At 40.2% G+C, this 144,179-nt stretch overlaps 1 protein-coding gene across 1 annotated transcript; it reads right to left on the minus strand.

Annotated features, from left to right (window-relative positions):
* Positions 1-11,178: 11,178 nt before the first annotated feature.
* LOC149171146 (uncharacterized) lies at positions 11,179-116,953 on the minus strand. The gene is made up of 7 exons (XM_089424034.1): positions 116,482-116,953; positions 112,181-116,365; positions 12,955-13,535; positions 12,652-12,861; positions 12,261-12,466; positions 12,086-12,177; positions 11,179-11,808 (listed from the first exon to the last, which is right to left on the minus strand). The coding sequence occupies exons 1-7, from the start codon at positions 116,762-116,764 to the stop codon at positions 11,672-11,674; spliced, it is 5,694 nt and encodes a 1,897-aa protein (XP_089280160.1). The 5' UTR covers positions 116,765-116,953; the 3' UTR covers positions 11,179-11,671.
* Positions 116,954-144,179: the final 27,226 nt, after the last annotated feature.

Consider the following 144,179-nt stretch of genomic DNA (forward strand, 5'->3'; position numbering starts at 1 on the left):
CATTGAACTTTCTAAAACATTATTATATATTTATATATTTTATATTTATATTTATACATATTTATTTCTCATTATCATATTATCATTTATAAAAAAATATAAAAATATTTTTCATAGTTTAATAATTAAATATTTATCATAATCTTAAATTTCATGAAATTTAGAAATTATAATAACTAATACATTATTTTATAATATTTATTCATATCATCGTAGTTTATAGCTTAATTTACAATACACCATAAAGGGTTCTATCTTTTATATTCTAGACTTCAACTTCTTGCTAGGGTTTTGTCATAAACCCTAGACTTCATCTTTGAGACACAAAGCCTTAGATATCATCAAATCAAATAGAAATCCAATCATAGTACTATACATCTAAGGTTTCAACAATATGTTTTTTTTGAATTACATGTTAAACTTCTACTAGGATTTGTTGCAAACCCTAGATTTTATCATCAAGGCTAAATCATATTAATAACCAAAACACTATCATCATGTTCTAGAATATCAATCTCTACCAGGGTTTTGCTACCAACCCTAGATTTCACAGACTAAAACATTAAGTTAGCATACTCACATATAAATATCTAGGATGCACTAACATTTCACATCAATATCAATTAGGTAAACCCAAGACACAAACATCAATACATCAAAGTTATATATACAACAATTTTCCCCAAGCTACGGTTTCGATTAATTATATGAACATACACCTAGGGCTTCATTCCTAGGATCTTACTATATCTATTACAGGGTTTTTGTTCATAAGCCCTAATTCACCAAAGCCTAAAGATCTAGGGTTTCAATATATAACTCAAACATTAACAACAAACCTTAAAGAACTAGGGTTTTATTATGACATTATCAAAACCCTAAACTTCAAAAGAATAGGATTTCTAGACTTTATCAACAACCCCTAAGTAGATTTAGGGTTTCATTATTCAATATTTACATACCTTTAGCATTAAGAGGCTAGGGTTTTACGGTGAACCCTAAAGTTTAAGTTTTCACAAGAACGATCAAATGATAGTATAATGAGGGTAGATTCAATCTAATGATTAATCACCCAAACAATAATATTTAAGATTCAAAACCCTAGACAATGATGTGAGTAACATATAACGAATTTTAAAATAGAAGAACCTTGTACCAAAACTTGTAGTCTAAGACATACCTTGAGTTGTTCATTTAACAAACCTTGTAGGACATCAATTCTTGAAGGGATTTTTTTACAACAAAACTTCTTCCATGCTTCAAGTCTCCTCCCTAACCTTTTTGCATTATGCAATATTTCCTATCAAGGAAAATATAAAGAAAATGTTATTAGCATGCAATACAAACAAATCTTGATGTGAGGAGGAACCAAACATAAAAGAGAAAAGCAAGGAATAAGATACTGATCTTTTGGTAAAATGGTGAAGGCTCAATCTTTTTGAGGGACACCTAAAAGTTATCAAAATAATTCAAAAATGTTTTAACGCAATATGTTAGACCTACAAACTCTATAGATCAAAACATAAAGGAAAACAATGCAAAACTTAGAATATAAGACTAAAAAGAATATGTAAGAGAGGACTTAGTAGTATAAGTCTTTGACTTCCGATCGTTTAGGCTTGTTCTTCTTAGGTGGGGCTTCATCGGTAATATTTTATTTTTCCCTATATCTCTTCTTATTCCTTGGATTCTCAAGACATTGATTTTTATAACAACCCATCTTATGACAGATGTAACATTCAATTTTGGATAGGTCAACTTTCTTCTTTGGTTCTTTGAACTTCTTGAAGGTTCCCTTCCTCTTGTGATGCGCAGAATAGGCAGTAGATGTGTTGTCTTCTTCATCCTCCTTTTTGTTGTTTACTAATGATATTCGGGCTTCTTCTTGACTACATGCATTCCAAATTTGTTCAAAGGTTGGAGTATCCTTCCAACTACTAATTCTTAATGCAAAAGCACTCCAATATTTTGGTAGACCTAGAAGAACGACAATTACGAGTTCTTTTTTTGGTACTACTTCATCTATTGCTTGGAGTTCATCTCTTATTCTAGATATCCTTACAAAATATGATGACACAATATTGTCTCTTGTCATCCTTATTGTCCTTAGTTCATTCTTGAGGCTAGCTATCTGACCAATGTTCTTGATGGTGAATAACTTGGAAAGAGCTTCATACATTTCTTGAGCAGAGTCTATGTTGGATATGTATGGAATTAGGTTATCCTTTACTCCATCTATTATCAAATTCATGGCTAAGATTTTGGTTTCTCTGAACTTCTCCTTTCCTTCATTATTTGTAGGTTTCTTGACTTTTCCTTGAACAAGATTCAAAACTTTGTGCTCAGCAAGGATAAGATCTATCCTCTTTTTTCACGCCCTGTAGTTAGAGGCTCCTTCTAGCTTATTTTATCCCTTCATTGTAGTTGACATAGTTCCTACAGATAGTAGTCTCCTTGTACATTCGTTTTTCCTTAATGACCTTTGTTTGATCCCCTTTTATTCAATAGATATTTAGATCTTCAATATACCTTTTTCTTCCTTCTTCGCCTTAGCTCTGGAACCATGTTAGAAAATCAGAAAGGAATAATATTTTCTTATGTTGATAATTACTTGTGATATCTTTGTGTTCTTATTAAATTTCTTATGTTCTTATTTTATCTTTGTTTCATCAAGCAATTATCAAATTAAAACATGAAGATCAGGGACATTAGATATAGGCACTTAGTCAGGGCTAAAACCCCTCTATAGGGGAAAATCCAGTCAAACTCTTCCTCTAATAAATCAAATTTAGATAGACTAAGACCTTAGACCTAAAAGGCCTTCCTCCTCCACCAAGTCAACCTTCCAAGATGATTCAAAAAAAATCGGTAGTATATTATTGTTCAACAGATATAGCTCAACAACAATCCAAAACTTCAACCCCCAACAACTTTAGAATTTTGGCCCCTAGGGACAATCCATAATTTCAACCCCAGTTACTTCAGAACTTTGGTCACACAACAATCTAGCAACTCACACGTGTGAGATAGGGAGAGAGAAAATTTTGACTTCTATTGCTTGAAAAAATCCTCCTTTTTCGCTAGCCCTTTCATCCTTGTTCCTTGAATTTCACACCCTTTTCTTGTCCCAAAAATTGCAGATCGAACTTGATTAGTGAGTGCTACAAATAAGGTCGAGTTACTACCTTTATATCGAAGATTATGCCCCTCAATTAGGACGACTTGGTGGAGGAGGCCAAGAAGACCTAATTGACATCAAAATAAATTTGTTTCTTGATTGACAATGCCCAAGAAGGGTCTATTACATTACGACATGGATAAGGACACTTGACATAAATCCTAGAAGCCTACAATGGAGGCTTTGACCTATAAACCATTGACCCAAGCATGAAACTCATGCTTTAATAAGTGAATTTCTTTAATAATAAAATTTATTTTTCTTTCTTTTAATAAATACATTACATCATGTCTCAAATACAATTATGAAGACTGACACTAATTACATTCTTCAACATCAACAACATCGATAATCCTTTTGAACCTCATAAACCCATAAAATTGAATATATTCAATGATCTTTAGATGGTATTCATGCAGATAATATTTCAATCTTGTTGAAAATTGTAACTAGGTTCGGTCTTCATAATGACCTAATTGTAATCATGACATTGTATATGCTTTATAAAGAAAGAAAAAGAAACAAAATTAGATCTTATTTTGGAGTATGGGTTTCACATTAAAGTTTAAATCAAAAGCATGTTCTTCATGCTTTTAGGTTTTCTAGGTCTTTTTAGGATAAATAATAATATTGGTCATATGTCATAGTCCCATTTGGACTCATTGTAATAAATAAATATATTTATTTTATCAAGAAAAATCTATTTTGTATCTCAAGACCAAGTCGTCCCAAGAGCATATCAAGTCGGCCTAAGGGAGGGCTATTTGACCCCTCAAGGAGGCTATAAATACAAGGAGCTTGACCTCATTTGAGACACTCATCCAAGACAAGTTTGATCTACAATAGCGAAGGAGAAGAAGAGCTACAAGGACAAGAAAAGTAAGGAATAATTGAAGTTTCTTGGGCTAAATATATCTCTCTCTTTGTCCACACATGTGAAGTTATGGTTTCTATGGAGCTACGGTTTCAGGAAGCTAAAATTGTAGGGCTGAAATTCTGAGGAGCAGTTGCAGGGTCAAATTTTTGGGACAAAGTTTCAATAGGTTGATGTTTGGAAATTGCCTTAGAGAAGATCTTGCTTAGGGCTGACTTAGTGCTTGGTAGGGTTGTTGGCTTTGGTCTTTGGAAGTTTCTATGTAAGCAAATTCTTTATAAAAAAAGAAGCATTTTTCTAGATTTTCCCCTTGGAGTTGGTTTTCCCTGACTTGGAGCCTATATTGTGTGTACTTTGTCTTTTTGTGATCTTCATTGTTTTGGTAATTGCTTGATGAACACAAACTAATAAAGTAATAAAAGGACAAAATATATCACAATTAATTGTCAAGTTAAGGAAAATCATCTATACTACATAAGTCTCCTGATTTTCCAACATGGTATCAGAGCTAAGGTGCAAGAATGAGACTGAAGGTCACATTCTAGTTGGCACTATGGCAAGAGTTGTAAGGAAGGGTTAAAGTTTCTTCGGAATCTCACTACATCTATCAAGGATTGAACATTGAATATCATCTCCAAGATTGTGAAGGAAGTAATAGATGGAAGTTTGTTCTCTGCTTTATCCGACACATTCAAGGATAAGAATGTATGGGTTATTGACAATGGTGCCTCTAGACATATGACGGGAGAATGTAGTCAACTTCAAACCCTATCTAAAGGAAACTCCTCTCACTCAATCGAACTTGGAGATAAGAAGAGATATCCAGTGAAAGGCATTAGATCTACTTTGTTGGAGCTCAAGTTTAGTGGAAGCATTCACCTCAACAATATTTTATATGTTCCAGGGTTGAATAAATACTTACTTTCTATTTCTTGTCTAGAGGATAAGGGTGATAGAGTTGCTTTTGCTGATGGGAAGGTTTTGGTTTGGGGTAAGGGCTCTAATGTTGACGATGCTAGGGTGATTGGGATCCATGAGGGGACATTATATAGACTATTTACACCTTTATCTCATGCCCTAGTCCACTTGGATGTGAATCCTTCCGAACTATGGCATAGAAGGTATGGACACCTTCATTATAATATTTTTCCATCTCTAAGTCAAATGGTCAATGACATCCCCAAATTGAAGGAAGAACATGAAGGGACCTATAAGGGATGTGCTCTAGGCAAGAACGTGAAGAAGCCATTTGTAAGAAGTGATACCAGATCTAAGGAAGTTTTAGATCTCATACACTCAGATGTATGTGGACCTATGGTAGTTAAGTCTCTTGGTGGGCATCAATATTATGTAACCTTCATTGATGATTTCTCAAGGAAGACTTGGTTATACCTTCTCAAGAACAAGGACAAGGTATTCAAAAAGTTTCAGGAGTTCAAGAATGAAGTGGAGAACCTAACCAAGAGAAATATCAAGACTCTGAGGTCAGACAATGGTGGAGAATACACCTCCAAAGAACTAATAGCTTTCTGCAAGAAAGCGAGGATCAAGAAGGGAGCTTATCATTCCTTATAATCCTGAACAAAATGGCATGATTGAAAGGAAGAATAGAATTATTGAAGAATATGTCAAGGCCATACTACATGATCAAGATCTCTCTTAATTCCTATGGTGAGAGGCATGTATAACAACACTTTACTTGTAGAACCAAAGTCCTCACAAGATTCTCAATAACATGACTCCAGAAGAAGCATTTACATGAAATAAGCGAAGTGTGGGTCATCTTCGAATATTTGGGTGTTCTATGTATATTCATATACGCAAGGACAAGAGAAAGAAGTTGGATCCTACCAATATAAATGGTATCTTTGTTGGGTATAGTGCTTCATCAAAGGCGTAAATAATCTATAGTAAGGAGGATTGTTGAATTGAAGTGAGCAGGGATGTCATCTTTGATGAAAGTATATTTTACAAGAAATAAAAAAGATGTTCCTATTGAATTTGATGAAGAAGAAATACCTATCTTTGACGATATCTCAAGGGACAATAATGGTCAAGATCAAACATCTACTCAAGAAGATGTTCAAGGTCCTTGTGATCCTATACAACAAATGATTGTTCCAGAAAATCAAAAGAGGTCCGCTTGGTTGAGAACTGCTCTACAAGAAGCAGAAGGACATATAACATCGGGGACCTTTAGGGAAAGTAAAAGATCAAAGAGGTATTCTGGGCATGTTGCATATATGACAAAGCTTATTGAAGTAGAACCTTCCTCCTATGAAGATGCAACTAAACATCAAGAGTGGAGGAATGATATGAAAGAAGAATACCAGTCCATAATGAAGAATGATGTCTAGGAGATTGTCCCTAGGATAAGTGACAAATCTATAGTCACTTCAAAATGGATTTACAAGATAAAGCACACTGCAGATGGGAGCATTGATAAATACAAAGCAAGGTTTGTAGCAAGAGGCTTCTCACAGAAAGAAGGGATTGATTACGAGGAAACCTTTGCTCCCACAACTAGATATACAACAATAAGATCACTTATTTCGTTGGCTGCTACTATGGGATGGAACATCCATCAAATGGATGTCAAGAAAACTTTCCTGAATGGGACCATTGATGAGGAGGTTTACATTGAGCAACCTTAAGGATTTGAAATAAATCAGAGGGAGACTCATGTCTGTAGGTTGAAGAAATCTCTATATGGCTTAAAGCAAGCACCTAGAGCTTGGTATGCAAGAATGGATGCATACCTATTGAGACTTGGTTTTACCAAGAGTACTGCAAACCCTAACCTATACATTAGGGTGGTCCAGGGTGAACCAATTATTATACACTTGTATGTGGATGATCTACTAGTCACAGGTGTAAAGCATCAGATCCAGGAATCCAAGAAGCAATTAACAGTTTAGTTTGATATGAAGGATCTTGGGATTATGTATTATTACTTGGGACTAGAAGTATGGCAGAAGCCAGGTGAGATATATCTTGGTCAAGGTAAATATGTGATCAAGATACTTTAGAAGTTTGGCATGATGGATAACAAGCCTATGATGACTCCTATGATTACCAATTTAAAGAAGTTGAGGAGTTCAGAGTCTAGTCCAATGGATCCTACTTGCTACAGACAATTGATTGGGTCCTTGATGTATCTGGTAAATACAAGACCGAACATTTGTTTTGCAGTGAATGTCCTCAGTCAATTTCAGATGGAGCCAAAACATGATCATTGGATTGCAGCTAAGCATATCCTAAGATATTTGCATGGAACCATACATCACTGCCTTTGGTATACTGGTAATGAAATCCAACTCATGGGATATACAAATTCAAATTGGGGTGGTAGTGAAACAGATGGAAGAAGCACAACAGGTGGATGCTTCAACCTAGGGTCTTCCATGGTCTCATGGATGAGAAGAAAGCATGATATAGTTGCTTTGAGTAGTGTTGAAGTAGAGTATTTTGCTACAAGTGAAGTCTGTCGAGAAGTTGTTTGGCTCATGAATTTATTATAAAATTTGTTTGTAGAATTGATTAGCGCTATACATATCTACTGTGACAATGAATGTTGTATAAGATTGACAAAAGACCCAATGTTTCATGTTAGGACGAAACATATAAACAACAACTACCACTACATCAGAAGCCTGGTACAAGATCGGGTCGTAGAGCTGCATTGCATACCTACTAATGAACATGTAGCAGATATATTGACTAAAACATTACCAAACAAGAAGCTTGAGTATTTAAGAGACAAGCTTGGTTTGGTAGATATCTCTTCCCTAATTGAGAGAGAGTGATATTGGATAGTTCTTGTCTTTATGTGTCATGAACTAGTCTATGACTAATAACTGTAAGTCTTAGTGAAGGCCATAAAGAAAGAATGGAGTCTGGAGGATTGGATAAGCATATAATATCAGAACTTCTTATGGATTAGAGAATCCGGGAAAAAGAAGTTGTTAACCGATGCTCTCTCAGGATGAGGTAGGGCATCCAAGATAAGAGTAGTCAAAGAGGACTGATATTCTTTGAGGATTCAGGATTGGAAATCCAAGATAATGATAGTCCTAAAAGGACATACCCGGTGAACATCCGGATGGGGTATTTGACTTAGAGGTAGTGTGACAACTCACATAAAGCGTCCTAGCATAATGCTCTCGAATAAAGATGAGCTTGTTTAGTTAAGGCCTTCCAGGATAGTGTTGGTTATGATAAAGATGCTTGACAAAGATGGCGTATCAATCTGACTCTTCTTATGAAAATGCTTCAAGATGGAGACTCCTTGTACCATGTAATGGGATTATGAATACCTCCCTAGTTAAGAGGGAGTGTAGAAAATTGTAATCATGACATTGTATATTCTTTATAAAGAAAGAAAAAGAAAATTATATTTTATTTTGGAATATGGGTTTCATACTCAAGTTTGAGTCAAAAGTAACTTCTTTGTGCTTTTAGGTTTTCTAGTCCTTTCTAGGATAAAGAACAATATTGGTCATGTGTCGTAGTCCCATTTGAACTCATTGTAATAAAGAAAGATATTTATGTTATCAAGAAAAAACCATTTTGTATCCTAAGACCAAGTCAGCCTAAGGGAGGGCTATTCGACCACTCAATTTTTCAAGGGGCACAAGATATGCAAAGGGAAATATACCCTTTTGGGGGGGCTCATGGTTGCCTCCAAGCAAGAAATTACCCATTGGATTTTGAAAAGGGTCGCTTTTGGTGGAAACTCGTGGACATTCACCTCAAAAAATGGTATCATATGCACTCCCCACCTAGAAATCACATGCTGACTTTTGAAAAAGGTTAGTAAAAATAAAAAATATAAAATAAAAACCTTAATATAAAATCTTCTAGTACTCTACACCTTATAATAATACAAAAAGTCAACTCATAACCATTTCTTATTTGCATATGATTGGACTTGTTTGGGAAAGCCCAATTGGAGATCAATATTGAGACTTAGTTATTGAACCATGAGGATTGGTACTAAGGTATTATTGATAATATTTTTTTAATATTAATATTATAAATTCAATGAGAAATACATTAGTGATTGATGAATTGTGTTTGTTACTTAAAATTGCATGCCAATGTAAATATCTATTTCATGTTTCATTATTTTAGGTATTATTGATAATATTATTTTAATGTTAATATTAAAAATTCAATGAAAAATACATTAGTGATTGATGATTTGCATTTGCACTTAAATTTACATGTCAATATAAATATTTATTTCATGGTTTCATTATTTTCATGTTTAAAATTAATATTATAAATTCAATGAGAAATACATTATTGATTGATGAATTGTGTTTGTCACTTAAAATTGCATGCCAATGTAAATATTTATTTCATGTTTCATTATTTTAGGTATTATTGATAATATTCTTTTAATGTTAATATTAAAAATTCAATGAGAAATACATTAGTGATTGATGATTTGCATTTGCACTTAAATTTGCATGTCGATATAAATATTTATTTCATGGTTTCATTATTTTCATGATTGAATCAAAATCATAATTATCGTTGTTTTCATATGTTTAACATTTAACATTTAAATGTATTGTTTGTGCTTCTCATATCTTTTGTTCTTTAGCATTTCAAATACGTTGCCCTATGCTATTGACCCTACCAGCTGTGACCCTGGGAGGAGTCTTCACATATCCCTTCAAAGTGTTCCCCAATCCCATATCCTCTTGTCTCAGAGTATTTGTGGAACACTGCTTGTTCAATATGAACAAGATCCCCATGTTTTTAGGATCCAGTCTCCCCTTTCGAAAAACTTTTGTTATTCTATATTGAGAGTGCCGTCCCCCACAATTCTCTTAATACCTGATTGGATGAATTTTGACCAGAATGGTCACATGAGAGGGGAATTTGGTAGAGCACAACGGGATTCAACAAGTAGATATGGAGCATAAAAACAATGGGATAAAAATAATCGTGAGACATACCAATGCCAAATTCCCAATCTGAATTTTGTAGGACATACTCTTTCTTGTGTGAAACTGAAGAGAAATCCATGATATCTATCACTCAAATGATGGAGCCTTCCATTAATGGGCCTTTCAGAGGAATCCGATAGCGAATTGACAACCATTCTTTCGGAGGAAAATAAACTATTGACAATAGTCAAGTCAATGAAAGATTACTATTTCAAGTAATTTTCCACCCATTATGAATAAAAACCGATGAATGTGAAGCATAAATAAAGAAAACTACACTGATCCACATTCACATAAGAGTTTCCTTTGTTCGTTCACAAAAGAGATTTAATAAACCAACCAAAAAGACTGAGCCTTGGACGACCATGATCCACATTCACATAAGAGTTTCCTTTGTTCGTTCACAAAAGAGATTTAATAAACCAACCAAAAAGACTGAGCCTTGGACGACCATGAACCGCTTCACCCCCTTGACTACGCTTTTTTGCTCTCTGTGTCAAATGAAAAAAAGGGGGGGAAAGCCCCACTTCATGTGAGTTGCAGCTCTATTTAATAGCTGCCTCAGGATTCCTCATGATATTTCAGTTACATTTCTTCTCTTTTTCTAAAAAGAACCCTTAAACCATCTAAATAGTAATTATAGACCATTATAAAGCAGGACCTTGACAGTTCCAATACATTCTAAATGATTCACCATTGTATCCATTCAACATAAAAGATACTGTCATGAAGATTTAAAAAATAACCGGGCAACCAAAAATGTGTTAATAAGCAACCAAAGGGATTTGTGGAACACATAAAGAGCACTTGGTATGCTGTACAAGTAAGTGTTATGGTGATGCTGGATGAGTGTTATGGTTTGAAACACCAAGAACTTGATCCTCTCACACTGATGAACAATTCCGGAAATAAAAACAGATTCGTGAAGTCCCATTGATCCAAATCATCAAGCTTACATTATTTTAGTGAGCTATTACCTGTCATTCTGTATGTTGATAATTTTGCAGATACTTAAATAGCATAGTTATGTTTAATCCCTGGGCTATGCCAGATCAAAATTACAATTAGTAATCAATGAGGCTAGTCGTACGCACGGAAACATAACATATGGCAAAAAAAGAGGGAAACATTGCCATGACAATATGCAAATAAAGAAATATTCCGGGTAAATGTAAAAATACTTCATTTACACACAGGCTTTATTGAATGTAATTCAGTTTTAAATATGCACGCAAGTGCATGTGCTTTGGGACATGCTAATGAGACTTTGTATTAATTACAGTATGGCCGTTCCTGGCACATCGCCTGGACAGTTTTCCACAACAAAAGGATAAAAGTAGGTAAAATGAGACCAAAATGTTATATAAAAAATGATGGCAACAAATAACTGCCATATGCTTTTAGCAATTACAAATTGGAGGTTACAAATCAGTAAACAGATAAACATCAGCACAGCGATGTTTGTACATGGTAGGGCCAGGCAAAGGCAAAGGCAAAGGCAAAGAAAAAGTTAGTACAGGAAAAGGGTGCCAAGTGGATTAACCCCATACATATTTGTCTCAGAATCCTTCGCTTACAAAGTAGCTTGCAGGAGTGAAGGAAGAACTGAAGAAGATTAATAAGCAGACGAGATGTCTCGAATTGATTTAATAATATTAATTAGCCCTTATTTATGTATCCCATCTGCAACTTATAATGATATTCTTCTTTCCATGTAAACTTATCAGCAAGCCATTCACCACTTTTACTACGCCTATGGAAGTCTTTTCTCCTCAACGACCCATTAGTACCAAAAACTGCCAAATCAAGTGAAGAGACAATGGTAAGTCCTATCTGCATGACTGCCACAAACAAGGCCTTACCAAGGAAAAAAATGCTCTCTCACAAATAAGGCTAGTTATAAAAGAAATTGATCTCTTGCATCTAATGCTTCATGCTTTATAAAGAAGAAAGTAAAAATCCAAGGCTTCTCAATGCAATTTAATGTCAAAATACATCCTGACATGACAAAAGAGGTGTTAGTGAAACCCTTCAAATCAATGAATCATTATTTCAAAATCTCTTGGTACTTGCCTTCATTCAAACTGCAAGTTTTTGCACCAGTAAATATCTCATCAGGGTCAATATATTGTTGGCTGGTGAGATGTTGAATTAAATTCTCCTTCCTGGAACGGGAAAAATGAGTCAGAGGATCCCAAGAAAGCTAAAAGCTGTACAAAGAAGAAACATTTACAAGAAAATCTACTACCTTGCCCAAAGTGGTATAACTTTTCGTGGAACGGCATCTTTGTTATCATCTTCCTCATCTGAACCTTTATAAGGTGAGATCTCATATGATAGGATATTGGTATCAGGTTCAGTTGATCCTAGTAACTTTAGATTCATGTCTGGCATTGACTGCCCTTCCGTTTCAGGTTGCCTACTTTTTGCAAAATTATTGCACATGCTCGATCCCTGTAATGTAAGTATCAGAAAAGTACTAAACGTCACATTGTAATACATGATCTGAATACGAATTCAGCCAACATAAGCAATATACAAAAATCATTCCTCTAGATATCACAACTAATAAAAACTTAGCTCGCAATCTGGATGCCATATTGCAGGATCTCTCAGCCAATTAATTTTATTCTTGATACCTTTGCAGCATTTGCCTTATGGGTTTGGAGTGTTGTTTCATGCCGTTGATAGGTTTCTTCCAAATATTTTACATCCTTCAAATCAAATTTACTAGCCTTTGTATCCTCCACTAATCGCCGTCTGCGCTCAGCAGCTTCCTTTTCTTTTTCTATACGCCGCTGCTTTTTTGCCTCTTCCTCCATTGCCTTCCTCTTACGCTCATGTTCATCCTGTTTTAGCATGTGCAAGGATTCAGTTCACATTTTTGTTTAACATAAAAATACTCATGTAACAAATTTTTTTATGGGCTGTATTGTAAGTACCAGAGCTCTGCGCCTTAGTTCTTTCACTTCCTTCTCAGCACGTAGTTGGTCTTCAATCTCTTTCTGCTGCCTATGTACCTCTTCCAATCGCTTCTGCTTTTCCTCGCGATCTTTCCTTTCTGTTTCTTCCCTCTTCCTCTTTTTTGCTGCAAGCTCTGCTTCCTTTTTCTTCCGATCTTCCTCTTTCCGTCTTTGCTCCTCTTCCAATTTTCTCACTTTTTCTTGCTCCAATTTAGCCTTTACCTCCAAGGCTCTTCTTAACTTCAGATCAACTCCATGTACAAAGCTGTCCAACTGAGAAGAATTCTGTGTGTGCAATTTTGGCAAAGAACATCCAACTGTTTTTTTTCTCAGTGCACTATTTGATATTGATTTAATACTGCTGTCACTGGTGGCCATGATGGTTTCCTCTCCTCTCTCGCTTCTAGATCGTTCTTCATTGGGTTTCTCCTGAAAGTTTTTTTCCTGCTCACCACGCCTTACTAACTCTTTCCGCTTTTCGCGTTCTTGTTCTTTTGTCTCTTCCAATCGTTTTGCACCTTCAGCAACCTCCAGTGCTTTCACTTTGATATCTCTCTTTCCTGCAGAAAATAGTGTGAATTTAAAAACACTATTCTGGGAACATAAACTCACAAAAATGTATCAAAAGCCACATATTGAAAAGTCCCCTACTTAATTTCCTGTAGATATGAAAGAATATATAGTGGAAATGTAGTCCCTGGCTTCCTGTTTTTTAAATGGTAATACTTAATTACATAATATTCTATCCTACTATATTAAAAAATTAACAGGACTGTATATCCACCTCTTATCCTATCAAATAAATCTATTATTTCAACAGCTACAAACTTCAATAAAACTATTGAAAGCTGTTAAATTACAGATAACAGGATGTGACCTCAATAAATTTGACTCCAGCATCTGCAAATAGGCAAAGAGAATATTTAGAAAGACGTCCATGTAAAGGCCCCCTTGCATTTCCGAATGTCATCTGTAATATTATACATAGATGCTATACTCCCTAGTATTGGCATTGCCTGTTGAGTGTGAGTATGCCAAGTCATCTGTCTTGATAAGTACGAGTACAGTAACTATGATTTTATCTGTGGAAGGTGATTCTTGCATTTTACAACATGGGCATTAATGAAATATTCAAGTTTTAAGCATCTGCATACTCATTGTTTGCATGATCAAATTAGACATACGAGGAAATCCATCACTTCCCCTCTTCGAAATAATCAACTATAACATTCTTTAAAAATACTGATCTGGATTGGATCATTATATTGTTTGTCATCCATCTTGAGCTTTCAGAGTGGAAAAAGTAGAGGAATCAGCTCTCAGGACCATTTTCATTGGCGGAACCAATTGGGCAAATTGGGGTCTAAAACCTTTTAGGAGCGTTTTGAGGTATCAAATGGTGTTTTTTTGGGAGTAAAATTTTTTAGCACCACACCTTTTTTTTTTCCTATTCTACACACAGAGACCTTTCCAACAGCGCAAGAATCACGTCAATCAGATTCCTTATGTTAAAGTTATGCCACTTAGAAGTTGACCTTTCTATTTTCACTACCATAATTCAAGAGGATGTCATGTCAACGCCCATTATTCATGAAAAAGGGGCTAGCCACATGATTATGATGTAAAAAACTCAAGAAGAGTCTATATTGTAACTCTAGTTAAGAGTTGAGGCAGTCAAACCTAACCACTAGTAGGCTATTGGACTGTGTTATAATCGAGCCACTAGGAGGAAAAGGGGTTCCATTCTTTTGAGTGCATTTGTTCCATAACTGAACAAAAATAGCCAAGAGGGATAGGTAGAGCGCACAGAGAGAATTTGTGCATTGTAGCAGCGCACGGGCCACATGCGAGATACTTCTTTGTACTCGCAGCCATATTTCCATTCAGAGAAAGAGAGTGGAGTGGCCTCACATTCCAACTAGATTTTTCTCCCGAAAGGTTTTCCCAGGTCATATCGTGTGTCAAATGTGTGTGTGAGTTTTTCTTTTTGTTGTTATCTATTTTATGCATAATTTTAATTTGCATGCATTTTCTATTAACAACAATCTACAAATCTAAAGAGATATAAAATTTTAATAGTGTATATTTTCGAATTTTTAAGTATAATTTATCATATCTGTTGTGATGAACTTGTTGAGAAATCGAGTTGCTTGCATATTAAGGTGGATTTTGTTGAAGAATGTAACTAGGTTCGGTCTTCATAAATTATATTTGAGTCATAATGAAATGTATTTATCAAAAGAAAGAAAAATAAATTATTATTATTATTATTATTATTATGACTTATTAAATCGTGGGTTTTATGCTTGGGTCATCATGTTTTAGGTCAAAGTCCCAGTGAGGACTTCTAGGTTTTATATTAAGTCATTAGAGTCATTGTTCATTTAAAGAGACCCTTTTTGGGCTTTTGAATCATGTAAAAAGAACTATTATTGAGTAAAATAAGTCATTTGTCACCTCCACACCAAGTCGGCCCTTACATGATCAAGTCGACCTACATGAGGGTAATTCAAACTCCAGAAAAGGCTATATATACAGTGCAGTTCGATTCATGTGGAGGACACACACACACAAGTTCGATATCTAAGAAGAGGTAGCAGAAAAAGTGTGAAGTTGCAGAAAGAGAAAAATTTATGGAGAAGGAAAATCGAAGTTTCTGGGTTGTCTCTCTCTCACACGTGGATTTACTAAGCTATTTACTGGGTGGCAATTCAGCTACTGGGAAAGTCGAAGTTCCGCTGCTGGGAAAGTCGAAGTTCCGTTGCTGGGAAGGTCGAAATTATGTTGTTGCTTCTAGGTCGAAGTGCTGCTTCAAGATCAAAGTGCTGCATCTAAGTCGAAGTTCAGTTGTTGCTGCTAGTTGTCGCTGTAAGGTCGAAGTTGTTACTAGAAGGTTATGATCTGCAGAAGAAGGGAAGGGATGACTTGGTGATTGGAGGAAGTCTGAGTCTAGGTCAAGGATTATGGATCATCTTGTGAAACTATTAAAGGAAGAGTTGTTCACTGGGTTTTCCCCTAGATAAGGATTTTTCCCTAACTGTCCGCCTACATCTGGTGTCTTTGATCTTCGTGTTATGGTTATTGGTAATTGCTTGATGAACTAAGTTAAAAGAAGAACACAAGAAAGTTAATAAGAACATAAGAATATCACAAGTAATTATCAACATAAAGAAAATATTTCTGCCTTTCTGATTTTCCAACATGGTATCAGAGCTAGGGTGAAGAAGAAGGAAAAAACGCAGCTTGAAGATCTATTAAAAGGAGAATAAGGAGTTGTAACAAGGGTCATCAAGAAAAATGATCATATAAGAAGTCAAGCCTACTATCTTCAAGAACAATGTCTAACTCAATGAAGGGAGAAAACAAATTAGAAGGAGCATCTAATTACAGGGCATGGAAAAAGAGGATAGATTTCATCCTCGAGAAGAATAAAGTCTTGGATTTAGTTAAAGGATAGAGTAAAGAAGCCTACAAATGAATCAATTGATGCAGAAAAATCAAAGTTCAGAGAAATCGAAATATTGGCCATGACCGTAATGGTAGATGGAATAAAGGACAACATCATCCCATATATATCCAACATAGATTCCACTCGAGATGTATGAATCCTTATCCAAATTATTCACAATCAAGAATCTTGGTCAAATTGCAAGTCTTAAGAATGAACTAAAGAACTATAAAGATAACAAAGGAAGACATTGTGGCATCCTTCTTTGTAAGAATAACTAGAATCAGAGATGAACTCGAGGCAATCGATGAGATAGTACCTGAAGGCTGAAAAGGAGTTTGTAATCACTACACTTGGAGTGCCTTTTCATCAAGTCTCAACAGTTGGAAGGAAACTCCTACATTCGAACTATTATGGAATGCATGTAGTCAAGAAGAAGTCAAAATTTCATTAGTAAGCAACAAAGAGAATGAAGAGGAGAAAGTTTCAAATGCCTATTCTGCTCATCACAAGAACAAAGGAACCTTCAAGAAGTCTAAAGGGCCTAGAAGGAAGATAGACCTATCCAAGATTGAATGTTACAATTGTCACAAGATGGGTCACTATAGAAGCGATTGTCCTGAGAATTCGAAATGGAGAGAGAAATAGGGATCAAGCAAATGTTGCCGAAAAATGATCTCCAAAGAAGAACAAAACCGAAGAATCAGTAATAAACGATTTATACTACTAAGTCCCTCTACTCTAAGTTTTTTGAACTGTTTTGTATTTTGATTATTAGTACTTGTAGGTTTAACATCTATGTTTCATGAGTTTTTGATATGCAAGTATGGGGGAATAAGTATCCGGCATGGTGAAAAGCTTTGCCCAAATTTATAGGAAACGTCAAGTTGGGAGCGACAATAATATGATATATTAGAATTTACTATATATTCAAAATAAAAATAAAAATAAAATATTATTTCCATCCAAAACTTGCGAATCAAATTCCATCCTACAGATTCCATCTTGCAATGAAATATGTAAAAGATTGAACTTTGAAACACTGCCAAAAAAAATAAAAAATCAATACATCAACAATTTGCCAATGAAATTCCTTGTCATCAAAGCAACAAGTGGAACTCCCAAACCAAAAAAAGGCTATTATTACTTGATTATTATGCGATTTCATGCAACACTATATTATATGCAACTTCAAAATTCAAGTTTGGAAATTTATGAAATGAAACTGGCTAACACACTACTCTTTCTCTTTCTAGCCATCACTGTAATTTGTTGAATCTTATCATTAAAGCTTCAAGATAGTCTTCAAAAAAGTAGACTTATTTGCAATTGCTGAACTTCACGATTTGCAACAGAAGCTGCCAAGGAATGATTGGAAGCTATCTATATTTTGTTGAAACCTTTGCTACATCTCCACGTCTTTGTCGCTTTACAGAGCCCCCTAACCTGTCATGTATCACTTAGAAATAAACAAATGGTACCTTCTTTCCAAAGTACCTGAAACGTCAAAATTTGTTGTAGTGAAGCTCCTTAAAAGCTCCAAAGTACCCTTTGAAGCTGCCAGCGATTTTGGAAAATTTCCTATCAGCTCCCAAGAGCGCGAGGTACGTGCTCTCCAATGCTTGGGAGAGGTACCCGTGTTACTATGTTTAACATGCTTTGGAAAAACATTGTTGAATTGTTTTGTTAAAGTTATAGGTATCCCTCAAGATTGGATTAAGAGGGAGCCCTCACCATTTTTCCAAAGATAAGTATCTTATTCCTTGTATTATCCTTTGATATTTGGTTTCCTTCTTTTATCTAGATGAGTTTGTATTAGATGCTAATAACATTATCTTTTCATATTTTCCTTGCTTAGGAAAGGCTTAAATGCTCAAGGGCTATGGAGAAGACCTCACAAGACAAAGCATGATAGAAGTTCTATTGGAATTGATGTCCTATAAGGTTTGTCTAGAAAACAACTCAAAGATATGTTTTAGACCATAACCTTTGTTTTCTTCGTGATAAATGTATATTCATTCATTCAAATAAAACTACTTTACATTAGTGTTGATAATATTGGTATCAACAAAATATCGGCGAGGGTCCAGAAAACATCTTATCAGCAAACATAGAAAATCAATTTTTTTTTAAACATAGACGATATACGATATTTTCAAAATATGGTGATATTTTTCTGATATTTTCAGAATATGGCGATATTTTGCCGATATTTTGAAAATATCGCGATACTTACTCGACAATATATCGTTTTGCTGAAAATATCGCAATATTTTTGAATATCGCCAATATTATCAACACTGTTTTACATTACTAACAAGTGTTATGTCTAGGACTTTTGAATCTTAAAGATTCTTATTTGGGAGACTAATCATTAGATTGAATCTACCCTCATTAAAATCATCATGTTTGTGGAACCCTAAAAGGTTCTCTGTAAAACCCTAACCTAAGGGTATGCTAATATGAAAAACCCTAGTCTACTTAGGGTTACTGATGAAATCTAGAAAATACTATTCTTTTGATGTTTGGGGTTTTGATGGTAATGTCATGTTTGGAGTCTTAGTATTGTTATGGAAACCCTAGTCCTTTAGGGTTGGATGGTAATGTATTCTTAGACCTTGAGGTTTTGGTAAATTGAGGTTTGTGAGCAAAACCCTTATAATATCTAGTATAAGCTCCTAGGAATGAAACCCTAGGTGTATGTTTGTTCGTCTAATCAAAACCCTAGCCTAATCAAGATTGTTATATGTCTGACTTTAAATGTATTGATATTTGTGTCTTGGGCTTACCTAATGGATATTGATATGTTTGTGCATGATTATGAAATCCTAGATATGGATATGTGCTAACCTAATTGTTGATAGTATGTAAATTCTAGGGTTTGTAACTAAGCCCTAGTAGAAGTTTGATATTCTAGGATATGGTGATATTGTTTCCATTATGATGATAAAATATAGGGTTTACAACAAACCCTAGTAGAATTTGATCATATTAGATTGTGTTGTGATTGGTTTTATTTGTTGACATCTAAGGCTGAGTGTCTCAAAGATGGAATCTAGGGTTTGCATTAAATCCTAGTAGAAGTCTAACATATGAATTCTAAAGTTGTTAGATACATTGTAGAACTATACTTGTTTGAATTGCTTCTAGGGTTTGCAATGTATTATAATAGAGTATGTCATATCTCTGAAAGAAACATTGAGGTCCTATATATAATGAGACTGATATCTTGATTAAGTTAGTGATGTGATATAGGGTTTTTAACCAAACCCAAGCAAGAAGTTGAAGTATAGAAGTATGTGTCTCTTGCTGATTATGAACCTAACTAAGTTTAGGTATTTGGTGTCTAAAGTCTAATGCTTCCATGATTCTGATATAGTTAAGTTCATGCTTCTATATATGTATTTGGTTGTACTTGTTGTCTAAGTTGTGTAGGTACATAATCTTCAAGATGCTAAAGATATTCATAAGTAAAGTTAATTTGATTGATAAACATGATGAAGGAAGTTATATGATTGATGATGATCAAGATGACTTTGGTAAGAAGGATCGAAGCCATGAAAGATTCTCCGATGTTATGGAAAAGAAGTTGATCTCCTTAAGTTAAGAGGAAGCCTAGATAGAAGAAAGAGTATATATCCCAAGTTGAGAGGGAGGGCATATTATAGTCATGATGGATACACGTTGAAGAAATTGGAGAATGCATATTGAGGTGCTGCTGAAGGAAAGCAGGATCACGTTGTAGAATATGTTGTTGCATGTGAAGTAGAAAAGGAAGTTGTATGATTGTGGAATCTTCTGTTAAGATCTGTTTGAGAAGCCTCTAAGTCCTACCATGATAAATTGTGAAGCAACATCAAGATGATTGAAAAACCCGAAGGTCTGTGTTTACTTATGTATATTTGAAAGTTTGTCACTGATTGGGGTTGTGATTGTTCAGGGAAATCTCTCAAACTTTTGGGAGCATTCTCGATGTTACCGATCCATTTGATCGGGAGAGATTTGACATGTTGAGGCATGGTGTATGCTTGGGAGGACATTTGGGCGGCCTATGTGTTGATAACCAGTTACCGAAGTAGGGAGGGTGGCATTGGTCATAGAGCTCTGACTTTGCATTACACACCTAGTTCCCTGGGTTGATGGTTAGCAAGTAAGCCTAATGGTACCTAGGGAGGCTGAAAAATTTTTAGTCCATCTTAGTCCCACCCGGATAGATTGCCCTGGTCAGGAATCTAGTATGTGGCAATATGAGTGCCTAAACTCTTCATGGTTCATGTGTTTTGAGATCTTCCATGTACTTGTATATGTATGTATGAATACCTCCCTAGTTAAGAGGGAGTGTTGAAAAATGTAACTAGGTTCGGTCTTCATAAATTGTATTTGAGTCATAATGAAATGTATTTATCAAATGAAAGAAAAATAATTTATTATTATGACTTATTAAATCATGGGTTTCATGCTTGGGTCATCATGTTTTAGGTCAAATTCCCGATAGTGTAGGGATCACTTTGTAAAATAGATGTCAATGGATAGGTGAGAAGTGACCTTGAAAACCATTTCCCAAGGATGGAATGAAAAATGGAACTTGCTTGCTCTTTAAGCAAAGGACTTAGTCCACCGGGGTAAAGGGTGAGGATTGGAGGGTTGAGGGAGAAAGAATAGGCTTATAAAGGAGTTTATCAATCACTATAATCCTTGGAAACTTGGACTCCCAAATGGTCTTTGACAAATAGCCTTTTATTGGGGAGTGGGACCACACGGGGCCAAGTGGACCCAACCCAGATTCGAGGATGGAATGTAGCAACCAATGATGTTCCTATCCTAAACAAGGTCAGAGTAAAGGACCAAACAAGAATACTTACTTCAAAAGGTTGAATTTATTCTATTAGCGTCTAGCCTTAGGGACGCCTACACAAAATTCGGTCCTAAACCTAGGGCTTGAGATTCCCAAAGATTCCACTGTCATAATGGCCTCAAATTTAGAGGAGAGGGAGGGGACCCACCAGCGCAGTAGCCTAGAGGAGATCAAAATTTTTCCTTGGGCCAATTGCCGAGAAATTGATGTCCTAGTTGACCCATTGGGGCTAGACTCTCGAAAAGGGGAAAAATGGTGAAAAGAAGGTTGATATGATCACCCTTTTATGGAACTCGTGCCTAATTCACTTGGGATATGGAGTCAAGGATGGTAATGAGTAAGAACTTGGGTTATTGATCAAGGAGGCCCAAAAAGTCAACTTCATCCAATGTAGATAGTGAGAAAAGAAAAATGACTTTTAAGCTTTTATACTTTAAAGCAAATGATGCAAGCTTCTCAAGATAAATAATCTCTAGGACATTTCATTCATATAACATTGGCCCATACATTTAATAACTAAAACATTGCTCAATTCCACAATACAATAATGCAACAACTAGCCCTAATTTTAGCGGTTTGTTGCACAAGAATAACAACGATAAAAAGCACTTACAACGTTATAGAGCATATCCAACAAGCAATTCATTTGCATAAAAAAGCTCCAAGATAAGAGAAAGAGCCCAAATCCATACGTCAAAATTCATCCATATCCAAATATATCCTCCAAGGAAAAAGTGCAAAGAGTGTCTGTAAGTAGAGAGATCCCAAGTTAAGTGATGATACAAATGAATGTATCTAACATCAATATATAGCCTCATAAGGAGTTCAAATTAGCCTATGGGCCCCTAAAGATAAAACAATGTGCAAATAATAACTCCTAACGGTGACAAGCCCACCATTCTAGCTCATAATGTAAAAACAAGCCTCATAAGGGGACAAATAATGATGTATGCATGTCGTAGGGCCCTCCAAAGGCTCAACAACATCCTGAAGTGCCATATTGAGGAATAAATTCCTCGAAATATGATGGACAAAGGGGGTGGCCCCTTGTTCTTCAAGCAGTAGACCTATGGTGCTCTCAGTGGGTCTGAGGGCACATCAATGACCACATGGGTCTCCATATGAATCGAAGATGCATGTAGATCCTCCGCAATGGTCCAAGTGGTGGAATGAATGTTTCCATGACATCGTACAAGTGTTGGGACACCTGCCAAGACTGTGGGGTTCTTGTGGTGGCCTACTGCGCATTGTGTACCAATCATGTCACCATCGTCCCAAAAGTGGAACGCTAGTAGTCTCTGAACATCCATGAAGATCTGTGGAGTGTTGTCTGCTGTTGTGGAGGCCCATGGCTCTCTATGCACACCCTGCATTTGCCAATGTGCACCTCTAGAGGTCACGATCCCATATAGGGAAGCCAAACCCAAATGGAAACCACCTGCAATCCTACATAAGATCCAATGCATCCCCTAGGCTTCCAGTACAATCAATCATTAAAATAATTGGGTAAAGGAGCTTACAAACCATGGATAACAAAGTGGGCACTTCATAATGGCATGCCCTTCTGTAGTGGGCTTTGGCATGTGCTAATGTCTCCAAAATCCAAAGGGGGTTAGCCAAGTACCTTATTAGGTGGTTTATGCCCTTAGAGGGGATAATATATCCAAGGTACACCCTTCTAATGGGGGTGGCAAGTGACAAATAGGTGAGATGGAATAGGGAATGAGTGGAAGAAACCCTGGGCCACATAATGGGGCATAGGGGTAGCTAGCTAAGGGGAAGCCCATACCTGGGTATATAATGTATAGGAGGGAGCATTCGTGGTACATGAGGTGCCCCGACCTTGATTTTTCCACCCTTCTTTATATGCCTTTTACGCTTTATGAATTTTTTTGTTAAATAACTGCTCGGGGCTCAAAGGACAAGAGCATGATGTGTATAATATAGCAGTGATTACCCCTTTTGAGGTAGGGTGGTTCATTGCCCTCCAGGGGTTGGGACAATCATGGGTTCCTGAATGATAGAGGAGGCTCATCTAGGGCCTATGGAACCAGGGTGATGGCCATGGATGGGGTAGAGCTCATGTGTTGGCTTTTGCCCACATGCTAATTATTTTTGTCCCGACCATCTTTTGCATTTTGTGGTACAATTTCCTGTTAAATGTGGCCATTTATGCTTTTCACTTTTTTTTTTAATTGCTTCAACCTTCATGGCATCATTCTAGGCTTGACCCAAAGTGGGGGCAAGGGGATAGGGAGGTTAGCCCTATGTGGACCCAGGTGGGAGAAAAGATGAATGGGGGTATAGTGAGTGGAAAGGGAGTGATATGTGGATAAAAGAGCGGGACCACACACCCAAAATTAGGGTTTCCCAAGTAGTACCACCCTAGAACCAAATGGTCAATAAAGTAGATCCCACTGGACTAAGATCCAAGGGTAACAACCAAACGAGATCAAGGGGATAGGAGCACAAACTAAGCCCACTCTTTCCACCAAATCCCCCCATCATTCCAAACCTGGAAGTATCCATGATAAGTAAACCCAATACTCAATTACCAAATGACAAGACGTACCTTTAGATTCAGGAGGCCCACCTTCAAACATATGATCAATACAGGTGGGTGAGGGACCACATGGCTAGCTCAGGTGGCAAAGAAATGGCACAACGAGCTAGTAAGAGACATCAAGGGGTTGCTAGCTACCGGTTTAGGCCCGTCATGGAGAAAAATTTCTCCTAGGGATATCACCCACAAGATGGTGGGTAATATCTGGTTCCAACCGGGACATGATCTCTAGTAGAAGTGGTCAAGGCTGCTCGAACGTGAGGTCACAAGAACTCCAACTATCTCTCGGTCACGGTAGACCTGTTATCTGCAAATGTCAAAGATCAAAGCCACGGGATAGCATGTTTTTCACGGTGTCTGATGATCACCCATGCTTAATGTTAGCCCATAAAATAACAAAATATGCAAATCATATATATATATAGATTATATGCAATCTAATCTATCATGAGAAACATCATATGCAGTTAGTTCTAATGCAAAAATCATCATGCAATGCATCCTACTCTAACATGCATATAGTACAACATCAAGAATCAAGGAAAGGAGTGATACGACTTATTTTGACCGGTTGAGGCCAAAGTTCATCGTTGAGTTTGGCAATGTAGTAATAGTCATCCCCAACTTTCCCATGAATCCTGACAGGAACTAACTCTTTGTCCACCAAGACCAAGTCCCCTACTTTGTATTCTTTCTTTGGTTTCCACTTTTTGCTTGGCTTGTGGTTTGGTCTTTTAAGGATACAAACCTCTTGTGAAGGGAGAATGAGGGAGGGCTTCGCGGTGTTATGTGCTTCATAGTAAGGACCAGGTTCAATCACATGTGATAGGTAGGTAGGTTCTCTATGAAGGATGAAAGGGGTCCCATCAGACTAAGGGATGGTAGCGTATGATAGATCCATTTGAACATGCCCCCCAACAGTGGCTCCCCATTTCCTAGATAGCAACATCCTCCATACATCAGGAATATCGATGACAACAATGTCCATGAGAAGGGATATGTCGGAGTTTCTATCCAGAGAAACCTTAAGATCTTTAATGAGACCCTCCACTTCCACAGGTTTGGAGTTAAACCCACACACCTTCTTGTATGGTCGAGTAATGCTGAGACCCAATTGCTTCATAACAGTTAAAGGCGTGATGTTTACAGAAGCCCCAGAGTCAAGCATACAATTATGGAGATAAAGGTCATTGATGGCCAAAGTGGGCATGAAAGGTTCATGCCCAGGGTCCACATTAGCAATTTGCACTCCATGGATCCCCACAACCATTCAGAGATTGCCCGTGGTTCACTTATCGGACAAGGAAGATGCAACTGATCCATCATGCCCAGCTGGCCCCAAATCCACACCATACACTTGGCAGATGATCTAGGACTTGAACAATGACGTGGCACCACCTACACCACCATCCTAGCCCTTACAGGCGATCTACATGCATTTTTTATTTGTTTGGAGACCCATGAGGACACTTGTGTGCCCCCACATGTTAGTTGGAGCACCACAGGTTATTACAAGGGGCCAACCCCTTGTCCATTGCTTTTTGATGGTCCTATTTTTCATTGTGTCACCCATGGACCTCATTAGGCCTCTTAGAGGGCCCTACGACATGAATAGATTAATATTTGACCTCTTGAGAGGCTTACCCTTTCATTTATGAGCTAGTTTGGTGGGCTTGTCACCAAAAATTGAATTATTAGAACATTATTTTATTTTTGGGGCTTATATAGGCCGAGGCAAATTCGAACTCCTAAGTTGTGTATAAATACAAGTGAGATGAGCTCATTTTCTCATCATCACTTTGGTTTGGATTTCTTATCTCTCTTTAGATTTTCACACTTTTTCTAGAGGATGAATTGGAGCTTTATGGATGAATTTTGATGTGTGGATATTGGTCTATCTTCTCTTGGAGCTTTTCTCTTATCAATTGTGAATGGTTGGATATACTCTGTTACATGTAAGTACATGCTTTTTAATGTTATTCTTGTTTACTTTTGTCATATAAGTTGGACTGGGATTTTCATTGTTCTAGGGCTAATTGTTGCATGCATTCATTGCGTAAAATTGTGGAATTTGTCTCTATTATAGCATCTCACAACGTATGGGCTATGTAATATGAGCAAAATCTTCTAGGGGTAATTCTATCAAAGAATTTGACCCTGATAGGCCATTTCCTTTGCACATGAAAGTATAACAGCTACAAAGTTGCTTCTTCTTTACCTAGAAGGCTAGGGAAGTGATCTTGAGGCCTCCTTGACTAGGAACAAGAAATACTACTCATATTCATCATAGTCTCCATTCTCCCAAAGATTAAGGCACTGATCTACCAAGGGTGGTCACCAAAACTCATATTCTTTCACCTCCTTCCAGGTCTAGCCAAGTTAGGGTACCTAGGGCATCAGTTTCCCGACAAGCTAGCCATCCAAAAAATTTGATCTCCTAGCATCTCCTGTGTTGGCCTTTCCTCAAGCTCTCCTCCAATTTTGAAGCCATTTCAACAATGGAGTTGGGAGAAAAGCCAAGCACTAGCTCCGGGATCAAAACTTGCCCCGCCATCCCCAAGGCTAGTACCTCATAAGGTCAAAATAATATCTTCAAGTGAAATTTTTTCTTTGCTCCTTTCCTCCACCTTGTTTAGGGTAAGAATATCATTGGTTGCTACATACTTTTCTCGTACCCTAGACCAGGTCCACTTGGCCTCGTGTGGTCTTGCTCCTTTCAAAAATCATTCTTCAAGAATCATCCAGGATACTAATTCTAACAAGGACTTAGGGATTGGCGAGCTCCTTCAGAAGTCGTATCCCATAAACCTAACCCTCAAATCCTCTCTTCCTTTCCCTAGAATACATAGTACCTTACTTAGAAAGCAAGCAAGCTCCATCCTTCAAAATCTTCTGGGAAAGGGTTTATTTGGGTCACTCATATCCATTGACTTGTCCTTCACTAGTGACTCCATACATACCGGGTCTCCTCCCATTGGTGAAAGTCCATAAATAGAAGGGAGCCTTAGCAAAAGGTGACAATGGGATAAGTCTCCATTTGCTGCCCTTAGCCTAGCATTTGCCCTTTAGGGATCCCCCTTAGGTCCCCTACTACTTTGAGCGGTAACATTTTGGCATCATTGTCAGGGACACGAAACATGTGTTTTGTTCCCCATACAACATATTGACATATCATTCTTGGCGACTCCATTGGAAGAACGAAGCCCTAGTTCTTCATTGAACTTCAAACTCAATGCTTGTAGGGTGAAGCAAGCATTTGTTAAGGCAATTTCATTCACCTTGGCGACTCCCATGTCATTAAGGACCCAACAACATGTTGACCACATATATTCCTGCCATAGATATGACAGGGACCCCAAGATATCCTTCATCGAAATCCATGAAGAATATGCCAATGTTCGATGTGGATCCACATTCTGTAGCGAACCACATGGTAAGGTTTGTAAGGTACCTCTCAAAGTAAAATATAACTCAACCTTGCGACCAAATGGAATTGTTTGTCCAATCCATTGCCCCAAGTACTGATTGGCTTGAATCATGTAAACCTTAAAGCATTACTTCTCTTCCAATGTTTACTACGCACTTCTTGTTGCATGAAGGGCTGAGTTTCCAATCTCATGAAGGCATATCCCAAATGTTAGATATGGCCCTTCGAGAGGAGGAAGTTATTGAATATGGTTTTATGCTTGAAGAAGAGCCTCTTATTGATGTGTGCTTTAATAATAATGCCAAGGTAGAGAATCATGAATTAGAAAGCATATCCTCTAAGGGTAATGAGGAAGATCTCAACCCTGAGAGCCCTTAGACATTGCAAGAATGGACGATGGAATATGAAAAGTCTTGCACAAAATTGATGGCCACATATAACTCCCAAGAGATTTTCTCCCACTATTGTGAGCAATCAGAAACACTCCGTAACACAGAGTGAATATAAAGAGAGTCCTACCGATGACATTCTTCTTGAGACATTTTATCAAAATCATGTAGTAACTACCTTGGAGATCATTCTTCGGGAACGGGTGGAGTAAAAGTCCTCCCTATCCAAAGAAGATAATGAATGGAATCCTAACCAACACCAAACATATAGTGAAGAATGAGAGGATTTTGACGAAAATCATGATAATCGAATAAATGAAAAATCTACGAGTGACTTTTGGGTTGTTGATTGGAGAATTGGGTACGATTATAGAAATGACAACCCCATGGTTTCTCAAGTCCATAAGAATGAGCTTAGGGAAGAAGAAAATGCTCCGTCCTTCCTGAACAACAATGTTGGTCCTTATGAATCCCTTCCTAGTGATTGGAAAGGTCTCTTCTTTATGTTCCAAGATGATTCAATTAAAGAAGAGCCTTCCAAGATTGTGGGAAATTCTGATGATTATAATGTAGAAGAAATTGAGGAAGATGCTTCCTTAGGCCATGACCCTAATAAAGGGTTTTTCTTCATGTTTGAGCGTTCCTCCCCTGCCTTGGAAATAGAGGTTTGTGATGATGTTCATTCCCCTAGTCTTGATGAAGAGTTGCTTTCCCCTATGAAGAATCAGGAATCATGGTTTTTCCCCAAATACAATGATGAGTCCACTTCCTGTTTTCCCAATGACCAAAATAATATCATCCTAAATACATTCGAGACATTCAATCCTTCTTACCTAGAGGGTGATAGGCCTGAGATAGCTCTTCATCAAAGATTCATGTACTTGATCATTGACATTTCTATCTCCTGGTTAGAAAACCAATTCAATCTTCTCGGTTGATGTCTTTCCGTTCTTCTAAGGCTCCTTTCTATATAATATGGGTCCCCTGTTTTCCCACCTCCCGCCCCCATAACTCCTCGCATCATTATTCCCACTTATATTGTCGAGTCCATTGCAAAAATAATCATGGAAGCATGCATTCTTCTATTGATCAATTGACATGTTGGTTGCATTTGGTTTATGATTATACCTAGCACTTGACATTCTATCATATGCATGGTAGAGTAGGGTGCATCCCATGTTGATTTTGCATTAGAACTAACGTCATATGATATTTCTCATGATAGATAGATGCATACTTGCATATTTTACTTTCTGTTGATTTTATGGCCTAACATATATCATGTGCGATCATGAGAGGTTGTGAAAGCATGCTGCCCCGTGTTTTTCCATCTATTATATGTGCAAGTGACAGGTCTACAATAACCAAGAGATTGTTGGAGTTCTTGTGACCTCCCGTTCGAGTAGCTTCGTCCACTTCTTCAAGATATCATGTCCCAGTTGGAGCCAGATGTTACCCACAATTTTGTGGGTGATATCCCTAGGAGGAATTTTTTCTCCAAAATGGTCCTCAGCCGGTAGCCAGCAGCCAGCAACTAGCTCATTGTACCATTTCTCCGCCACCTGAGCCAGCCATGTGGCCCCTCGCCCATCTACCATCATCATATGTTTGAAGGTGGGCCTCCCGAATCTAAAGGTATCCCTTATCATTTGGAAATTGAGTGGTGTAATTTGCTTATCATGGACACTTTTGGGCATGGATTAATGGGGGGATTCAACGGAAAGAATGGGCTAGGTCTGTGCTCTTGTCCCCTTTTAGGTATTAACCTTGGACTCTAGTCTCGTGACATCTCTTTTACTGACCATTTGGCTCTAGGGATGGTATTTCATGGGAAACCCCGATTTTGATTGCATGGTCCCACTCCCTTATTCGCTTATATCACTCTCTTTCCATTCATTATTACCCCATTCATCATTTCTCCCACTTGGGTCATGGCCTGGAATGAAGCATGAAGGTTGATGCAGCTAAAAAGAAAGATAAAAGCATATATGGCCACAAAATGCAAAAGATGGCCAAGACAACATACATTTAACACCTGGGCAAGAGCCAATACATGAGCCCTACCCCATCATCATAGCCATCACCATGGTTCCCACAGGTTCTATGAGCCTTCTTCATCATATAGGAACCCATGATTGTCCCAACCCCCAGTGGGCGATGAACCACCCCACCTTAAAAGGGGGAATCCACTGTTATAGATTACACATCATGCTCTAACCCCTTGAGCCCCGAGCAGATAATCAAAGAAAATCATAAAAAGGCGAAAGGCATATAAAGAAGGGTGGAAAAATCAAGGCTAGGGCACCTCGTGTACCATGATTTCTCCCCCCTACACCTTATAACCCAAGTGTGGGCTTCCCTTTTATTAGTTGCCTTTGTACACCAGCATGTGGCCCAGTGCTGCCCCTTCTCATTCCCTACTTCATTCACCTATCTGTCACATGCCACCACCTTTTGAAGGATGTACTTTGACTATATTATCCCCTTTAGAAGTAGAAACCACCTAATAGGATTATTGGTTAACCCCATCTAGAGTTTAGGAGACGTTGGCACATCCCGAAGCCCATTATGGAAGGGCAAACCATTATGAAGTCCCCACCCGTGGTCCATGATTAGGTAAGCTCATTTACTCAATTTCTCTACTGACTTGTTGTACTAAAAGCCTAGGGGATGCATTGGATCTTATGTAGGAATGCAAATGGTTTCCATCTTGGGTTTGGTCTCCCTATACAGGCTTCTAATCCTCCAGAGGGCTACATTGGCACATGTAGGGTGAGCTTTGAGAGCCATGGGCCTCCACATTAGCAGTTTACACTCCATGGATCCCCACAGCCATTCAGAGATTGATCTTGGTTCACTTATTGGGCAAGAAAGATGCACCTGATCCATCATGCCCAGTTGGCCCCAGATCTACACCATACACTTGCACAATGATGTGGTACCACCTACACCATCATCCTAGCCCTTGCAGGCGATCTACATGCATCTTCAATTTGTTTGGAGACCCATGAGTACACTTGCATGGCCCCACATGTCATTTGGAGCACCACAGGTTACTACAAGGGGCCAACCCCTTGTCCACTGCTTTTGAGGGTCTTATTCTTCATTGTGGCACCCATGGGCCTCTTAGAGAGCCCTACGACATGCATAGATTATTATTTGACCTCTTGAAAGGCTTACTTTTTCATTTACGAGCTAGTTTGATGGGCTTGTCACCAAAAGTTGAATTATTAGAACATTATTTTATTTTTGGGGCTTATTTAGGCCAAGGAGGCTAATTCGAACTCCTGAGTTGTGTATAAATACAAATGAGATGAGCTCATTTGCTCATCATCACTTTGGTGTGGATCTATTATCTCTCTTGAGATTTTCACACTTTTTCTAGAGGATGAATTGGAGCTTTATGGATGAATTTGGACGTGTGGATATTGGTCTATCTTCTCTTGGAGCTTCTCTCTTGTCAATTGTGAATGGTTAGATATATTTTGTTACATGGAAGTACATGATTTTTAATGTTATTCTTGTTTACTTTTGTCATATACATTGGATTGGGATTTTCGTTCTAGGCTAATTGTTGTATGCATTTACTGCTTAAAATTGTAGAATTTGTCTCTATTATAGCATCTCTTAATGTATGGGCCATGTAATATGAGCGAAATCTCCTAGGGGTAATTCTATCAAAGAATTTGACCCTGATAAGCCATTTCCTTTGCACATTGAGGTATAAAAGCCGCAAAGTTTCTTCTTCTCGACCTAGAAGGCTAGCAAAGTGATCTTGAGGCCTCCTTGTCTGGGAACCAAGAAATACTACTCATATTGATCATAGAGTCCATTCTCCCAAAGAATAAGGCACTACTCTACCAAGGGTGGTCACCAAAACTCATATTCTTTCACCTCCTTCTAGGTCTAGCCAAGTTGAAGATACCTAGGGCATCAGTTTCCCGATAAGCTAGCCATCCAAAAAAAACGATTTCCTAGGCTGGCCTTTCTTCAAGCTCTCCTCCAATTTTAAAGCCATTCCACCAGTGGAGTTGGGAGAAAAGCCAAGCCCTAGCCTCCGGGATCAAAACTTCCCCAAGGCTAGTACATCATAGTATCAAAATAATATCTTCAAGTGAAATTCTTTCTTTGATCCTTTCCTCCACCTTGTTTAGGGTAAGAATATCATTGGTTGCTACATACTTTCCTCATCCCCTAAACCGGGTCCACTTGGCCTTGTGTGGTCCTGCGTTTTTGAAATATCATTCTTCAAGAACCATCCGGGATACCAATTCTAACAAGGATTTAGGGATTGGGGAGCTCCTTCACAAGTCTTATCCCATAAACTTAACCCTCAAATCCTTGCTTCCTTTCCCTAGAATACATAGTACCTTGCTTAGAAAGCAAGCAAGCTCCATCCTTCAAAATCTTCTAGGAAAGGGTTTATTTGGGTCACTCATATCCATTGACTTATCCTTCACTAGTGACTCCATACATACCAGGTCTCCTCCCATTAGTGAAAGTCCATAAATAGAAGGAAGCCTTAGTTGAGGTGAAAATGGGCTAAGTCTCCATTTGTTCCCCTTAGCCTAGCATTTGCCCTTTAGGGATCCCCCTTAGGTCCCTTGTTAGTTTGAGCGGTAACAGGATCCATGCCAAGGTAAAACCCTACAATTGGGGAAAACCCAAACAATCCTCTTCTTATAGAATTAGATCAAATGAGATATCCAAGATCAATGTTAGTTTTTGTAGCATCAGATGGTGTTCTAGCCTCAAGACATTGTGGAGAGGCTAAAACACAGGAGTTCTCCAAAACCTAGAAACCGTTTCCAGAAATTACACCTAGAGATAGTTCAATTAAATTAATTCACCATAATTAAAAAATCGTAAGTCTAACTTGAGATAGGTGATAATTCTCTAGAAACTTGTTACCACTCAAACCAGTGAGGGACCTAAAGGGGATCCTAGAAGGACAACTACTAGGTTAAAGGAAACGGTAGAGGCTTAGCCCACTGTCACCACAGCTAAGTCACCCTACTCTTTACGAACTTTCACCGATGGGAGGAGTCCCAGTAGTGTGGGGGTCATTTGTATATGTAAATGGAGAGGTGAGAAGTGACCCTGAAAACCCTTTCCCAAGGATGGAGTGAAGAATGGAACTTGCTTTCTCTTTAAGCAAGGGACTTGGTCCACCAAGGAAAAGGGGTGAGGATTGGTGGGTTGAGGGAGAAAGGATAGGCTTATAAACAAGTTTCTCAATCCCTATAATCCTTGGGAAACTTGGATTCCCAAATGGTCCTTGACAAATAATCTTTATTGAGAAGTGGGACCTCACGGGGCCAAGTGGACCCAGTGTAGGTTCGAGGATGGAATGTAGTAGCCGATGGTGTTCCTATCCTAGGCAAGCTGAGGGGAAAGTACCAGAGAAGAATATTTGCTTCAAAAGGTTGAAATGATCCTATTGAGGTCTAGCCTTGGGGATGCCTAGGCAAAAATTGATCCTACAACTAGGGCTTGGGATTCCCAAAGATTCCACTGTTAGAATTGCCTCAAATTTGGAGAAGAGGGAGGGGACCCACCAGCGCAATAGCCTATAGGAGATCGAAGTTTTTCCCAGGGTCGATTTCCTGGAAATTGATGCCCTAGGTGACTTAATGGGGCTAGACTTAGGAAAAAAGGGGAAAATGGTAAAAAGAGGGTTAAAATGATCACCCTTTTTGAGGAATCAGTGCCTAATTCACTTGGGGATATGGAGTCAAGGATGATGATGCGTAAGAACTTGGATCTTGATCAAAAAGGCCCAGAAAGTCAACTTCATCCAATGTTGAGAGAAAGAAAAGAAAAGTGACATTCAAGCATTTATACTTCAAAGCAAATGATGCAAGCTTCTCGAGATAGATAAATCTCTAGGACATCTCATTCATATAACATTGGCCCATACATTAAATTATAGCTAAAACATGCTCAATTCCACATTTCAATAATGTAGCAACTAGCCCTAACTTTAGCAGTATGCAACAACAAGAATAATCTATGCATGTCGTAGGGCCCTCCAAAGGCTCAATAATATCCTGAAGTGCCATATTGAGGAATAAATTCTTCAGAATATGATGGATAGGGGGTGGCCCCTTGTTCTCCAAGTAGTAAACCTGTGGTGCTCCCAATGGGTATGAGGGCACATAGATGACCCCATGGGTCTCCATATGAATCGGAGATCCTCTGCAAAGGTCCAAGTGGTGGAGTGAATGCTTCCATGACATCGTACAAGCCCTAGGACACCTGTCAAGAGTGTGGAGCTCCTGTGGGGCTTGCTGGGCATAATGTACCAAACATATCATCATCATCCCAAAAGTGGATTGCTAGTAATATCCGAGCATCCATGAAGATTTGAGGAGTGTTGTCTACTGCTGTGGAGGCCAATAACTCTCTATGCACACCCTACATGTGCCAATGTAGACCTCTGGGGTTAGGATCCCATATAGGGAGACCAAACCCAAATGGAAACCACCTACAATCCTACATAAGATCCAATGCATTCCCTAGGCTTCCAGTACAATCAGTCATTAGAATAATCGAGTAAAAGAGCTTACAAACTATGGATAAAAAGTGGGCACTTCATAATGGCATGCCCTTCCATAGTGGGCTTTGGCACGTGCTAGTGTCTCCAAGCTCCAAAGGCAGTTAGCCAGGTACCTTATTAGGTGGTTTCAACCCTTAGAGGGGATAGTATGTCCAAGTTACACCCTTCTAATGGGGGTGGCAAGTGACAAATAAGTGAGATAGAATAGGGAATGAGAGGGGCAACCCTAGGCCACATAATGGGGCATACGGGTAGCTAAATAAGGGGAAGCCCATACCTGGGTATATAATGTATAGGAAGGAGAATTCATGGTACATGAGGTGCCCTGACCTTGATTTTCCCACCCTTCTTTTTATGCCTTTTGCCTTTTATGAATTTTCTTTAATTAATTGCTCAGGGCTCAAAGGACAAGAGCATGATGTGTATAATATACTAGTGATTACCCCTTTTGAGGTAGGGCAGTTCATTTCCCTCCAGGGGTTGGGACAATCAGGTCCCTGAATGATAAAGGAGGCTCATCTAGGGCCTATGGAACTAAGGTGATGGCCATGGATGGGGAAGAGCTCATGCGTTGGCATTTGCCCACGTGCTAATCATTCTTGTCCTGACCATCTTTTGCATTTTGTGGTACAATTTCCTGTTAAATGTGGCCATTTATGCTTTTTCTTCTTTTCTAGTTGCTTCAACCTCCAGGGCATCATTCTAGGCCTGACCCAAGGTGGGGCCAAGGGGATGGGGAGGCTAGCCCTATGTGGACCCATAATGGAAATGTGGACCCACGTGGTAGAAATGATGAATGGGGGTATAGTGAGTGGAAAGGGAGTAATATGTGCGGATAGAACCCAAAGTCAGGTTTTCCCAAGTAGTACCACCCTAGAAACCAATGGTCAATAAAGGAAATCTCACAGGACTAAGATCCAAGGGTAACAACCAAAAGAAATCATGGAGACAAGCGTACAAACTAAGCCCACTCTTTCCACCAAATCCCCCCATCAATCCATACCTAGAAGTATCCATGTTAAGTAAACCCAATACTCAACTATCAAATGACAAGACATATCTTTAGATTCGGGACGCCCACCTTCAAACATACGATCAATATAAGTGGGTGAGGGACCACATGGTTGGCTCAGGTGGCAGAAAAATGGAACAATGAACTAGTAGGAGGCACCAAGGGGCTGTTGGCTGTCGGTTGAGGCTCATCATGGAGAAAAATTTCTCCTAGGGATATCACCCAAAAAATGGTGGGTACATCTGGCTCCAACTGGGACGTGATCTCTCGAAGAAGTGGACGAGGCTGCTCGAATGAGACGTCACAAGTACTCCAACAATCTCTTGGGCATTGTAGACCTGTTATCTGTACATGTCAAAGATCAAAGCCACAGGACAGCATGCTTTTCATGGTGTCTTACGATCACCCATGCTTAATGTTAGTGCATAAATCAACAAGAAATAAAATATGCAAATTTTTTATTTATTTATTTTTATAAAATGCAATCTAATCTATCATGAGAAACATCATATGCGGTTAGTTCTAATGCAAAAATCATCACACAATGCATCCTACCCTCACATGCATATGGTAATGTTGATGCTAAATGTAATCATAAAGCCAGTGCAACCAACATATCATTGTATCAATATACATATGCTTGCCAGTATGATTACTCATGAAACAAAACCCAAAGTGAATGCGGACATAATCAGATGGGGGGTGAAGTGGGTGGGAGGTGGGAAAACATGATCTCCATTCAAAGTAAAAGGGAACCCTAGGAGAAGGAGAATAGGTCAATCCAAAAGTGCAAGGGTTTCCCTCTAAGTACATAATGGTGGAATAAAAGATCACCCTCAAGATCATCCTTCCTCTTTGATACCTGATGGCGACATGTAGTCAAGACGAGTGGTTCATCCTTCTCCTACTGAGACATCCTACCCATGCAGTCTGGGACTCATGGGAAGTACCTCTCATCTAGCCAATGAGTAGGGAAATGAGGATAGGGACCATAGCACTACCGATGGACGCATCGTGTACTATCATACTCCCTATGCTAGGATGACCGATATTGATCTGGGGTCAATTAGAATTGACTTCGGGTCAGTAAGAGTGGTATGAGACACTCTCTTTTGATTGGAACTGACTTCGAGTCAGTAAGAGTGGTATGAGACACTCTCTTTTGATTGGGACTGACTTCGGGTCAGTAGAGAACAGTATGATACATTCTCGATCACTTCTTCTTCTTCATAGTTCTGCAGAGCAGAGCAGTGCATTGATGGCAGAGATAGTACAGATTGGCAAATGGATTAGCAGATGGAGTTCTCCTTAGTTGAGAGGGAGTGTTAAAATTGGCAACTAGGGCCAAACTCCACATGGGTCACCTTATTTATGACAGTTGATATTTTTCTTGGATTCCTCTCTCTGAGAGGTGTAGGATTGATCTAGAGATCATCCGATTCTGACATGTAAAAATGAAGTTATGAATTTATTTTGATTATGGTCAAATTGTCAAGGACGGCCAGCAAACTTATGTAGGCTCAAAAGCCCAATAGTCAATCTATTCATCCTCAACGTTGCATATAAATAGAAGGTGACTTAGCCTCATTTGGACACACTCATCTTCACACTTCTCTTTTTCTCCCCTCATTGATTGGGTACGGATTTCTGGGCCTCTCTCTCTCCACACGTCCGAAATTTCAGGAGAGCGGAATTTCAAGAGGCCGAAATTTCAAGAGGCCGAAATTTTAGGAGAGCGAATTTCAGGAGTCCAAAATTTCAGGAGACCGAATTTCTAGACAGTTTGACCAAGCGTTGACCAGCATGCTTTGAGCACCTTTGACTGCGTTTTTGTGAGGGCTATCTCTGTTTGGGCATGCCACATTTATGGGCACAAAAATCAAGGCTAAACGTTGACTGTTGACCAGCGTTGACTGCAGTTAGGGCTGAGCGCAGGTGGGCTATTTGACCAGAATTTGACTGGGCTGAATTTCACTGTTTTGAGGGTTGTTTTATCTTGTTGCTTGGAAGCTGAAGTTGACTGAAGTTGATCGATTTGTTGAGGGTCAAATATGCCCTGTTGACCAACGTTGACTTTTATGGCAGTGGATATTTTTCTTGGATTCCTCTCTCCTAGAGGTGTAAGATTGATCTAGAGATCATTTGATTCTGACATGTAAAAATGAAGTTATGAATTTATTTTGATTATGGTCAAATTGTCAAGGTTGACCAACAAACTTATGTAGGCTCAAAAGCCCAACAGTGAGTCTATTCATCCTCAACATTGCATGTAAATAGAAGGTGCCTTAGCCTCATTTGGACGCACTCATCTCCACACTTCTCTCTCTCTCTCTCTCCTCATTGATTGGGTACGGATTTCTGGGCCTCTCTTTCTCCACACGTCCGAAATTTTAGGAGGCCGAAATTTCAGGAGAGCAAAATTTCAGCAAGTCAAAATTTCAGGATTCCGAATTTCTAGACAGTTTGACCAAGTGTTGATCAACATGCGTTGACCACCTTTGACTAAGTTTTTGTGAGGGCTATCTATGTTTGGGCAGGCCACATTTATGGGCACAAAAATCAAGGCTAAACGTTGATTGTTGACCAGCGTTGACTGCAGTTAGGGCTGACTGCAAGTGGGTTGTTTGACCAAAATTTGACTGCGTTGAATTTGATTGTTTTGAGGGTTGTTTTATCTTACTGTTTGGAAGCCGAAGTTCACTGAAGTTGACCGATTTGTTGAGGTTCAAATCTGCCCTGTTGACCAACGTTGACTTTTCTGGTTAGGGCTCTTTTGCTGCTGTTATAAATTATCAGATTTGTAAATTGTACTATCTCTCTCTGTTGAACTATTGAAGACTAAAAGAAGATTTGATCAAGGCTTTCCCCACATTGAGGTTTGTCACTGGCTGGTGTGGTGCCACATCTTCTGTCCTCTTATCTTGGCTTGTCTTCTATTGTCTATGTTTATGTTCTATCTGCATTTTACTATCATGTTGATGTGATTGCTAATCTGAATATTGATACTGGGCTAATAAAGTAATTGAATTAAAATTGCTCTAAAGCATAGAACATACCATTGATGCCTAAAATTAACATGGTATTGGAGCTGAGATGAAGACAAAGCCCAAGCAAGAGTGAAAGAGCAATCACCAAAGGCAGTTGGACAAGGAAAAAATGTTCAATGGGTTCCTCATCCTACTTCCCGACTGAAGACAAGCTCCATGATAAATCTGACTATCATGGATGGAAGATGTCTCTTGATTTGACCTTGGAAGAAAAAGAAGTGATGGACTATGTGCAAGGTAAAATCCCTGAACCTCCTTCAAATGCATCGGTTGCTGCAAAGACCAAGTACAATAGGGCTGAAGTCAAAGCAAAGAAGATTATCAGGGATTCCATTGACAAGCATCTGGTGGCCTACATCTCCGAATTGAAGACCTCCAAGGAGATCTACGACAGGTTGGTCGACATGTTCAAGGTTAGTAATGCTAATCAAATTCTATTTCTCAAGAATAAGTTGAAGGATATTAAGAAGGGCAAGGACGATTCAATCCTATTTCTTGAGGATTACTGAGATAAATAATGGTCTACTCTCGATTGGAGAAGTCGTTCCTGACAGGGAACTTATTCTCACTGCCCTTGGAGGACTCCCACCTGAGTGGTATGTATTTAGAACCACCGTACTCAACAATGATTAAATTCCAGGGTTTGAAGAATTGATGTCGAGATGCATTCAAGAAGAAACAAGAATGGTGGAGCAAGAAATGCCTTCTAATAGAAGTAACCCCAATGCATTTTCCGCTCATGCCAAAAGGAGGAACAATGCAGGGTCTAAAGATCATTTCCATGGAAAGCCTGGATCTAAGGGAGTAGGGGATGTTACCCTTCAATTGAATCAAAGTAATGCTATTCATTTGCAAGAAGTACTATATGTACCTGATCTTAAGAAGAACCTGGTGTCCATTTCAGCCATGGAGGACAAAGGATTCAAGGTGGCATTCATTGATGGAAAGGTACGTGTTTGGAAAAGAAATTTTAAAGATGCTTTTACTCTTGGGTTCAAGGTTGACACTTTGTATCAACTTGGAGGAAGCCCATTGGGAGCCATGTCTTGCGACACATCTCTACAATCTGAACTATGGCATCGAACATTTGCCCATCTTCATTATAAGGCCCTACCCGATGTGAGACAGATGGTGACAAGTATGCCCGAGTTCAAAGTAGGGCATGAAGGTGTATGTCTGGGATCTGCCGAAGGAAAACTTACAAGGTGACCATTCCCCTCAAGTAATAGCAAGACCACAGATATATCGCAATTGATCCACTCCGACATATCTGGTATGATGCCCGTAAACTCTTCGGGAGGATACTTATATTATCTCACTTTTACGGATGATTATTCTTGCAAGACCTGGATCTACTTCTTGAAGAAGAAGGATGAAGTGTTCACCTAGTTCTGACACTTCAAAGCCTTGATTGAAAACCAATTCAAGAAAAAAATCAAGATATTGAGAACTGATAATGGGACCGAGTACGAATCCAATGAATTCCAAATTATTGCAAAGAAGCTGGCATTAAGAGGGAGACTACAACGCCATACACTCCTGAGCAGAATGGTGTGGTTGAGAGGAAGAATCGCTCTATTGTAGAAGCAGTTCGTGCCATGCTTCATGATCAAGGCCTTCTGAAGTTCATATGGGTTGACGCTGCAAATATCGTCGTGTATGTTCAAAACCGATGCCCTCATCAAGCATTGGACTCCAAGACTCTTGAAAAAATGTTCACTAGTAAGAAACCCAATGTATCCCATTTTAGAATTTTTGGAAGTCTCGTATATTTTCATGTGCTGAAAGAGAAAAGAAGCAAATTGGGTGCATCTGGGAAGAAAGGAATCTTTGTAGGCTATAGTGAAAATTCTAAGGGATATAGAATTTATGTGGCTGGTCAAAAGGAAGTTGAGATAAATCATGATGTCACCTTCGACGAAGATATGGCCCTCAAGAAGATCAATGACCTTCCTATCCTAAGGAAGGACAAAGAAGATGACACCGCAAATCAGGGAGCAAAAGAGGACAAAACGATGCCTGATGTTAATGAACATGTGGATCCTATTGATCCTCCTCCTCGTGAGCCCTCCTCCTCCAAAAGGAGACCCTCATGGCTTAAGGAGACTCTCGAAGATGTCGAGAGACACATTGCACCAAGGGGGACTTTCCGTGAAAACAAGAAGCCGAACAGGTATCAAGGATACTTGACCGCCACTAGTACTATCATTCAAAATGAGCCTTCATCATTTGAAGAAGCCGTGAAGCTATTGGACACAGATTGTCATTGATGTCAATATGGAAATATTCGAGGAGCAGATGGAGCCAAGAGGAGCAGACGGAGCCGAGAGGAGCAGACACAGCCAAAGAGGAGGAGACAGAGCCACCAGAGGAGCAAATAGCGCAAAGAGCAGACAGAGCAAATGGAGGCATGCAAATAAGTCACGGAGAGCTTATACACATGCATTTAACAGCACTATCGGAGCGCAGAGATATATATGAATGCTTTGATACTATCGGCAGGCATCTATGGCACATTACAGCTATCGGAGCAGAAATCACGTGTATGAGTCCATAACACTATCGGGAGTCCATACCACTATCGGCGGCAAAAACCATGCATATATGTGTTTAACACTATCGGAGGAGCAGTGGACGCGTTTTAACAGCGAACAAACATGCACCATCAGATTTCCAGCGAAAAGATCCGACGGCTACCGCGCGACAAAGATGCATGGGAGATAGCGAGCAGGAACAGCGGTAAACGGTGCTGTTCGCACCGCCTTTGGAGGGTGTGCGGTAATCGTATGCGGGCGAGCGATCACAATCACCGGGCGACGCGTGGCAGATGGGACAGGTCAAAAAACCGCTTTATCGCGAGTTAACGCGTGGGAAGTTCGCGGGATCAGGAGGAGCGAACGTCGTCGGATCGCCTGATGAATGATCGGATGGCCAGGATTAACTTCACGTGTTTTTGACTGATGTGACAGGTAATCATATGCGGACCCGCCGCAACATTGCAATATACGTTAATATGTTATCGCATCCGTCCGGCACACAATATCGCATCGGGACTTCGGGAGGGTGGTAAGCGGCCCCTTTGCGATCGCCGATAGCGATGAACGTTGCGGACCCGATGTGACATTATAACATGGTTAAATGCTACGTCGCATCCAGTTCATCGGAGCAGGGGAGGATCGGCCGTCGGCCATCGGCGGAGTCATGGGTCCGATATATAAAGGACCCCGGGAGTCACGAATCGCCGATTGCGATTTAAGCACGGACCCGATACAGGTTTAAATGCGGGTGTAATATTTCCTGAAGTCCGCCCCTTCAGTCTTTTCGACTGTTTCGCACATATTTCCTGTGTAATCGAGTTTTTTTTGGGTTGCGTGGGGTTTTTGGGCCGAAAGGCCTATGATAACTGTTCTGATGAATTAGAAGGCTGAGCGTCAGTTACATGGGGTGTATCAGGGCGATGGAGATTGCGATTGGAGCATAACGTCTCCGTTAAACTAGAAAACTTGCACAGTGAACTTGCGATTGGAGCATAATGTCTCAGTGAACTTACGATTGGAGCATAACGTCATGATTGCGATTGGAGCATAACGTCTCAATGAACTTGCACAGCGCAGAGGAAGCCGCAGCGACTGAGGAGGAAGCCTAAGAGGCGGTGTAAGCGGAAACGAATGGACAGAGGTATGGATATAAATAAAACAGTAAAAACAGAGAACGATAGTTGTTGTTGTTGTGGTGAAGAACCAGAGGGTGAGGTAGTAGAAGCAGCAGAGGCAAAAGAGGCTGAAAAAGCAACGGAGGCTGTAAAGGCAGCAAAAGCAGCGGAGGCAGGAGAGTAGGAGTGAGTGAACATCAGCTAAATAGAGTGCAGCAGCATACTAGTGTATACCAAGATTGGGTTGGAGCTCAAGAGGTTGGAGCCTCAGAACTGAACAGGACTGAAGTCATTGGGGGTAGGTGCTCTTAAGTGCAGAACCACAAAAAACAGAGTTGGTGCTCTGGAGGTTGGAGCCTCACTGAAGTCCAAGTTGGAGCTTGGCAACTTTTCACAGTCAGATATATATTTATATTGTATTTATTTCATTGCACTGTCTTGAGTTTTTTAATAAAAGCATTTATTCCCGCTGTTGATTTTTGCATTCTGTGTATACATATACATATCTATATATGCTTTTGGCAATCACTAGAACAATAAAAAAATTAATAAGAAATACTGATTCAACCCCCCTCTCAGTGTTTCCAACAATTGGTATCAGAGCAAGCTTCTTCATACTAGCCTAACAGCTTGAAGAAGGATCCGCAGCTATGATGAGAAATCACGAAGCATCAGGAAGACCTCCTTTGTTTGATGGCACTAACTTTGGTTTCTGGAAGAAAAGAATGACCTACTACTTAATGTCCCTTGGACCTGAAGTCTGGCATTTTGTTCAAAATGAATACCAAACGACTTCCACTCTTCCAATAGACCAAGACGACAGGAAAGCCTACATTGCAAATGCAAAGGCCATGAACTCCATCACTAGTGGAATCACTGATTCCGAGTTTACAAAAATCATGCATTGTACCTCTGCCAAAGAAATGTGGGAGAAGCTAGTTGGCCTGTACGATGGAGACTCAAAAGTAAAAAAGGCTAAGCTTCAAACTCACAGAAGACAATTTGAAAGTTTGAGGATGGAAGATGAAGAAGATATTGCAGCATACATCCTCCGAGTAGCTGAAGTGGTAAATTCCCTGAAAGGATTGGACAAAAAAGTTGAAGAAAGTACCATTGTTCAAAAGGTATTAAGGTCTCTTCCAGACAAATTTGCCTCCAAAATAAGCGCTACAGAAGAAGCAAAGGATCTAGATACCCTCAAAATGGATGAACTCCATGGAATTCTCACTGCCTATGAAATGAGGAAAGGTGGCCCAAGCTCCAAAGATGCAGCATTCAAGGCCTCAAACTCAAAGAAGGGGAAAGAAAAGAATGACTGTAGTGACGAGTCAGATGTGGAATCCGAATTGGCTCAATTTGTACGAAAGCTGAAGAGAGGATCTAAGCTTAAAGGCAAGTATCCTCTTATTTGTTTTAAATGTGGTAAAATAGGTCATTATGCAGCAAAATGTCCTCATAAACATGACAGTGATGATGAAGGAAATTCTAAAAGAATGGCACACAAAAAGAAAGGGTTCAATAAGAAAAATTTCTTCTCCAAGCAAGATGAGTCTGATGAGGATGAGTTTATGGTCATCAAAAAGAAATCAGATGAGGAAAGTGATCATGATGAAAGCCAAGAAGCATTATTCATGGCACTCGCAGATGATGATGACTCAGGGCTGGAAGGAAATGTAGATGAACTGTTAATCAGTGCCATTGAAGAAAATGAGAAACTACGGAACAAAATCATTTCTCTCAAAGTGGAAAATGAGGAAGTAAGAAGGAGAGAAGATCTCTTGGAAGCAAAGCTTAAAGAAAAAGAAGAGACTTGTGAAGAACGTGAGGCTGAAATAGTGTCTCTGAGGAAGGAGTTGGAGCAAATTAAAAAGGGTTGTAAAAGCTCTCAAATACTTGAGACTATTCTGAAAAATCAAAAACCTCAACATGACAAGTCTGGAATAGGTTTCAAGGGAGAATCCTCAAGCACTAAGAATAGTGCGAAAAGCTATGTTGATGCACTTTCCTGCAATCCAAAAGATGAAAAGGTATGTTATCAAAGGTGCATCCCAGATCCCAAGAATGAAGAGAGAATTACTCTAAAGAAGAATGTGGAGTTGAATCATGGACACTACAGCAAATACAAACCTGTACTCCACCAAGGGCCTATCGCAAATCCAAAGAACGAGGGAGGAGTAATTCCCAGGAAGGAAATCGACTCAAACCGTGGTTGCTTCAACAAGTACAAAACCATCTTTCTTGGACACTGCTTTCACTGTAAAAACTTCAGTCATCAAGCCAGACATTGTATGGTTCGCAGAAGTGAAAAGATAAAGCTAAAGGACCGAATAATCAACTCATATGCCCCCAAAAGGCAGGGACAAATCAAAACCTTCAATTCATTTGATCCCTTGACCAAATTTGATCTGATTTGCTCTTTCTGCTACAATAATGGACACTATGAACAAGACTGCCCACTCAAAGGAAGAAAGACGAGTAGCAAGAACTCCAGAATGGACAAATGCGGCTTGGCTCTATATGCTCAAAATAATGAAAACTAGTGGTTTGTAGATAGTGGGTGCTCCAGACACATGACAGGAGACAGAAGGAAGTTTGTTTCACTGAGTAAAAAGGAAGGGAATGTGTCCTTTGGAAGCGGATCAGGAAGAATTGCGGGAAAAGGAACAGTTACTCTAATCAATGGAAAAGGAAAAGCTCAAGATGCTCTGCTGGTTGACGAACTCAAACACAACCTCCTGAGTGTCAGCCAAATCTGTGATCAAGGACATAAGGTTGTCTTCAGCACCAAACACTGTGAAATAAGGAACTCTGCCTCAAGGAAACTTGTGGAAAAAGGGGTGAGAACACCAGACAACATTTACATTCTGAACAAGATTCAAGAAAATAAATGCTACTTAAGTCAGACAGATGAGAGTTGGCTGTGGCACAAGCGACTTGGACATACAAGCTTCGAAAATCTTATCAATATCAGCAAGATCAAAGCTGTAAGAGACATCCCAAGGTTGTCCAAACCAAATCAAGCAATGTGTGGTCCATGTCAACATGGAAAGCAGACCAGAACCAGCCACAAGACAAAGGAGCTCTATACATCAAAGCCCTTGGAGATCATCCATGCTGATGTGTGTGGGCCAACTAGAAATCAAGCACTCCAAGGAGAAAGGTACTTTGTGTTATTTGTTGATGATTATACTAGAATGATGTGGATATATTTCATAAAGTATAAATCTGAAACTTTTGAGTGCTTTAAGAATCTAAAAGCCCTTGTATAAAATGAAAAAGATTCAAAAATTAAGTGCCTCAGAACAGACAGGGGAGGAGAATTCACATCAAACGAGTTTAGTGAGTTCTGTAATATTCATGGAATTAAAAGGGAATTCTCGGCTGCCATAACACCTCAACAAAATGGGGTAGTTGAAAGAAGAAACCGAACAGTCCAAGAAATGGCAAGAACTATGCTATTAGCAGCAGACTTACAACCTAAATTCTGGAGAGAAGCAGTAGGAACAACTGTCTATACACTGAATCGAACTCAATTAAGACCAAATTGTGAAAAAACTCCTTATGAGCTATGGAAAGGAAGACCTGCTTCGGTGAAGTACTTCAGGATCTTTGGAAGCAAGTGCTTCATAAAAATAAATGATGGCTCACCCGGAAAGTTAGACTCTCGGGTTGATGAAGGGATATTTCTTGGATACTCTACACGGAGCAAGGCTTACAAGTGCTACAATTATCGACTGAAGAAAATAGTGGAAAGCATTGATGTAAAGGTTGATGAAGATCTTCTAGAAAGGGAAATTGAAGAACATGAAGATGACTCTCATTGAAGAAGAAGAACCTAAAGAAGAAGTAATAGATGAGGAAGAAGAAGAAGAAGAAGAGGAAAGAGAACCACCTAATACCCCTTCAAAGATGAAGTATGTCCAAAGACATCATCCAGAAGAGCAGATCATTGGCGATAAAGATGAAGGTGTGCAGACCCGAAGAAGGATATCAATCACACCCAAGAGGAAAGTCATTGCCCTCCTATCTATGATAGAACCAGAAACATTTGCAGAAGCAAGTAAGGATCCTCATTGGGTAAAAGCCATGGAAGAAGACTTGTCCCAAAGTGAGAAGAACAAGACATGGGAGCTGGTACCTTGTCCAAAGGACAAAAACATAATAGGAACCAAATGGGTGTTCAAAAATAAAATGAATGAAGAAGGACAGGTTATCAGAAACAAAGCAAGACTTGTCTGCAAAGGCTATTCACAAATTGAAGGAATTGACTTTGAAGATACATTTGCACCAGTGGCTCGTATGGAAGCTATCAAGATGTTCTTGGCATTTGCTTGTTCAAAAGGATTCAAAATCTATCAAATGGACGCGAAAACAACAATTTTAAATGGGGAACTCAAGGAGGAAGTCTACCTGGAGCAGCCAGAAGGTTTTGATCTAACAGCTGGAAAGGACTTAGTTTGTAAGTTGAAAAAGGCTTTATATGGGTTGAAACAAGCTCCTAGAGCTTGGTATGCAAGACTGGATCACTATTTACAACAACAAGGCTTCAAAAAGGGAGTCGCTGGAAGTCATCTATACATAAAGACAGATCAAGGTAGGTTACTAGCTGCTCTTGTTTATGTCGATGATCTGACTTTTGCTAGTAATAATGATGAAATGAGCCATGAATTTTCTCAAAACATGTCAAAAGAGTTTGAGATGTCAATGATAGGAGAGCTGTCCCACTTCCTTGGACTGCAAATATCTCAAACCAGAGCAGGATTGTGTATATCTCAAACAAAATATTTAAAAGACATGCTCAAAAAATATGGAATGGAGGACTGTGCACCCATGAGCACACCTATGACCACAAACTGCACACTAAGCAAAGATGATGACTCCCCTCTAGTAGATGCAACTCATTACAGGTCAATGATTGGAGCCCTTCTATACTTAATAGCTACACAACCAGACATAATGCAAGCAGTAGTAATGGTGGGAAGATTTCAATCTGCTCCCAAACAATCCCATTTATTACCTGTAAAAAGAATTCTCAGATATCTGAAGGGAACTTCTGATTTCGGTCTTTGGTACCCAAAGAACTCAACACTGACTGTAACTGCATACACCGATGCTGATTGGGCTGGAAGTATAAATGATCGGAAAAGTACTAGTGGAAATGCATTCTTCCTAGGAGACTGTTTGGTATCCTGGCTCGGCAAAAAACAATCAACCATATCATTATCCACAGCCGAAGCCGAGTATATTGCTGCAGCAGACTGTTGTATTCGGATACTATGGATGAAGGAAGCTCTAAAATATCTCGACATATGTACAGATCAACCAATTACCATTTATTGTGACAACACAAATGCTATTAGTCTCAACAAAAATCCAGTGATGCACTCAAGAACCAAACACATACCAATCAAGTATCATTTCCTTCGTGAGCAAGTAGCTGAACAAAACATCGTCCTGGAATATATAAGTACTACGGAGCAGATAGTTGATATTTTCACAAAACCTCTTCCTCGAGAAGCATTCAAACATCTGCGTCAAAAGATGGGAGTTATTTCTTTATCATCACTCAAGTTCATCCACAAAGATGTGGGGGGCAGGGGGAGCAGTTTGACAGGGGGAGTCCGTATGCATTCCTTTGCCATTGATGTCAAAGGGGGGGAGAGCAGAAGAATATTGCCATCAATAACAAAGGGGAAGATTATTGGACACAGATTGTCATTGATGTCAATATGGCAATATTCGAGGAGCAGACAGAGCCAAGAGGAGCCAAGAGGAGCAGACGGAGCCGAGAGGAGCAGACACAGCCAAAGAGGAGGAGACAGAGCCACCAGAGGAGCAAACAGCGCAAAGAGCAGACAGAGCAAATGGAGGCATGCAAATAAGTCATCGGAGAGCTTATACGCATGCATTTAACAGAACTATCGGAGCGCAGACATATATATGAATGCTTTGATACTATCGGCGGGCATCTATGGCACATTACAGCTATCGGAGCAGAAATCACGTGTATGAGTCCATAACACTATCGGCGGCAAAAACACTATCGGGAGTCCATAACACTATCGGTGGCAAAAACCATGCATATATGTGTTTAACACTATCGGAGGAGCAGTGGACGCATTTTAATAGCGAACAAACATGCACCGTCAGATTTCCAGCGAAAAGATCCGACGGCTACCGCACGACAAAGATGCACGGGAGATAGCGAGCGGGAACGGCGGTAAACGGTATTGTTCGCACTGCCTTTGGAGGGTGCGCGGTAATCGTACGCGGGCGAGCGATCACAATCACCGGGCGACGTGTGGCAGATGGGACAGGTCAAAAAACTGCTTTATCGCGAGTTAACGCGTGGGCAGTTCGCGGGATCAAGAGGAGCGAACGTCGTCGGATCGCCTGATGAATGATCGGACGGCCAGGATTAACTTCACGTGTTTTTGATTGATGTGACAGGTAATCTTATGCGGACCCGCCGCAACATTGCAATATACGTTAATATGTTATCGCATCCGTTCGGCACACTATATCGCATCGGGACTTCAGGAGGGTGGTAAGCGGCCCCTTTGCGATCGCCGATAGTGAAGAACGTTGCGGACCCGATGTGACATTATAACATGGTTAAATGCTACGTCGCATCCGGTTCATCGGAGCAGGGGAGGATCGGCCGTCAGCCATCGGCGAAGTCATGGGTTTGATATATAAAGGACCCCGGGAGTCACAAATCGCCGATTGCAATTTAAGCACGGACCCGATACAGGTTTAAATGCGGGTGTAATATTTCCTGAAGTCCACCCCTTCAGTGTTTTCGACTGTTTCGCACATATTTCCTGTGTAATCGAGTTTTTTTGGGTTGCGCGGGGTTTTTGGGCCGAACGGCCTATGATAACTATTCTAATGAATTAGAAGGCTGAGCGCCAGTTACATGGGGTGTATCAAGGCGATGGAGATTGCGATTGGAGCATAACATCTCCGTTAAACTGGAAAACTTGCATAGTGAACTTGCAATTGGAATATAACGTCTCAGTGAACTTACGATTGGAGCATAACGTCATGATTGCGATTGGAGCATAACGTCTCGGTGAACTTGCACAGCGCAGAGGAAGCCGCAACGACTGAGGAGGAAGCCTAAGAGGCAATGTAAGTGGAAACGAATGGACAGAGGTATGGATATAAATAAAACAGTAAAAACAGAGAACGATAGTTGTTGTTGTTGTGGTGAAGAACCAGAGGGTGAGGTAGTAGAAGCAGCAAAGGCAAAAGAGGCAGAAAAAGCAGCGGAGGCTGTAGAGGCAGCAGAAGCAGCAGAGGCAGGAGAGTAGGAGTGAGTGAACATCAGCTAAATAGAGTGCAGCAGCATACTAGTGTATACCAAGATTGGGTTGGAGCCCAAGAGGTTGGAGCCTCAGAACTGAACAAGACTAAAGTCATTGGGGGTAGGTGCTCTTAAGTGCAGAACCACTACAAAACAGAGTTGGTGCTCTGGAGGTTGGAGCCTCACTGAAGTCCAAGCTGGAGCTTGGCAACTTTTCACAGTCAGATATATATTTATATTGTATTTATTTCATTGCACTGTCTTGAGTTTTTTAATAAAAGCATTTATTCCCGCTGTTGATTTCTGCATTCTGTGTATACATATACATATCTATATATGCTTTTGGCAATCACTAGAACAATAAAAAAATTAATAAGAAACACTGATTCAACCCCCCTCTTAGTATTTCCAACAGAAGCAACAAGTATGGAAGGATGCTATGAATGAAGAATGATGTCTGGGATGTGGTCCCTAGACCTCAGGACAAATCGGTTGTCACCTCTAAGTGGCTCTACAAAATAAAGCATGGCGTTGATGGAAGCGCAAAAATGTTCAAGGCTCGCTTTGTTGCTCGAGGCTTCTCTCAAAAGGAAGGCGTAGATTACGATGAGATATTTGCACCTGTTGCCCGATACACCACCATCCGCTCGATCATAGCCCTTGCTGCCTCGCAAGGATGGAACCTACATCAGATGGATGTCAAGACCGATTTCTTGCATGGTTCAATCAAAGAGGAAGTCTATGTGGAACAACCCGAGGGGTTTGAAGTACATGATCAGGAATCTCATGTATGTAGGTTGAAGAAAGCTCTCTATGGGTTGAAGCAAGCCACCCGGGCTTGGTATGAGAGGATCGATAGCTATCTGATGAAGTTGGGATTCACTAGAAGTGAAGTCGATCTGAACCTTTACTTTAAGGTTAAAAGTGATAAACCTCTCATTATGGTACTTTATGTTGATGACCTCTTTCTGACAGTTGCAGACCCTCTCATTCACAAATGTAAGTGGGAGTTGGCTTCTGAATTTGAGATGAAAGACCTAGCACCGATGCACTATTTCCTAGGGTTGGAGGTCTGGCAAAAGCGAGGTGAAATTTTCCTCTATCGAGGAAAATATATTGTGAAGATATTGGAAAGATTTGTGACTACCTCGATGGAACTTAACTTTAAGAAGTTATGTGGTAGTGCTACTAGACCTTAATTGGGAAATGCTTCTAAGTATTGTCAACTCATAGGAGCACTGATGTTCTTGGTGAACTCCTGTCCGGGCATATGTTTTGCAATTAACACATTGAGCCAATACATGGTTGAGCCTCATCATATACATTGGATTGCTGCCAAGAATCTTCTGAGATTTCTTTTGGTACAATCACTCATGGACTAAGACACACTGTAGGAAAAATGAGGCTGCATGGTTATTCTGATGCTGATTAGGCTAGCAGTGTGGTGGATCGCGAGAGCACTTCTAGATGTTTTTCTTTAGGTTTTGCTTCAATATCCTGGATGCGCAGGAAGCAAAAATCGGTTGCCTTGAGCACCGCTGAGGCTGAATACATAGCTGCTAGTTTGGCCTCCTGTGAAGCTGTCGGCTTGAGAAAGCTCTTCAGTGCGCTGTTTGGACATGTGCTGGATACCACCGTGATCTTCTGCGACAACCAAGCTCCCGTAGCAAGGAATTGATCCAAGACCTAGACTCCTCGAGGATCCTGCCCATCACAGCTCTAAATCTTGATTCTGACCCTCTGAATCTTCTGCTCTGTTGTTGACTTCTGCACTGTGCCAACTGCACTATTGCCAACCTTGCTCTGCGCTGATCAGTCTCTGGTCCCAAGCCACTACATCTGTCCTCCAAACACTCCACAGCATCATCTGACACTAAGTCCATCTTACTACTGCTGAATCTTAGGCTCCCGTAGCAAGGAATTGATCCAAGACCTAGACTCCTCAAGGATCCTGCCCATCATAGCTCTAAATCTCCCCACCTCCCTCCTGGAGATGCAGCTGCCATCTCTGCCAGATGTCAAATGACCTCCTCTCTCCTTTGGACAGCACTAGACTGGCCTACGCACTCCCTGCTGGAGCTTGTAGATCTGCCCCTCTCCATTGTTGTTTAGCAAGTGAAGGTTCAAACTCCTTGGCTAGAAGTCCTCTAAGGAGAAAATTCCCCATGTGTCTTCGTTATTTTCCAACAGATTTCTGCCCCGACAGAAACTGCGCCCTTCAAGCACTGCGCTGAGACTCTGCGTCACTCCCTCTGCCTCTGCAAACCCACGAACTGGAAATCGTACCTCTCTGTCGTCTCACTCAAAGAGAGATTTCCTCAAAATCTCTGCTTTCCCGACAAGGACTGCACAATCCCTTCAAGGGAATTTGAATTGCTGCCAAGTGCAGCTTTCAGCCTCACTGCTCAGCACTGGATCTGCTCTTCCTATTTCAAAATCAATGCTTTGATACCATGTGAAATTTCCTACACTCTTAAGGAACCCCTACCGTAGCGAATTTGAATCTACTTCACCTACTTGATTTTAAATTACATTCATCAAGTTATTCTTCTGAATACTGAAGCAAATTACTTCTGCAACCTACACTAATTAAATATTTGATCTCATGAAACAAAAAATAGAGCAAAGTACACGATACATAGGACACACTTAATTTTGGACACAATAGTCCCCAGAAAAACCCAATGCGGGAAAACCGGTGCAACACCTTCTGAGGGTTTATTATTATGCAGGAGATATATCTGAATACAAATCTAGGATGCTCATCTATCAATCCTTTACAGAGAAAACACTGGCGGAAAATCTGAGTGAGTTTTACTTCACTTCACCTGGCAGAATTTCCGCTAATCCGGTACAAGACTGGCTAACCCCGGCTATTTCTGCATTGTCTTTGCATCAGCCTTGTGTCACCTTCTCTGCCCTCTGCGTTAGCTCTCCCGGCTGTTCCGACAGTTTCGGTTGTTCCAACAGTTTTGGATTTTGTGTGACAAGCAACTTTTTTGCGTCAACTCTCCTAGCTACTGTGCTGCCTCTGCATCATCTCTCTCGACTGTCCGACAATTCCGACAGTACTGGATTCTGTGTGACAGGCAGCTTTTCTGCGTCAACTCTCCCCGATACTGCGTTGCCTCTCTGCAAGCTCTCTCCGCCTCTGTCAGTGTTCTCCGGAAAGTCCTTCCGGATTCTCACTGTCCCTCAGCTGCAAGATCTCTCCAATCGATTTTCCTCCTCAGAACTTCTCACCTCAGAAAATCGATTTCCTCAATCTCTCTGTGTGTGTTTCCAAATGAACTCCAAACCTCCATTTTATACTTTTCTTGTTGAGTCTTCAACGGCCGAGATTAAGTCTCTAATCAATGGCTAAGATTAAAACATGACTTGATCCGCCTTCTAGATCATTCTCACCCATATTTTGATTAATACCCATTAATATTTTAATTTCCCTAAGTTTATATTTAGGAACTCCATTCAAAATATTAATTATTTTAATAAAATACAATTCGGGTGGAACTTCACCAAACGGTTTCTGGGATCTGATTATCAGAGAATCCCGTGTTTCATGATCGCTCCAAGCATATAAATATCAGGTACCACTTTATCTGCTATATGGTACAACGAGGAGCAATAAGCCTCCATCACATTGGGATTGATGAGCAGGTCACCGATATTCTGACAAAGACCCTAGGGAAGGTCAAATTCAATGCCTTCCGAGAACGACTTGGAGTCGTGGAGAGACCTTCTTATGAGCATCCTGTATGAGATGGACATTGAGCTCTGGGAGCTTCGGGGGGCTTGGGGTACTTCTTGGAGCAGTGAGCAACCATAGGGTGAGTGGTTCAGCCTTCCCCTAGTGGTTTGTTGTGTACAAGGTGAGTGGTTCATCCTTCCCCTGTGATACCCCATGGCGACATGTAGGCAGGACGAGTGGTTCATCCTTCTCCTGCTGAGACATCCTACCCATGTAGTCTGGGACTCATGGGAAGTACCTCTCATCTAGCCAATGAGTAGGGAAATGAGAATAGGGTCCATAGTACTACTGAAGACGCATCGTGTACTACCGTACTCCCTATGCTAGAATGACCAATATTGATCTAGGATCAATTGGAATTGACTTCGGGTCAGTAAGACTGGTATGAGACACTCTCTTCTGATTGGAACCAACTTCGGGTCAGTAAAAGTGGTAAGAGACACTCTCTTTTGATTGAGACTAACTTCAGGTCATTAGAGAATAGTATGATACATTCTCGATCACTTCTTCTTCATAGTTCAGCAGAGCAGTGCATTGATGACAGAGATAGTACAGATTGGCAAATGGATTAGCAGATGGAGTTCTCCCTAGTTGAGAGGGAGTGTTAAAATTTGCAGCTAGAGCCAAACTCCACATGGGTCATCTTCTTTATGACAATTGATATTTTTCTTGGATTCCTCTCTCCGAGAGGTGTAGGATTGATCTAGAGATCATCCAGTTCTGACATGTAAAAATGAAGTTATGGATTTATTTTGATTATGGTCAAATTGTCAAGGTCGGCCAACAAACTTATATAGGTTCAAAAGCCCAACAGTCACGTCTATTCATCCTCAACGTTGCCTATAAATAGAAAGTGACTTAGCCTCATTTGGACACACTCATCTTCACACTTTTCTCTTTCTCCTCATTGATTGGGTACGGATTTTTGGGCCTCCCTCTCCACATGTCCAAAATTTCAGAAGGCCGAAATTTCAAGACAGTTTGTCCAAGCGTTAACCAGCATGCGTTGACCACCTTTGACTAAGTTTTTGTGACGACTATCTCTTTTTGGGCAAGCCACATTTCTGGACATAGAAATGAAGGCTAAACATTGATTGTTGACCAGCGTTGACTGCAGCTAGGGTTGACAGCAGGTGGGCTATTTGACCAAACTTTCACTGGGCTAAATTTGACCGTTTTGAGGGTTGTTTTATCTTGTTGTTTGGAAGCCGAAGTTGACTGAAGTTGACAATTTGTTGAGGGTCAAATCTGCCCCATTGACCAGCGTTGACTTTTCTGGTTAGGGCTCTTTTGCCGCTGTTATAAATTATCAGATTTGTAAATTGTATTATCTCTCTCTGCTGAACTATTGAAGACTAAAAGAAGATTTGATCAAGGCTTTCCCCACATTGGGGTTTGTCCCTGGCTGGTGCCATATCTTGTGTCCTCTTGTCTTGGCTTGTCTTCCACTGTTTATGTTTATGTTCCATCTGCATTTTACTATCATCTTGATGTGATTGCTAATCTGAATATTGATACTGGGCTAATAAAGAAATCGAAGTGAAATTGCTCTAAAGCATAGACCATACCATTGTTGGCTAAAATTAACAAAATGAGAGGGGCAGCCCTGGGCCACATAATGGGGCATAGGGGTAGCTAAATAAGTGGAAGCCCATACCTAGGCATATAATGTATAGGAGAGAGCAGTCGTGGTACATGAGGTGCCCCAGCCTTGATTTTTCCACCCTTCTTTATATGTCTCTTGCCTTTTATGAATTTTCTTTAATTAATTGCTCAAGGCTCAAAGGACAAGAGCATGATGTGTATAATATAGTAGTGATTACCCCTTTTGAGGTAGGGTGGTTCATTGCCCTCCAGGGGTCGGGACAATCATGGGATCCTGAATGATAAAGGAGGCTCATCTAGGGCCTATGGAACTAGGGTGATGGCCATGGATGGGGTAGAGCTCATGCATTGGTGTTTGCCCATGTGCTAATCATTTTTGTCCTGACCATCTTTTGCATTTTGTGGTACAATTTCTTGTTAAATGTGGCCATTTATGCTTTTTCTTCTTTTTTAGTTGCTTCAACCTCCGAGGCATCATTCTAAGCCTGACCCCCAAGGTGGGGGAAAGGGGATGGGGAGGCTAGCCCTATGTGGACCCAGAATGGAAATGTGGACCCAAGTGGTAGAAATCATGAATGGGGGTATAGTGAGTGAAAAGGGAATAATGTGCAGGTAGAGGAGTGGGACCACGCACCCAAAGTCATAGTTTCCCAAGTAGTACCACCCTAGAACCCAATGGTCAATAAAGGAGATCCGACAGGACTAAGATCCAAGGGTAACAACCAAAAGAGATCAAGGAGACAAGAGTACAAACTAAGCCCACTCTTTTCGCCAAATCCCCCATCAATCCATACCTAGAAGTATCCATGTTAAGTAAACCCAATACTCAACTATCAAATGACAAGACATACCTTTAGATTCGAGAAGCCCACCTTCAAACATACGATCAATACAGGTGGGTGAAGGACAACATGGCTGGCTCAGGTGGCAGAGAAATGGAACAACGAGCTAGTAGGAGGCACCAAGGGGCTGCTGGCTGTCGGTTGAGGCTCATCATGGAGAAAAAATTCTCCGGTGGATATCATCCACAAAGTGGTGGGTAACAAAACTCACACAGATCGACTTGTAGATGATCTCAGCCAACGATTAAGTTTTAATCTTGGCTGTTTAAGTTTTAATCTTGGATGGGTAGAAGGAGAACACACCAGTGCAGATACTCGCTTGCCTAGACAGTTCAATTTTCCAATGCAGGTGATTCAGCAGGAGACATTGAGCCAATGGGTGAGTAGCAGGTGGCAAAGGGGCAGAATAGCAATATTCTGGAGGAGTTTCTAGTTCTGGAGAGTTAGAAAGAGAAGGATGAAAATTATCTCCAAGAGGTTGCGGAAGGGCAGCGCAAAACCTCAATTGAGCAATTTGGCTGAAGAGAAGCTCGTTTTCAGTTCCAAAGGCCAGGAAGATTATCTCCAGGAGGTTGCGCAAGGGCAGCGCAAAGCCTCAATTGAGCAATTTGGATGAAGAGAAGCTCATTTTCAGTTCCAAAGGCCGAGAAGATTTCCCAAAGTGTCAGAGAGAGTTTCCTAGTCAGTTATAGGCAAGACGACTTGATTTGAAGGAGTTCCACGTTGAGAATAAGAGGGTCCGTACTAGGGTGTCGCAAGGCCTATGTAGAGCAGGGTGGACGACTTGCTTTTCAGAGGCAGTCAAGTGTCAGGATTGTTTGTAGAGTGGGTAAAATCCCTTAGTATATTTTTTCCAGTATTTCTCTTGGGTAGAATCACTAGTTTTGCGACATTTTTATTGTACTCAAATTATGTTGTTGCATAATAATAAAAACCCTCACTTGCACCAGTTTTCCCACATTGGGTTTTTCTGGGGACTTTTGTCCAAAAATAACAGTGTCATAATTTTGTTTGTTTGCGAGCATTTTTATTTCTGCAGCGTAATTTTGTTTTGTGAAGAAACCGCAGTGTGATTAATTCGATATTAATCAGAAAATTAATAAACTGATAATCAGTTAGAAGAATTAATTTCAGTTGCTGCATTTCAAGGAATTTTCACAACCAAGATCAAGACAACTACCTCCATAAGATCCCTAAGTCAACCCTCCATTCACTGTCATGTTTTATCCTTGATTTGTCACTAATCTTCCCTTTAGATGCCTTGTCTTCACAAATAAATTCATCCTCCCTGTAGATTGTAGTCCACAGACCTCATGATCCTTCCATAGTTTGTATAACACAGTCATAACAGTCCTTCTGGTGTTCGCATGTCATCACAAGAACAACCCGCATATATCTTTAGGAATTTGCATTCTTTTCAGGTCTCTTATCACAAATATCTCACATTCTTTTCACATCCTTTTACCACATCTATGCCTTTAAAGAAAATCACATATCCCCTGCCATAGAAACTCGCATATCTCTTCAGAACATGAATGAACTGCTTGCCTTTTGGCGGATTATTCATGCCAATATATAGATGTTTGTCAATGTGAAGGGTCACATCTATTGAGCAGGCAGACATGACCATCTAGAGGGTCGACTTGGTCTTATGGAGGTAAATTTGACTCTTTCTGACTTAACAAAAAATTCTTTTCCTTTTCTTACAAAAAGTCCAAATGGACTTTGACTCAAATTTAATTCTTTGACTTACCCTTTTCTGGAGTTCGATTTACCCTCTTGTAGGCCTACTTGATCAGGTAAGGGTCGACTTCATGTGGAGGTGACAAATGACTTATTTTACTCAATATTAATTCTTTTTACATGATTCAAAAGCCCAAGAAGGGTCTCTTTAAATGGACAATGACTCTAATGACTCAAGACAAAACCTAGAAGTCCTCAATGGGGACTTTGACCTAAAACATGATGACCCAAGCATGAAACCTACACTTTAATAAGTCATAACAATAATAATAAAATTTTCTTTTTCTTTCTTTTGATGAATACATTTCATTATGAATACCAAACCTAGTTACATTCTTCAACAATCTTTTTGCTAAAAATGGATCATCGTGATCTAGGAAGGACCATCGTTTTGGAAAGTCCTTGGAAAAACCATCATGACAAAATAGTATGTATTCTATGTAATGTGGAAACATACTGACAAAAATGGATGAAGGGTTGCAATGGGTCAAGGTGCAAACCTTTTGTGAGATATATGGATACCTAGATGATTGGATGAAAGCAAAGGAATGTATATAAGATTCACATCCGCAAGAATCTTATGTAATGAATTTGGTTATAAAGATATGCTTAAGTACTAATGGTGTTGGAAAAGAATAGAATGTGACTTGAGAATGTATAGAAGATTAGGGCTTTCTCTAGAATTAAACATCCAAGTATAATCTTTGGAAGAAAAGTTGTAACTTGGTAATCAAGTTCGATCCTTGGGCACTCTGATGCATGAAGGAAGTATCAAGTGGAGATGGTCAATGAGGATGTTGATGGTACGAGAAGGTCACCATGGTGAGGTAAGTCTATTTCATTTATGGTTTGGTTATCTAGCTAACATATTATTTTTGGCTACTGGGAAAAGAATGTTGCAAGAATACATGATGACAGTTGGGGCAAGTTCAACTATATGGATGAAGAATGTTGAGAGCTCAATGTCTGGTACCTTGGCAACTATAAAGTCAAGATGAGTCCATCTTGGGATTGAAAGGGTAGTTGTACGAGAAGATAACCTGAAGGTCAAGGAAGATCACTTTCATGATCAGATTGAAGATCGGGAAGGCTCAATGCAATGCCTTCATGATTGAAGAAGAAAGTGATGAGCAAGTAAGATGACCTGGATCCTGTCACAAGAACGAAAGAGTGGAAATGGCTCCATGATACCTCGAAAGAAAACAAGTGATGCAAAAGAAAGAGGGAGCCATGTGGCTATGAAGATCAAGTAGTTGATACTCTCATGAAGACAAGCAGTGAGGCTTGTGATGTTGGCTTCCATTATTGGAAGGAAGGAATCTCCTCTGGTTTGAGAGGGAGCAAAAGGAGTCTCCATGGAGCAAGGTTCTATTCTCAAGATTAAGGGAGAATAGGGATGTACTCTTTGGTTGAGAGGGAGTGATGATCAACATCACATGTGCATTCTTCTCTTCGGGTGATGAAGAGAGAATGACAAAGGATTGGATAAGCATATATGGTTTCCTTGAGGATATAACATCCAAGAAAGGAAAGGTATCGACACTCTTTGAGGATAGGACAAGAATCCAAGAGAAGAGTGGTCGAAGAGGACTGATATTCTTTGAGGACTCGGGTATGGAGATCCAAGATAAGAATAGTCCTAAAAGGACATACCTTGTGGACATCTGGATGGGGTATGTACCTTAGAGAGGTAGTGTGGTATCACACATAAAGCCTCCCAACATAATTCTCTTGAATAAAGAAGAGCTTGTCCAGTTAGGCCTCAGGGATAGTGTTGGTTATAATGATGATGCTTACAGTATGGCTTATCAATTTGACTCTTCTTGAGAACTCTTCAATTTGAGATATGATGTTGTACTAATTGTAAAATTATGAATACCTCCCTAGTTAAGAGGGAGTGTTGAGAAATGTAACTAGTTTTGGTCTTCATAATTATTGTACTCATTTCAATATGTATCTTATGTAACAAACAATAAAAGTAGAAAGAAAATTATTATTATTATTAAAGCATGGGTTTCATGCTCATTATTGATGGTCTTCTAGGTAAAAGCATGTTCTTCGTGCTTCTAGGGTTTGTTAGGTCTTAGGATTTATTGTCATGAGTCAAAGGAGTCAACATCATGTTTATAAGACCCTTCCGGGCAATTTGTAATTGTAAAAAGAATTATTTTTGAGTCTAGAAAGTCCTGGAATCTCCAAGAGTACAAGTCGGCCTTGGGATCCTCAAGTCGGCCTAAAGGAGGGAATTCAACCCCTTGAGAAGGCTATATAAAGAGCAGTTCGACTTCATTTGGAGATACACTCACTCACAAGTTTGATATCTCAAGAAAGAGTTTGATCTGTAGCTGGGAAGCTAGAGAAGGAGGTTGAAGGTCAAGGAGACAGAAGAAGGACAGATTTTAATTTTGTTGGGCTATATCTCTCTCACACGTGTGAAAATCTAGGGTTTCTGGGTTGCAGGAAGAGGCCAAAGTTGCAGGATCGAGTTGCAGTAGGAAGAAGTGCAGCATCTTGTAGCTGGGAGGAAGGAAACTTTGTCCATACCTCACTGACCTTACGAAGAGTTGTCTTGCTCTTGGAAGGTCCCATAAGGAGGCCAAGTTAGGGTTTCCTCAGGAGCTACAAGGCCGAAATTGTAGGGTCGAAGTTGCAGGTCGAGTAGCAGCATTGTAGCTAGCAGGTCGAAGTTGTAGTGTGTAGCAGTTTGGTGCAACTTCAAGGACTTGAGGAAGGGCTGACTTAGTACTGGGAGAAGGACTTGGTTTAGGGATTGGGTCTTTGCATCTCATTTGAAGCATATTCTAAGAAGAGAAGAGTTTCTGGGTATACCCCTTGGAGAGTTTTTTTCCCTGGCTGAGAGCCTATATCTGTGTCCTCTTTTGTTGTTGTTGTTTCTTGATATTGTTTGATGAAACGATCCAATTGAAGAACATAAAGAAGAGAACTAAGATTCACAAGCAAGTATCAAGGTTAAAGAAAATAAGTATAATAAGTTGCCAATTTACATTTTCTAACAATTTGAGGCCCAGAGGAGGTTTGTCTCATCCTTGAGTCATCAAAGGCCAAGCACCATCTTCCGTGCCCTCATTTGGAGCAATCTACAAGCTTATTTTACACTAGGAGACCCATGAGACCACTACTTATGCCCCAAAGTCACTTCGAAGCACCACATGATGTTTTACTTGGAGATCAAGGGGCCACCCCCTTAACCATCATTCATAGAGCCCTCTTCTTCATCATGGCACCTTGAGGACTCAATTAGGCCTTCCAACAGCCCTCCTACAGCATTGCTTCATCATTTCAGCGTCATGTTGGATGGCTTATTCTACACTTTATCAGCTATTTGGTGGGCTTTTCACCAAAGTTATGTTATTTTGCACGTTAAAATATTTTTGAGGCATCTGAGGCTAGTTTGAATTAGAAGAGGCTCAAATAAATAAATTTAAGCCTCATTTGTATCAAGCATCATCATTACACATGAATATCTTTCTCTTGAGAATTTCACACTTTTGTTTGGATGTCTATTGGAGCTCTTTTGATGCATTTCGATATTTTTGAGAGTTGGAACCTTATCTTTCTTACAGCCGCTATCTTGATCTTGGATTGGATATATCTCTTGTTATCTAATAAGTACTTCTGTTGAAATTTTTTCATGTAATAATATCTAATGTGTGGAAATCTTGCAACTAGCTAGTTTTTCTTGTGCCCTAATTATTGAATATCATTGAAAAGATTCTTAGATTGCAAATTTATGCATATTACTCATTGAAAAGCAAGTAGATGAATATTCCTAGCGGATTAAAACTCATTTTTATTCCATGAAAGTCCATTGATCTCGGGTGGGTAAATGTTAAAGAGTGATTGCTAGGGCATCACAATTTAGCCTCCTCGAAGACAATTTTAGCCGAATTTTGAATCACAAACTCCATAGCCCAAGGGTAAGGCATTGATCCAAGTAAGTTTGGTGATCAACCTTATTCTCCTTCTCTTTTTTCCTATAAAATTTTCGACCTCCCATCCTAGACAGCCTAGCTAGGGCTACCTGCGAAATCCATTAGAGGGACTATGTTTCGAATCCGTATGGACAAGGAACTGCGTTGGTGTCTCCTCTAGTGATCCTCCCAATTTGATTGAATTCCCACAGTCGGTTTGCAAGGAAACTAAAGCCCTAGCTCTGACTTTAGAAGCTCATCTTGAACGTCTATGGTTGGTGGTCTTCTAAAGGGTTATTTGCACTTAGAACTTTAAAAAATCAATCATCCCTGACCCTTTCCTATCCTAATCTTGACCTCATGATCATATTGGAGGACTTTCTCCCATGTTACTCAAAAACCCTAGGTCTCATTTGGGCTTCTTTCTAGGTCCCTCTAGTGGAGCGAAAAGCTATTTGAAGAAGGATTATCTTACAAATCCCCTAGAGAGGTCTTGCCTCATCTTGGAAGTCTTGATCCTAGGCATACTCATTATTATTTGAATATCCCTAACCCTAGGTCTTGGCCTTCCTCATAGGTTTTTCTTGGAGAACCCTTAGCTTCTCTTGAAGCGTTGACACCTAATTGAGCCACTCCTTTGAATGGGCCTTGGAAATCACATCATAACTTGTCATTGATCCTATCATTATTGCTGATTTTCCTCATATCGAGACTCCCCCATCAGTGAAACTCCGTAAAGAGTAGGGGACACTCACTAAGGTGGCAGTGGGTCTTTGTTCTATTGTTGTCATTTGGTCAACTAGTTGTCCCTTAGGTCTTAGGTATCCCTCCTAGGACCCAGCTAGATTGCGTGGCAACACCTCCACAATTGTTCCCTCCGTTCTATACACTCAGGATGTGGACTCCCATTAGTTGGTACCCTTGACCATGGCACTTGGCCATGGAGTATTTTCCCCTCCATTGCCACTCATTTACACTAACACCTATTGATTAAGGGGTTGACCTTGGAAATGCCAGCTCCCCTTAGGGGTTGCAAGTACCTAATAGAGTTGACTATTGACCACCTCTATCAAGGTAGGGAACACCTTTATGAGACTTGGTCTAATTATATATTGGAAGTTGATCCAAGTTTGAAGTATTAATATGCCCTTAGCATGCAAGTTGGGTCCACTTACATGCTTATATGATCTCAATCTCTAATGAATGGTTGCCTTCACTAGAGCTTAAGTTGGTCTTGTCAGGTGGTCCACAACAACCCAAGCCTTAGAGGCACCCACTCCACAGGCATCCAAGCCTTTCAAAGAGGTTGATGACTTAGTAGCTGCAACATTGCCCACTTACATCAAAGCATTGGGCAATATGATGACTTGGGCAGTTGATGTACATAGTACATCCCAAAGTGCCCCAACACTCAGGATGTTGATTTTTCTGGCCCAACATAGAGGATTCTTAGTGATTGCACCATTGGACCCAACATGCCCCCAGGCTGGCCTTGACACTACCTAATGGGTAGGCCATGATTTCGAGCCCAAACGAGGATGGTTTTCCATGAGATGACTAGGGAGGGCTTTTTGCACTTGATGGAACCCTAATGTTGTAGAGAGGAGGTATTGCATTGACCATTGGAGACCCATGTAGATGACATGGTAACACCCAACTGAATTTGGGACCCTTGGAGTTGCTTTGAGGGATATTCCTCAAATGATGGATGATCATGACACATGGAAACACCTTTAGCCTTATACTCACCATCACATAGCATTTAAAGCCCAAAAAGGGTATGGCGTCATCATTTAGAGGCTTACGACTCACACGTGTAGGTCTTTTGTGGCATATTGAGCTAATGGGTTGGTGTTAAAATTGACAACTAGGGCCAAACTCCATGTGGGTCATCTTATTTATGGCAGCTGATATTTTTATTGGATCCCTCTCATCAAGAGGTGTAAGATTGATCTAAAGATCATCCGATTCCGATAAGTATTTATGAAGTTATGAATTTATTTATGTTATAAAATAAATTGTCAAGTCGGTCAGTGACTTGAGTAGGCTCAAAAGCCCAATAGTAGTATCTATTCATCATCTACGTTTTTAGTATAAATAAGTGAGGACTTGAAGTCATTTGGATATACACTCTTCATGTGATCTCCTCCTCTTCACGTCTTGGGTTTTGGTGGAGGAGCGAGACACCAAGAGTAATACGCTGGCCTACAAATGAAGCCTTAAAACTACAGCCACGTGATGCCCTAGCTACAGTAAGTCGCAGGCTTATGAGGAAATCTAATACGCTGTCCAAATAGCACTTATACGCAATCAAATATGGAGGCTCTAATACGTTGTTATACACTGTCAAGAAGAAGCCTTTAATACACTGCCTATAGAAGCCTAAACGCAGCAAATCAATAAAGACCTATTCATGCGGCAAAAGAGACATGTTGACGCAGCCAATGAAGAACATAACTTGCACATGGAGGAGTAGGTATATTAGGTGCAGTCATGTTCTGATTTCGAAAGAAGGATGAGGACACAGTAGTCTATGTATCGAAGTTGCAGCGAAGGTATGAAGCCGCAGAGGGCCGTAGTCAATCATAGCCACAGTCAAGGTCATATGCAGACATGAAGACTTAATTACACGTAGACTCTATATGCAGTCAATAAAGACTCGTATACATGAAGACAGTTATACGTAGTTATGAAGATATCTAAACATAGCATGGAGACTGTACATACGCAGCAAAATATACGCACAGCATAGAGATATTCCTATACATTATACATTATACGCTGGACATAGAAATATTCCTACGCAGTTATGAAGACTCATGACCTTATACATTATACGCTGGACATAGAAATATTCCTACGCAGTTATGAAGACTCATACGCAGTCAATGGTGACATGCAAAATGCAATTCCGAGTATAGTAGCCGCAGTCAAGAAGTGAACTGAACTCGGGTACAGGGACCAGTGTTCAAGGGTGATAGAGAGCAGCAAGGTCACCTAATAAACAATCTCAGCATAAAGATGTCTCTGAGGTACAGTCATAACCAGGAGGCGTAATGATGAACAACAGTGACAGAATGGCATATTTGTAGCAACCCTATCACAATGAACAACAAAGGATGAACAGTCTCAAATCATGATGATAAAAGATGCAGCATCATGGGCATGTTAGTAAAGGGTAGCACGATGATGAATGAGACAGCATGATACAGCATGATGGTGCTACACGGTAAGGTGCCGCAAATGGACGAGATGCAGCACTAAGATAGGTGAAGGAGTCACTTTAGAGAATCAGTTGAAGCAATATGTCTTCAACTGATGTCATGCGATATCAAAAGTCAAGTATGGACTTCTATTGTAAATGTCCTATCTCTCTTACTTTCTCTGCTGAACTTTGAAGAACATAAAAGCAGAACTGATCAAGGGTTTCCCCACATTGTGGGGTTTGTCCCTGGCTGGCGCCACATCTTGTGTCCTATTGTCTTGGCTTGTCTTCTGAGATTTATGTTTATGTCCTATCTGCAGTTTACTTTAATACTGATGTGATTGCTAGTCTAGAAAAGATATCGAGCTAACTGTGAAAATTTAAATAAATTGCTCTAGCATAGAACATGCTTAAAATTAACAGTTGGCTTGTAACCCAAGGATTATTTTAAGTTTATTCATTATCAAGCTTGTTTAGGGGCTTCATAGGCTAAAATTAGATAAGGTAGACGTCATATAGATAAATTTCACCTCATTATCGCATTTCATCATCATTTGTGGACTATTTTGACCCTCTTAGAGCATGAGGAGTCTTCTAGGCCAATAATTTCTTATGTTGGTAGCCTAAATCAACATTCGGATGATACAAATACAAGTGGGGAGGAGGATCATAAGAAGAGACCCAAGTGGTGACACAAAACCATTGGAGATGTTCGAATAGGGGAATCGATCGAGGTACGATTGTCTAGAGGAAACAACAAACCAATCACGATCAACTTTGCTTTGATGGCAAATGTTCAAGAATCTATGAGCCACATTTGTTTAAGAAAGCAAAAGGGAGACCAGAATGGGAAATGGGATCAAAAGACAATTCAATACACCTTACACTCTACAACAGAATGGAGTACTTAAAAGGTGGAACCACACTATCACAAATATGGCTAGGTGTATGTTGTAGAACAGGTGCGCTCCAAACAAGTTTTGCACTGAGGCAATGTCCACAACAATATACTTGTTGAATAGTTATCCGATGATGGCAATGAAACAAAAAACTCCAAAGGAAACTTGGTCTAGGAAAAAGCCCAAATTCAACCATCTTAAAGTCTTTGGTTCTACCACCCTATGTTGATTTTCTTAGTGCAATAGAAACTAGCATAGTATTTCTAAACCACTGATAATTACTTTTGATCTAAATCTTCTTTTACTTTTATTCCAATATATCATTCAGTAATTATACTTCAGAAGTTCAACCATAAAGAACACTAGGACAGTAAAGATCACAATGCACAATGAGGAGACAAGATTTACCCTGGGAAAACCCACCAAGGGGAAAAACCCAACAACTTTTTCAATAGAGAAATTATTATGTTCAACAAGAGACACACCTAGAACTATGGTCAAACCTAGTCTTCCCCTCCAAGACAAGCCTCCCAATCTGATCCATAAATTCGCTCTGCTTGTCCTTGTTCAAATTTCAACCCTCCTGCATTTGCCAATCAACCCAGAATTTTGGCCCCTGTAGTTGCCCATACTTTCAGCCCCCTACATCAAAATGCTCAAAAAAACTGTAAGCCAGAACAAAGACAGTCTATCCACAAGTGCGAGTTGCAAGGCAGAGCCAATTTGGCTTCTTCTTCGTCCTATTCGTCCTTCTTGTTGTTGAAGAATCTAGGGCAAATGTGTGTAGTGTGATTCTTCGTTACTTGATAACAATTTGTGGAGTCTGTTTACTTTTATTGTTAACTTAATCTTATTCTTCTTATTATTAATGCACATGTGTGTACTTCATCAAACTACTACCAAAACAGAAGAACAAGAACACAAGATGTTGGCTCTCTGCCAGGGCCAAAACCTCTCTTCTCTTGAGAGGAAAACCCTTTAGTGAATTCCTCTTATTGAAGCTTCTATTGATCAATGCCAAACCCTAGACCCTTAACTAGAATATCCTCCAAGCACAACTCAAGCCCTTTCTCCTTTCTACACTTTGTTCCCCGACACATAGACTTCCTCCTTCTGGCACTTCATTCCTCAGCACTTCGTCCTCCTCCTTTGATTCTTGTCTAGTGATAGACCTTCCTTGAGTGAGCCTTCTAGATGAGGTGTTCCTCTTTTATCCCTTGCTCAAGTGGACTTTTTCTTTGACCAACCAAGATCTTTCTTGAGATATGAATGTATCACTGTATTTTTGTTTTGTTGCCCAAGTTTCTCACAAGTGTGGGAAGATTACTAGGTGTTACATGCCCTTCCCTCCTTCGCTTGAGTGTCTTTCTTCTACGTTGGAGTAGGAGGCCTTGTAGGCCTAGTTCTAGCCCCAAACAAAGATAGATGAGTGTATATGGATTGTTGTTGTCCTAGCCGCACGGACAACCCTCTGTTTTCCTCGCACGTGTGACTACAACATCCCTAGAATAGGCTTCTTGACTATGAAGGTATACCCTTTTTCTTTGCCTCCCTTGGAGACCCTATAGACTTCCCTTTAACTTCTTTTCTTGGCTTCTCTCCTCGTTGATTTCAAACCTTGAATGAATGTGTTATAGAGGAGTGGACAACCTCTATATATAGAGGATTGTTCCTCCATTTAGGCCGACTTGTCAACTCAATTGAAGGCCAACTTGAGGACTGCTCTTATGCTTCGGATTTCTTCTTTTTAGGATGTCGTAGCTTGGAGGATGCTTGTGACTTTGCTTGGAGGTATTCTCTTGACCATAATACATATACGTACAAGGTATAACATGACCTTAAGGTCAACTTATTCTTTTGAATGACTCACCTATAGCACTTTAAATAGTGCTAGACCTATTTCAATGAGCAAGAAACTCATTGACATATATTATAAAAATAATATTTCTTTTCTTGAATAAGTACAAATATCAAAAGTACATTTATGAAGACCGAACCTAATTACATTTTAACACTTGTCCTTCACTTGCCTGCCCAAAAGATGTCTTTTGTGAGAGAAGCGAATTGCCCAAGTGGAGGAGCTTGAACTACCTCTATATAGTGTTTTGTTGGGTCAAACGGGTGTGTCCTTTGCCCAGGGCCGACTTGACTTGGAGGGAGGCCGACTTGACAACTTTGGAGTTTTAAAAAGTCGCAATGGGACTTTGACTCAAAACGATTTTTCTTTTGACTCTAGCGTTTAAAATATGCTTTACAATAATAAATACAAGTACATCAAGTGGCCGAATATACATTATGAAGACCGAACATAGTTACAAATTCAACAACCTACACTTGGATTCCAGATGAAAAGAGAACCAAGCTAGATCCAAAGAGCAAAAAGATGATGATCACAAGGTACAGCGACAATCATAAAGCCTATATTGACAACAATAAGGTGAGGTATACCAGAGATGTTGATGAGGAAGTTGGACCTTTCCACATTTCTCTCAAATTCAAAATACCAAGCAATCAACGCTGGATAAGGATTCAGGTGTCAAGCTTCAGGAAACTCCACCTCAGCGATGGGAAGATTTTGAGCATGGGGAGTCTTCTAGGCCAATAATTTCTTATGTTGGTAGCCTAAATCAACATTTAGATGATACAAATACAAGTGGGGATGAGGATCATAAGAAGAGACCCAAGTGGTGGCACAAAACCATTAGAGATGTTTGAATAGGTGAAACGATCGAGGTACGATTGTCAAGAGGAAACAACAAACAAAAACCAGTCATGATCAGCTTTGCTTTGATGGCCAATGTTCAAGAATCTATGAGCCACATTTGTTTAAGAAGGCAAAAGGGAGACCAGAATGGGAAAATGGCATGTGGCAACCAAACATTAAAGTTTGATGAAAAATCAAACTTGGGACCTCATAGCTCTTCCAGTAGGGAAGAAACCCATTGGCTACAAATGGATGTAGAAGGTCAAATACAGGGTAGATGGTACATTTGACAAGTACAAAGCACAGTTAGTTCCAAAAGGGTTCTCTCAATGAGTGGGCATTGACTATGAGGAGATCTTTACTCCTATAGCAAAAATGAGCATCATCCAACTTGTTTTAGCCATGCAGGTTTAATTTGGCTAGACATGTATGTGAAGAGTCTATGTGTATCATGTTGAGAAATCTAGCGTTTTCAATATTAACAATTTCTTTCCTTGATAATTGCTTGTGATATGTTTTTACTTCTTAACTTATGATCCTTTCCTTGTTATCTTATTAGTGTGTTCTCTTCATCAAAACAATTTCCAAAAGTAATTAAAGACAAGTGACACAGTATATAGGCTTCTCCTGCCAGGGCCAAAACCTCTCACCTTTTGAGAGGAAAACCCAATAAAATTCTTCCTCTAGATCCTCAATTGATAAGTACCAAGACCATGACACAGACCCATGACTATAGTATCCTCCCAAGAACCTTCTTGTTGAAGAATCTAAGGCAAAGTAGTGTAGTATGATTCTTCATTACTTGATAACAATTTGTGGAGTATTTTTACTTTTCTTTATTAGCTTATTCTTCTTCTTCTTGTTATTAGTGCATATGTGTGTACTTCATCAAACTGCTACCGAAACATAAAAACAAGAACACAAGATATTGGCTCCTTGTCAAGGCCAAAACCTCTATTCTCTTAAAAGGAAAACCCTTTAGTGAATTTCTCTTATTGAAGCTTCTTTTGATCAATGCCAAACCCTAGACCCCTGACAAGAGGATCCTCCAAGCACAAGTCAAGTCTTCCCTCCTTCCTGCACCTTATACTCCAGCACTTCTTCTGGCACTTCTTCCTCCTCCTTCCGGCACTTTGTTTTTCTTTCTACTTGTGAGTAAACCTTGTTGTACTTGCTCTAGAGAAGGGGCATTTGATGAGACCCTATCCTATGTGGTTCCTTTTCTTCTCTTCAACAATCAACTAACTTGGATGATTATAGTAGGAGTGTTTTTATGACAGCAAAGGTGACCTCCTTTTCCTTCGCACATGTGACTGTAATGGGCCTTAGAACAACCCTCTTACCTTCGCTTTTCCTCCTTGATCCTTCGCTTGAGAGAGTGGTCTTATAGGCTTGAATTGAGCCCTAAACAATGAGATATGGTGAGCTGTTAGTGACTGTTGTCATAATCGCAAGCAACCTTCCTTAAGCTCACACGTGTGGCTGTAGCTGCTCTAGAATTGATCTCCTTAACTTCGGTTCTATACCCTTCTTCCTCGCTGCCCTTGGAGACCCTATAAACTTCCCTTTCACTTCCTTTCTTGGCTTGTCTCTTCGCTAATTTCAAAGCTTGAATGATAGCGTTATAGAGGAGTGGACAACCTCTATATAGGTTTGTCCCTCCATTCAGGCCAACTTGTCAACTGTATGTAGGACTTGTCCACCATTTGTAGGCCGACTTGGGGACTACGAGGAGGCTGATTTGTTGAGCAGATTTCGGATAGTTTCCATGGTGGTGTAGCATGCTTGAAGGAGCTTCTTGATGGTGCCATTGCATGGGAGTAGACTTGACTTTGCTTAGAGGTTTTTCCCTTTGACTCAATATATATTTATACATGGTGTAACATGTCCTTAAGGCCTTCAACATTTCTTTTGACTATTTGACTCACTTATAGCACTTTAAATATTGCTTGACCTATTTTAATGAGCAAGAAACTCATTGACATATATTATAAAAATAATATTTCTTTCCTTGATTAAATACAAATATCAAAAGTACATTTATGAAAACCGAACCTAGTTACATTTCTTTCAACACTCCCTCTTAACTAGGGAGGTATTCATACAACATTACAAGGGGTGTTTGGCTATTATCAATCTTGAAGAATTCACATAAGAGACACTGGATTAGCAATCCATTTGTTATAGCATCATATCCATCAGCATTGTCATAGTGCAAGGCCTTAACTAACAACTCCATCTCTCTATGAGACCATGAGCTACAATGCTGGCGAGACCAATGATTTATAGACACTTTCATCATTGTCTCTCAAGTTACATACTCACCTTGGTGTTCATTGAGTATGACCTTCTAGGACTATTCTTATCTTGGGTTCCCAGCCCTAAAAGAATATCGGTCCTCTTGCCTACTCTTGTCTTGGATGCCCTACACATCCTCAAAGAGTATTAGATGCCAGATGGTTACCTAATCCTCCCATTCTTTCTTCACAAGTGAAGACAAGAATGTTGTGTCTATCTTATGTCTACATTTCCATTTATGGCCTTCATCTAGACTTACGGCTGTTAGTCCTAGTCTAGTGCATGACCCATGGAATGGAAAACACAATTGTAACTCCTTTGTAATCAGGGGTGATCCAAAACTCCCTCTTGATCAAGGACCTGTCAGAGCTCCCTCTTAACTAGGGACTATTTCATTCATCAGCAACTTCTTCTTCAAGGGTCCTTCAACTACTTGATCTCCTTCCTTTCTTTGACGTCATGAAGTCTTTGTTCGAACTTTCACTTTCCTCCCTGATATGTCTTGTCATGCTTCCTTCGTGGAAAGTGGCTTTCTAGTCATTCATCAAGTTTTCTTGTCATCTTGGCTCCTCTTTTGTCATCTTGTCCATGCTTCGGAATATTCTTCTCATGGATGCTTCATTATACTTGCTTGTTTACATGCTTTGACTTAGTAGCCCATCATGACTTCATCCTGATATTGCTTTCAACATTGTTTTTTCTTTTTGTTGGATGGTTTCTTCCTCACGAAATCTTCGTAGAGTAGAATCAGTTATCTTCATCTTTCATATCTCTAAGGCCTTCATAGGTGTCAAGGGTCCTTTTGTGTTTATCAGACTTGTCCTGCCTTCTTTCAGGAGATATCTTCAAATCATTTTGTCAGACAATGATTCTCGGTGATCATGGTATTCTTCACATGCTTGATCTCTTTCTTCATTTGCTTCTTCTCAAATACATCGATCAACCATCTATCGCTTCTTGTGACAGCATTTCTTCATTGCTTGCTTTCTGGACTTGTCAACATTTCTTCTTGCTTCTTAGTCAGCGATCTTATGCACCTTATGTGAGCATATTCTTTTGTTAACCTTAATCGCAATGTAGTAAATACCTTGAGCATGTCTATGGTGAAAGAGATTCTTTCATACTTGGTCATTGTTAATTTTAGGTAAGTTATATGAGTAATTTGTTTCAATTTTCATAGTTAGCTTAATATCTTTTCTAGATTAGCAATCACATCATCATTAAAGTAAACTGCAGATAGAACATAAACATAAATCGCAGAAGACAAGCCAAGACAAGAGGACACAAGATGTGGTGCTAGCTAGAGACAAACCCTAATGTGGGGAAACCCTTGATCAATTCTTCTTTTATGTTCTTCAATAGTTTAGCAGAGAGAGAGAGAGAGATAGTACATTTTCAACATAAGTCAACACTTTGACTTTTCTAGATAAGAGTAGAGTTCATCTCTAGGAAGATGATACATGAGATCAGTTGAAGACATGCTGCTTCAACTAATTCTCCAAGGTGACTCCTTCACCTCTCATTGTGTTGCATCTCGTCATCATGTTGCACCTCACCGTGCTGCACCAATCATCACAATGCTGGACCTCATGACTACTGCACTATTGTCCCATGTGCCATGGTTGAACCATGTTGTCATACTACATGTCTCATGTGCTTGCAACACCATGCTTGCCACTGCTATCCATGTTGTCCATGCTTGTTGTTGTACCATGCTTGTTGTTGTACAATGTGCCTTCTGCCAAGTCACAGTTGTTGTCTCACTTTGCCTTGCCATACCTTGCAGCTATCCCATATGTCTTGGCATACCTGGTTGTTGTCCATGTGTCTTAGCACCATGTCACCTTGTTGTCCCATGCATGTTAGCAGCACTATGTCACCTTGCTGTCCCATGCATGTTAGTAGCACTATGTCCTTCTTGTCCCATGCATGTTAGCAGTGCTATGTCACCTTGTTGTCCCATGCATGTTAGCAGCACTATGTCCTTTGTTGTCCTATTAGTACTGTTATCCCAACATAGTTGTTATACCTTGTTGTTGTCCTATGTGACTTTGCAGCATGATGTAGCCTGTTGTCCATGCATCTTGCGAGCACCATGTAGCACAACTGTATATTTACTTTGCTGCACTAGTTTGCAGCACCATGTAACCTTGTTGCCATGTGTTGTTTCACCACGCTGCACTACTACACTGCATCACTAGATAGGGCATCTCCATATAGCCCTTATCTTCCATACAAATCAGCAAGGCAACCTTCTAAAGACTACGGTTCTCCAAGGGGATAACCCTCCATACCTATGCTATTTCTTTAGGCCTTATTTGACTGCAGTTAAGGCCACGTTGTCCCTTCAACTCCTTCATATTGCGACTAAGGTCACGTTGTCCCTTCAACTCCTTCATATTGCGACTAAGGTCACGTTGTCCCTTCAGCCCCTTTACATTTTCTAGGGCAGCCTCCACGTTGTTCCTTTGACCCCTTATATTGCGGCTATGACTCCACTGTCCACACAGTTGTTCCTCGGCCTAATCTGCTCAACATTATGCACTAGGAACAACCCTTACTTACTAAAAACGATCTCTCCAGCGCATGAATGGTTGGGAATTTACGTTCTCATCATCCTTAGTAAAATCGAGTCCACCACGGAGACATGGTGGACTCGATTTTACTAAGGATGATGAGAACGTAAATTCCCAACCATTCATGCGCTGGAGAGATCGTTTTTAGGGGGCTCGACCATTAGGACCTTTAGGTACTCGACCATAAGGGAGAGGGAGAGGAAGCGCAAGACCCTCTAAGATAAGTTCTACCTACATGGGTGACTCACTAAAAGACACCCGTTTACAATACCTAGGATCACTTTCCCCTCATTACCACTGGTCAACCTCAGCCGAGTTCGGAGTGGTGGCCAGCAGGTCTGGATTCGGTATTTTCTATTGAGTGTGGGACGAGGAAACCGATCGAACCAACAAAAGCCACACGAGTCAGCGTATTATATATGTCATTATGCATTCATTCTTTATCTACGTAATTACGCTTTCGCAGACTTACCAGAAGAGAGGAGAGGGAGAGGAGAGGACCCTCACCATATGAATAGTGAGTGACTTCGTCGATGGCGGCCTTGACAGTCGAGTGTGCTAACGCACCCTTTAGGGGGCTCGACTGATAAGGACCTTTAGGAGGGGCACAACCTTCCATCCTGTCAATGGTGAAAAGAAAGGAGAAGCAAGAAGCAAATAGGGTTGTGTAGAATTGAGATAACTATATGATAAGAGATCGTATCTGTAACGTTTGTTCATTTTCCGGGACCCTGGACATAGTCCTTTCAGACAGTGGCCGTTTAGTCCATGGTCCATTGGATGTTCGGTGCAAGGCCAAAAATTGGAACACACTGCCCGAAACGTTCCCGTCCTTCGCTTTAGGGCCTGTCCCTCAGTGTGGTCAGTACTGAATATTTTTCAAGATTCCCTCCCATTCTTGCCATTTTAGTTTGGCGGAGGTTTTCACATATTTCGATGGCGGCCTTAACAGTCGAGCGTTCGTTACCTCTCCCATAGGTCGAGAGTTCGACCAATAAGTTCGATCTGTGCCAAGGACACATACATTGTCTATACATTTAATTCGATTTCGATTTAGAATCGTTTATAAATCCAACTCTACCTATGAGAATTCGGTAAAGTTCGGAAGACTACGACTGATCCTCGAAGTATAATGAACGGAAAAAAAAGCATGTCGTTCCAACATATGATCTTTATGATACCTGATATTATTTCTCGGATACCTGATTGTATTCGATCAGGACCGGATCTGATTTAAGGAATCAAATGGGTGGGTCAGCCGAGGACTTATTGTCTATGCTCCTGCGAGGATGGAGGGGTCCCGAGGAGGCCGGTTTTCCCTTTTAGCAGAGATCGTTGAATTGCCGGATTGAATTGGACTTATGACTTGGTGACTGGGGTGAGATGACTTCAAGCTCCAAGGTGAGGTGACTTAATAAATCAGTTCAATAAAAAGATCCCAACTGTTACGGTGAACTATACAGTAAGGAAACCAAATTGCATGAGCAATGGGTCTTACATGTAAGGGATCGCGTACCCATGCTTCAAAATTGCCTTGCCAAGCCACATGGAACAAATTACCAGAGGTCCCTCCGCGTCACCCAATGAATCTAACCACTCACCACCAGCCAATCGTAACGGGATATGTGACCAGCATTACACCTCTAGCACGGATCGATTTGGTTCTCAAAGGTGGGCCCCTAAGTGCAGGGCTGGTACCTGATCGATCATATCGGAAAGCAGAATATCCTCCTTCGTGCAACCCATGTCAAGGAGAACCTATCATGGTCTTCATAATGGGGATACATTGGATGTTGATTCGCTACGCTTCAACCTAAAAACAAACTAGGGAATATTTCCATATAGTTATGAATTCTAATCAGGGAACTTACACTATGGACTAAGGCTAATTTCTCCAGTCGGAGAACGCATAAGGTATTTACTTGCGTTTTTCGGTGAGTGGGATTGAAAGGGGCAAGGTAGGATCCTGTGACCTTAAGACATGCCTGCCTTATTGAGGGCCCTTCCCTTCCTTACAGCTCTTCTTAATAGAAAAGAGTCTTCTTTGAGGGGAAAGATCTAGTCTTCTGGGAATAAAGATAGGGGCTTAATTTCGTTTTCACCCTTAATTTTAGATGTGAATTTGAATAAACATCTACCACTCCGGCTCAGCAGAGGGTTACGCTTTTTAAAAAAGCATCCGGTTCCATCTCTATTTCGTGGGTTAACTCACCTTTTTCTAGAATGGATTGTAGGCATACTCAAGTGATGGAAAAAAAAGAATCTCTTTTACGTTTTTACCTAGTGTATTGGTCCTTGGGGAAGTCAGTCTATAGGCACTACTTACATGCATGCCTACCCTAGCATATTACTTACGAGCATGTCCTAAATTAGTTAGGTGGGCTGCTTCTCTTGTTTGACTTAATTGGTTCCAGTTACTCTTTGAGACATAATGTATAAAGGAAGGGAATATTAATATTATCGAACAACGAGAATAATCCAATTTATCTTACTTCGAAACAAAGCAGGCTCGACTGATAAGGAGAGGACCTTTAGGTGCTCGACCATAAGGGAGAGGAGAGGAGAGGGAGAGGAGAGGAGAGGAGAGGAACTTTAGTTACTCGACCATAAGCCCTAGTGCAAGGAGAGAGATTTATGACTGATCATTATATATGTCATTTCATACATGACCAGAGAGATGTGAGTGAGAGAAGGTCCGGATGGAAGAAGTTCACAATTCGATCTCTCAAAATAGCATAATGACATATATAATATATGCATGATCTGCTAAAGCGTCCAAAACCTCCGCCAACCTAAAAATGGGAGGGGAATCTTGAAAAAACCTCTCCCTTATGGTTGAGCCTGCTTACGCATCCTCCGCTGGAACATAAAGCACCTGGACTTGAACTCATCTTGGAAAGTATCACCTCACCTTTGTCAAATCAATCTATCCCCCGCCAGTCGAAGTAGCCAGTAATCTCAATCTATCCCCTGCCAGGTGATCCACGTGAAGGACTAGCCGAGGATTAGCTCTTAGTGACCACTTAAGGAAAGATGTTTGAACTCCAATTCCATTGGTTCGAATCCATTCTAATTTCTCGATTCTTTTACCTCGCTATTTTTTTTTTCATGAAGAGAAGAAATTAGAACATGAATCTTTTCATCCATCTTATGACCAGTTGAGTTGATCTGTTAATAAGCTGATCATATGATCAATAGTAGCTGCTCTAGCGACGGTTTCGGATACTCCGCCCATTTCATAAAGTATTCGACCTGGTCTGATGACAGATACCCAATATGCCCTCTACCTCGACCTACAACTCCTACTTGATCCACCTCTACAACCCCCTCACCTACTTACTCCCGCCTTACTCCCATAGCTCCACTAAAGGTCCCGGAGGGGCTTGCGCTTCTGAGGTCGATCTTGCTCATTGACCGTCGATCCAGCTTTATCTATTATTAGATGTTGAGCTTCGATCGATCTGGGGCTAAACCATAGATAGATAGGGGTTCGCTTATCCATTTCCTCTATTTTCATGGGTAACAAAGCAGTACAATAGTGCCGGTGCAACGCCTTAGTGCCAGTGAGCGGAGGGAGTAGGACCAACCATGCGGGTTAGAAGCAGCTACCGGGGTGTAGCTCTAGGAATAGGATCGGAAACCTCTGCTTAGCCGTTTCACACGTTCGCTGGAAATGAGAAGGTCCGGAGGGTCTTGCGCTTCCTAGTGATTAACCCTCCTGACCCTCCCTCGTCCAAATGGCTTGCCCCCGGTCCCCCGTAATCCACATTGGTACAATGATAGAAAGGGACCCACCACAATAACGGAACGACCTGAATAATCAACTCGTTTGCCTAGTAAATTTTCACGAAATCTATTTTCAATCGCGATCTTTTGGCTCAACTTTATCCCAGTTTTGCTAAGGGAGTGACCCCATTTTTAACCTCCTCTAATCTTCTAATTGAATTCTTTCTAATTCATTTTAGAAAGATCTTCCTCTTCCAGGAAGAAAAAGAGCCATAAACTGGAATGGCTCCATATTCTTAGCTCTCAATCTTTGTTGATCTCTTACAGTAATCACATCTTGAGGTTTGCAAGGGTAACTTGGTGAAATTAATAAAACTTGGTAAGAGATCTCGGTCCATTCTTCGGTCCATTCTTTTGATAAAAAATTTAATTGAATAGAACCTTTTTCGGATTAATTGTACACTTTTATTTCGCAAATCCAACTCCAGTCTGTAGGTCAGATGCATAGGTTCCAAAGGCTTATTTTCAGGATGTTTCCAATGAGGTAATAGGCGATGTCACAATAGTCCCACCACCCACCCAGTCTTCTGTAGTTCTGAGGTAAAACTTTGTGAATATTGCGGAGTTGCATTAGTTGGTCTACGGCTTCCTAAGCATGGAAGCAGGATCGATCTAACTGGTGCGACGACGAAGTCCCCATATCAGGGCGGCCAATTAGTAAATTGTCTTGGACCAGTCTAACAGATGATGATATCCTCGATCGATTCGATCAAATTTGGAGCAAGGAAAGGCTACTCTGCCCGCTACCAGAAACCATAAAGGCCTTACTATTTATAATGACACCTATATGAGCTATCAAATCTCGCCGCTTGCTAGATTTATGGCGGGCGAAAGGAAAGGGCGGCTGCTGGCAGAAGAAACGGGTGCACACGCTAGGAAGAGAAGAGATAATGATCAATGAGAGAAAGGTCATGAATATCAAGTTTCATATTTCACAGATGATCTGGACATAATTTTGAAAAAAACGGCCTCGACCGGTTATCTCTTGTACTAGGAGTTGTAGGGCGTTGGTGTGATGGAGTTGTCTGGCTGCTATGTCAAGGTGCTGTTGGATCGGATACTATATATGATTACTTCTACTACTGGTGCCCCTGCAGTTGACACCCCTATGCTTTATCTGCTTACGCTGGTGGATCGACTGAAAAGTGGAATCAAAAACTGGAAGAGGCCCTTGCACTAGGAAGCGCAAGACCCTTATTCCCCTTCGATTATATCTAAGCGCAGGTAGGAACGATGTTTCTGTCTCGTTCGTTGAACTAAAGCTGTATAGTGATCGGATAGGTGTTTCGTTCTGTCATCGTGGCAACTGGGTGTCCTTCATCTCTTCCTCCCTTTCGTGCAACCCCTTATTTTCCTTGCCCCCCGGCCCCTCCTTTTTCTCCTCTGGCGGCTTCGCACCTTAAAAAATCTATGAAAAATAATGGAATGAGAAGGAAGTGAACTTCTTATGCTTTCCTGGCTCTCACTTTTTGGACTCGGCTTTATACTGACCAGCTACTGGCGCATTTCCGATCGTCTTAATAGAGATGGCTAGCAACCGAATGCGGGGGTTAGAGAAGGAGCAAGCATGACTTATCGCTGAGTCTATGACTGTGGGATGGGAGCTGGATCTAACCTGATTCCGTCGTGAATGTACGACCCTCGAGTTAGTTATAGTAACTTGTTGGTCAATGAACAAATGGATTTATTGATCTCTCATATCAGCACGAACGTCAGTAACGTTCAGAATGCTCGTCATGTCCGGGATAGGTTTGGCGAAGACGTGCTATGCAAGGTATGGGTGCCTATATATCTGGTTGGACCCAGAAGGAGGCAGCATTGATAAGAACCGACTATGATACAATTGGGCTTTATGCTTGTGGGTTCCGAAGGGTCCTCTCCTCTCCTTATCAGTCGAGCCCCCTAAAGGGTCCTCTCCCTATGGTCGAGCGCCTCCGGTCCTTAACAGTCGAGCCTGCTTACGCATCCTTAACAGTCGAGCACCTAAAGGTCCCGAATAACGACAGTAATATATCATCGCCAGGAATATTTATTATTCAAAAATGGAAATATCCATAGAAAATACGGTCCTCGGATTTCTCCTTTCGATTTTGGAGTATTATTCATCCAATACAAACAAATAATTGGAGTAGATTCTCATACGGAGAAGATGGGCGTCGTGCTCAAACAAGCGGGAATGGAGGAAAGCGATCCAACCCAACAAAGCAACCTAATTCATGGGTAGATGCTTCTGTCAAGTGAAAGTGGGTGAATCGGGGACCTATTCTGTCAAGGAAGCAAGCGTGAAACCGGCAAGCTGAAGTGCTTGACAATCTCCACAGCTGAAGTGCTTGGCTGTTGAGAGAGAAGGCAGGCATAACTTCCTCTCCTAGGATGAAGGCATAAGGAAGGGTACGGGAAAAGGCCGGAGGGACGGAGTCACTCACTATTCATATGGTGAGGGGCTCGACTGTCAAGGCCGCCATCGGTCACTCACTCATTCCGATGCCCACCACCCAATAAGCATCAAGGTACGTTAGTGACTCGACTGATAAGGATTTCGAGATAGGAACCAGAATAGAATCACCCACCTCCTCTTTTCAATTTACTTATTGGGTCTCTCGTAACTAAAAAAGAGTTCGACAGGCTCACCCTTGCCCTCCTAACGTCCGCGTCCTAATAGGCCTCCTGAAGGAACATGTGCCTCCAAAATATCTTCCATACTGTGACCAATCCCAAAGTTGGTTCTATACATATGACCAGCAATTGAAAAAACAAGTGCAATAGCTAATAGCATGAGTAATCACTATTGATATGACAAGCTATGAAAACGGGAACAAGCATATCTAATAGTTACGTATCCCCCGTATCAGTCAATACGTGCGAAAGGGGGAAGGGAAGCATATTAGACCCTTTTTTATTGTTCATTCCATCGATGTTCTGTTCCTCTCCATCGCGGATATATTATACATAGTCCAAATAATTATCAGGACGGAATTTTTCCTATAGATGCTGTTTTTATGCCTGTAACCTGCATTTGCGGACTGATTCTCAGTAGTTTCCCTGATCAAACTGGAAGTTACCAAAGAACCATGCATAGCACTGAATAGAGAGCCGCCGAATACGCCAGCTACACCCAACATGTGGAATGGATGAAAGAGAGAGAAGGAACGAATGGGTGGGAGTAGACCCAATGGGAATGGATCCAGTTAAGCTGAAAGACTCATCGATCAAAGCGAAAGGCAGCAAGCTCATCAAGCTCTATTGAGAGGTGCAAAGACTCATCGAGCCTTGACCTCCTCTGCGGGTTCCTTATCTGTATCTGTACCTAGCACTGAATCCGCAACATCTAGCTCTAGATACGGGGAGTGGATCCGAGTGGGAGTGGATCCGAGTGGGAGTGGATCCAGTTAGGCTGAGAGAGAAAGTACGGGGAGTGGACCCGTCAGTTGAGTGAGTGGATCCAGTTAGGCTGAGAGAGAAAGTACGAGCCCAGCCGAGCCCCACTAGCGAGCGTATTCTTATATGGGTACCGACTAGCGAGCATATTCTCACTTAGGCCCCCGAAGAGCTAGGATATTCTCACTTTGTCTTCCCCGACGAGCCAAGAATGAACATATGTTAGAGATAGCGTATTCGAGTATTGATATACGATTGGTCATATAGGTTCATCATAAAAAAAAAATTATCTGCTAGGGTCAAGAAACAAGCCAACAATTACACTACAGAGTCTATGAATTCTAAAACCAAACTCCCGCTTAGAACAGTGAGCTATAAGTAAGTAATGCAGGTCAATTCGGAATAGAGTTTGTGAGGCAAATAAGAAAATGTGAATGTCACTCTGGTCCCCACCTGATGGCTCATTAACCAAAAGTAAGTGTAGCTCGACCGAACGAAGAGTCAGTGCCCGGCCGATGGTGGCAAGTAATACCGCTTATTGAATGAGCAATATTATGGCAAATCTCGTAGAGTATCTCAATAGATTGAGATAGATTCTCTGTTGATACGAGGTATTCCGACGATCGATTACCTACAAGTTAACGCTGTTGGAATAGGACAATGGATCACAGGTAGGATCAGATCAATGAAACCTTCCATTGGTTCGGGGGTCCTGGGGTAAGGCAATGAAACCGGTTTTAGGCTATTGGGATAAGGCAATCTTGAACTATGTCGATTACGAGGAAACCAACGCTGCTCTGCATCACTATCGCCCTTCCCGAAGAACTCGAGGAGATACGTCATTACTGAAAAGCATATTCTCCGTAAGTCAATCGATTATGATAACCTAACGCGAAAAGCTCGAATTACTCAAATAAACACCCCAAAAGAGAGTTGTTCGTCTCCTCACACGTTACCTCACCCTCACCCTATATTTCTTCCCTTCTAACGATAACGAAGGAAGGTCCTTCATAGAAAATATCGTATACCAAGCAAAGATCAGCTTACCTTCGCCCAGTTCCATACCCATAACCATCAGCAGCAGGGGAGGTCGGAGTAGTTTCAGATCCTTAAATTGCAATTCCAGGTGCTACACCGGTAGCAGAGAAAGCAGCAGCAGATTAATACGCAGATCCAACCCCTATAAAAAACGGATCTCCCATCCTCGATTTCGTGGATGAATACACTTCGGATTCTTTCAAAGTATTGCTTGTGGAGTAGCATATTGAAAGCTTTATCTTACTGAGCTATGCGTAAGACCAGGACCCTACCCTATATTTATTCCCCTAAAATGATTTCCTTTTCTCTCTGAATCTGAACAACCAGTATAGCCATCCCTACCCTCTCTGTCAATCCCACGGGCCTAACATGACGATAGAGCCATAAAAGAGATGGAAGGACTCATGGATTTTAATATGATGACAGATAAAGAGTAGTGGCGAGTTCGTTGGTTCTTTCACCAGTGAACGATCAACAGACCTTCTATTCTTTGATTTTCACACGCCATGTAGATTGTTATTTCAACACACTATGTGTAGTATCCTATATAGGATTTCTAGTTGATCTCCTCCAACTTGAGGTCTGGACATAGACACGGCCTTACCTGCGAGCAAATCAAATATGTCGCCAATGCGTTGGAACAAATATTCGAACACCTTTCCCTGCCAGTTTCATATGGATTTCGCCCATCAGGGAGCACTCACTCCTTCTTCGCGGAAGTATGCAGTTTGATCCTGGCTCAGGATGAACGCTGGCGGCATGCTTAACACATGCAAGTCGGACGGGTTCCTTGCCTCTAGTTCCGTTCTGGTAACATATCACAAAAATGCAATCTACCCTGCTTACGCATCCTTAACAGTCGAGCACCTAAAGGTCCTCTCCTTAACAGTCGAGTTCTCCCTCCATGGTGTTGGATAGGTCCATAGAATATCGTAGCACCAAAACCATGAGCGAATCTGTTCGGAAAATATGGATGGGGCGAGGTAAGGATTAAAGGCGGCTTACTTTTTCATTGTCTCATGATAAAAAGGAAAACAAAGTTGGATCTTTTACGAAAGAAAAAAGGGAAGAGCGAAGGAAAACGTAGAAACTTTGGGTTGTTCTGCCAATACCGATACAGAGAGAAGTACAGCAGCTATCATACCCTACTCACTCACTATTTTGATGGCTTGTATCAGAGCTTCTCTCTGCGAGGTCCACCTTTGTTGCATCAATGGTATCCGGTCAATGGCAACAACCCCTGGAGAAACCATTCTTTATGTTGGATTTTTCTAGAGAATGTGAATCAATTTCAGAATCCATTTCGTCGTCCAGTAGCTACATCCGTTCTGGTTCCGAACGGGACCTCACTTTGGGTCACTGTATTAATAACCTCTATCAGTCAAGCAGGCGTGGGTATAGCAGGACTCGAGAAATCAGCTTCAATGACTCAAGCTAAAGGGAGGGTGAAACTTCCATTAACCTAGCTATGATGGAACCTCCCTTTAGGTAGTAGGGTTGAATCCTTTAGGTGCTCGACCATAAGGGAGAGGGAGAGGGCCGCCATCGAAATCGTCATTCAATCTATCAGGAATGACGTATATGAGAAAGCGTCATTCAATATCTCACATCGAATCTGTTCCCTATCCAATTCGAGATTTAGATCGAGATTCCACCTATGCAAACGTAGGCAAAAGACATCCATAGGCAGAGGAATAGACAATGGAGTACACCATGCCAGAACTATGCCCGTTCTAGTCAAAACGAACGAATGGTTTTGCCCATGGATGGACAGAAATCGTGTATATCCACATTGAACCCTAAGGTGGAGGGAGGGTTATGGCCAAATGAGTAGGGAAACCTTGAAAAACCTCCGCCACCCCCCCACCCAATAAGTAAATTCAATCAATTTTTAGGGATATATATGGGAGCTAGAGGTCCACGATATGGAAGGCTTCATGGGGAATGACATATAAACTGATTCCTTGATGCTTATTGGGTGGCCCCTCTCAAATAAGTAACTAAAGGTTGGTCGAGCCATGCTTCCTTGATGCTTATTGGGTGGGGGGGCGTTGGTCGAGCCCTGCCGGGGGGTTAGGGCATCCATCAGTAAGTTAGGTAAGGGGATAAATCGAGGTGGTAAAGAGAGAAGGTGGTTGGTAGCATGCACGTAAGTAAAGGGAGCAGAGAGGTCGAGTGCTCGATGAAAAAGAGCTAGGCGGGCCCTGGTATTGCCTGGGTTCACTACCCAGACCTCGGCCGGTCACAACCCAAGCGAGGCTTTCTAGCCTGTTGATCCACCAGCGAAAGGAGCCGGTAGGTGGAGGCAATTCAATGCCCGGCCCCGGACGGGGCGGGGTGGACAGAATGATGATTAACACTTTGTGTCACACCTACCTGCTTATAGAGAGACAATTTCTAACCGAACAATGCTGATTTACACCTTGCCCACGAATAACTTACAACAACTAGACCTAGACCCGATCATGGCCCTCGAAACCGACCCTAGAGACCAGATAGAGGAGCTTTATACTTGGACTTTATACCACCGGATATTTCTTTTATTTATAGCGCTTAGGGAATTACAACGGTCTTATCAGGTACGCTCTTATCCAGTGAGGTTAGTTAGGCCGATCGATAGTGAGCCAGTCAGGCCGGGATACGCCACATAGTCCGGGCTCAGGACTAACCAGTTTGATCAAATATGCCAGAGCCAATTGCACTTAGCGAAGTTGTGTTATATACGGAGGATCGACTCTTGGCATCGACTCCTGTATGATAACTGGGCACATGGAATTGAAAACTGGTCACTTTCAACCTCCTGTAAATAGACAATCCATTTGCTTTTGATGATGAGAAGATTTGATCCCCCCGAAAGGGACGGAGTCGCTCACTATTCATATGGTGAGGGTTCTTTTCTTAAGAAACCGATAGCTGCTGGTAAAAAGATAATGCCAGGTGATCCAATCGTACTGATTGAGAATTCACGGAGTGGACTTTGAAGAACCAAAAGGCACGTAGTGAACGACCACCTTACCTTGCCTTGCTTCTATCTCTTCTGACCTCCCCAGTGGTAGAGACGGTTGCATTTGATCGAATGAAAGCATCAGTAGCAGATTCGGTTGAAGCGGTTGAACCACCACTAGCAACAGAGATGGAAGCGAAGGTAGGAGCACCACGCCCATCGGCATCATAGCTACCAGCGGGGTTTTGAACCATGAGGCTTCCTGGTAAGACTTCAAGGTATAGGGTAGCTAGATAGAAAGTCTTTGTGGCAGGTGTATTGTCTGAACAAGGTCTAATGAACCAATTCCACTTCCTGATCCATCCCACGATTCCATAAGCAGCTGTCTTGTAAGGTCTACCGGTGACTACCAACACAAATATGCTCTGATTGCAGGTCTAGGGCTGAAGATCTATCTCCAAGTTCTGGTATATGGTAATTGTTGTTTGGGGGGTCTGAAGGCTTAAAAGTGTCCACCCAACAAGCAAGCCCGTCCAATCAATCACTAAGTTCAGGTCTTTATATACGCAAACGGAGGCCATTTCACCTTTCCATTCAGGTTAATATTTCTCAAGACTATTTTAATTGCTGTTTTAATATATTGTGATATTTGTAAGAATTGTCTTGAAAGGAAAAAAAATCTACTTTGTCATGATGAAATAAGAAGCGCATACACAGATAGGGCCACCTACAGCGCACAGCGAACCGAAAGAACACAAGTGAAATGAAAGCCCAGCTCATTGTACAAGCCTAATCTAACTCTTTACACTATATGGGTTTAGTACTACCTATCCAAGTTAGATGAGTAATACATATAAAATGAATGAAGCTTGAACCCGTCCAACAGCAGGTCGAGTCCCGGCATTGAAGCTTGAAACCAGGGGAGGGGGTTTGGTCGAGTTTCTTCTCTACGTATTAAAAACCCCCTTTCTTGCCATTAGCAAGAACTTGTTTCATCTGCATATCATAGGGGATCTTAACAACTGCTTCAAATACGGTATTGGGAAGCACGGATTGTGGAACCTCAATATCCACAGGTTTTTTTGCCAAGTGACAATTGGCACATACAATACGTCCAGTGGCTTTCGGTACTCCAGAAAAACAAATCTTGATCGAGCCCATATTTGCTCAGTGGATACAATCTGCTCATGGTAAGACGTTATATGGTTTCGATATACTCCTATATTTTCTCTCTCTGAACCGACTAGATCCACTCCCAACTGTCTGAAAGGATGCGTAAGCAGGCTCGACTGATAAGGACCCTCACCATATGAATAGTGAGTGACTCCGTCGATGGCGGCCTTGAACTTTAAGTATGGTTAAATTATGATAAAAAGGAAAACAAAGTTGGATCTTTTACGAAAGAAAAAAGGGAAGAGCGAAGGGCAGAGTGTCTGGTTCTAAGTGCCGTGGTCCATCTGACCTTGCTACGTTCTTCCGACCCCCCCCCTATCGTTCGCTATAACCGGATGACCAGGAAAGGAACATGAATGATTCATACAAATTACTCAACGGTAAATGTCCTGAATAAAGCCAACGATTAATTAATAATCCCGTTGTACAAAGAAAAGTAACTATCATGCCCTTTCCTCCCGAACTACTTAGTCCTTTTTATTCATTCTCGTCTTGAACCTTCTGCAATGCAACAAAATGAAAAGGAGTATTTCTATTCTCTCTCAAAGGTCCTATTCTTGCCATTTGAGGAGGCGGAGGCCCTTCCACTCGGCACCGTCGGATCACTAAGGCCGACTTTCGTCCCTGCTCGACGGGTGGGTCTTGCAGTCAAGCTCCCTTCTGCCTTTGCACTCGAGGGCCGATTTCCGTCTGGCCCGAGGACTGTTAAGGATGCGTAAGCAGGCTCGACTGTTAAGGAGAGGACCTTTAGGTGCTCGACTGTTAAGGAGAGTCCCCCCACCCAATAAGTAAATTGAGAGAAATCTGTTGATCTAGTTGAATAACCCGTTGAAGTTGATAAAGTGTCAGATTATCCAGTCACAGATCGTACGTTTGATTCGTAAGCTAATGACTTATCGCCCGAGTACATTCATAATTATTGGTGGAAATTGCGGGCTTTTTTGCATGAAAAAGCCTTTTTTTTGTAATTTTAAAAAGCAACGGTGATTACTCGTCGGTCTATGCGATTCAATGATCCGTCCCCGGTGTGTACTCTTTTGGGTATTGCTCGACCCTAATGTGTTGGGTGGTAATAAGAAGTTTGGCACTATGCCTAATACGTAAATAGATTGAATCGTTCGTTCCTACTGGGCTGGGAAGCACTGGAATGAAATAGAGGAATGGGAAAGAATCATAAATCTGGGTCTCGCCAAAGTGCTTTAGGTCGTGTGGTCGATGCGTTGGGAGTACCTATTGATGGTAAAGGGGCTTTAAGCGAGCACTTACTCAGACGTGTCGAAGCGAAAGCCCCAGGTATTATTGAACGTAAATCTGTGCACGAACCTATGCAAACAGGGTTAAAAGCGGTGGATAGCCTGGTCCCTATAGGCCGTGGTCAACGAGAACCAGGTAGGAGTAGGTGTAACCCTTTCCTAGCTGTGTAAGGCCCATTCTGGCAATAGAATTGTAGAACCTTGCTCTTGACACGCCATTGGTTAATAAGAAGCGGAGAGGCTTTAGATCTATAGCGCCTACACAAATTCTGTTCTGCCTTTATAAGTAGCGCCCGCCCCATTTTGATCATATCATGTAGTAGCAGATCTCGCTCAACAAGCGAGAGAATGGGAACTAGGGAGGGGTCTGGAGCAAAATTTGGATCGATCAAATTTAAATATCTGTCGAAGGAACAACAGAAAAACGGATAATATTAAGTACTAAATATTTGCTCATTTATCTGATGGAAGATTATGCGAAGTTTTTGTAAAAACCCGAAGCTTTGAAGCTCCTTATGGGATGGGGTGGCATGCCATGAATGGATGCAGTGAATGGGGATGCTCAACTATGCTCGGTCATCCTTATGATCATTTTCGCACTGCATCACATGCGGGAGCTAGTACTTAATATTAAGCCCCTTCTACAGAACCTCATTTTCATGGTCCTGCTTGTAATGGCATGACATGTAGTAGCGCGTCTTTGTCCTATGTGGCAACAGCAATTCGAGATAGAAAACCCACAGAGGTCTAGGTGGAGCCAGTGGAGGAAGTATTGGATGAAGGAGCCTTGGACCAACTATATAACTTGACTGTAAGGCAATGAGAGGACTATCTAAATCCCACTACAGATTCTCGACCAGTGAACCTCCCTCAATTAGTTGGGAACAAGGGTTCTAAAGATAGCATTCATTAATTGTTGGTAAAATATGTCATTCGTATGGCACATGGGGGGAAATCTCCTATCTCTCGGGGTAGTAACGATGGGTAACCTCACTCTTTATCGCGTATGTTGTAAACTTGGTTTACATATTTATATCGCATATGTTAACAGCTTGTCTCAACTTATTTCTGCTGGGGGTCCTTTGTTCCTACATACCCGAAAGAAAGAGAAGTTTCCCATCCTGAAGGGGTGAAAAATAGAAGGGAAGGTTCAATTTACTTATTGGGTGGGGGGGCTTATGGTCGAGCCTGCTTGCGCATCCTTATATTACCTGAGCTAGAAGGTAAGTAGCTGAGAAGTCCAACCGATCAGCCCAACCGTGCAGTCCAGCCCGAATACATTCCCAAGGTTCGAGCTCAGGCTGCTCGAGATCAAATGGCTGGATATATAGCCCCCTAAGTCCCAGGGTGGATAGCCTAATAGTCAGCTGCCCCCGCTACTAAGTGGTCGAATAAAAGCACAGCGCCCATAATAAAGGTAAAAAACCACCCTAGATAATCGATTGCACACCCCATCCTCTTCCGGCATCCTGCCCGTTAATGAATTAATTAGCTTTCCCCGGTGCTCACCCTAAGACCGGGCTTCCTTCGATGGACCCTGTTGCTTGCTTATCTGTGTGCAAGAACGAATGTTTGTGGCTTATTTGTACTCCAATTCTCCGATCTACCACATAAATATTTCTGATAAAATGTGTCTCTGTCCCAATTTCCTTATCAGAAATAGGAAGTTTAGCACCTGGGTGGAAAGGCATTGGTCAGTTTGTTCCATTCCAAGTCTTTTCTTCACGTTTTTTAGCGGCCAAGTTCCTCTCCTTATCAGTCGAGCCCCTGCCGGACCTTGCCCTCGGAAGCGCAAGACCTCCGGACCTTTCTGGTTCGGATCGAGCGCTGATTAGCAGCCAGCTCGTGCTGCTGTCTCTGCTTATGTTGCTGGTCGCTGGTCCTGGACTTGCTCCTGCTCTATCTGGATCCATGGATCGAAGTAAGTAGTAGATCCAGGACGTACCAGTTTCAACGAGAGTGAAACTAGAATCCCGATGAACCCACCCAGGGAAGGTCAAGTCTCCATCGGGCCACCCACCCTGGCCATCGAGGCCCAGAGTAAGCTTCCCACCACCGCCGTCTCGCCTAGGGTCCCTTCCAGTTCTAGCTTTCTTACTTGCATTCCTGGCTTTGGCTCCCATTTCCCTCGGATGGCTATACCTCAGATGGCTATACCTTACGCCCGGCTGGCTTGCTTCACCTTCCCGAGTGAGGTAAGTTAGTGGCTCGTTCCTGACTGCGGACTGCTTACTTACACATTCCTAGTTCCTCACTCCGAGATCTCGACCATGTAAGAGTAAGCATAGTCTAATAATATCTCATTAAGTTAACTAGACTATGCTTACTCCTTATTTCCAGGCTTGGTGTTATCATATTCCACTGAGGTTGCAATTCAAGTTGGTAATCTATAATATGGGCGGCAGAATAACGGTTTTGAACTACTCCTATTCGTCTTTGCCCAATATCAAAGGTCATTGTATCTTTGACCTTTCTTGAAAGAATCCTATTCGATGATAATAGAACTGGGGAGCTGGAGCTGGAGCTTGGGAGCTGAGTGGGGAGCTGGGGAGCCGGAATAATTAAGAACGTAGGTTCGCTTTCGATCCCATAGGATTTTGACACCAGTGGCAAGATGTTATGGCGTGATGGAGGGATAAAGAATGTGGTGTGTTTACTTTGTGGGTTATACTGAACCAACCCATTTATCGGGAGTGCAGGGAAAAACCAACCCCCCCACCCAATAAGTAAATTGAGGGGAATCTTGAAAAACCTCCGCCAAGAGAAAATAAATTCTTAGGGTTATATTCAGCCTACACAGGACTGAATCTCCAATGAAAAGACCTCCTCAGTTCAAGCACCCTACACATCAGGAGAGGCCCGGTAGGGGCTCACCATTCCGATGGTGAGGACCGGTAGGGGCTCGACTGTTAAGGACCTTTAGGTACTCGACCATAGGGAGAGGAGAGGGATTTATCGCTCGACCATTAAGGGGCAAGAGATCATGGGCAATCTGGCCTACACGTAGCTCCGTTTTCAGAGACACAAGCAGTAGATCCACCAGCACTAGCGGTTGAACTAGTTTACCCCTAATCATACGCAGCCGGAGCATATACATTTCGAGATCGAGTAAAAGCACTAGGAGTAGAGGTATATATATTATATAATAGTTCCATCACTGTTGTTTATGGGGGTAGATAACGGCTTCAAGCTTCACTAAGGGCCTTTACTACACGCGCATCATAAGACAAATCTAACCAAGGTCCCGGATTCGGGAACGCGGACACAGGTGGTGCATGGCTGTCGTTAGCTCGTACCGTAAGGTGTTGGGTTAAGTCCCGCAACATGGCATATGACTTCAGTCTTTCGTCATCTGGTGTTAAGGACATATCCTTTTCTCTTGGCCAGTGATTTGGTTCCTTCCTGATATCTCGGCCATTGCTGGCTGAAGGGAAGTGGTGAGTAACCCCGCTACCCGCCCTTCACATGGAATATGAAAAAGAATAGTTCATGTATTGATCGTTTCTTTTCCTCACTTATAATTCAATTATAAATTGATAAGTGAGAGAGCAATCCTTTCCGGACCAAAATACTTCCTTGACTATCTGGAGTGACTGATCTTGCCTCTTTTCTTAGGGTGAGCGAAGCGTTAGCTACAGTTATGCCTCAGACCTGCACGCAGCTTTACCTTTACCCAGACCCCTGGCTTTTGACCTGAATGATAAACATCAGATAAACATGCAAAAAAAAAAATAGACAATCTACCTCAGTAGAACTTCAAAGCTGCAGAGCAGATAATGAAATGTTGATCAAATCTCAGGAAGAACAGAACCAGTTGAAGGCTTCCATGCTGCAAAGTTTGATAGACATACAAAGACAAATGCATTATGGACAGAATTCAAACAATCATGCTAGTAGGACCAGGGAATCATTTCAAGTTGATAGAGCCCGACATGAGCTACTGATGGATCTTCTTAGCCAATACGTAGCGGATGAAGCCTTCTTGAACCTAATACGGATGTTTATGACCAATACTCTAACCTCATTAGGTAGAGAAGATCTGATCCTACCTGTGATCCACTGTCCTATTCCAACAGCGTTAACTTGTAGGTAATCGATCGTCGGAATACCTCGTATCAACAGAGATAAGGCATGGCTCAAGGGCAGAGGAAGGCTGGATGGAGGATGGCTGGCAGAGGATGGCTGGAGGTGAAGGAAGAGGCTGGATGGGGTATGGCTGGCAGAGGATGGAGTTGAAGGATGGGTCCTGAAAGAATCACTAGAGAAATACCTCATTTAGATGCTCATTCACTTCGTCATTTGGACGAAAATGGTCTTGTAATGCTAGGATCTTGGATAGAAACAGGGGAGGATTTTTTCGAACGTGTTTACTTTGTATATAGTTCGTTTCATATATTAATCCATTTATATTGATTATAAGCCTTATAGATTATATGGATTAATATCACATCTATAGATGTGATATATAATGACTTATAGGCTCAGGGGAATCTTGAAAAACCTCCGCCAAGGGAGCTGATCAAAAAGTAAGTCAAATGAACCCGCTTGCTTGACGTTAGGAGGGCAAGGAACTGACTGAACCTATTTCAGCGAAAACTAGGAATAATTGTTGGTTTCACCAACGAAGTTAGGATGAGTTATGAAGCAATTAACTAATGTGCAAAAGTGGAAAGATGAGTTTATTGTCTTCTAGTGTGAGTTAATTTGGGAAAAGGACAAGTGACTGAGTCTCAAGTTCTAGAATTGAGATGAGACGAGTTGCATGAGTTAGTTAACTCAGTTAACTCATCAATCACAAAATCAATTCCTAAAATATAATTTGCTAGATTTAGCCATTTGAATTGCTTATAAGGAGGACAAAGGCACAATTGTAATCATTCTTCTTGAGCACAAGTATTGTGTGTGAGCTTGTAAGAGTGACAAAAGCAAGAAGGAGCTTGTGTGCGAGATTAGATAGAGGAAGAATTGCCTTGGGAATACGCTAGGAAATAGGGGCTAATTCCTAAGAAACAGGAGCAACCCACACGTCAGGAAATAGGCGCTTCTTTCCTAGGATTTGCGCAAGGGTTTCAGAGCTCATCTAGGCAAGGCAAGAAGGCATAAGGATTAGGGGTCTTGCAGGGGTTTCAAGATTAGTTCAAGCAGTAAGATCATTGTATTCTCTATTGAAACTAAATTTTATTGTAAGAGATCTATTGCTCATTCTTCTCCAATAATAAGAGTCTCAAGCAGCAGAGGATTTTCCAAGTTGGGTTCCCTAGAAAAAATGTTTGATTGTGTATTTATTTATGTTCCTATTCTGCTGCAAAATTTAGTAGAGAAATTTTGTGTCTATATGAAAAGAAAGTAGTTTTCAGATTGTTCATATTAGCAGTTGCAGAATTTCGTGGATTTTCTATATCAACCACAAGGTCTTCAAATTTCAAGGAAGGAGCATCTGGTCTATAGACTAAAGAAGTCTTTATATGGCCTGAAGTAGGCACCCAAGGCATGGCACATTAGGGTTGATAGATACTTGGATGAACATGGGTTCCAATGGAGTTATTCAAATTCCAATATGTGTGTCAAAAGAGTTGGTAATGATATCATCATGATGGTCATATATGTAGATGACATCATTATTACAAGTAGCAAGGGAAGTGCTACAGAATAGATCAAATCCAAAATGAACAACATTATTGACATGACTGATCTAGGTCTCCTACACTACTATCTAGGTGTACAAGTTTGACAAACAAGTAGCATCATTTTTGTCTCACAAACAAAATATGCTAGGAGTTTTCTTGATAGGTTTAGAATGACAAATTGTAAAATCTTGTTTGTACCTATAGAGGAGTCAAAACTTTCAGCCAACACTGACTCTAAGGCAGTTAATGAGTCAATATACCGAAACTAGTGGGTAGCTCGATATATCTTACCACCAATAGACCTGATTTGAGTTTCATTGTGAGATTTATTTCTAGATTCATAACAGTGCCAAAGGTAGAACACTAATTACTAGACTATGATGAAGCGAGCGCTAAGATATGTGAGAGGGGCACTTGACCTTGGCATTATGTACATCAGAAGTAAAGACACTCAATTATGTGGTTATGCAGATTCAAATTGGGCAGGTTCAGTTGCTGATAGAAAATCCACTTATGGATATGTTTTCATCCTTGACATGGGTGCAGTCACATGAACCTGTTACCCACCACCCATGGGTAGTATCCATAGGAGAAAAAATTTATCTTATATGGTACACAGTCGGCAGCCACCAGATAGATGGATGTGCCACTATCTTTGCCACATGTGCTAGCCATATGCTCCCCTACCTATTTGTTATGATCGTTTGTTTGAAGGTGGGCCTTCCAACCCTGAAGGTATGGCTTTTCATTGTGTAGTTGGGTATATTTGTTTACTTATCATGGACACTTTTGGGCATGGATTAGTGGGGGGATTCAATGGAAAGAGTGAGCTTAGTCTGTACTCGTCTCTTCTGTTCAATTTGATGGTTAACCTTGTATCTTAGTCCTGTGGGCTCTCCTTTATTGGCTATTAGCTTTAGGGGTAACACTACTTGGGAAACCCCGACTTTGGTTGCGTGGTCCCGCTTCCCAACACCATACACATTACTCCCCTCTGCTCATAATAACCCCATTCACCATATTTCCTGTCCGGATAAACATTTGTCCATTTGGTCCACAAGGAGTTAGCCTCCCCTTCCCCTTGTCCATACTTTGGGTCAGGTCTGGAACGATGCCCTAGAGGTTGATGCAGCGAAAAGAAAAGAAAAAACATAATTTGGCCACTCTCAATAGGAAATGTACTATAAAATGCAAAAGATGGACAAGACATAACAATTTAGCACATGGGCAAAAGCCAAACATGAACTCTAGCCCTATCATCATGGCCATTACACTGGTCCCTAGGGCCCCTCATATTGGCCCCTTACATTATTAATGAACCCATGATTTCCCAACCCCTGGTGGGCAATGAAATGCCCCACCATAAGGGGGTATTTGCTGTTATATCTTACATATCATGCTCTCATCCCTTGGAGCCTCGAGCAGTTACAAAAGAAAAATCTATAAAAGGCAAAAGGCAAATGAAAAAGGGTGGAAAAACAATGGTCGAGGTAAGTCATGTACCACGTTTTCTCCCTCCTACATTCATATACCCAAGTGTGGGCTTCCCTTATTTTAGTTACCCTTGTACTGTGGTATGTGGCTTGGAGCCTTCCCCTAATGCCCCACTCAATTCCATCATTATTTCACATACCGCCTACCATTTGGTGGATGTACCATGGACATGTCATCCCCTTAGAGGTTAAAACCACCTAATAGGGTCTTTGGTTAACCTTCTCCTTGAACTTGGAGACACTTGTACATTTTGAAGCCCATTATGGAAGATTATACCACTATGAAGTGTCCACTTGGTTCCATGATTTGTAAGCTCATTTACTCAATTGCACTAATGTTTGGTAATACTAGAAGATGAGGGGATGCATTGGATCTTATACAGGATTGCACATGGGTCTTCATCTGGGGTTTGGTCTCCCTATACGGGGTCCAAGCCCTCCAAAGTGTCATATTGACATTTGTAGGGTGAGCGTTGAGAGCCACGAGTCTCCACCATTGCATAAAGCAAATTGCCACTTCATGGAATCCTTCAGTTCCACTTATTGCTTGCTCGTGTTCCACCTAATGGACGATGATAACACACCTGGACCACCTTGCCCAGCTGGCTCCACTCCTGCACCACACACTTGGCAATTGATCCAGAACCCAGATGACGATGTGTCTCGTCATGAGAGACAATGGGAGGGCTTGCATCGTTCTTCACAAATGGGATACAGGCTTGTTCGATCCATTTGGAGACCCATGTGGATGTTTCGTGCCCCCATAGCCACTTGGGGATACCACAGGTCATTTGCTTGGATATCAAGGAACCACCCCTTTTATCACTATGTTTAGAGCTCATTCATTCATCTTGGCACACATTGGACTCCAATAGACCTCCTCAATGGCCCTTCAACCTATTGTATCTATTATTTTGCCCTCTTGGGAGGCTTATTTTTTGTATTATGGAGCTATCTTGGTGGGATTGTCACCAAGGAATGTTATTTTTACACATTATTTTATTAGTTGGGGCATTATTAAGCCTTATTAAGCAAATCGAACAAATGAGGGAGGATATGTATTGATATGATGATCATTTCATTTGATCGTCACTTGGTTTTGGACTTGTATCACTTCTTGAGAATTTCGCTAAACTTATTGATGGACAAACTGGAATCTTGATGCATTTTGATGTTTGGAAGAGCTTGTATTTAATCTTGGAGCTTCGATTTTTTTGTTTATTGATGATTGGAAGATTTTCAATATACTTGTAAGTGTATTTTCCATGGGGTATTTCTCATTTTGTCACTTGTATAATGTATGAAGAAATTTCGCTCATGAAGTTGCATTAATTAAATGTGAATTTGTTAATCTTGTCTTTATGAGGGCTTTTTCATATGTTTTATGCAAAGTATAGTGAATAAATATCCTAGGGTTATATGATTATTCATAATCACCATGACAAGTCATCAATTGCAGCATCAAAGAAGTATAAATTTTCCTAGTAACCTAGTTTCTGCCTCTAGGGCCATGCGAAGTTCCTAGGGAGCTCCTTGATTGGGTATAAGCATCTCTAAACATTGAACCATATTGACTCCATTCTCCCAATAGGCAAGGCACTGGTTTAGTCCTAGGTGGTCACCAAAACGAAGAATTTTCTCACCTCTTTCTCTTTTCCAAGCCCTAACCCCAGTAGGCTTCCTAGGGCATCATGCGAAATTGATTGTAGCCATCCAAACTTGGTGAATTTTGGTCTAGAGTTGCGCTGGTGTGTCCTTGAGAGGTCCTCCAATTTTGAAGATATTATGATGGTGGAATCTCAACTTTTGCCAAGCCCTAGCTCATAAACCATTCTCCCTAAGCTTCCTTTGGTTAGTGGCTTTATCAAGGATCGTTACCTTAAAGTCTCAAGTCAAATCCAATCTCTTGACCCTTCTTCTCCTCTCTCACTTGGTCAAGACTCACTTGTTTGAAGTTTCATCCCAAGCCCTTGACCTCGTTTGCATCCACTAGGGCTTCTTTGTGGCCCCGCAACTTTGTCACTCCAATTTCACAAGGATTGCTTGGAAACCCTATTCTTCTAAGATTCTTTGGTCTAAGGCACTTCACATCAAGAAATACCCCTCAACCCAGGCCTAGGTCTCCTTCCAGCCCTTCTTGGAAAGCCATCAATCTTCCAGGCCTAGAGTCTCTCCTTTGAATATGCTCTCGGGATCACTACCTTTACACCATTGATGTATTTTTCCTAGTGATTTCCCAAATACCGGGACTCCTGCCATCAGTGAAAGTTCATAAAGAGAAAAGAGCTTTAGCTGAGGTGACAGTGGACTATTGCTCCATTGTTGCCACTTGACCTAGTAGTTGCTCTATAGGAACCCCTCCTATGAACCCTACTAGTTTGAGAGGTAATATTTTGGTGCCGTTGCCGAGGACAAAGCAGGTCTACCTCTCTAGTGAATCATCGAAGAATTGATTCATAAATGAGATTTCAAATATTCCTCTAGTGACTCCATTCATGGTCCAATCCCTTAGTTTGCTTGAAGGTGACAACATTCCTCCTTTGACTAGAGTTGTTGCAAGAAGGGGGGAACGAACTCAATCACCTGTTAGAATTAGCCTTCTCCCCGAATTCGAAGAGGTTGGTGATCCCACCCCCAATATGGCAACAATTTCTAGCACCAACCAAAATAAAAACCACCCAAGGTCCCAAAAGTAAAAGGCATTTGGCTAGAGTTTTCAAGCCTTTGAATTTGGGTGACAATCTTGACCCTTTACCCGAAAAATACAATGATTGGTTACCCAAGTTTAGAGGTGATGCCACCAAGAGTGCTCATGATCATGTAGAAGACTTCCATTGGATGATATTTCCTAGGTTGATATTCGACGAAGATAGGATCATGATGTTATTTTCCTTATCTTTTGAAGGACAGGCTAGGGAATGATACCAAATAAGCAAGGGAAGGGAAGACATCAAAGAATTCATCCAAAAATTTGACAGGGTGATTAGAGACATCCTTGATAATCTTAGGCCTCCCAACACAAATATCCTTGAAAAATGAATTAAGGTCATTGGCGGTCATCTAACATACGCACCAAGGGATAAGAAACCTAAGAGACTGGCTGAGGCCAAAGAAACAGTTATGGAAGTTGAACAATACTTGAGAATTTCGAAAATGGATGTAAATGAACATCCTAAAGCCTATGTCACAAGGTTCGTGGAACTTCAACTTTGAGGTTCGAATTTTGGCAAACCTTAAAAAGATTTTGAGGTTTAGCGAACCTCATCAAACCTCATGACCATTAACCAAGTCCATAGATCAAAACTCATAACCTCGTGTCACAACTCAAGCTTGTAATCTACCCTTGCAGTTTCCATGTTCATGATAGCATTTTCTTTTTTATTGATGTTGATTTCTTACAAATTTATACTATATTTCATTTTCAACTTAATATATCTATACATATAGAAAATGTATATAGACGAACCTAATGGCGAACCTTATCTGAACCCCATCAAATAATTTAAACTCAAACCGAACCTAATCATTGTCGAACCCGAATTTGAACCCGAACCATGTGACATTCCCTAAAGCAAAGGTTGAGGTCAAGAAAAGTAAATCCAAAGACCAACATGAGGAAACCCTTTCAGTTTTCACTAGGAAGGTTGATAAGCTATCTGAGGAAATGAACTCGAGGGACAAACTTTACATGAATAAGTTCACCACCTTAGAAAAGGCTCAAAAATCAAGCTTCATTCCTAAAAACAAGCCTTTTCCTAGGAAGACAAATGATGAAGGCAAGCAAAGCTCATCTCAAGTTCCTAACACATTGGCCCCAACTAATGTTGTGGAACAAGAGTCATCCTTTGAAAGTGAACAAAGTGATGAAGAAGAAAGTGAAGATGAAGAGGGTGAGGAGCAAGCTAATATTGTGGATTCCCACGCCTTCAACATTATGTTAGGTGGCACATACACTCATCCTCCCATTAGTGAAGTAACCATCAAAGAAGAGAAGGATGAGCCAATCCTTAATGCTAATGATAGTGGGAGATTTAAAGGGATTCAATATTCAAGAAAGAATGATAAAGACCCTTCCACAACCTCAAAGGAGCCCAACAAGAAAGAGTCTCCTCCTAAGCAGTCCCTTCCTAAAGAACCTCCTAGGAAAGATCCCCCTAAGAAAGAAAATTCTAAAAGGAATCCTCCAAAGGGAGAACCCAGAAAAAATCCCAAGGGTAAGGAAATCGAACTTGGCATTAACCTAGATGTTGCTATAGGAAAAATGACTATATAAGTTCCCTTAAAAGAGATTGTGAAACTCCCACGACAACGATGGCAAGCCAAGAAAGCCTTTGGGTTTGAAGAAGAAAAAGACACCAATAACATTACAAAACATTCACCTTTCCAATTCAAACCCGGGACATGAGCCATTCTTGCTCACCTTAGCTATCAATGACCTCCTCTTGCATAATTGTATGTTGGATTCAGGGGCTTCCACGAATATCATGCCATTAAAAGTCATGAAGCAACTAAATCTTAGCATTACCTGAAAATATAAGGCGGTCTGTGGTTTCAACTCCCAACCTGTTGAAGTAGAGGGCCTCATAAAAGATCTAAAGGTTTCCTTAGCTATGAACCTCGATATATCACTACTCATGGATGTCGTAGTCATAGATATTCTCGACGTATGGGGAATGTTATTGTCTAGGAAATGGGGTGCTACTATGGGTGGTCAACTCCAAATGGACTTATCTTATGTCACCATTCCGCAGTCTAATGGAACTCCCTTTACCCTTTATAGAGAACCTATGTACCCTACTCATGTGGTAAAACCAGGGCCCATCCCTTATTACAAGATCCCTGAGACCAAGAAACCATCTCTTATTCTTCCTTCTCAAGAGGTTTGTATCCTTAAAAGGCTTGATCACAAGCAAAGCAAACAATGGAAGCCCAAAAAGGAATACAAGCTTGGGGATGTGGCGTTAGTGGATAAAAACCCTATACCTGTCAAGATTCATGGAAAGGTCGATGAGGATTACTATTATATTGCCAAACTTGACGATGAACTTTAGCCACAACCGGTCAAATTGAGTTTTATCACCCCTTTTCTTGATACTTGACTTTGTATTATATGCATGTTAGGGTAAGATGCATTGCATGTTGATTTTTCTCATAAGAACTCACATTATCTGATATTGTTATGCTAGATTAGCTGCATTTAGATTGAAAATTGCATTTACAGTAAAATTTTATTTCTTGTTGATTTTATGGCCTAATATTGAGCATGGGTGATAATAAGACACCACAAAAACATGTTGCCCATGTGCTTGGTATTTGATATGTGTAGGTAACAGGTCTGCAGTCCCATGAGATTGTTGGTGTTCTCATGACCTCCCTGTTAGAGTACGTTCTGCACTCTTCTGAGAGATCATGTCCCAATTGGAATCAGATGTTACCCACCACCCATGGGTAGTATCCATAGGAGAATATTTTTCTCCTATATGGTCATCAGTCGGCAGCCCCTTGCAGCCACTAGATAGCTCGATGTGCCACTATCTCTACCACCTAAGCTAGCCATATGCTCCCACGCCCATCAGTTATGATCGTATGTTTGAAGGTAGCCCGGTTATGATCGTATGTTTGAAGGTAGCCCTTCCAACCTCAAAGGTATGGTTTTTCGTTGTGTAATTGGGTATTTTTATATAATTATCATGGACACTTTTGGGCATGGATTAGTAGGGGGATTCAACGGAAAGAGTGGGCTTAGTTTGTACTCTTGTCTCCTGTGTCCAATTTGATGGTTAACCTTGTATCTGAGTCTTGTGGGATCTCCTTTATTGGCTACTAGCTTTAGGGGTAGCACTACTTGGGAAACCCCAATTTTGGTTGTGTGGTCCCGCTTCCCAAGACCATACACATCATTCCCTTCCACTCATTATAACAGCATTCACCATATTTCCCATTCAGGTACACATTTGTCCATTCGGTCCACAAGGAGTTAGCCTCCCATGCCCCTTGTCCACACTTTGGGTCGGGCCTGGAACAATGCCCCAGAGGTTGATACAACTAAAAGAAAAGAAAAAGCATAATTTGGCCTCTTAACAGGAAATGTACCATAAAATGCAAAAGATGGTCGGAACATACAAATTTAGCATGTGGGCAAAAGCCAAACATGAACTCTACCCCTATCATCATGGCCATCACCCTGGTTCCTAAGGCCCCGCATATTGGCCCCTTAAATCATTAAGGAACCCCTGATTGTCCCAACCCCGGGTGGGCAATGAACTACCCCACCTTAAGGGGGTATTCATTGCTATATCTTACATATCATGCTCTCATCCCCTGGAGCCCCGAGTAATTACAAAAGAAAAGTCTATAAAAGGAAAAAGACATATCAAGAAGGGTGGAAAAATAATGGTCGAGGTAACTCGTGTACCACGTTCTCCCTGCTACATTCATATACCCATGTGTGGGCTTCCCTTGTTTTAGCTACCCTTGTACTGTGGCATGTGGCTTGGAGCCTTCCCCTAATGCCTCACTCCATTCCATCATCATTTCAAATACCACCTGCCATTTGATGGATGTGCCATAGACATTTCACCCCCTTAAAGGCTGAAACCACCTAATAGGGTCCTTGGTTAACCTTCTTCTTGAACTTGGAGACACTTGTACGTTTTGAAGCCCATTATGGAAGGGCATGCCACTATGAAGTGTCCACTTGGTTCCATGATTTATAAGATCATTTACTCAATTGCACTAATGTTTGGTTATACTAGACGGTGAGGGGACACATTGGATCTTATACAGGATTGCAAGTGGGTCTTCATTTGGGGTTTGGTCTTCCTATATTGGATCAAAGCCCTCCAGAGGATCATATTGGCATTTGTAAAGTGAGCATTGAGAGCCACAGGTCTCCACCATAGCAGAAAGCAAATTGCCACTTCATGGGATCCCTCAATTCCACATATTGCTTGCTCTTGTTCCACCTATTGAGCGATGATGATGCGCCTGGACCAACTTGCCCAACCAGCTCCACTCCTGCACCACACCACTTGGCAGTGGATCTAGGGACCAGATGAGCATGTGTCTCGTCATGGGAGACAATCGGAGAGCTTGCATCGTTCTTCCGACCCTTACAAATAGGATACAAGCTTGTTCGATCCATTTGGAGACCCATGAGGATGTTTTGTGCCGCCATAGCCACTTAGGGACACCACAGGTCATTTTCTTGGATATCAAGGGGCCAACCCCTTTATCACTATGTTTGGAGTTCATTCGTTCATCTTGGCAGACATTGGACTCAACTAGACCTCCTCAATGGCCCTTTGACCTATTGTATCTATTATTTTTCCCTCTTGGGGGGCTTATTTTTGTATTATGGAGGTATCTTGGTGGGATTGTCACCAAGGAATGTTATCTTTACACATTATTTTATTAGTTGGGGCATTATTAGGCCTTATTAGGCAAATCGAACCGATTAGGGAGGATATGTATTTATGTGATGATCATTTCATTTGATCGTCACTTGGTTTTGGACTTGTATCTCTTCTTGAGAATTTCGCTAGCCTTATTGATGGACGAATTGGAACCTTGACGCATTTCAATGTTTGGAAGAGCTTATCTTTAATATTGGAGCTTCGATTTTTTTGTCTATTGATGATTAGAAGATTTTCGCTATACTTGTAAGTGTATTTTCCATGGTCTATTTATCATTTTGTCACTTGTATAATGTATCAAGAAATTTCGCTCATGAAGTTGCATTAAATAAACGAGAATTTGTTAATCTTGTCTTTGTGAGGGATTCTTCATATGTTTTATGCAAAGTATATTGAATAAATATCCTAGGGGTAGATGATTATTCATAATCACCTTGATAAGTCATCAATTGTAGCATCAAAGATGTATAAATTTTCCTAGTAACCTAGTTTCTGCCTCTAGGGCCATGCGAAATTGCTAGGGAACTCCTTGATTGGGTATAAGCATCTCTAAACATTGAATCATATTGACTCCATTCTCCCAATAGGCTAGGCACTGATCTAGTCTTAGGTGATCACCAAAATGAAGAATTTTCTCACCTCTCTTTCTCTTTTCCAAGCCCTAACCTTACTAGGCTTCCAAGGGCATCATGTGAAATTGATTGTAGCTATCCAAATTTGGTGAGTTTTGGTCTAGAGTTGCACTAGTGTGTCCTTGAGAGGTCCTCCAATTTTGAAGATATTGTGACGGTGGAATCTCAAGTTTTGCCAAGCCCTAGCTCGCAAACCATTCTCCCTAGGTTTCCTTTGGTTAGTGGCTTTATCAAGGATCATTACATTAAAGTCTCAAGTCAAATTCAATCTCTTGATCCTTCATTTCCTCCCTCACTTGGTTACGACACCCTTGTTTGAAGTTTCATCGCAAGCCCTTGACCTCGTTTTGGTCCACTAGGGTTTCATTGTGGTCCCACAACTTTGACACTCCAATTTCATAAGGATTGCTTGGAAACCCTATTCTTCTAGGATTCTTTGGTCTAAGGCACTTCACATCAAGCAATACCCCTCAACCCTAGGCCTAGGTCTCCTTCTAGCCCTTCTTGGAGAGCCATCCATCTTGCTTCTAAAGCAAGCAATCCCTATCATTAGAGTCTCTCCTACGAATAGGCTCTTGGAATCACTACCTTTACACCATTGATATATTTCTCCTAGTGATTTCCCTAATACCAAGACTCCTCCCATCGGTGAAAGTCCATAAAGAGCAGGGAGCTTTAGCTGAGGTGATCTCCATTGTTGCCACTTGACCTAGTAGTTTCTCTATAGGAACCCCTCTAGGACCCTTGTTAGTTCAAGCGGTAATAGGACCAACAAGAAGCAACATGCAGTAGCCCTTTCATCAATAGAAGCAAAATATTGAGGAATAGTGAAAGGAGCATGTGAGATAGCTTAGCTCATAAGGATGCTTTCAGATATCCTAATGCAATAAGCATAGCCAACACTCCTATTATTGTGAAATTTCCACGAATTGCAACAACTAGAATTTATTTTTCTAACTGATTAATTATGCAGTTTATTTGTTACGACAAATAATGAATAAACACATTGCAATTCTTCACAATAGAATTACATTGCCGAAAATAAACTGGAACTGATAAAATAGATGCACACACAATAAAAATGACAATAATTTGTGGACAAAAGTCCCCGGAAAAACTCAAACAGGAAAACAGGGGAAGCAAATAAGGGTTTATTTTATTATGTCTTCAACAAGGAATGAGAATACAATATCTGGATGTTGAAATACTGGCAATACTCCCGCTATAATATCTCTATTGCCTCCCAGGAGAAATCCACGCCAAAACTGGCTTCCTCAGCCACCCACTGAAGCTCCTCCTCCTGGCCCTGCGCAAGAACTATGCATCTCTACGTAGAAGACACTCTGGGACAAATAATTGTTGATGAAATTGAGTTGTTGCCTCCTGGAATATTACTCTGGCCACCTCCAGAAATTATTCCCAGCAATTTGGAGCCCAATCTCCCTCTAAAACAGCCAAATCGTACTGCTTTTCTTGCCCCCTGCGCAGGCTTCTCTAGCCTTTGCGTAACTACTAGAATAGCTAGAAACTGTAGAGAATTTTCGACTGAACCTCAAGCTGACTCTGCCTACTAAGCTCTGCTACTGAACCGAATCACTGCTCCTGCAAATCGAACTCTCCTTGTGTCTCACACTTGTTGCTCAAGTGTAATCCATGTGTTTATCTCCATCCCCATTGAGTTGCTCTTATAATCTCTCGTTGGCTCACCAACGGCCATGATTAGATCTCCATAAACGGTTAATATCATCTCAAACTCAATCCATGTGAGTTTCTAGAGCTTTCTCACCTTTCTGTAATTAATTGCTATTAATTCACCAATTTTCCTAAGTTAGACTTAGGAAAATATTTAAATGATTGCTAATTTGGGCGTTTCACAAGCTTATCTCGCAAAACCTTTTATGGGTTTTGAAGATCTCGTGTTCTTAGACTCTCTGACACAAATCGAGACTAGAACACCTGTCCAATGCTACAAAAACCAACACTCCCTCTTAGCGAGGAAGGTGCTCTATCTTCTCCCATAACATCTTCCCTCACATTGTTGATGTCTAACATCTGTAACAACCTGTCATTGTCCACCAAACCATTGCACATACTTCGATTCATCTACTAACCCTATAGCTGAACCATCCTGCATCTGCGATATTGTTGAAACTACATTGTGCCACTCTTGTTGTTGCCAACTCTACTCTGTGCTGCATCTAATTTGTTGTTGTTGCAACTACGGCAACTGAGAACCAATCTATGGATCAATCATGTCTTTGTATTGGCTCTGCAACTGTCTCCTGAGTCTCTAACTACAACTAGTGCCTGCACTCCCTACTAAGTAACTGTCTACGCCCTAAATGGTTTTGCACCCCTCAAGTAACTGACTACAACTAGTCTTTGCAATTGTCCCTCAAGATCTGACTGCACCTCCTGAAACTAATCCTCCTGCTACTGGAAACTGTGGGCCCTTCGTAGCAAAGGTAATGATCCATATGAAGAGTGTCGTTGCTCTTCCACGGACCCCGCCTAATTTGCAACTCTGAAGCACTATGCTCGTCCTCCATTTGGAGGTATAGCTACTACCAAGGCAAACTCCTCCAACCTAGTGTTTAACTCATCTATGGCTGCCAAAGTTGTTGCCTGCTACTCCCCCTTCTTGTCCTTCTTCTTCTTGGGATACTTAGTGTTGTAGTGACCTAACTCACCACACATGAAGCACTTGATCTTTGACAGATCCTTCTTCTTCTTTTCTCCTCTCTTTGAGCTTTGTCCTTGATTGGGACCCTTCTTCGCCTTTCCCTTACTGGTAAGGGCTACATTCTCCTCCTCCTCAACCTTCGACTCTTTGCTATTGTTGTTGGTAGTACCCTTGACAAGGCTAAGCCTTAGCTCCTCTTGTGTGAAATCACTCCATAGGCATTCCCAATCAGGCATTTTGTCTCATCCAATAATTCCTTGAACAAACGTGGCCCATTCGCTGGTAAACCCAAGTGTTATTTGCACAAATTCATTGTCCTTTTCCCCCACAACTTCTAGCTCATCTCGGACATCTCAAATTCTGGTGAGATAAGGAGTTACGCCTTCACCCTTTATCATCTTTGTGGTCCTCGGCTTCCCTTTGGAACCATCTTTCGATTCTCTAATGGACCCTGGTGGACCTAGATGGGATCTGTCGGTATAGCTACCACTATTGTCACGAACTCTTTCAAGCCATGCTCATCCAACAGGAATAGCACCCTAGCCTTCCAGATGCCAAAGTTTGAGGCTCCATCAAGTCTATCCTGATCTCTAAGACCTACTGCAACCATCTTTGCAGAACTCAAAAACTGGGAAATAAACAGGAATCTCCTCCCATTCTTGCTCGACCTCTCTTTGCTACTTGCACTCCCTTTGGAAATGCGCAGATTTGCTACTACTTGCCTCTGAAAGTCCCTTCTCCGATATTCACTCTGTCTGCTACATCAACTGGGCAACTTGCTCAACCTTCCGGAAGTCCTCCAAAATTTGGCACACAATCTATTGCTCCTGAAGCTCCAACTGGTTGATTGCCAAATCTAATACGACCTTCTGCAACTTTAAATCATGAAAACTGGATCTGGAAACCCTGTGAGAAACTCTGGAAATTCCTGTGTGTTTTTCTCTTCCACCCAGCGTTGATCTGCTATTGCAAATCCACTGCACCTAGATCTACTCAACGAACTGACTAATCTGCTCACCTGAACCCTTTATATGGCAAAATCCACACTTACAAATCTATGCAACTAAGACTGATCAAATTTTTTTGTTGATTGCAATTGAAAATGGAACCTCCAGTGAAAATTTCAAAACTGAAATCCTATTGCAGCAACTGGAATTTATTTTTCTAATTGTTAATTATTTTAACAATTTATCTGCTACGACAAATATCAAATAAATCACACTGCAACCTTCACAAATAAAATGTTGCGGAAATAATAGTGCTGAAGACAGAGAAAATTCTAGCACATACACAAAATAAAAATGACACCGTTATTTTTGGACAATTGTCCCCAGAAAAACCCAACTTGGGAAAACCGGTGCAGCAGCTGAGGGTTTTTATTATTATGCAGCAGTGAAAATCTAAGTACAATCTGGATGCACAAACTAGCAATCCACTACAAGAGAAATTGGCCACAAAAATTAGTGAGACAAATTTTGTCTCACCCAACACTGATCCAGCTCCAAAATTGGCTCTGAATGGGCTCCACAAAACCCCTGTGTCAGCCTCTGCGTCAAGCCTGTGCAACCACTAGTACGCTCTTCCTGGAACTACAACTGATCAAGCCGTCTGCCCAATCCAGCCTCTGAGAATGACTCGCTAATCCCTTTCGGAAATCTTCCCAGCCTTTAACAACTGAATCGACCCTCTATCTGGCCAAATCGAACTGCTACCTCTGAAGCTTTTGCGCTACCTTTGCGCAACCTCACTAAGGAAACTTGGCCCTCCTGTAGCTGACTCTCCGGATCTGGAAAATCTCTTTCAGACTCATTGTCCCTACCCTCACTCACTGCTTCGATCTCTGGCTCTCCGGCAACTGACTGCTGCTACTCTAGAAATCGATCTGCCAAGGAAATCGAACTTCTGGTGTTCTGGTGTGTCTTCTCCAAGTGCCCATCGACTTCCTCTTATAATCCACTGTTGGAGCACCAACAACCAAGATTAAAACTTAATCAATGGCTAGGATCATCTTGGAGTCTATCCGTGTGAGTTTCTAGATGATTCGCACCTTGACTTAATTAATTCTGATTAATTAACCATATTCCCTAAGTTTAGACTTAGGAAATATTTAAAAACTGGTTAATAATCTAATTAAGCCATCTCTAGGTGGAATTTCCAAAAATGATTTATGGGTTTTGGAGATCTCATGTATTCTAGCCTCTCCACCAAATTTTGTGGCTAGAACACATCCGATGCTACAGAAACTAACACTCCCTCTTAGCAAGGACTGTGTTCTCTCTAGTGCTACACATCCTGCCACAACACCTTGTCTCTGTATCACCTCTGTCACGCTGCTGCTACACACCAACTACTGCACAACTTTGATGTTGCATCTATGCTACTGCTGACACTGCTATACTGCTACCAACACTGCATCTACACTACAACTCCCTCTCATTTGTTGTTGTTGCAACTGCGACTAAGAAGCATCCAAAATACTGAATCAGCTGTGTTCAGTGTGATGCATATGTCTCCCAAGTCTCTGACTGCTACTAGTATTTGCACTGCCACTGAAGAATCTACGTTGTTGCTAACTCTGCACTGAGCCACCTGCTCTTTTGTCAACATTGCACTGCGATCCTTAGCATCTGACTACTACTAATCTGCAACTATAACTCTGGTACTGACTACATCAACTGCCACTGATCCATTCTGCTACTAAATATTGTGGGCCCCGTAGCTAGGTAATGATCCATGAGGTGGACTCCTTAAGGACCCTGCCCAAATTTGCAGCTCTCTGGGGCTACAACTCAAAGTCACCCCACCTCACCCCTGGAGGTATGGCTACCAACATAGCAAATTTTGATCTAATCATATTGTTGCTGCAACTGGGCAATTCACGCTGCCTGTGTCACTACATCTAGCTCTGCAACTCTCTCCTGGGTACTGACTGCAACTAGATTTGCAACTGACACTGAACCTGCTACTATGATATTGAGGGCTCCTATAGCAAAGGTGATGGTCCCGCTGCAATAATTCAGAACTGATCTGACTAATCTCCTTGTTGCAAATGCATTGGACCCTGCCCAATATGGCACACTGGAGTCTTATACTCCTCCTCCTGCTCCTGGATCTGGTGCCCCACTATCTCCTTTCAAGCCTAATTCCTGGTTGGGACCCTTCATTTCTTTGCAATTCGCACTTCCTCTGGCATCTGCCTCCAACAACCGGAAGTCGATCTGCTGCCCAAATCTGCATTCTAGCTAACTCGCATAGCCTCCTCTAGTAATCTCGTACGACCATCCCTGCAGAGTTGCAAAATTTGGAAACTCAAAACTGGAGAAATAAACCTCAAAAATCTCCCTCTTTCCTTCTGCTCGGCTGTTGAAACTGCTACTCGCACTCCCTTATGGAGTGAGAAAATATGCTTACAGCAAGTACTAATCTGCAATGGAAAATCGAACTTCTAAAACTCGAAATTCCCTGAGATAAATCTTCCCTCTGCTATGTGCGCTTTTCTCTTCCACCTAACGTTGATTCTTCTGCTGCAAAACCCTCGGCGTCCAACCAAAAATCAGCTTAATGAAAATTTGAGTTGTTGTTGCTCCCTCTCACTGCTAGAATCACAATCCCCAACAATTCGACCTTTCTGCAACCCTGCAACTGAAAATCTAATTTTTTCCTTAGCAATTTGGCCTACATGTCCGGGTATTGTGCTACCTCTAAGAAATTTGGCCTGTTGCTCCCCTGAACAGCGAAATTCTCACCTTCGCTTCTGAGCTTCCTGGTTGATCACTCAAGCTCTGATACCATGTCAAAATTTCAAAACTTAAATCCTATTGCAGCGACTGGAATTTAATTTTCTAATTGTTAATTATTTTAACAATTTATCTGCTACAACAAATATCAAATAAATCACACTGCAACCTTCACAAATAAAATACTGCGGAAATGATAACGCTAAAAACTGACAAATTTCTAGCACACGCACAAAATAAAAAATAACACCGTTATTTTTTGGACAATTGTCCCCAAAAAAACCCAACTTGGGAAACCGGTGCAGCAGAGGAGGGTTTTTATTTTTATGTGGCAGTGAAAATTTAAGTACAATCTAGATGCACAAATTGGCAATCCACTACAGGATAAATTGGCCGCAAAAATTAGTGAGACAAGTTTTGTCTCACCAGGCACTGATCCAGCTCCAAAACTGGCTTTGAATGGGCTCCACAAAACCCCTACGCCAAGCCTGCACAGCCACTGGTACATTGCCTAGCACTACAACTAATCAAGTTGTCTACCCAATCCAGCTTCTAAGAATGACTCGCTAATCCCTTCCGGAAATCTTCCTAGCCTTTAGCAACTGAATCGACCCTTTGTTTGGCCAAATCGAATTGTTGTCTCTACGCAGCCTCACTAAGGAAACTCGGCCCTCCTGTAGCTGACTCTCCAGATTTGGAAAATCTCCTCCGGACTCACTGTCCCTACCCCTCACTCACTGTTTCAATCTCTAGCTCTCTGACAACTAACTGTTGCTACTCTGGAAATTGATCTGCCAAGGAAATCAATATTTTGGTGTTCTAGTGTGTCTTCTCCAAGTGCCCATCGACCAAGATTAAAACTTAATCAATGGCTAGGATCATCTTGGAGTCGATCTGTGTGAGTTTCTAGATGATTCGCACCTTGACTTAATTAATTCTAATTAATTAACCATATTCCCTAAATTTAGACTTAGGAAATATTTAAAAACTAGTTAATAATTTAATTAAGCCATCTCTAGATGGAATTTCCAGAAACGATTTATGGGTTTTGGAGATCTCATGTATTCTAGCCTCTCTACCAAATTTCATGGCTAAAACACATCCGATGCTACAAAAACTAACACCTCTACCTCTGCAAATTTGCACTTCCTTGTGGTCTAGCAGATCTAGAAAATCATGCTACAGAACTCCCTCTAAACCTGCACAAATTCTCCTTCTCACTTTTGAGTCTCTGATATGATCTTCAATGCTCTGATGCCATGTGAAATTTCTACGAATTGCAACAACTGGAATTTATTCTTCTAACTGATTAATTACATTGTTTATTTGTTACAACAAATAACAAATAAATCACACTGCAATTTTTCACAATAAAATTATGCTGCGGAAAATAAACAGGAACTAAGAAAATAGATGCACACACACGCAATAAAAATGACACAATAATTTTTGGACAAAGTCCCTGGAAAAACACAACTAGGAAAATCGGTGCAGCAGATGAGGATTTATTTTATTATGTCTTCAACAAGGAATGTGTTGAGAATAGCAACAAGAAATGTTAAAAATAGAATCCAGAAATTCCAATTTAATTTGTCCTTGAATTACATTGTAATTCTTTTCTCTTAGCAACTTGTAGATAGTTAACTAAGTTTAATTAGCTTAATTAACTTAGCAATTTCGAGTTGGAAGTCATTCTGAAGTCATGTATATGTTCTACCTATATTATAGGGGTCCAAGATGAGTTAAGTATGAGTGGTAATTAGTTAATTAGTTCCAAATTGTTTGAGGAACTAATAGTGAGTTAACAGTTAGTGAAGAAATACTTGTGCAGGTTAAGCTCAAGGTTGAGCAGAGCATATTGTATTCATTTGAATTCTTTGACCAAGGGTGAAAAGAAATAGGGAGCTTGGAGAGTAGAGAAGAGGCCTAGATTTGGCTTGAGCTTGCTTGTGAGCTGGGAGATTGAATTTGCTGAGTGCTGGGATTGTTCTAGAGAGAACAAGCATTGTAATTTCATCTTGATTTCCCGGATTAATACAATACAAATAGTGAGGTTTTGAGTTGTGGCTTTCCCTGGATATTTATTGTTATGTGTCATTGATGTTCTTCCTCTTGTCGATTATTGTTTGCTCGATGTTTATGGGCTTTCGTTGTAAAGAGTAGAAGTATATTCTTGTCTCTTGCTTTAGCAAAGTGCATTAGCTTGTGAATCTATAGGATTTTCTACAGAATGAGAGTACAATATATGGATGTTGAAATACTAGCAATACTCCACCTAATATCTCTACTGCCTCCCAAGAAAAATCCATGCCAACACTGGCTTCCTCAGCCACCCACTGAAGCTCCTCCTCATGGCCTTGCGCAACTTTGCGCAGAAGACACTCTGGGATAAATAACTATTGATGAAACTGAGTTGTTGCCTCCTAGAAAATTACTCTGGCCACCTCCATAAATTATTTCGGGCAATCTGGAGCCCAATCTCCCTATGAACAACCAAATCGAACTACTCTTCTTGCTCCCCTGTGCAGGCTTCTCCAGCCTCTACGCAACTGCTGGAATAGCTAGCAACTATAGAAAATTTTTGGTCCCCCAGAAATTCTCTCCCACGATCCTTCTATTGACCCTCAAGCTGACTCTACCACCTGAGCTCTGCAAATCGAACTCTCCCTATGTCTCACACCTGTTGCTCATGTGTAATCGATGTGTCCATCTCCATCCCAATCGAGCTGCTCTTTTAATCTTTCGTTGGCTCACCAATGGCAATGATTAGATCTCCATCAACGACTAAGATCATCTCAAACTCAATCTGTGTGAGTTTCTAGAGCTTTCTCACATTTCCCTAATTAATTGCTATTAATTAACCAGTTTTCATAAGTTAGACATAGGAAAAATTTTAATGATAGCTAATTAATTTAGTTAAGACGTTTTGCAAGCTTATCCCGCAAAACCTTTTATGGGTTTTGAAGATCTCGTGTTCTTAGTCTCTCTAACACAAATCAAGACTAGAACACCTGTCCAACACTACAAAACTAACAATTATATGACAATCAAGGGGTGATCAAATTTTCCAAGTATTCAATCTTCCACAAGCATACCAAACATGTTGAGGTATATTGCCACTTCATCAGATAGCTTGTAAAGGATGGATCTATCAAGCTACAGTTTTGTCCCACACATGACCAAGCTATAGACATTCTCAAAATATGTAAAATTTTGAAATAAGCTTGGTGTAGTTAATAGATTGACCATTAAGGGAGGGTGTTAAAGTAAAGTATTAGGTTATAATGGCCATATTAGACTTAGGCATGAATAAAGTCAATTTGACTTTAGTTTATTTTATGCTTTTATGCCTTATCTCAATTGTGATGGTTCTGCCCAAAATTAAAATGATAAATCTTAGTTTATAAAGGCCCTTTTATTTTGGTGGTATACGTGTCAATGTATAGTGATAGAAATCACAAATATTCACTCCTTACATAGCTATATGTTTATTTGTATTATTTCACACAGATAGTCCAGAATTCAGGAAAGCAATGACATTAAGAAAATTACTTGAAGAGAAAATTACAAAAGGTTAGAGGGAAAGATGGTAGAACATTTAAATCATTCATTGTTCATATTGCATGCATGCTCTCTAGATTGGACAATGCTATTCGAGATACCGTAGGATGAGTTCTTTTATGTCAGATACCATCTTGGAAAGGAAAATGCAATATTTATTAATCAATGTAGCACAATAGCATTAAGTTCAATTCAGCTAAGAGATCTTCCGTGGCAGATGGTGTGATTAGCATAGGAATTGCAGTCACTCCACTAGGATTAGTTGCAGGTGGGCTTGCAGCAGCTTTGTCATGAAGAGATCATTTATGAAGTGATAATTGCAATCTGTGTGAATACTGATCTTTTAATATGCTATGTGGAACAGACAATTTGATCTCTCGAGGATCCTGCTTAACTTCAGTTCGCCTCCCCAGTCAATCTGCATGTTTCTAAGGTTCAAGGACAATAAACTGCTATTTGTGGGTGCATTGTCTAATAAATTGTTTCATATCATATTAGTCAAATATGATATGAAACTGAAAACTGCAAGGTGTTGGTCTATTAATGGATTTTATACTAGTTGATAAACATATATGGAATTCTCATATGACTGAACAGGAAGCAAGGAGTTCCCATGGAATTCTCATCATGACAATTAGATACCATGGATCGTTACTATATTTATAAACACACCTGTTATTGTTGATGTTGCTGTCAGTTTTCGCTGGACCAGTGGAATAAAAGATCTCACATTAGACATAAAGTTGCTGGATTTCTGGTTGCTGTATGTTGGTGAAACCTGGCTCGCATTGCTGCGATAACCCCGTGTATTGTGATTTCTTAAAACCTTCTTCTTGACAGATGAACCATATCTTTTCTGGAACTCATTCATTGTTACAGAAGGATCTCTGTTCTCCTTCTCAAACCTAATGTCCTCTTCGTCATTAAAGGAGTAAGCATAATTTTGGTTCATAGAAGCTTTCTTTGAGAGCATGGTTGACCCTGCATCCATGGAATTCGTGCTGATTCTTTCAAAGAACCTTCCACCTGCAGGAGTTGTTACTGGTGAATTTTGTTTTGCTAAGCTTCTATTCATCAGTACTTTCTTGGCACCCGAAACACTTTTCTTAGTTGATGATCCAAATCGGTTTTCAACCTGTTTCACTGAGATTGGATGATCCATACTTTCCTCCTCAACACCACTTTCCTCTTCAATACGAAAACATCCAACATGCTTTTTAATCATCTGAACTTGCTTTGGAAAAAAGTTTGAGTCCTTATCCATGGAATTTTTCCCTATTCTCCCACAGAATGTTCTAGCTGCAGGAATCAGTGAAGGTGAATTCTTGATCTTTGTTCCACATTCCACAACCCCATTGAACCCTGAACTTGTCTGAAATTTATCTGATGGCAGCACATGTGCTGTCATGTAAGCATCATTCATTGCATATATTTTCCCCCAATATTCTCCAGAGCATTCCTTCTGTTCATGGACTCCACTGGCATGAGACCAACTAGCATCTAATGGCGTAAGTGTTCTACACTTTGAGATCTTATTAGGAGCTGGGGTCATCAAACCTGCCAGTAAAAGCCTGTGTTCACCCTCTGTGCAATGATTTTGGGGACTTGTCACTTCAAAATTAAACCGAAAAGGGTGAGATTGTAACGAAGCAGCATGAAGGTGAGCCTGGCCCTGCAAACAAGCAGCAGAGGCATTATTGCTGGTTGCTTGAAAACACATACTATCAACTCTCACTTGAGACAACCCTGTACAACCAAAGGCACCTTCAATGGTTGTGGAATATGATATACATGAAGGTGAGCTTCTCTTGACATTTTCAATGCCAATCCCACACTTTTCCACTGCCAGATCTGTAAAAGACATCCTTGGGTAGAGTCCCATCCTTGTAGAACATTCCTCCAATATAAGCTTTGCCCTCTGCTGATGTTCACTGTATCTGAGGGATTGTTTTACATCTTTCTTGGTTTGAGAAGATATAAGGCTTGGACTTTGTCGATCTGGAAAAGGCTCTGTACTGTTACTTCCTACACAAGCAAAATCTTTCAGTAAAGGAAGATTTGTTATGTTATCAGGCCTCCTCTCAGAGTATTCCATATCACAATTTCTTTTTGAATCACAAGTGGATGGTTTAGCCACTTCATCACTCTGAGATATAAGACCCGCATCTTTAGTAGAAGTAACTTCAATTCCACCATTTGACAGCTTTATAGATGGGTTGTAGTCTAAAATCTTTGAACATGACTCAGTTTGCCATAACCTATGTTGGCCAGCAGAGTGAAATTGCTGTTGTATCAGACCACTTCTTTTCTGATATTTAGACCATGAATTATGCTGTAGCTCCATACCTCCCTCTTCTTTCATCTCAGCCATGTTTCTGGAAAATAACTTGCCACTGCTTAGAAGAGTTCTATCCATCAATTCCATGTCAGCAACCACAAGCTTCTTACTAGGGGCATTGCATGAGGTTTCAATTTGCCCTTCAGCAGTGTCATCTGGACTGGAAATTGCCAAAGCAGAATCATAAGCTCCCAACTTGCCTTGGGAAGCCCATGGTTTCTGACGGTAGAAAAAGGGTTCATCTACTTTTTCTGTCATAGACATTAACTTCGAGTCTTCTGGCATCTGTGACTCACTATTCTCCTTAACCTCTGGTGAGATCTTGGCCCTTACATCCACAGGGGATTCTGACCTTCCTCCCTTCAGATTTTGGTCTTCATTTCCTTGTGACAAAAGCTTTACAGATGACCCAGACAAACCTCGGAACCTGCTGAATGATACAGCCTTCAAACACTCGTGTCCTCCTGTACTCGCCACAACATTACCGCCATTATTAGTTTCTTCCCCTAAAATTCTTTTGCAACAATCCACGCTTCTGCTCCTCAATTTATTTGTTAAATCTCCAGTAACATCACTTTCACTATTGTGCAGGATGTGACATGATAATCCCAAAGCTGAGTCAAATGACGCTGTCCTATGATGAATAAAGCCCAAATTTGAAGGATTGACCTTCTCAAATTCATCTCTTTCTTCATATAAAGTTGTATTTGGTTCATCTTGGTCAGGTATTTTTTCATTGGGACAAACGGAAATTTCTCCAAGACCTATTCCAATAGCATTGGCATCCTCTGTTTCACATCTCAATGGAACATCCATAACAGTCATGTCGCTGGCATCTGCTTTCAATGACAACGTATGATCTGTTATTTCTATAGAAGGGCTATCTGGAGCATCTTGAACCACTCCATTACCTAACAAATTAGCAATGACAGAAATTGGATGACTTCCCTGGTCACTGAATTCTGATCTTTCAAACACATTACTACGTTTTGAGCGTTGAGGGGCATCAGAAAAGCCACTTTTACCACAGTAACGAGGATTGGAGAGTATCTCTTGAACCAATGTAGGTGTACTTTTTACATTGTCATCTAGTAAATCGACCTTTCCAGAAAAGATTTCTTCGAATCGGGATGCTACCATCTCTTGAGGCGTACATGTTGCGTTACTAACTAAAGTTGTATGTATTGGTATGCCATCCATGCTCTTTTGGTTTTCTAATGGCGTTAAAACAGATGGCACTTCTCCTTCAGCATTTTCTTCAACCAGATAGAAAGTATCCTTAAGTTGATTCTGAAAATCCACTGGGTGCTCTTCTTCTCTCAGTTTTAGTTGAGGGCTCTCGGTCAGATCTGAGATTTCATGCTGTTGGACATTTTCCATCACATTCGGGATCTCGTGCTTGTGGGAAGTATCAGTGAAATTCGAGGTCTCTAGCTGTTCAGCGTCACAACTGTCAACAATTCTTCGAAAATCATCCTTTGGAACTGTCTCTCCTTCCACGCATATTTCGACATTTTCAGAGGTGTCTTTTTCCACTTGAGCATTCTTATGATCAATATCTTCTGAACCTCTGCAACCTGGTTCAAAGCATGCATATGTCACCTCTGATTTCTTCGTGGTTCCTTCTGTGCAACCAATATCATCTCTTTGGGCATGATCCTCGGTTTGCGAATGCTTCACTACAGGTGATGAGTGATCTTCATTTTGCATTCGTTTCATCGCAGAAGAGAGCTTGACTTCAACTTGAGATTCAAGAACAACAGAAGATGAGTTGTTTCGAGTCTGAGATTTGGTCATCCTTGGTGAGGCCGATAACTGATCTTCAATTTCAAATGCAGTCATCAAGGGAGATGACTTACCTCCAATTTCTGTTTTGGCCGCTGCAGCAGATGACAATAACTCCATCACGGGGTCTTCAGAGACCTCAAGCCCGCTGGCGCCCGTGACACTCGCATTCCTCCTCGTTCCCCGAGGCTGCCTGGATCGCGCAGCGGTTCTCTTCTTACCAATATCTTTCTTCGGACTGAGAAGAACCTGGCAAATCTTCGCCCTCGCGCGCGTAATTCTTCCCACAAACGGCGACACTGCATCGTTCTTTTTCTCCTTAGCCTTAGCCCCTCTTCTGCTTGGTTGAACCCTGGCCCCTTTCTCTACATACTCGACATTTTCTACCTGTGACCCAATGTTTTCTTCATTTCTGCCCAGCTGGGCATCAAACAAACCCTGTTCTCCTTCATTTACTCCATGCCTTTCATCAACCAAGTGCCGTCTGTCTTCATTTTCGCCATGTTGGGCATTTCCAAATCCCTGTTCCTTCCCCTTCACCTCCTCCTGAACATCCTTATCTAGCCCTTTCCCTTGGTCTCCATCAATTTCCCCAGCCACCACAAAACCACTTTCCTCAACTCTCGGTTTCTTCGCAGCAACAACCTCAGGACATGAAGGGCGATCGACAGAGGACGAAGCCCGCTTTCGCTTGTAGAGAAAACCACCATAGAGCTCAGAAAACCGCTCTTGTTCTGGAAGATATGGAACAAACATAAACCCAAAAAAAGAATTAGAAACCAAACCATTATTTCCAGAACTCCAGAATCTAAATCTAATTTCCAATACAACTGAACTTGAATCCACGTACCTCTGAAGCTCTTGACAGAATCCTGGAGATTAACCCTCGTCCCACCTGACCCAACTTTAAATACACTGTAAGAAGCCCGCCTGCTGGGCAAAATTGGTATTTCTCCTCTATTTACGCTGACAGATAACCAGGGTGGAGGATCAAAACCCTTAAGGAATACATTGAACAGCAATGCCTCATTAAACAATCGTTGATGGGATTCGAACTCCAGAGCTACTTCATTCTTGAGGTCGAAAATACGCTGTAAAGCTAGTTCCTCCACTGTTAACACCTCCATCATCATCGATCGAGGTTCACCTCTCTACCCATCAATACAATAGAATTTCAGAGAGACCACACCAGCACTGATCTGCTGTCCTCCTCCTTCCAATCGATGGTCACTGCGCTGAGCTGCTCTCCTCCTTCCAATCCATGGTCACTGCACACCGGCTATAGCAGGTCATCTCGGGAAAGCCACCGCTTGTGGATGGTTTCAAAATTTAAATTCTTTCATATAGCCGTTTGAGGGGACATCATAACAATCAGGCTATTGGTCACATTAGATATGACGCGATATCAGAGTGAATGAAAAATTGTAGAAGTTAATAATATTTTTAAACAAAATCCTTTTTTTCATCTTTGTTGCTGTCTTAGATAGTGTATCTTTTATTGAGTTGAAAGATGGAAGTTGTCTTCCTATTCAGCATTATCTGGTTTTCATACTCTAGTATATTAGTTATCTGGTTTTCATACTCTAGTATATTAGTGATAGTTATGAAGTATGGTACATTTTATGGATTTGTATTAATCAAGAATAGAGTGGTAATGGGAGACATAAATATGTTACAAATATTTTTAAGAGTTTTTCAAGTCTTGCAACTGCTTTTAAGAGTTTTTAGTGTCTTGGAATTATTCAATACATTTAGTGTTTAAAGTATTCATTATCCAAAAAACAATTAGATATGTATATTACTTTATATATATACACTTGACAATGTTTTTTGATTTAAATTTGAAGACATTAGTGATAATTGTAGATTGTTTAAACCTTACTCTTCCATATGGCTATAATTGAAGCTATAATGGAGAAACTTTAAATACAATTCAATGAAATCATTTCAGATTTGTTAGAGTTATATAGTCTTTTTGCAGATGAAACCAACTTAGAGACCATTGTACTAGTGATTTTTGTATTGTTGACAGTGGGTGCAATGTAGTGTTCATGACAACCATAATGAATTACCCTTCTAGAGCCCTTATGCTCTCTCCTTCTATGAGCATTGTATTGAATAATGAAATGGGTGACTTCTCCACACTTACAAAGATCTCTCCATACATGCTTCCTCCTGCTCCAGTAAATTTCATCAAACCTATAACTGCTTTATCTCTATGAGAGTATACACAAATGGATGTGCATCCTTCCTAAAATCTAGTAACCTTGTTATGTTCAAGAGAGAGATAGGGAATTTCATGCAGTTGAGCATGTTCTTCATCATTTGCATTTTGTCAGGATAAGGTTTCACGAACGACTCCTCCAAGATTGGCTCCATCTCAAAATTACACTTATGTTTGTTCGTCTTGTTCCACTGTTATGAACTATATATTTTTTCCAAACAAAAATTTCAAAAGTGTACATCAACATGAATAAAATACTTAAACTAAGGATTAGAAACACAACATTATTAATTATTATTTTTATTTTATCAGAGGAATCAACAACTAGGTCGATCTTGTACTCGTGTGACACATAGTCGATTTCGACTGCTACCACTATAACCCCTAAGTGAATCGTGTTGCCCCCAACACACAACCATGTGTAAACTCGAGGTATTTGAACCTGGAATATCATGGTACATAACACTTCAATTTCACGATGATCACCAAATGAGTTGCCCTAGGGGGGCCACAACATTGTTAATATTACTTAAAATTCATGGGAGAAAATCCATGAAAGAACACTCTCGTTTTTGTAGCACTGAGATTCTAATCTATTCAATTCGTCCATGTTGTCAACCCCTCCTCTAAGGCTGCCAATGAATCCAACCGAAGGTGAAGATAATCACCTTCTTTAAAGATGTTTTCTCTGTTACAAATATGTTATTGGTCAACTTGTGAATCTTAGAGATTCCAAGCAATCTTTAAACTATGAATGAGAAAAAGAAAATTCAAAATCCATGGTGTTTTTTGTCTATTAAAGAAAAACAAACAAATATATACTCTTGAACAATTCATAACAAATCAAATGGTATAGATGGATGGATACTTCTCTCTATTAGAGAGGAAGGGAAAAGGACCAATATTCCAAGATAATAAATGGCTTTATTAAATCTCAACGCATTCAAAATTTGATTAAAATATTAAGCTCTAATATTTCATCTCATTTATTCTAATTTAATTCTAAGAAGTTAAGTTAATTCTAAAACAATGTTTAGGTGGGATATAAGGGTTTAGGCATCTAGACATGAATCCAACCAATCTAGTTTATATGCATATGAGATTGCTTAATAATGTGCTAACTAATATAAACATTTATTCGTATTGTATGGTTAAGAAGGGAACTAGAAAAGAACCAATACTCAGGATCAGGGAAAAAAGAAGAAAACTAAAAATGGTACCAAGCAAGAAACATGTCAAATGATAAGAAGGAATAAGAGAATGTGAGTAAATATAGAATTTTAATCCCAATGTAACTAGTCAAACTACGTTACTAACCATAACATAACTATAGAAGCCAATGAGAACCAAACAATTTCCCAAAGCTCATAAAAGCTAGAAAGATAGTCTAGTTCAAGCACCAATCATTCGGATTCTCTCAGCTACCAAAATTCACCAAGATCTTTTACTTTTGTGATGTTATCAAAATTGCATGTGAAAGAGTATGAAAAAACACATGTGCATACGTTAAAGAAGAGGAAACAGAAAGGCGACCAACAAATCAAAGGACACACACAACTTGATAACAGAGTTCACCCAGTGTGGGTTACGTCTTTGAGCTCGGTGTTAAGAGTGGGGAGGCCACTTCATTAATTGTTGCAAGATGATGATGAGTACATGATGCATTCTTTATCAAATACAAAAATGAACTTCCTTAACTAGAGTGGCATGTCCCTCCACGAGATGTTCTTTTATAAGAACTCTCACTCATATAAGCTCTCCTTCAACATGAAAAAATATCAAACTCTCACATGAAGTGGCATACAAGGATCCTCCAACAAAGTGGCAAACAAGGATCTCAACATCAAAACATCATCTCAGCAAAAATCAAAAGAAGACATGGCATCAATGCATCTTATACCTACACTTCCAGGGATGCCCTGAAAATGCACAACTTTGTTGAAGAAAAGGACAACACGATTGAATTCCTTGCGAAATATCGTGAAATATGATTGTAAACTTGACCCCTTTCTGACTCGGTCAAATTTGAGCTCCCCGGGAATCTCAAAGATTCTATTTTATTGGTTAACTAGAATTCTATTGCTCATATGAAGATGATTACACCATCTGACTTCCAGTAAAATTCTAGTTCATTTGAGTATAAACTTGGCAAAATTCTGACTCTGTAAAAATTCAGCCCTAGGGAATCTTTTAGATTCCTTAAGATTCTACAAAAGGAATATTTTGGGGAATATTTTGTCTCCAAAACCATGCCTCGCTTGGTTTGAGTTCCACTCATTGGTCCCGCTTATGGTTCATTCTTAGCTCTGTCTCCCCTCCGTCATTGGGCAAATGGGAAAATATCAATAGTGCTACCCCCGCATTTCTCAAGCAAGTGTTCTAGAAGCTGGTGAATGTTGTATGAAGCCTATACATCGGATGTTCTATGTTGAAGCTCATAAACGATGTTTTCTTTAGGTGAAGCCCTTCCATCCAATCATTCAATGCTATAAGTTTGGGGCATTACAAAGGGTAGTCTAAGTGAGGCCGTCAATATCTATAGGTTGTTAAAGAGAAGAGGTTGTAAGTAACAGGTACAAACATGAAAGCATCTCCTCGCAATGTAATAGTCATAAGCCCGTCCAAATAAGGCACTCTACTTGACCCATCCATCCAGCCATGTCTCATAAGTTTTGTCTATAGAGAATAACTGTTGTCAATTCAATGATCTAAGCTAAATGTTTCTGGCTTTAACGAATCAATCATCCAACAGGGCGGTTCCTCCAAGGAATTACCGTCAGAGGAGATATGGTGGATGACTTTGGATTATCTCATCTATAATGAAGGTGACCGCATCTATACCTTAACGGACCTTATTCCAGTAGATTTGTTTATTGCTACCGTCTGAAGCAACATCGTTTGGGGCAGGCGCATAGTTTGGGTGGACCATATTCAAAGCAAAACAAAATAAAAATAATCAATCTCATTTTTTTCATTTAGAAACACCTCTTTATCGAGTCCATAGCATTATATACCTCTCATCGCTGAGACTCAAAATGATCTTCTATTTAGTAGGAATGTGGCATTTTCTGCACGTTTCTTTATGATGGAACAAATATTCATTGGCTGATGTTTATATAAAATTTCACGACAGAGTTTTTAATAAAAGGGTCTTTGGCCCATTGGTCGAAGGTCTATTTAAAAGTTGAGTAGCTGAAGGAGGTCCCGGGGTTAAACCCCGAGAGAGCCCCGTGCGATTGGAGGATGATTTTTTTTAAATGGTGTGGTTTGGGATTTTATGTTGAACGGTGGTGGTTGTTGTATTATTTTGAAGGCGCCACAATGGATGGGTCAGCCACCCAGTCGGCATGAGTTCGATCCTCGCCGACTCCCCTCAAGATGGTCAAACAGGGTTGTTGACATATATATATATATATATATATATATATATATATATATATATATATATATATATATGTATGTATATATATATATATGTATATATATATATACATATATATACATATATACATATATACATATATACATATATATACATATATACATATATATACATATATACATATATATACATATATACATATATATACATATAGACATATATATATATACATATATATATATATATACATATATATATATATATACATATATATATATATATAACTGGGGGTGGCAGCCAGCCACCCCAAATTTTATATTTTATATTTAATTTTAAAACATATTGTTCAAGACTGTTGGCGGAATTTTTGGGGGTCACCAACAATTTTAAGTATGCGACAATTTCACCATTTCCGACCGCTAATATATACTGGGGGTGGCAGCCAGCCACCCCAAATTTTATATTTTATATTTAATTTTAAAACATATTGTTCAAGACTGTTGGCGGAATTTTTGGGGGTCACCAACAATTTTAAGTATGCGACAATTTCACCATTTCCGACCGCTAAAAACCATCGCCATTAAGGGTCATTTTGTCGCTTAGTTAAGAACCGCCAAATTTAACGGATTCCACCAAATTTAGCCAAACCTCCAATTTTAACAGACCTCTGAATTTAGCTAGTAGGGCGTAGTTGAGTAAAACGTTGACTGCAAATATATTGAGCATACGAACTTAGATTTGAGTGTCATTTGTGCCGTTGGAATAAGGATGATGAGCTCTATGTTTTGGTCCTAGTCTCAATGAAATATGAAGACTTTGATTTTTGAGCCTTTCCAAGGCCATCTTTGATTTTTGAACATCTCTGGAGAAACCTGGATCATTCCTCCCCATTGAGGAGCTTTTGGTCCTCCAAAAGCATGAACACTATCTGAAATTTGTTGTACTCCCTCATCTGCTAAACAAGTTCCCTAACAGACCACACTTCCTTCTCCTTCAGCTTTTTGCTTTGGAGCCATAAGTGATGAACTGATATGTGCATCTGCACAAACCTATAGTATGTCTTGAAAAATACATGTTCAATTACATGACCTATCATGACCCAAGCAACCCCATACTTTCCAAGAGTTTATAACACACTCTTTGGTTAAATTTACATCAAAATCATAATAGAAACCAATACCCTGTTATCAACTAAATAAAAGGCCAAAAGGATCACTATGTTGCATTCATAAGTGATGGTAAACACTTCATCACTTTTACAATCATTTCACAACATGTGATTTATAAAATGTGTCCATGGCAAGCTATTATCTCTAATAAAACCATCTCTCGCCCAACAAAGTGAATGGGTCATCATTCTAGAGCTGATTCACTTATTGAAAAGCTTCATTGGTTGGTTCTTGCAAAGGAACTTTGTCCTTCCTGAGACATTGATTTGGATGGAGCACCCAACATGTGGCTCTCTAATGTCCACCTCTGTTTCAATGACTGTAAAAATTCTCCTTCATCCAGACATGCTTAACCTTCTTCCTTCCTTGATGTGGATAAGGCCTTTCATGTCTTGTCCTCTTTCTCCTTGTTGTCATTCTCTTCCAACACTCGGCAACCACATGGTTATACAAGCCACAAAAACTACATGGTTTTCTATGCCACAAGTTTTGTTCATTGTTACCAATTTTCTTATGATCAAAATGAACTTTAAAATACTGAGACTTTTTATATCTTGCTTTGTCTCTCTCTTTGGAATGTTCACTTCCATTTGGAAATGACCTGCAACCATGATCACTAGAGGCTTGTGAGGCACTCTCAGCATCCTTCATTGTCTCGGACTTGTTGCCTGCAGTTTCTCTTGTATCTTCCTTTCTGATATAGCCCAATCCTGCATGTCATGGTAATTCCACCACTTGGATGGGATTCACAATGCCCTTCCCATTAGCCCCTAGGCCCTTTCCTTCATATCCCATCTTCTTCATTAATCTTGAACCAATGCTCGTAGTTTACTTTTCAAAAGCACCCAAATCATCATCATCATCATCATGTGAAAATGACACTAAAGAACTACCAACGTTGTTTACCTCAGTTGTCGATTCTGAAGCAGGTGATGATGGCTTCACTAAGCCCTCGTTGCACTTCAACCTTTCTAAGGCCTCTTTCGTGGCTCGTAACTAAAGCTGCAATCTTTGCTTCTCCTCTTCTGCTTCTTGTAGAAGTCTCCTTAATTCAACATTCTCTACTTGAAGGCTCTTATTGATCTCTTCAGTTGAATAATGAGAAGAAGAAGAAGAATATTCACCTGACTATGGAGATGGAGCATCATCCTTTGCTCTCTCTTTCACCTGTCTCTCTTTTTCCATTTTCTCCTCATAATTTTCAAATAGTATATATACCATGCTTGTCATCCTATAGAAGGTCTCATAGAGATCTTTATCCTTATCCATTTCCCTTCTTGTTGCATGCTCAATCTCTGGTTATCATTCACACTCGTAATTCGCATCAGCAATGTAACACCCTCCTCCCACATCCACCCAAGTAACCATGCCAACTGGGGTAAACATGAGACGAGAGGCTACTATGATCAAATTCGACCTCCTATGTGACCTTAAGGAAGTGGAATCGACGGAAACATCACACACAATCATCCAACATCAACAACAAAACCCTCAGAGACATGTCAGCCACTCAGACAACATGTCCCTGGGTCCCACTGTTGTTCTGGATCTCTTAGGCCATAGTCGCTCTCATGCTATGGGCAAGGGAGTGACCAACAACCTAAAGTCGCTCTCACAGGCTTGCCTGCCAGTGACCAGAGACCAAAATTGCCAGTTCTATGCCAACGACCTCGAGATTTAAGCCACTTTTTCAGGCCCAGAGCCTAGGCCACTGCCCATAATGGAGTGATAGCTTGAAATCATAAAAATTACAGGGAAATAATGATGTAAAAGCAATAAGATGAACAATACCATAACCAAGCCCCTACTAGCCATGCCAGGCATTTTGTTAAACGTATCATCAACATGTAACCTACACATGTAAACAACAGAATTAAGTGTAGGGACCTCATATTTATTTGAGAATCACTATGAACCATTGTTTCCTCATGCCATCTATTGCATTATCATCTATTAGGCCATAGATACATTATCCATTCATTTAAAGTAAAAACATGCTGAGAGGCATACATAGTTGCGGTCATAAAATATACATATAACCAACATAATAGGAACAAAATTACCATAAACATATCAACCATCAAAATCCACATATACATCAATACATTTGCACATGGAAATCAAGAGAATGAATTTCTCATTAATGAATGCAATGAACCAACCTGAGATGGAACTACCACATTCCACCTGATTATAAAATGGCTAATCCAAATCTCTCTTCAACCATTCACCCTCGTGCCATATTCCAAGCATGATTGTGGGACTCAAACCAAAAGACCAACCATGGCATACCAAGGCTAAACCACCTCACCCTCATCAAGAGAAACCAAGCTTTACTGTAATCCATCTTGGATCACTAGGCCAACACAATGAACACATTATAATAGGCTTTACTATGATCTCCACCCGAACACTAGGCCAAACAAGCATGGATACCATCAGATTTCTCCACCTACACCGTGAGGAATTTCCTATCTCCTAGTCTCTCAAGCTTTACCGCAATCCAAACTTGGATCACTAGGCCCTAAACCGAGACCCACTCTCAAGGCTTAACTGCATATCCCAAACCCAAGATTACTAGGCCCAACGGAGAGCGAACCACCTCTTGGCTTTACTGTATATCCTACCATTCATTGACAAGGATTCCTAGGCCCACCGAGGTAACACAATCCTGGCTTTACCAACCCACAATCTGGCTCAAGGGTCTCTAGGCTAGTGGCTTTACCATGATCCATAGTCCAGTTCAAGGACCACTAGGCCATGTGATTTATCATTCGGAGATCCATCCCACTCAACTTCAAATCCATCAAGTAATATAGCTCAACCAAAACATGAGAACCCCATCACACCATGGCTATCTGTAAATGGAAAGGCTAGATTAAAAACACTATTATACCTGGCAAAACCCATGCCATGATAGAAAAGAACCACATGCAATACCATGAATGCCAAATCTAGCAAGTATAATACACATGCAAGTTGATACCTGCAATGAAGCCTGATGTAGATTCTTGATCCTACATTTCCTTGCTTGATCTTTTCTTCCTCTTGCCTTCTTTTCCTTTCTTTCTCTAATGCCAAAAACTCTCCAAGAAACTCTAAGTGTCCAAGAGTATGAGAGAGATCCAAAACTCAATTGACAAAAGGTTACCAACTGATCCTCAGAATCCTTTTTATGAATGAGACTTCTATTTTCTTCATTTTACATTATTTTCCTTCATTTTCCTCCTCACATGCAACCTGTGACGTTTCACCTTCCTTTTCTCCATTATTTTCATAAATAAATGTGCCAAAAATTCCATTTTGCCTTTCCAAAGCCTTAGTCATTGCCTTTGCCAATTTCCTTAGCCATAAACAACCAAATGAACACCCCTTAGGATGTCTTACCAAACATTCATCTTGGAATAAGTGTCTCATCAACCGTGGTTATTGTTTTCAACTTTTATTACATGGAATTTTCGCCAGGGTTGTTACAAGCAAGAAGACCACTTTGATACCAAACTTAATCCAGATTCTCTCAATTACCAGAATTAACCAATATCTTTTACTTTTGTGATGTTAGCAAAATTGCATGTGAAAGAGTATGAAAAACCACATGTGCATACTTTAAAGAAGATGAAACATAAAGACAACCATCAAATCAAAGAACACACACAACTTGATAACGAAGTTCACCTAGTGTGGATTACGTCTCTGAGCCCGGTGTCAAGAGTGGGGAGGTCGCTTCATTAATTGCTGCAAGATGATGATGAGTACATGATGCATTCTTTGTCAAATACAAGGATGAACTTCCTTAACTAGAGTGGCATGTCTCTCCACAAGATGTTCTCCTATAAGAAATCTCACTCATATAAGCTCTCCTTCAACATGAAAAATATCAAACTCTCACATGAAGTGGCATACAAGGATCCTCCAACAAAGTGGAAAACAAGGATCTCAACATCAAATCATCATCTCAACAAAAATCAAAAGAAGACATGGCATCAATGCATCTTATACCTCCACTTCCGGGGATGGCCTGAAAATGCACAACTCTGCTGAAGAAATGGACAAAACGGTTGAATTCCTAGTGAAAAATCATGAAATATGACTGTAAAGTCGAACCCTTTCTCACTTAATCAAATTTGGGCTCCCGAGGACTCTCAAAGAGTCCTCAAAGAATCAATTTGTTGGTTGACTAGAATTTTTTTGCTCATGTGAAGAAACTGATCACACCATCAGACTTATGGTGAAATTCTGGTTCATTTGATTATAAACTTGGGATAATTCCAACTTTGTCAAAATTCAGCCCCAAGGAATATTTTATATTCCTCAAGATTCTACAAAAGTAATATTCTGGAGAATATTCCCTTGGAATATTTTGTCTTGAAAACCATGCCCCACTTGGGCCGAGTTCCGCTCATGGTTCCTTCTTTGCTTCGTCTCTCCTCCGTCGTTGGGAAATGAGAAATCAATGTTTATATAAAATTTTGTGGTAGAATTTTTAATAAAATGGTTGTTGACCCATTGGTTGGCAGTCTATTTAAAAGGTCAGTGGTTGGAGGAGGTCCCGGGTCAAACCCCACGGGACCTTCATGTGATTGGCGGATGATTTTTTTAAATGGTGTGGTTTGGCATTTTATGTTGAACGGTGGTGGTTTTTTTATTATTTTGGAGGCACTGCAATGGGCGGACCGACCACCCAACTAGTGCAAGTTTGATCCCCTCTAGATCCCCTCACGATGTCCCACCACCCCATATTTTATATTTTATTTTTAATTTTAGAATATATCGTTCAAAATCGTCGGCGAGATTTTTAGGGTCGCCGACAATTTTAAGTAGGCAACAATTTCTCCATTTTTGACCGTCGGAAACCGTCACTGTTAGGTACCATTTTGTCGCTTAGTTAACAATTGCCAAATTTAGCGGCTTCCACCAAATTTAGCCAAACCTCCAATTTTAGCTGACCTCCAAATTTAGTTGGTGCTCTGCCAAATCTAGCAAGTGGGGTCTAGTTGACCAAAACTTTAATTGTGGATATCTTGAGCATACGAACTCAGATTTGAGTGTCATTTGCGTCGTTGGGATCAGTAAAATGAGCTCTATGTTTTGGTCCTAGTCTTGACGAAATCCAAAGATTTTGATTTTTGGGCCTTTCTAGGGCCACCTTTGATTTTTTAGCCTTTCTAGAGCCACCTTGATCATTCCTCCCCATTAAGGATATTTTGGTCCTCCAAAAGCATGAACACTATCTGCAATTTGTTGTACTCCATCATCTGCTCAACAAGTTCCCTAACAAGCCACACTTCCTTCTCCTTCACCTTTGTGATTCAGAGCCATATGTGATGAACTGACACCTGCATTTGCACAAACCTGTAGTACGTCTTGCAAAATAAATTTTCAATTACATGAACCATCATGACCCAAGAAACCCCATACTTTCCAAGATTTCTTAACACACTCTTTGGTTAAGTTTACATCAAATCATAATAGAAACCAATACCCCCATTATCAACTAAAAAAAAGTCCAAAAGGATCACTATGTTGCATTCATAAGTGATGACAAACACTTCATCACTTTTACAATCATTTCACAACATGTGATTTACAAAATGTGGCCATGACAAGCTACTATCTCTAATAAAACCATCTCTCACTCAACAAAGTGAATGGGTCATCATTCTAGAGTTGATTTGCTTGTTGAAAAGCTTCATTGGCTAGTTCCTGCACAGACACTTTGTCCTTCCTTAGACATTGCTCTGGATGGAGCTCCCAACATGTGGCTCTCTGATGTCCACCTCTATTTCAATGACTGCAAAAATTCTTCTTCCTCCCGGCCTGCTTAACCTTCTTCTTTCCCTGATTTGGAGAAGGCCTTTCACACATTGTCCTCTTTCTCATTATTATCATTATCTTCCAACACTCGACAACCACATGGATATACAAGCCACGAAAGCCACATGGTTTTCTATGTCATAAGTTTTATTCACTATTACTAATTTTCTTGTAATCAAACTGAACTTTAGAATACTGAGAAATTTTATACCTTGATTTGGCGCTCTCTTTGGAATGCTCACTTCCATTTGGAAATGACTTGCAATCATGATCATTGGAGGCTTGTGAGGTACTCTCAACATCCTTCATTGTCTTGGACTTGTCACCTGAATATGCTCTCTTCTCTTCCTTTCTGACATAGCTCAATCTTGCATATCACGGTAATTCCACCACTTGGATAGAATTCACAATGCCTTTGCCATTAGATCCTAGGCCCTTGCCTTCATATCCCATCTTCTTCATTAATATTGAACCAATGCATGTAGTGTACTTTTCAAAAGCACCCAAATCATTATCATCGTGTGAAAATGAAATTAAAGAATTACCAACACTGTTTACCTCACTTGTTGACTCTTAAGCAGACGATGATGGCTTTGCTAAGCCCTCGTTGCACTTCATCCTTTCCAAGGCCTTTCCATGGATCATAACTGAAGCGGAATTCTCTACTTCTCCTCTTGTACTTCTTGTAGAAGTCTCCTTAATTCAACATTTTGCTTGAAGGCTTTGATTGATCTCTTCATTTGAACGATGAGAAGAAAAAGAAGAAGAAGAATATTCACCCAACGATGGAGATGGAGCACCGTCCTCTACTTTTTCTTTCTCTTGTTCCTCTTTTGCCATTTTCTCCTCATAATTTGTAAGCAATATATCTACCATGCTTTCCATCCTGTAGAAGGCCTCATAAATATCTTTGTCCTTATCCATTTCTCTTCTTGTTGCATGCTCAATCTTTGGGTATCATTCACACTCGCAATTCGCATCAACAAGAATACCACTTTGGTACCAAACTTGATCCAGATTCTCTCAGCTACCAGAATTAACCAAGATCTTTTACTTCTATGATGTTAGTAGAATTGTGTGTGAAAGAGAATGAAAAAACACATGTGCATACTTTAAAGAAGAGGAAACATAAAGGCAACCATCAAATCGAAGGACACACACAACTTGATAATGAATTTCACCCAGTGTGGGTTACGTCTTCAGGCTTGGTGTCAAGAATGGGGAGGTCGCTTCATTAATCGTTGCAAGATGATGATGAATACATGACACATTCTTTGTCAATTACAAGGATGGAATTCTTTAACTAGAGTGACATGTCTCTCCATGAGACGTTCCTCTATAAGAACTCTCACTCATATAGTCTCTCCTTCAACATGAAAAAATATCAAACTCTCACATGAAGTGGCATACAAGGATCCTCCAACAAAGTGGCAAACAAGGATCACAACATCAAATCATCATATCAACAAAAATAAAAAGAAGCCATGACATCAAATCATCTTATACCTCCACTTTCGGGGATGGCCTAAAAATGCACAAATCTACTAAAGAAACGGACAAAACAGTTGAATTTCTGGCGAAAAATTGTGAAATATGATTGTAAACACGACCCCTTTCTGACTTGGTCAAATTTGGGCTCCCGAGGAATCTCAAAGATTCCTCAAATATTCTCTTCTGTTAGTTGACTGGAACTCTGTTGCTCATATGAAGAAATTGGTTACACCATCAGATTCCTGGTAAAATTCACGTTCATTTGAGTATAAACTTTCCATAATTTTGACTCTGTCAAAATTCAGCCCCAAGGAATCTTTCAAAAGGAATATTTTGTGGAATATTTTAGAGAATATTCTTTGTCTCGAAAATGTGTCGCGCCTGGGCATAGTCTGCTCGTCGATCCCACTTGTGGTTCCTTCTTGGCTCCGTCTCCCCTCCATCGTTGGGCAAATGAAAAATTAGTGTTGATATCGTGGCATATTTTTTAATAAAAGGGTTGTTGGCCCATTGGTTGGCAGTCTATTTAAAAGCGCAATAGTTGGAGGAGGTCCCGGGGTCAAACCCCACGAGACCCCCGTGTGATATTGGTGGGCAATTTTTTTAAATACGAGCAGGTCGACCACCCAACTGGCGCAAGTTCTTCCCTCACGGTGGTCAAACAGGGTCCTTGACTCATAATATATATATATATATATATATATATATATATATATATATATATATATATATATATATATATATATATATATATATATATATATATATATAATACAGCTTGAGTGGGCCTAATGGTTAAGAGCATGTGTTTCCTCTTAAGAGGTCACAGGTTCAAAACCAGAGGGGGGTAGAGTATGTATGCCTTCGTAGACTTAGCAGTCAAATCGCTGCGCGGAGGTGGGTCCCTTGTCCCACAAACAAGGGGGTCTCATACACCAATTTGGTGTCTGGCTTGGCTGTGACCTTAAAAATAGATATTATTATTATTATTATTATTATAAAACAAATCGAGGGTTGTTGGGGGTGGTGGTCTGCCACCCCATATTTTATATTTTATATTTAATTTTAAAACATACCATTCAAAACCATCGATGAATTTTTTTGGGGTCACCAACAATTTTAAGTAGGCGACAATTTCGCCATTTCTAATTGTTGGAAACCGTCACCGTTAATTCCATTTTATTGCTTAGTTAATGGCTGCCAAATTTAGCGGCTTCCACCAAATTTATCCAAACCTCTTATTTTATCGGACCTCGAAATTTAGTTGATGCTCTGCGAAATTTAACGAGTGGGGCCTTATTGACCAAAACTTTGACTGTGTATATCTTGAGCATACGAACTCAGATTTGAGTGTCATTTATGCCATTGGAAAAAGGAAGATGAGCTCTACATTTTGGTCCTAGTCTCGATGAAATTCGAATATTTTTATTTTTGAGCCTTTCCAGGGCCACCTTTGATTTCTAAGCCTTTCTAGGGCCACCTGGATCAACCAAGACACCAACTAGTTGCAAAAATCCAATTTGCATATACATGACCATGAATTTTCTCTACATTAAAGAAACCTATGATCTAGAAAATTAATAGAAAAAAGAAAAAAGTATAACAATGCAGTTGCAGTCTAAATTATCTGGGATCGTTGCATAAACACTCCAAGCATGTGAAATTAACCTGCTCCGACCATAAAGTGTCTCCAATGCACTCTCCATTCCAAGCTACAAAAGTGGAAAGCAAATATTCCATGCTTAGATATGTTAGCTTCTCTCACAAAACAATAATAAATCCAAAAATAAATTAATTAATTAAATATTCCAAGTTAGGAATTTGTGCCTAACTCTTGGGTTGTTCCTCTAAGATAGGAGTTAGTTTAGGTAACTCCTATATTGGTGTGTGTCTGGTGAGAAATTATCTCAACCAAAGGAGAAATTATCTCAACCAAAGGTGTCTAAGATAGCACGCACTATCTTGAGAACACTGTCTCTCATCTATTTATTTGTAACACTATATTCAATTTTTTTTAATGAAAATAAGAGAAAATACTTGAGGAAGCATGAGGCTTCAGCCTTTTTCCGCCAATATTTTGTGTCTGGTTTTTATGTGTGTTTTTCTGTAATCTGTTTGAGTTAATTTCATTTTCAATAGATACATTACAAATTTAAGAAAAAATTTAAACAATTTGTGTCTAAAGTCACAATATTTCAAGCATTATTCATTCCCTTGACTACTACACTGTTTTAGAGAAGAAAAAAAGGAGTAAAATCTCAATGGAATCTCTTTCAAATTCAAAGTGAGATATGTGATAAAGATATTACATTATTTCTTGCCCACCCTTGAAAATTATATTTTTCCACAACATTGTCTTGTTGAGGATTTCTATTTCCACTAAGGTCATGGATTTCCTCCCATGATTGAGCATGAAATTACCACACATAAGTTATTGGATTATATTCTATAAAACTTCCCTTTCATAAAAAAGGAAATATATGTTATTTTCTAAAGATTTGCAATATGTTCAAGTACTTTATAAGTATTGTTAACTCATGTTCGATTCATGAGTCACCCTTATAAAAATTGCAAAAAACCATTGCACTTGATTTCTCTCCCTAAAAGATAATAAGACACACTATTTAAAATTAACAACTCTTAATAAGTGGGGTCCCTTGGAGCAATAAGGGTTTGGTCGACTTTTTGATTCTTATTCATAGTCTACAACTCTATGATTATTATTAACAACAACATATGCATGCTTCACACCTATTGATGGAAATAATTACATAAATAGTCTCAATCTAGACATTATTATTTATTTTTGGTTATATGATTAATATTGTCTTAAAATATGGCTCTCATACATACAAAGATTTATTGGCATCACCCTATGGTTTGATTGCGATCACACACAGAATATACATGTCAGTATCATTAGTACACATCAACGTGGCAATTAGAATATTATGTGTTGATCTACTCTTGGTCACATATAACAATTATTGACTCATTTAAATATGAAATAGTTGATGTAGGCCAAGCATATGCCTTGCCACTGCAATGTGCCATAATAAATGTGTTTATAAAGGTTCATGGGTATGAATGTAAAAATAGTGTATTGTGATAGGTGCAACAAGCATTGCAAATGTTGGTTACAATAGTATGTAACAAGGGTTTATATTTTATTTTGAAACATGTAATGGAATATCATATGCACTTAACTTTGGTGGCATGCGATGGAAGTAATATATACATGGAACCTTCGGTGGTGTGCAATAAAGTGTTATATGTGTAAACTTTGGTATATGATGGATTGTGTTGTATTGTATGTCTTGCATTAAAAATTTGGGAGTGGCATGGTTAATGCCCTACATCTCGAGGGGCCTTGGGATGTTGGCACTAAATTTGGCATCTCGTATGGCCTTAAAGGCTCGTCACTAACCCACTCAAGCATTCATTCTACCACATTTATCTACTCTTTGAACCAAATCAGAGCTTTATTCAAACCCTAAGATTCCAAAGAAAGTCGTTTGTTATGGGTTGGAAGTTGCATTACTAGGAACGATTCGGGTCTTGTTGTAGAAATTCCTTGTAGATTCAAACTTCTTATGTAATATGCTAAAACAAAAGACTTGAATCTACTCTAGTCATTAATGGAAACAATTAATCGATCGAGAAATCCCAAAACATGAGACAAGATTCAATCACATATGCGCATAGATTTACCTAAGGGGAAAGATCATTGCTCAAAATCCCTTCCTATATGTATATTACATTAGATCAGGAAAATAAAGAAGATTTACAATGCTTGCTCAAGCCTGAGCAACCTCTGCACTAGTATAATCTATCTCATTGCCTCACAAGTTGACTTTAGCCAATACTTAGCCAATTTTGTTGTCTTCCAAGATCCTATTTCCTTGCACTATTTCTCAAGGAATTAGCCCCATATTAATTAGGGAAATCCCCATCATGAATTGTGCAATCTATATAGGCCCTTCTCTGACTGCATGCACCACCTGTACAACTCGGAAAATTATACAACTAATAGTACACTTCCCTTGAACTCCAATCTCAACTGGGTAACTCAAATTTCATGCATGCATGAGTTAATTATGGTTGATTTATTAGTTAACTGGTTGAACACATGAAGCTGCACCCCACTGCTAGACCTCCTACTAGTTCCTCCAATAGTTGGAACTAGTTTAACTGACATTAACTCAATTTAACTGAATTAAACTATTACAACTCAAATTAAACTCAACCTAGGATCCTAAAATTTAGGAACCACTCTACATGACTCAAGTTAGGCCCTCAACTTGAATTAACTGAGCCAACTAAGTGAAATTAACTTAGTTAACTCATTCTCATTGTCTTGTGATGTGGAATTACAATTTTCTCCTAATTTAATTCAAGGGAAAATTAAATCAAGATTTTCTTGTTGCCATTTTCAACACTCCCTCAAAACAATAAAGTGATTACCTGCTACCCTGATCTTGCCTCTATGGAACCCAAATTTTCATCTTGACAATGCCTTTGTCAAAATATCTGCATCTTCTTCCTATATAGGAATGTACTCCAACAACATGATTCTCCTTTGCACACAATCTCGTAGATGGTGATACTGAATGTCGATATGCTTGGATCGATCATGAAAAACTGGATTCTCAAAGAGTTTGATACAAATATGGTTGTCATAGTAAATCATTGTAGGATCCATCATCTCACCAATAACCCAACAAGAATATTCCTCATCTAGATAGTTTCACAAGCTACTTGACTAGCAGCCATGTACTATGCTTATGTTGAACTGAGTGCAACTGATCTTTGCTTCCCATTGTTCCAAGAATCTACTACTGACCCAATACTGAAGATGCCTTCTGATGTGTTATTCTTGTATGATGAACTACCCACCCAATCTGCATCTGTGAAGCCTTGCATCTTCACTCCCTCTGTTTGCTTGTACCAAAGACCAAACTGAGTGGTGCCTCTGAGGTATCTCAACACATGTTTAGTTGCCTTCTAATACAGTTTGGTTGGCTTAACCATTGCTTGACTAAGATGGTTAACTGCATAACACATGTCTAGTCATGTGTTCACCAAATACATAAGTGAACCCACAAGCTACTTGTAGATGGTAGCCTCCACTACTTCACCTGAAGTAGCATCTTCCTTCCTCCAATTCCCTGCTATAGGAGTCTTCATGGGTTTGTAGCTCTCCATGTGGAACTTCTTCAGTTTCTCATTGGCATACTTTCCTTGAGAGATAAATGGTTCCCCATCTCCTTTCCATACTTCCATACCGAGGAAACAATGCATGAGCCATAGGCCCTTCATCTCAAATTCTCTTGCAAGATCATCTTTGCAAAATTTCACCATCTTCTCATCACCTATTAGAATTAAATCATTGACATATAATACTACAAATAAATAATTTAACTTCAACCACAATATGGTAAACGTTTGCATCTGTTTCATTGTTGGTGAACCCCAACCAAGTGAAATAATTGTTAATCCTAGTGTACCAAGCACGGGGTGCTTTTTTCAATCCATACAACGCTCGCTTGAGTCTGCTCACATGCGACTCTCTATCAAAGGTCTCAAATCCTTCTGGTTGCTCATCTATCAAAGGTCTCAAATCCTTCTGGTTGCTCAATGTACACCTCCTACTTAATCACTCCATTGAGGAATGTTGTCTTCACATCCATCTGATGTATCTTCCATCCCATTTGCACTGCAAAAGCTAGAATTGAGCTGATTGAAGAGTACCTTGCTACTGGAGCAAAGGTCTCCTCGTAATCAATTCCCTTCACCTAAGAGAACCCTTTGGCCACAAATCTGGCCTTGTATTTCTCGATGCTTCGATATGTTGCTTGCTTCACCTTGTAGATCCACCTAGAACCTACCACCGACTTGTTCTCTAGCCTTGGGACAACTTCTCGAACATTGTTTCTACTATGGATTCATATTCCTCTACCACGGCATCAACCCATACTAGCTTCCACACTACTTCCTTGAATGAGGATAATTCTGTCTCAACTAGCTCACTCATCAGAGCCATGTACTCAGTGTACCAATCTGGTGACCTCCTCTGCCTGCGCTGTGATGTGGGTGCCCCCACATTCTCTCTAGCATCATGCAATAATATTTCATCTTCCCTGGTGCGCTTCCTTCCATATCTAGATGTCTATGCATGAATGGGTGCTTCCACTCTTTGCTCCTCTATTTGTGGTTGCTCGACATCATCCTGAGGTTCTTCCTTTGGAGCCAAAGCTTTTCATTTGCATGTAATTGAAGCTCCCTCTCAAGAGAACATCCCATGGCCCTCTCTTCATCGAACTTCACATCTCTATGAACAACTATCATCTTATGAGATGGAAAGTACACCCGAAGTTGTGAGGTGTATTCGTGTACCCCACAAATATTCCCAACTTAGTTGTCGACTCTATATTTTTCCTTGCATCCATGGTAACATGATAGCAAAGTGATGAACCAAAGATCCTGAAGTGTGACACATCTAGTTTCTTCCTTGAAAAAGCTTTTTCTATTGTACTCATCTTGAGAATTCAATGAGGACTCTTGTTTTTCACATATACAACTCTGTTGCATGCTTCAGCCCACAAGTGCAACAGTAGGCCCTGATCATGTAACATCGCCAGTGCAACTCCCACAATACTTTTGTTCTTCCTCTCAACCATCCCATGTTGTTGTGGGTTATGGGGTGCTATTAACTCTCGTCGATTTCCTTCTTATGCACATAAGTTCTTGAACTCATTAGACACATATTCACCATGGTTATCACTGAGAGCCTTCACTTTCCTGAGTGTGTCTTTCTCAACAAGTGCTTTAAATTCACAAAATTTGGAGAATGTCTGGTCTTTTTCTGCATGACGAAAATTCAACGCTTACATGAGAAATCATCTACAAATATCACATAATATATGTGCTTGGCCGTGGAGGATATCGAGAAAGGTCCACACAGATCTGAGTGAACTCTTTTAAGGACTGCTTGCACTCTACTATCCTGATCATGAAAGGTGTTTTTGGTGTACTTCTCCATTGTACACCCTTTGCATGTATCTCGCTGCTCTAGTGCACCCTTGGGGAGTCCTATAGAAATATGTTGCATGATCTTCAAGGCTCCATGGTGCAAATGGCCAAGTGCCCTATGCCATAATTCACTGATGTCTCGACTCTGCACCTTCTCTACTTTCGTGCTCAAAGAAAAATTGTCTTATACATCCAATTTGTAGAGGTTCTTCACCTGAACCCCAATCTACTTCGCTTGTCCCATGGCGATATGTCTAAGGAAAGCCTTTTCTTTGCTAAATATCACATCGTAGCCACAATATTCCAACATAGCAACTAAAACTAAATTCTTCTTTAGACCTAGAACATACATGACAACTTTTAATCTGAGAGGAGAACCAGACTCCCTCTGAAAAGTAACTATACTGATATCGGTTGTGTTATACCTTTCATCATCTCCCACCTTGATGTGCATATGGAGGTCCTTATCCTCCAAGTCACTAAAAAATTCTTTGTTTCCCATCATATGGAATGAGGCTCCGCTATCCAGATACCACACACTACTCGTCACCAATGTCACCATGCATGCAATGAGTGTGAAATCCAACTCGAACTATGCAGCGAGAGCTTCACCTGTTGCTTCTCTTGAGGAATTCTTGTCGGCCTTCTTGTGCAAACACTTGGTGGCATAGTGTCCCAACTCATGATAGTGAAAACATTTAATCTTCGACAAGTCCTTCTTCTTGCCTGCCTGACTAGAATCTCCTTTGGATTGGGATTTCTTCCCTTTCCCTTTCTTTGCCTTTCCAACCAAGGAAAAATTCTCCTCGTCATCATGCTTGGATGAGGTTTCATCTCCGGTGTTTTGCCTTATCTCTTCTTGCACAAAGTTAGACCATAATCGCTCCCAATTTGATAGCTTCTCCCTCCCATTTACCAAATCCTCGTAGCTGTGACAACTCTTCGGAAGGCCTAGAAGTGCTAGGCTTACCAGATCATCTTCAACAACTGTAATACCAACACTCCTAAGTTCATCCCGACATTGGGTGAACCTGCTCAGGTACTATGGTATTGTGTCACCCTTCTCCATCTTTATCTTTCGAAGCTTGTCCTTCAATGCCAGCTTCTCGTGGTCATTGTTGTTCTGAAACAAGTCTATCAGGGGTTGCCACATTGCATATGGGGTATCATTCCTATGGATATTCGAGACAATATGATCTCAAACTCCTTCTAGTATGATCCTCCTTGCCGTTGCCACACATTTCTTCCACTCTACCATGTCTTGAGCATCAATTGTTGGAGGCTTTGGAATATCATTTTCTATGAATTCCTTCAGCCCGTTATCTTCCAACACTGCCTCCATCCCGTCCTTCCAAGCAATATAATTTGAACTACCCTCAAGGGCATACTCGAGTCTTAATCCATAGAACGACATCATGCTGGCTCTGAAGAATGATCCTGCAAATTCGATTTACCTGTAAAGACAAAATTGAATTCTTCTCTTCTATTATGATTCCTGCTCTGATACCATGTAGAAATTCCTTGTAGATTCAAATTGCTTATGTAATATGCTAAAACAAAAGACTTGAATCTACTCTACTCATCAACGAAAATAATTAATTGATCAAGAAATCACAAAACATGAGACAATATTCAATCACATATGCTCAGATATTTATCTAAGGGGAAAGATTACTACTCAAAACCACTTCCTATTTGTATATTGCATTAGATCAGAAATATAGAAGATTTATAATGCTTTCTCAAGTTTGAACAACCTCTGCACTAGTACAATCTATCTCAATGCCTCACAAGCTGACTCTGGCCAATACTTAGCCAATTATACTGTCTGCCAAGCTCCTGTTTCCTTGCGTTGTTTCTCAATGAATTATCCCCCTATTAATTATGGAAATACCCATCATGATTTGCACAATCTCTATAGGCCCTTCTTTGACTGCATGCACCACATGTACAACTCATAAAATTATACAATTGATAGTACACTGCCCTTGAACTCCAATATCAACTGGGTAACTCGAATTTCATGCATGAATGTATTAATTATGGTTGATTTATTAGTTAACTGGTTGAACACATGAAGCTGCACCCAACTGCTAGACCTCCTACTATTTCCTCCAACAATTGGAACTAGTTTAACTGACATTAACTCAGTTTAATTGAATTAAACTATTTCAACTCAAATTAAACTCAACCTAGGCTCTTAAAATCTAGTAACCACTCTACATTACTCAAGTTAGGCCCTCAAATTGAATTAACTTATCCAACTAAGTGAAATTAACTTAGTTAACTTATTTTCGTTGTCTTGTGATGTGGAATAACAATTTTCTCCTAATTTAATTCAAGGGGAAATTAAATCAAGATTTTTTTGTTGCCATTTTCAACACTTGTAACTAACAATGCAAAGCTATATTAATCGAGGCATTTTCAAGCATGAGGCTCACTAATATACTAGCTTGTTGGATAATTGTCTTTATGGATTTGTTTATGTAACTGGTGCAGGTAAATTCCCTCATCCTACTTACTCTTTTTATCATTCTCCTACCTTGTGCTTATTTATTGTTTTGTTTCATACTTATTCCTATGTACAAACTCCACTCTATCATCTCAAAGATAGCTTGTTGTTGGAACCCAAAATACTCTTCAAAGTGTTAAGGTTTTCGTGCAAACTTCAATGTTACCTTGACCTCTTATCTCAGTCATTTCTATTTTATACAAGTTGCAATTAAAGACTCGGTCCCTGGCCTAAATTCCGACATCCATAACCAGTCCCCTCCATTGTGTATAATCGTTACTGCCTCAAAAAAGACTCACCCAACATGTTAGTCGCCGACCTAGGCAAGGGATTGGTTCACACTAAGTAATTCGAAAGTCGAGGTTAAATTTTTTGTTTGTTATAATATTTTCATAGAGCCTTTGTCTCTACATGTAATTCCTATGTTATTTATATGGCTGCACATGTACTCTTTTCCCTTTTGGCCATCTTATGCTCAAGTCATAACAACTCAATAAATTTTTGTCATTGAAAGAGGGCCTCCATCTCATATATTCTCAACCATTGTAGTTGTTTTGAGTCTAAAACAATCATCATTTTTTTTTAACTCTTATAGTCATGTGTTATGCACCCAGTTGTTTATTTTCACTACTCTTAATTGTTGAGCCCCCCAGGTATGAATATTTCATGTTTAAAATTATAACTTGCTCATGACCACTACCATGCTTGCTCTATTTCTATACTTCGTCTAGATATACAATATCATAAAGTTGTTTTTGAAAAATGGGTGGGTCGCTTCTTGCAACCAATCATATCCCCCATCTATAATAATAGATCATCATCTCTGCCATGTTTACCATTTCCCTCTTTTTTTATCTAGGTATGCTACTTTATTATGCCTTAACTGTCTTTGCAAATACATATACGATTCACTATTGGAACCTCACCCTATTTACAATACCTGTTGTTGGGTGTGGAGCCTGATTATCTTCTATATTCAAAGGTATCGCCGCATTGGACCCCAGTTCGTAATGGGGCAGCAATCTGATGGTAGAAGTTATGATTAATTTAGGGTTTTTTTCCCCTAGAAGGCAACCCCTCGCTATATATGAGGGAATTGTATTGCGTCTATGAAGATCTGTATTCTGAATGAGGAAGAGGGAGGAGATTGAGAGTGAAGAGGGAATTACAATGGATTTGCTGTAGGTTGTATCTCTTCAGTTTGCTGGATAATATAAAAGGAAGGATTGGTTGTTTCTTCGTGGACATAGCCCAAACTGGGTGAACCACGTATATCTGTGTCTCTTGTTTTATGCGTTTTCTGTGTTTATATTTCTGCAATATTTTATGTGTTCCATTGCTCTGCAATATATAATTTTCTAACACTGTTGCATGTCATGTAAATAATTAAATCCCTCACTCAGATTCCATAATTAGAACCATGACTACATAGATAGAGCATCAATCCTCCCACTTTAGTAAGCTTAAGAAGACCATGAAATATGTCATTGCATTTCCATTTCTGTACATAAAATTCACAAAGAAAAAATGGGACTTTCTTTTTTAAGAAAGATAATAAGTGTCATCCCTACCCTCAGTTAAAAACCATTTCTCTCCCATGCATTTTTTTTATCACTTTCCATCTATCTCCATACATACATTGTTAGAGCGATTATTCTAAGTTGTTACCTCTAGTGCATCTATATTCTTGTTGTTTTCTAAGAAATGCATATAAATGTTTGCTCTCTGCTACAATGTGTATCACATGCAAAAGTTTCAGTCATTTTATTGAAAATTTCTATCATTGTGATACACTATAGAACTCTATTATATATGAATGGTTGTTGACAAGTTACCCCACCCTGATGTACAAGCATGAAAAAAAGCATTCCCTTCAAAATTTTCCTTCTTTGTTCCATATTTTCATTTGACATATTGTGTTCCAAGTACCTAAACTATTGCACCAGGAAAAATTCATTTAGATGAGTGTGCAATGTAACAAACCTGGGTTAAAGTTCCATGTAATAAATGGGCATTATAAAAGGCAAAAAATAAAACCAAGGTTATGGGACATGTATTCCAAGTTGAATGGAGGGGGAAACCATTATATTGGGCATCACTTGTGGTTTATTATTGGCTATGGAAATTGGCATTGGCATTGGAAAGGGCAAAAGGGAAATAAACGGCAATTAATTCAAAAAATAAAGTAAAATAGGAGAAAAGGAAGATGAAGAGACAAGAATATGCATGCAAGGGAAAATGAAGAAAAAAGAAAAGAAAAAGAAAGGAAAAAGGAGAGAGAGCATTCATGGATTCATTCATTCATTCACTTTTGGCAAAAAGAATAAGAGAGAGAACAAGCACTTGGACACAAGGAAGGCACAAGCAAGCAAGCAAGGAACAAGCAAGGGAGCGAAAGAGTAAGATTGGATAGCAGTAAGCAAGGGTAGAAATCAAGCAAAGAAAGTGCAATCAACAAGAGTATTTTACAAGTAACATGTTGCATGCTTAATTATCTTGCGAGGATGTGAGTGCATGGTTTATGCACTGGCTATTTGGTTATTTTTTCTCTCATTGGCATATGATTTGTCTAGACTGACAGTGATGTAAAACCTTGCCTCTCCATTTCCAGGATAGCCATGGTATAATGGGTTTTCATTTTGGTTTAGCTTTGGATCGTTGATAGACTTTGGATCCAATCAAGGTGGTCTTAGGAAAAATCCCAAGGGCTGGGGGTGGAGATGGTTTTCTATGGGAAGCCCTTGACAGGTGGGTGGAGAGAGGAAAATTCCTCTGGGTATGGTGAATAAATTTGGAGGCATCCAAGCTTGTAGTGGTTTTGGTGATTTCTGGACTGGTTTAGGTGAAAACACTGTGGCTTGAGGGTGGAGGTTGTTTTACCTTTGGATTCCCTGTTTGGTTATGTTTAATTTTTCCCATGTTATCCCACATTCATGCTTGGAATATGGCACAAGGTGATTGGGTTGAAATAAAGATTTGGTTCAGCCCTAATATATGGTCGGGTGGTGCGTGGAAGTCCCTGACTTGGTTGGTATTATGCAAATGGTAATGTGTGTTATTCTTTAATGAGATCAATGAGCACAAGTTTTGGTTTTAAGGTATGATTATATGACTGGTTTGTAATGGATTCATTATGGTTAAATGTTGGTTACATGCATGGTATATTTCTCATTATATGATGTGCTTTTGTTATTGATATTGTTCATGTTTAACATGCTCCTGGTTAGTTTATATCAATGCATTAGTTAATATGAGTTTGATGTAGTTAGCAAAAGAGGGCAATGAGCCTTCTTGATGATTCTTTGATGGAACTGAAGATACAATGTACATATGCATTCATGGATTACAGGTACTATATTTACAAAGTGTTTGAATAAATTATTATTATGTATTTGACAAGCTTGGGTTGGAACAAAGTCAAGAACAAAGAATGAAGACTCCTACAGGTGGTTGAGAGAGCTTTGAAAAATCATGAGTAGATCTAGGTAGTTGGCCTATAGGCTATCCCTAAAAATCTAGAAGAAAGCCTCTAGCCGCACTCTTAGAACTGGAAGATATCAGTTGTAGCCACATGGAGGATGGCTTGTGCATGTGGCTAAAGGCCTCTGGCCACACCCACAATATTTCATGTGTGTGGTTGTGCTGTAAAGTAAGGTAAAAGGTGGTTCCAAATCAGAAGATAGGTCGCCAGTAGAAAGATTATTAAAGAATCCAACTTTGATGAGAAATTGAAGAAAAGGCTTACACCTTCATGTGAATTTATTCTCAGAATTTATGGGCTACCAAATATTCACAAAGAAGGGACTCCTCTAAGACCGATAGTTAATACCATTGGATCCCCTACCTATGAAATAGCAAGGTATGTTTCTCTTCTCTTTAAACCTCTTGTTGGGAACATTGATTCATTTATCAAAGGTTCTAATGATTTTGTTGATCTTATAAAAAATGAGAAAGTGAACCCATATGACATTCTTGTTAGTTTTAATGTTGTGTCCCTTTTTACAAAAATCCCTTTAGACAAATCCATTCAAGTTGTTAAAGAGGTTGTTGATCCTGAAACACCAAAATTTGTCAAGGTTTGTTTGTGTTCCACATTTTTCAGTTTCTAGGGAGATTACTATGAGTAGATATCTGGAGTTCTATGGGATCACCAATTATTGCTAGCCTATACATGGAGTAATTTGAGAAGAAGGCCCTTGAACCCTAACCTTTGAAGCTATGTCGGTGGAAGAGATTCATTGATGGCACAAACATCAAGTGGACACACGGTCAGTTAGAGCTTGATAAGTTTTCCAGTCACCTTAATTCCATCTCTTATGAAACTGAGTTCACAATGGAAATGGAGGAGAATAAGACCACACCTTTCTTAGATGTTCTTATTACCCAAAAAGAGGATGTTACATTGGGACATCAAGTATTTAGAAAGAAAACTCACACAAAAAATTGCCTCCATGTTGATTCATATCATTATCCTTCTCAGAATTTTGGTGTCCTCAATAATCTTGCTGTCAAAGCCCTTAGAATATCCGATGTCGAAGACTTGGATGAAGAGAAGAAGCACCTGAATCATGTCTTTAGAAATATAGGATACAAGGATCATGACATTAGGAAGGCTATAAGAAGAGCTGAAAGAAAGGTTAGACCCCAAGGCCCTCAAACACATTGTGGTAAAGTCTACCTCATGTACATTCAGGGGGTTACTGATAAGATTGCATAAATTGTGGGTAAGAAGGACATGTCCACTCATTTCACGACAACAGAAATAATGAGACAAAGAATGAGATATGTAAAAGACAAAATAGATCAACATCAACTTAAGGGAATGTACAAAATTGATTGTTATTGTCGTAAAATTTATATTGGAGAAACATGATGTTCCTTGCAAAGAAGACTAAAATAGCACGAAGATGACATGAAAAATGAA

The sequence above is a fragment of the Pinus tabuliformis genome, chromosome 4_2, assembly GCF_031772625.1.
Source record: "Pinus tabuliformis cultivar Carrire ecotype Pingquan chromosome 4_2, CPIR1, whole genome shotgun sequence".
NCBI lineage: Eukaryota > Viridiplantae > Streptophyta > Pinopsida > Pinales > Pinaceae > Pinus > Pinus tabuliformis.

What these genes read in the sequence shown, in the direction of transcription:
- LOC149171146 (XM_089424034.1), bottom strand. Translation starts at nt 116,764, where the DNA reads ATGATGATGGAGGTGTTAACAGTGGAGGAACTAGCTTTACAGCGTATT. An exon ending in TTCTGTCAAGAGCTTCAGAG is followed by an intron (nt 116,366 to 116,481) that starts GTACGTGGATTC and finishes CATATCTTCCAG; the next exon opens with AACAAGAGCGGTTTTCTGAG. An exon ending in AACTAAGGCGCAGAGCTCTG is followed by an intron (nt 12,862 to 12,954) that starts GTACTTACAATA and finishes ATGCTAAAACAG; the next exon opens with GATGAACATGAGCGTAAGAG.